Source organism: Clarias gariepinus, chromosome 23 (assembly GCF_024256425.1).
Source record: "Clarias gariepinus isolate MV-2021 ecotype Netherlands chromosome 23, CGAR_prim_01v2, whole genome shotgun sequence".
In the NCBI taxonomy this organism is placed as follows: domain Eukaryota; kingdom Metazoa; phylum Chordata; class Actinopteri; order Siluriformes; family Clariidae; genus Clarias; species Clarias gariepinus.
This window is the reverse complement of record NC_071122.1, coordinates 4842863-4987041: the sequence shown is the minus strand read 5'-3', so window position 1 is coordinate 4987041 and position 144179 is coordinate 4842863. Positions and strand designations below refer to the sequence as shown.

Genomic DNA, 144179 nt, shown 5'->3' with positions numbered 1-144179 from the left:
TAACTAAATGGAAAATTTCTACGCATCATTTATCTATGAACAATCTTGAAGAATAAATCCTGGGTAAATGTCTGAATTTTACAGCATGAATACTGTGTCATGTCTAGATACACACACACACACACACACACACACACACACACACAAAGCTGACCTGTATTTCCTCATAAGCCTCATCAATGGTGGTGACCTGGTGCTGCTCGTGTAAAGCCGGCTCGTCACAAAAGAAGCACACTAGGCTCTTGTCGCTGAGGCAGAACAGCTTGACCTTCTCGTGGTCCTTGCACGGGTAAGTGTTCCTCTGGGCGTTGAGGATGGCATCGAGCGGGAAGGCCGAATACCTCTCCACAATGTTGGAGAGCTTGAGGCTTGGTGAGAGCAGCGGGTCGGTGAAGGTCCTCCTGCACTCGGGGCAGTCGCGCGTGCCGTGGTGCTCCTGCCTGCTCCAGTGCTCCGTGATGCACTTACGGCAGAAGTAGTGCTCGCACCCGAAACTCACCGGGTCTTGATAAATGCTCAGGCAGATGGAACACAGGAGCTCGTCCTTTAGACAACACGCCATTTGCATGTGTGGGGAGACGTCAGAAAACGTGACACACGCTGACAGAACCTGCTGATCCTGAGATTTTTAGATCTCTAAACTTGTAGTTTTAACGAAACTCTTCAGTGATCCTCTGGACCGATCCTTTAGTCGTACTCCGTGCTAAATTTAATCAAATAAAGTAAGAAATTAAAAAACAGTGAAGACATTCTAATCAGATTCAGCACACAATATATCATTTAATTAAATATTTCTGATCAAGATGTAGTTGATAGAAGTTCATACTGGTTTGTGTGTGCTCCGATATATGTGCTACGAATATTCTTAACCCTTTAACATCCTTTAACCTGCTCCACCATACTCTAAAAGAGATGTCATATCGACTCGGGGTTTAAATCCCCCCACGTTTCTCTTTTTTAACTTTACGTTACATTTTTTTCCATCAACGTCTTTAGACAAAGAGGTGCATGTAGGTTCCTTTTTTCCTCTTTATTTTAACCGAATGGAGGTTAAATCTATATATCATTTAACAAGATCTAATAGCCATATGTTTATCGTTTATAGGTGTTTGGGCTTGAGCAAGGTTTCTGTTTTATTTTCTGATTGAAGACAAAAATCACAACAAGAGATAAATGTTAGTTCCATGGAAGGGTGGAAGTTCTGTAGAAATAATACCATGACTGGCGGTGAACAAAAAGAGGAAGAGCTTTTCCATAGTCATAATACTAATAACAACATAGTAACAATTAAGGAAGAATCTGTGGTTTAACGCCAAGGAGCCAGTTTGCATAAACTGTCTCTCTCTCTCTCTCTATTTATCTATTTATCTATTTATCAATCTATCTATCTACCCATCTCTATATCTACCTCAATTTCCATAAATAACATTCCATTTAATTCCACTTTCTACCTAAATGACAACTAATAAGAGCCTGAGAAGTTTAAACACAAGTCTGTGCGTCAGTTAAAGCGAGTGTCAAGTTAACATTTATTTATTATTATTATTATTATATTTTAAACCTCCTGTATTAAAGAGTTGCTAGCCAAGCTGGCTAACACTGTGCTAGCTCGTCCAAAGGCTTTAACTTAACCACAATTCAACAGCTGTTCCTCTTACCCTGACCCGTCCTGCTTGATCTCAGCACCCACGACGCCTCTTCCCATGCATTTGTTATCAGAAAACGTGTTTTATTAAACAGTTTATACAATTTTTTTATCGCAACTTTATTTTTCGCCTCGTCCAGAAGGAAACGCTCACCGCCTCGCAGCTCGCGCGAGCTCTCAGTCAGTGCGCGAGCCCCGCTGCGTAATGAGAGGAGCACAGCAACGGAGCGAACCACTTCCGGCACTGTTACAGGGGGGGACATCGGGATGGACAGGAAATAAAACGTAAAATATCGTAATTCTTTTCGGGTTATACGTGAGGAGATCACTAACATAAGTGTTTTTAAAGCGTGTGTTAACGTTTCGTTCTGAATGTTTGGTGTGAAATTGTCTAGAGCTTCGCCTGTGGTTCCCCCTGAGGAAAAGTGACCCCCCGCCCTGTGATTCAGCCGGGTGTATCTAACCTAAGCTTTATCATGTTGGGCATAAATTAAACACTACGTTTAATGTTTTTTTTTTTATCGTTTCAGTGTGAATATACAAATTCGTTTTCATTTTATACTTAACATTAAAAAAAAGCACCTCATCCCTAACTGAAAACCTGATAATGTTCAATCCTTGAACTTTAAAACAAACAACAACAACAACAACAAACATCATTATTCTGATATTCTAAAGACGGTTTTTAGAAACAGTGTTTTTTTACCCATTTTTTATTAAGACAATACAAATAGAATAGAAAACACATTTAACAATAACAACAGCAGCAATAATAACAACAACAACAAAAAAAACATTAATTACAACAAATCAAACATAAAGAACAAAGAACTATAAATTTGACAGAAAAAGGTTTTTTTAAAAAAAAAAAAAAAAACATTGATTGTGTGATTGTGTGTTTAATGAAAAATAACCTGCTAGACGTAGAACAGAAACACTTACACATCATCTCTCACCAGGTAAGTTGGACACGCCCCCAAATATAATAAGAGCCCTCCACCTAATCAAAGTCAAATGCATTTTAGAATATGAGAGACTCTTATATCCTGTGATGAAATATAATGTGATGTCCATTATCTTACTGCCTGTAACTTTGACCAAAAAATAGAAAATCTGAAATGATATTCTTACGACCACTGTGTTTATGAGTAACATGTCTCCATGTTCATCTTTTGCTAACTGTGAGCGAGGCGTTTACTAAAGCAAGGTGTATTTTTCTTCCTTAAAATGCTGACCAGTATAAGCAGTTTTAAATATTTAACACGCAAATATGTGTGAAATTTACATATACAGACACTTATATCTTATATACTGTATATATAGATCCTGATGCCTGCGTCCTACCGTTACCTCCAGGAAAAGTCTTGGGCACATACAAAAATATGGCATATGCAAATGATGCTTTTAAAAACATTTCTATAAATTCTATATAAATAAAGAGCGATAAAGAGTAATAAAAAAAACCAGTCAATATTTGGAGTGAAAACTCATTGCTTAAAATTAGGAGTTTTAGACACAGATTTGTGCAGTTTTATAAGGAAACAGCAGTTAGGTTTTACTGAGCTTGCTGGATAATATAAGTTCTTCTGGTTACTCACACTCACTCCTTTCTATTTTTATGCAAATCCCAGGAGCGTACATTTGGTTTTTTGTTTCCATCTGAAAACTGGTCTGACTTGCACTTTGTTTTATTTTCTTTACAGCCATGCATATATTCTCCTGTAATGTCATTTATTTATTTATTAGCTTTTAAGTTATAAATGGAAATACTGAATGATTTTGTACATAATTATGCAGACATGATAAACATATATAACAAAATTAGTACAGCATATAATATGGTGCCTAAGACTTTTGCACAATACTATATATATGTGTGTGTGCATATACTGTATATACAGTGGTGTAAAAAACTATTTGCCCCCTTCCTGATTTCTTATTCTTTTGCATGTTTGTCACACAAAATGTTTCTGATCATCAAACACATTTAACTATTAGTCAAAGATAACACAAGTAAACACAAAATGCAGTTTTTAAATGATGGTTTTTATTATTTAGGGAGAAAAAATCCAAACCTACATGGCCCTGTGTGAAAAGTAATTGCCCCCTGAACCTAATAACTGGTTGGGCCACCCTTAGCAGCAATAACTGCAATTAAGCGTTTGCGATAACTCGCAACGAGTCTTTTACAGCGCTCTGGAGGAATTTTGGCCCACTCATCTTTGCAGAATTGTTGTAATTCAGCTTTATTTAAGGGTTTTCTAGCATGAACCGCCTTTTTAAGGTCATGCCACAACTTCTCAATAGGATTCAGGTCAGGACTTTGACTAGGCAACTCCAAAGTCTTCATTTAGTTTTTCTTCAGCCATTCAGAGGTGGATTTGCTGGTGTGTTTTGGGTCATTGTCCTGCTGCAGCACCCAAGATCGCTTCAGCTTGAGTTGACAAACAGAGGGCCGGACACTCTCCTTCAGGATTTTTTGGTAGACAGTAGAATTCATGGTTCCATCTATCACAGCAAGCCTTCCAGGTCCTAAAGCAGCAAAACATTTTCTGAAATGCTGTGTTACTTTTACGCCAGATATAACGGGACACGCTTCTTCCAAAAAGTTCAACTTTTGTCTCATGGGTCCACAAGGTATTTTTCCAAAAGTCTTGGCAATCATTTTAGCAAAATTGAGACGAGCCTTAATGTTCTTTTTGCTTAAAAGTGGTTTGCGCCTTGGAAATCTGCCATGTAGGCCGTTTTTGCCCAGTCTCTTTCTTATGGTGGAGTCGTGAACACTGACCTTAATTGAGGCAAGTGAGGCCTGCAGTTCTTTAGATGTTGTCCTGGGGTCTTTTGTGGCCTCTCGGATGAGTTGTCTCTGCGCTCTTGGGGTAATTTTGGTCGGCCGGCCACTCCTGGGAAGGTTCACCAATGTTCCATGTTTTTGCCATTTGTGGATAATGGCTCTCACTGTGGTTCGCTGGAGTCCCAAAGCTTTAGAAATGGCTTTATAACCTTTACCAGACTGATAGATCTCAATTACTTTTGTTCTCATTGGTTTCTGAATTTCTTTGGATCTTGGCATGATGTCTAGCTTTTGAGGTGCTTTTGGTCTACTTCTCTGTGTCAGGTAGCTCCTATTTAAGTGATTTCTTGATTGAAACAGGTGTGGCAGTAATCAGGCCTGGGGGTGACTACAGAAATTGAACTCAGGTGTGATAAACCACAGTTAAGTTATTTTTTAACAAGGGGGGGGCAATCACTTTTTTTTCTTCCTAAATAATAAAAAAACATCATTTAAAAACTGCATTTTGTGTTCAATTATGTTATCTTTGACTAATAGTTAAATGTGTTTGATGATCAGAAACATTTTGTGTGACAAACATGCAAAAGAATAAGAAATCAGGAAGGGGGCAAATAGTTTTTCACACCACTGTATATATATACAGTATATATATATATATATATATATATATATATATATATATATATATATATATATACTACTGTTTAAAAGTTTTAGAACACATTCTAACTCCATGATCGTTCCTGATTATTTCTTACTACATTGTAAAGGAATGCTGAAGGGGTCCAAAAAAATGCATTAATCTCCTTTGAACAGTTAATGGTGAGATGTTTCTGCTACTTCTGCTCTGTAAAGACTTCATAACGCCTCTAATCTGAGGTGCTGTTAATTGGTCATTTTTCAGGCTGATAACTCTAAATGAACTTCTTGTCTGCGGCAGAGGTAGGTTTTGGTCTCGTCCTCCTGGGATGGACTTAATGAGAGCCAGTTTCATTATGGTGCTTGACGGATTTTGCTAATGCTTTTACAGAAACGCTGACCTCTGTGTGTTAAAATAACAACTAACTGTTGTTTTTCTTGTTACGTAATTACCTAATTCCATATGTGTTATTTTAGAGTTTTGAAATCCCCAGTATTGTTGTAGAATGTAGAAAATAAATTATCAAAAAAAAAAAAAAAAAAATTTGCAAGTGTTGTAAAACTTGACGGTAGTCAAAAGGGTCAACGTGGTATCAAGCAAAGAGAACAACTATGGAGATTTAAAATGACTGGAATTGATTAAGAACTGTCCAACACATTATGGCTCTGGCTGTGGAAGCAAGAGGAATAATTTTTACAGACGAAATATTAAAGCTTAATGTGATTAAATGAAAACTTGCGCAACCTGTGTTTTGGCCAGGCAGTGTACCAACAATTCGGCTAATATAGAGTAGGTCGTGCCCTTTTTGCCATCAGAACAATGATGCACTGTGTGGTCAGACACCTTTGTATTGAAACCAGCATTAACCTTTTCAGCAATTTGGGATACAGTAGATCTTCTATTCATTTGTTAACCACGTGCATCAGTGAGCCTTGGCTGAACCCAGAGGTCAATATTCTGCCAACACCCTGGTGCCAGACACCACAGCACACCCCAGAGGTCTTCTGTAGTCACGCCCTGAGGGGAACCCAAAGGGGACCTCAAAGCCTATATGCAATATGTCCGCAGAAAAAATATGTTAAATATTTTAGGTCCTTTTATCTAAATTTGAAATTATTATTTTCTATTTTCCATTTTAGCATACATTAGAGCAATTTATCATTAAATGCCATCAAGAGAAAGCACGATGCATGCAGATGAATTTTTATTTTAATCTCCTAAATGTTAAAGTCCCAAATTAGATAATGGATTTGTTCTAAAAGGGTTTTTCCACTATGGAGTAAAAAAAATCTGATAGACCAATTACACAGGGGTCTAAAATTAAAAGCTACTATTTGAGGCATCCTAAATAGGCTTCATTCTACAAACTCGGTATTCTAACGCAGTATTATTATTGATAGAAACATATTTTTAAACAGCTCCACATTTAAGTTCAGGATATTTTTTGCAAAGCTTTAAACTTGGCCACTGCAGTGCCTTCCAAGCAGCCTTGCTCCATATTCAGTCCACGATTTATTTTAACCAGCTTCAACATGATTGCTTACAGGATAGGTCAGGAAAGTTGCTGATGCAACCTAGTTTCCTTACAGATGGCCTTAAATAACATTGGGCAGATTTTTAGGAGCGAATGAAATCGATACCACAACACCAGCCTTTTTTTTTTTTTCACTTTCATTTGATTTAAAATTACGCAGCCTATGTGGTTAGGAATATAGTGCTATGGCTGGAAATTGCTGCTACTATACCCACCACCTCGAGTGTAGTGGTGGGTTTCACTCTGACTGAATCTCTGCCACTAAAACAAAACTCGGTGCATAAAAAAAAACAAGAATGATGCTTAAAGTTCAGCTGATGCAAATCCAAAATAATATCTTATTTTTTTTGGTCTTACTTAATGGGTTTTTGTTGTACGGCAAACTCTTTCAGTTTCACTAAAGAGTTTAATCTGTGGTTAAATCTGTGACTTTCGGGGGTCCTTAGGGGAAACGCAATGCCCTTATCTGTGTGTGTATTTGAACCTGTTTCTATTTCTACCTCTATTTAGATGTTAACCAGAAGAGGGCATGGTCTAAATTTAAACGCCCGGAAGCTTCGCTTAAAAAAAAAGAAAGAAAAGTTTTAGATCTTAGTAAGGCCGTGCTTAAGATAGACTACTAGAAAAATCCACTAATGGAAAAAAATTGTACTCTTTCTGTTTGTATGTACTTGAACATGGTATCTATTTATGATAAATAATGTACTCATATTCACTCCCATTCTTAGAACGCAGGGAGTTTTATGATTTTAGCTCTGTATTAGGTCATTATCAATGTAGTTATTACTGTAAATACTGTTTAGCTTGATCTATAGTTTCCTAACTTACCTGGCCTACATACTATTATTTGCGCTTGAGGTTTAGTCAAATCAGTATGTTCAGATATCGATCGTGAAACAATCAAATAAACACTTTGATAGAATAATCTGCTCTCTTGTGACTTTACAGTCAGTCAATCATATCACAGGAGTGCAAAGCATTTAAAGAACCTATTATTTTGGTGTGCGTTCACATAAGTTCCAAAAATAGGGTGATTATTTGAACTAATATAATCATTCTTTATAAATTCTAGGTACATGTGCAGGTCTTTTAAAATGTTTTTTATATCCCATATTTTATATTTTGTTCTTTTTCTATATTTTAGGAAAAAGGATTTTATATTTTATTCTTTATTCCATTCCCTAATTAACTTTTTTGATAATTTGGATTTTAAGGTCACTGACAGTCGTATAAGCATTTCACTACATATTGTACTGTGTATGACTGTATATGTGACAAATAAAATTTTAATTTGAATTTGAAGATCCTAGAAAATTAGCAGTTTCTGATATACTGGTAATCACCACGGTTCCTGAAATCACATTTCCCATTTCTGACGTTCGCAACTGAACATTAACTAAAGATTTTTGACCCGGATCGACATGATTACACATAGTGTTTTTCTAAATGTCAAAATAAAACTTTTATTAAACTATGGTCTTAAATAAGACCTGAGCACATCAGTTAATTAATATTTCAGGGATATACAGTACATATAACCTGTCTGGGCATCCAAAAAGGAACGGTCAAGTTATTTTTCTGCATCAGGCAACAAAACAATTAAGAAGACTGAGCTGAAATGACTGTAATTGGGTAAAGAACTGTCCAATAACAAAACATGTGATGAACCGTCAACTTCTTGGAAGTAATGTGATCAGAAAAAAAAATCATGAATAGAGAACGCTTAAACGCTTGATGAAGTTGCATGGTAAAAAATGGCCGCTGTAGAAGTCTCTGGACTCCAGTGTTTTGATCTGGGGTTGTGTCAGTGGCCAGGTCTACAGTAGGTTCAGCAACGTTACGTGGCAATAACATGTAGTCATCTGAATCTACTGAATGACCAGTGTGTGGACAGAGATGTGCATTTGTTATTTAGATAACGAAGCTATGCAATGCTTGTTAAATTGTATGTTATACCTTTTTCAACAAGACATTTTTGAAGATAAACAGTAAAATGAACATTTTCTTCCACCCAGAAGAAGGGTATGAAATCCTTACACCCAGCTGCTAAAGCCTATCTGACTACTCAGTTAAAGTAAATTGGCTTTTTCTAAAGATAAGGAAGTTGGAAACACATACAGTTTTTTTGCAGTTTTACATTTCTAACACTTTCCGGTTCGCGGGTTTGTGAATTATGGATGGGAAATTCAGGTATAAAAATTGACAACAGCCACGGTAAATAAGCGGAACTGTGTATTGTGCATATACGTGACGATCTGAGTTGTGATAAGAGCCGTCTGTGCGACAATAAAACGTAGGTGTTATATATATTTTAATGGAAGTGGTTTCCTGTCGCAAGAACGTTTCACAACTTCTGATTTCAATCATTTTTGGGTGACTGTGGTTTTCACCTCAGCTTCTTACCTAAACAAAGTGCTGACTTACGACAGTTCGTTTCCTGTCATTGTCTTTAAACCAACCATTTCCTACAAACTCTTTTAAGATCTTTGTGATTACTCAGAAACTTTCATTTTGCAGTGCTGCAGTTCAAGGAAAGGTGTGCAAATTCTCACCAACTTCAATTTGTGACTGAACTTCGGTGTAATTTCATCGTATGGCAGTTAGACTGGTTCTGGAGTCATTAGATTACTTTTCATACACTTTTATACATCATGCTTTTCTATAGATAGAGAATCTGACTGCATGATTAAATGAAAATGAAAATCAATGAAAATGATTCACATGCATAACTTAGTGACGTGTCAATTCTTTTTAGGTTAATTATGTAACGTAGGAGAACCAGAGGCATGATAACATTAATGCATCTGTTTGTCTGAACACTTTCCTAGTGCCTTACCGGATTTAACAATGATTTACATCCAATATGCAAAGTATGTAATCATTTTTGGCGAAACATGGCCAACTTGTGAGTAAACTCGTATCAGTGAGCTGAGCCTAACGATCTCAATCTCAGTAAAATGAGCTTAAATATTCAATTTAATGCGAAGCCTCAGGGGATGCGATCATTACTTCATACCTTATTAAAAAAGATCCTTCTGTACGATTCTTTAACTCACTCAACATCTGTATCGATCCATACCTAGTGAATGTGATTTAGCGTCATCGCTGGCAAGAGCTGATCAAAACCTTTTTTAGGTTTGTGTGTGTGTGTGTGTTCACTAACGTTACAGGTTAGTGAGAAACATCAGATATCATCAATAAGCCCTAATACAGGATTTAGGATTAAACACAGGGTTTAAGTTAAACAAAAGACATCAGAGGTATAGCTGAGAGTGTTATCTCATATAGCCCTCCTAAATGTCCTTTTCGAACATGAAAAATATTAACGATGGTTAAATCTTCTTCTTTCGGCTGTTCCCTTTCAGGGGTCGCCACAGCGAATCATCTGCCTCCATCTAACCCTATCCTCTGCATCCTCTTCTCTCACACCAACTAACTTCATGTCCTCTCTCACTGCATCCATAAATCTCCTCTTTGGTCTTCCTCTAGACCTCCTGCCTGGCAGTTCCAACCTCAGCATCCTTCTACCGATATATTCACAATCTCTCCTCTGAACATGTCCAAACCACCTCAATCTGGCCTCTCTGACTTTATCTCCAAAACATCTAACATGGGTTGTCCCTCTGATGAACTCATTCTTGATCCTATCCATCCTTGTCACTCCCAAGGAGAACCTCAACATCTTCAGCTCTGCTACCTCCAACTCTGCCTCCTGTCTTTTTTTTTTCAGCGCCACTGTCTCTAAGCCGTAGAGCATCGCTGGTCTCACCACTGTCCTGTACACCTTTCCTTTCATTCTAGCTGATACTCTTTTATCGCACAACACACCTGACACTTTTCTCCACCCATTCCAACCTGCCTGTACCCGCCTCTTCACCTCCTATTAACGATGGTTAAATAAAGTATATAGAAATACAAGACACAAATAATAATAATAATGAGTAGGTTTATTAACAGTAACAGTTATTTATTCATTTTAAAGTATAACATTTATAAAAATACAAACATTGTATAAAACAGGATTTGACTCTACAAAAATAATAAACATATTTGTTTCATTATAACCCTGTAAGTTATCTATTTAGTAACTATTACACAGAAATAATGTATAGCTTCGAGTTTAAGGGTTAAATGCTTCAGATTTGCAGGATTACAGAAGCCGGATGCACATTATTTAAGCAACATCACATTCAGTATTTACCCATAGGATTAATATAGTATACAGTATACTGTACTATACCCATTTATCTAGAGTCTTTAATCTAGGCCTTTATTTTTAGCTACCACAAGGGGGTGTGAGTGATACACTCATGTGTGTGGTATTGTTTTTTTTTCTTCTTTCTATTTCTTATGTATATACAGTGTTAGACCACAATATTTCCTCAGAGCAAATGTGTGGGTAAAGTGCAACCTGCCTACTTGTTATTTTACATTCGACATTCAAATAAGGACACTGAGTTTCCTTGTTAATTGTATCAAGGCCATACATTCGAAAGAACACTGTTACTTTAAAGCATTAACTTTCACATACACACAAAAAGTCCGGAAGTGGAAGCTGGAACACCTGAGCATTCCTTAGCTGAGCTAGTGAATGGCGTGATTGTTCTCACGATGGTACAGAAAACAGTTTTTTTCGCCACGTGTCCAGTTTATTGGCCGTTTTCTCTGTGAATAGACAAAAAAACAAGCGTCCGTCTTGTATAAGCTCACAGATCGAGGAGCCTACGTTAGGAGGAGAATTCAGCAGAACCAGCTGAGTTGCTACCCGTATGTTTCTGGGAGGTGGGAGGAAACCTGAGAACCTGTAGGAAACCCACGCAAGCACCGAGAAATCGAACAACTCATGTCCTTTGTGTTCGAGCTCCATCACAATAACACACGGTGCATCTGAACGGCAGCAGGCTAATGCATGACCTTCTTCCTTCGCACTGCCTTCGGACAAATTTCACTCCAGGGGGGCTTCCCCTTACCCCCCCCCCCCCTCGTGCTTATGTGCTTACGTGCTTGCATTCAGTGCGAGTGTGTGAGGGTGGAAGTGTGTTGGTAGTTGTGTGTAGGGTTTTCATTTGCATATTCACAAATACGTGTTTTGATGATAAGTATGTGTGGGTGTGTTTTCTGTTGTCTAGTGGACTCTAAAACTGGGTTTGCGTGTAAAATAAAATCTACCAGTGATGCTGGATCCACTAGAGCATAAAACCCCACCACACACACACACACACACACACTAACACATAGACTCACACTCAGGGTGAGATAAAAGGTTCACCGCTAATATGCAAGACAAACCAGCGGATTTCCCCGTTGTCTTCAGTACTTAGTCATTCCACTCTCTTGCACTGACTGTATGGCGTCTTTGCTGTCCTCTTGCTCACAGGGCACACACAGCTCTTCCTCTTGAGAAAGAGGGAGCTCGGGTTCAGCAGGGAGCACGCAGGGGCTGATGGGAATGGAGCAGGAGCCCATGGCTGGGTTTACCTGGCAGTTAAACGTGGCCGTGATGCTGACGTTAAGAACGGGGCTGGAGACCGAGGGCTGCTCGATATGGAGACAGTCCTGACTCACTCCTGTGCCCTGGCTGTGGCTGTCAAAGGATGATGAAGTTGAAGGATCGGTGCTGCTGTTATCCGATAACAGTCCCTGCTTTTCTGTTGGGCTGGAGTCTGGTGCTACCGAAGGACACTGTCCTGCCTTAAAACAAGAGAGATGAGAAAGGATAAAGCATTCTGAAAACTGAGATGATAACAAGTGTAGTCTGAAGACTAAATCAGCTTTGGGTTTACGAGCTCACATGCGTATTTGACCTTTACACACAAGCACTCCTGTACTGAGTGCGGTGGAGCAGTGAGTCAGAGGTAGACTCTTGATTTGATTCGATTTTCGGGCGTTGCAATTTTCAATTTGATTCGCTAATGTTTATTGTCTGATTTGTCTCATGCAGCTACTATATATTGAACTATACAGGTTTTGAGACATTAAAAAACTGCTCAAAGTATCTAATGAACACTGAAATGATGAGTAACTTGTGTTGTTGATTGTTTAATTGTCTAGTCTCGTAAAAAAAGCGCTATGCTTTCCGTTTCTGCCAATAATCTGCTCCACACCCCAGTGCAGCACACCAACTGCACAATAAATGCAAAAAGGTAGAAAAACTGCTATTGTTACAAAAATCAAAAAAGAGGTTTGTACTATCTGCAAAATTAGTGAGATGTTCTGGAATGCCCAGCTCGATCATGTTCATTCACAGAGCTCTGATGAACGATATATATTATTTTATTCAACATTCCTGACAGCCTGTATGATCAAATGTCCGCGTAGATACTTACTTCAACAGCATTGTGGACTGGAGGTTTAATTGGGGCTGCAAAGAAAAGAAAGAAAGAGAGAGAGAAAAGAATTTTTGGAACAACAATCCTCACAAAATGTAACCATTTTATTATTATTTTTTTTTATATTTAAATAAACAGAATAGCTAATTAAAAAAAAAAAAAGTCCAATGTACTGTCGTCGGCACCCAACTGGCTAACTAGTTTTCTTCTACATTTTTCAAAGAGCTGAAAATCTTGATGAAAGATTTAATCGAGTCTTATTACATCATAAAACCCAAGAGCCAATCATACGTCAATATGTAAATGTGGCCCATAAAACACCAAAAAATATAGGATGCCTGTATGTATGGTTCATCAAAAAACAAAGACATTGATGATGATTCAAGCGAACACGAAAAAGATGTCTATGATCTTTGATCTATACACATTACCTTTCCTGTGATGAATACAGAAAGCTGCTGCTGCTATCAGCAAAACCGTCAGCAATACTGTGACACCCAAACCTGACGGTGCAAGATTTGGAGATAGATATAAAGAGACAGAGGTTAGAGGGAGAGAGAGAGAGAGAGAGAGAGAGAGAGAAGGGGAACAACAGAGAGCACAGAACGGAAGCACAGAAAGAAATGTTAAGTAGGGCAGGAAGGGAGAGACAAAACACATACGAAACACTTTAAGACCACTGTACGCTAAGGTTGCCAGAAACTGGCTTGCTTATCTCATTAAAAAGTTCAATGACTGCCAAGTCAAACACTACTGGCCTCGTGAGAACCGTCTATCTACAGGAATCAGATTTTAGCTTGTAGGCGTACTGTACAAATTCTCACTTTACCTATCCATAACCGGACAGATAAGTTGTAGTCAAGACGGGAAGTTACAAAGACAGCAGTTGTGTTCGGTGGCGTGCTCTGAGGGGTCAGGGTTAAAGCCTTCGTGGAGGGCTCTGTAGTTGAAGACCTGGTCTCGTCCGGACTCGTGATGGTGATCACAATTGGACCACACACTGTATCAGCTGTGGCATTGCCCGGTTTCTCCACACTCCTGCCCTGCAATTCACACCTGAACACAAAACGTGCTGTTAGTGAAAAGGGCTCAAAACTCACAGGAAGTGAGGATTAAACAATGATCCAGGTGGACTTTGTGCTCCAGAAGGGGACACGGTGGTGTTCGGCACTGGTTAACGTACATGCAAGGGTTTTATAGTTTTATTATCACTCAGGTATCAAAGGCTCTGCTTAATTCAATCAGTGTACGAGAAATAATATATATGTATATAAAGTCTACAATTACCGAGTGTGTTTTTGGCATGGCTGTGAACTGACTTCATTAGAGAATGTTCCATCAGGACACGGAGCACACTTGACATCGCTTATATTTGTTGCTGGAACAGAAATGTACAAAAACATCGAAGCAACTTTAGAAATCAAAAGAGAAAAAAGAGAATAATAATCAATAGTAAGCTTTAACACTGGAGACTCCTTCCGTGAATGTTAAATAAAGATCTTGATCGTATGATTACACACTGTTAGATCTGAAATCACTGAAATTACTGGCTATGATGATAATGATGATAACAGGAAAGGAAAAATACCGGTTTAAACCAAAACATAGGGGTCATTTTCTTTATCTCACACAAGGTCGGAACCAAAAGAAAGTTGGTAACTACTGAATTAATGTCACGTCACAAATACACATCTATTACATAAGGCAGCTGATTAAACTTTCTTTCCTACCTGGTGATTTAGCTCCTTTGCCAGGACCACAAACGCGATGCTTTTCACACAAATTACAAACAGACCCATCAAGGTCATTGCAGAAATACCCAGGTTTACACTCACACACTGCGTTACTATCGCTGGAGCACTGCTTGGCGTATTGCATGCTGTCTGCCAAAAGAGAGGGAAGAATAAACAGCATTAAAAGAGGCAGTTTGTCCATTTTAGACACTGGAATGTCCTATCAGTGTTGAACCTGTTATGTATGTTTCCTACTGTCACATTTATTTATTTCCAAGATCTTGTATTGATGGAGGGAGAATCAGACCGCTGTGTAAAGTCTTCTCCAGCACATCCTTTAAAGGATGGTCTCATATGCTTCCTGAACCACACTTTTACAAATTGAGCCTGAAGGATCCTGGCATTGTAATCTTGGAATATGGCTGAATTGATATCAGCCATATTCCATCAGAAAAGAAAAACTCCAATCAGAAAAAGAAAAACTGCATAGATGTGATAACCTGGTCATTCAGTACATTCAGTTCATCAGCTGAGTTCATTTTATTGCCACATTACATTGCTGAGCCTAGACATACAGTAACCAACTAAAGCAACCCTAGATCACAACACTGCCTCCACGATCTTGTACAGTGGGCAATATGCATAATGCGTGCATCGCTTCATTCTCCTCTCATCTCACCTTGATACAACGTCAGACCACATGACATTTTCCATCGCTCTACAGTTCATTCTTTTTCCACCCTTGTAAACTTTAACCTTTTTAACGATAAGTCTTACTTATAAGTGGTTTTCATAAAGCTACACAGCTGTTGTGTCTCAATCCCTAAAGTTCACATTGTGCATGTGGAAATCATTTTATTTTCACTATTAAACGTGCTACACATAGCAGGAGTAATTTAATGTTGTTTTTTATAATATAATTTCACTAAGCATTTAAGTGATCTCGCATCACACTCATTCGGGATGTTTTTCCGACCACATTATTTAAAGTGGGCTATTATAGGTAATCAATGACAAAGTAGAGTAGTGCAGTCAGACCACCGTAATATGCATTTAGACCATTTATTATTAATCTTAGTCTATACTCAGTGTCTGCCATACAAGTCCTAGTAGATGTGCTGTTGCCATAGAAACAATAACCCATTGGAAAAGTGCATAAATATACATAGACCTGAGATTTGCAGCTGCACTACTGTCAGAGCTGCTGTTTCAGAAAATTAATCAACACATTCTAACCAGTGAGAACTTAAATAAACAGTGGTATAAATCTAAATATACAGAAAGTCTCCTACCATCTGTGCATTTCTTGCAAAAGAAGCAATTTGGATAATAGTTCATGCTGTCTGAGTACATTCCAGCAGGACACTCCACACACTCTGTATCTTTCTCGCTGGTACAGTGTTTTACAAATCGGCTCCCTGTATTGATATAAACACACGCCATGTAGTAAGCTCGAAAACATTCCAGCATTTAAACACATTCTCGTCTAATGCAATAACAGGTCACCTTACCCGGCTTGCATTTGCTACAGCAGAGGCCGTCCTTTTCATATTCGGTAGAGTCTCTGCACATGGTCTGTAAATGAAAAAAAAATAAAAAATAAACAGCATGTGTTCACTGACACACAGACATAGCAACAAACAGGAACTGACACTAACAAGCCTCAGCAAAAGTGCATCACAATCCACTTCCCTAGTGACTAGTATTATCAAATCCCACATATATTATGGAATTTACAGTCTATCGTCAACGAGTATCGTTGCACAATTAAGAAATAAGCCTGACTATCAGCAGACTTGTTGAGTAATCAATGTGGCATCAATTATAGCCACAACAAAACAAAAAAACGGAAGTTCAATAGTATAGTAAGTATGAACTACAACATGAGAATAATGGAGGTAGTGAAGCACAGACAGCGCTCCCATTTCAAAGTTGATTATTTTCCAAAATTATTTTATCTATTTAGGATAAAAAAAAAAAAAAAGTAATATCGTAACCTAGTAAAAGTTATTTTAATGTTGAGGAACATCCGTGAAATGTCATGTAATGTCTGGATTAAGTCATTCTTTTTGATATAGTGACATTTTAAAAGTGGTCAATAAGAAGACGTTTATGTGACATTTATTATGAAAGCAATCTCCAGTTTCAGGGCTTTCTAAGAGTCAGAGGTAAAGCTGAAACTTTGGGTGGTTCCTCAAAAACATGACAAGCTGCAGTTTTGATCTTGGTTTTGTCAAAAAAACAAAACAAGCAGGAACGACTGTTTATAGCTGCTATAACAGAAGTGACAACGGGAACTATCTTGTTTCAGAGACACTGCACAACCTTAAACAGGGATAAAGTGACATGTGGTATAAAAACAAATGTAGAAAAAAAAAAGAATTTAAATTATAACATTTTATTTTAAACCACGTTGCAAAAAAAAAAAAAAAAAAAAAAACACACAATAAATTATTTTTGTCATCAATTCAAATGCATGATGGTGAAGTTGCACAAACATGAAGACTATAAATCATAACCCTCCAGGATATTAACTTCATGTTTCTTTCCTCAGACAGACACAAACACTCTTTCTGAGAAACACAAAACACGTTACCGGAAAACGAGCTACCCTTCGCTTCCGGAATGCATTTCTCTATCTGCCTTCCGCGCTCAGCGCCCGCCCCCTGCGACATGATTGGTTAAATTAGCATAAACGCAGCGTGCTGATTGGACCATTTCACACAACTACAAAAGAACACTTCCGCAACAGTGCTGGCGCTGGATGACGGGCGCGTTAACCGCAGTTGCGCAATAGCGCATAAACGCTGACACGCATTCTTTTTCCCCACGCGCGCGCGCGCACACACTCTCGCTCTGTCACACACGTTGGCCATCACCTTAAACTTAAACCTCCTGCAAAAACATGCCTGGAGTCTTACCTTTGCACCATTTGACTTGATGTAACAACAAACTGATTACATTATGGATAAGGCCTTTAAAGCTGAACATTTTCGAATGTTAAATTGCATTTTTTTTAATTCAATACAGAACTATAAGACTTTATAAAATTTTTGTATTTTACATTATAGAATTCTTTACTTTATTATAGCATGACTAATGCAAGTTATTAACACATCCATCAGTACATCAAGTGGATATTTAAAAATATAAGTAGAATCAGGTTACAAAACTTCCGCTGTTTCCTTCTTTGTCATAAATGAAATGAAGCACCTTTCCTGGAATACATACACAATACTGTATTCCATTTAATCCCTGGACACAAAAAAGTTTTTGGTTTAATAATCAAGAATATTCACGCAGTAGCTGTGCAACCCCATTCTTTTCTGCAATCCGTTTTCCTTATTAAACATGAATAAAATCTAACACACACAGTACATCCCTGCCATTAATATTACCACATTAATCTTTTTTTTTTATTGGTTTCTCAATGTTTTCTTCACAGAAGAAATATAAGGATTTAAAAAAAAAACTTCATCATTGGGTAATGTTTCTGTAAGTGTACGGTGCTTTAAGAACCTCCCCAGAGCGGGAAACCTAGTGATGAAAATGTGTGTAAAGGATGATTAAGTAAGGCATAAAACACTCAGCGTCATGCAGTTATTATAGTTAAACAGTTATACTTATTTTCCTATAACAGTACACCCTAAATCTTTACCTCTGACTGTACAATGCACTGACACTGGAGACTTCTTCTATAAAAGTTAAAAAAAAATCTTGTTTTTAAAGAAGCCTCACTGTATGTATGAATGCGTACATTTCCATCACACTGCAGTTCCAGTGCTTGTCACACCAAAAAGTGTCTGAGTAGCATTCGCTGCACTCTTTCTATATTGGCTCAGTATGGAACCTGTTAAGAGATCTACTCTATGCAGACGAAGGGTTTCCTTTTACATATGTGGGATCTGCATCCAAAGTTACAGTACGTAACCATTCAAGGAATCACTGCGAAGCCAAGAAGTGTCCTGGATGATCTGTGGTGGAACCTTCAAACATGGCTTTGGGAAAATTTGGTTTGCAAAAATAGGGATGCTCGAGTTATACTTGTATCCAGATCAAAAAGGGAAATCTTTTACTCTTTACAGAAAGCAAAATATTTCTTTAAGATCTGTTAGTGTCTCACCAAAAGCACTTTATCCCTGGAACATTAATGAGCACTAAAGTTCAATAAAACCGGATAAACAATCTGATAAACCTGTTCAACACTCTGTAGGTTGCCAGGAACTGCTTCTCTCTCTCTCTTATTGTCTCTCTCTCACTGTCTCTCTTTTCACTCTTTTTCTCTCTATCTAAGATTGTATCTTATACTCTCGGGGTCTTTCTTTTACTTTGGAGAGAATCAAGTGTGATTAAACTGAAAATCAATTGATGTTCCTTGTGTGGACGTATTAATATCAGAAAGCAAAAGAATGTGAGACAGAACAAATTATTCAGCTCATACACATAAAAGAAGTGAAAACTGGATGCACTTCAAGACTTCCCTGGAAATCCTGAGAATAATGTCTTGCTTTCTAAAGAACTTTTTCCTCACCCAAACATGCCACTGCGGTGACTGGGTCTTTAGGGCGTTAAAACCTCAAAACCTCTGAGAAGTTTTATTAACTAAACCATACTGTGTTATATCTAAAACTGTGCATATGATAACCTTTAGCTCGCAGTACAGAAGAGTCGCGTCAAGACATTTCAGGTTTGTGGTTCAGGTTTGACAGAAACCTGCTGAAATCTGACGGTGGGTAATTAAGCGCCAGTTAACGTTAGTTAGTGCGGTTTACCAGTTTGACAAGATAATCATTCTCAACCTTTAATTTGTGATTATTATACAGTTTGCTGTTGTGCTGACTGGGATTTTGTGGTTAATTACACAATGTCGCGCTTTCATAATGAAGTTCAGCAGAGATTACACCAGACTTCAGTATATATATATATATATATATATATATATATATATATATAGATAGATAGATAGATAGATAGATAGATAGATAGCATAGAAACATCATTAAACACTAAACATTAAAAAAAAAAATCTCATACAGGTAAAGCAATAAAGGTCTTAACAGAAGAGTGTGTGTGCATGACAACATTCAGTAAGAAAAACACCTGAACATTTATTTCAAAGTTATTCATTTCTGATTTAGACACTGATACGGTGTAGCTCATCTGATCCAACATAAAATCAGAACTGTTTCCAAAGTGACATGACTATCATTATGAATCATTCTTCACCGCGAAACATTACTCAGCTAATATAAAATACACACACCGCATACACACACACACACACACACACGTTTCCTACCTTTGCTGTTGAAAACACCGTGACAACACCGATAATGAAGTATAGAAGCCCGACATTCATTTTTCCAGCTTTTGGTTTTCCGCGAGACTAAAAAGCGCGCTCACACCTTTGCCGTAAGGTTAGAGCGCGTCCCCGACATGACCGCCCAGCTCTACGTGAACGCGCATGTTAAAATCAGGAAACACGCGTCACGTGCCTGATTACGAACCCCTGCTGGCGCGCGTGCAATGCAGGAAGAGAACAGAGAGCGCGCGCTCGCGCGAGAGAGAGAAAACATAACTAAAAGGAAGGATTCAATCAGCGTGTCTCAGCATGTTCATTCTATTTATATCACTTTTGACTTTCTTTAATGCTTATTTGGCTACAATCCTTCACACGGATTTTGAAGAGACGTTTATTGCAGCTTTGTGACCGAAGGAGTCTCCAGTGTCAGTGTTTTGTCACACAGTCGCTTTCCCACAATACAGTGGTACCTCCACATATGAAATAAATCCATTCTGGAGCAAAAAATTTTTCCATAAGGAATAATTTAAATGCAGATAATCTGTTGCGACAATCAAAAAATATTACCAATTTCCAACAATATAATCACATTATTGCATATAAAAACAAGCATATAAAAATGTAAATGAAGTAAAATATGAAATTTATAGACATTAACCCTCATTTAACCTTCATTTATGATTCATCTTGGCACCGGCTGCTTTCAAAATAAAACTGAAAGTAGCTCCCTTTTCTTCTTGCAACCATCATTCCTAACATTCTTGGGACTCATTGTGCTATGTCTTCTCTAAATCTTGCAAACCCGCCAAATTTCTTGTGAAATTTCAGTTCTTGAGGTGAAAAGTTATGTGGCGGGATATTCGTATGCCGAAGGACTGTCTGGGCGCCAGGGGGGCCTAGTGGATAGCACGGTCGCCTTTCACCTCCAGGATTAAGGTTTAATTTCTGCCTCAGGGTCTGTGTGCATGGAGTTTGCATGATCTTCCCCTGCTTTGTGGGTTTCCTCCGGGTACTCCGGTTTCCTCTCACAGTCCAAATAGATTGCAGGTTAGGCTAATTGGCTAAATTGCCCGTAGTGTGTGAATAACAATCGGGTGTCCGCTCGCAACACGACCCCTTGAGTAACTGCTACAGAAACAACGGATATATCTCCAAAGAAAATTATGGAAGTGTGGCCTCCGAGTGGTAAAGTGCTCGCCCTATCATCCGGAGATTGCAAGTTCTATTCCCGGGTAAGGCTGTATCCTCTCGCAGCTGGAGGTCTAGAGAGAGCTGATTGGCCGAGCTCTTTCAGAGGGGAGAGATGAGAGGAACATAGTGCTCTCACATTAATCACGGCTCTACAGCCAATCAGGGGCGTCTGTGAGCTCACGCAAGTGGAAGGAGCGAATAGCGCTGTCCTCCAAGTGTGCGGGATGCCAATGGTGCGTGAGCTAACAGTTCATAGGAAACGTGATAGTTTTTAGCCATACTACCTAGAGTGATAGTAGTAGCTTAATTTGGGAAGGCTCTAGTGAAGGGGAGGAATTGGACATGACTAAATTAGGGAGAAAATCTGGGGAGAAATATTATGGAAGTGTGTAAAAAATGTGTATAAATGAAAATGATCAGATTGTCCTTGAGGAGCAAGCCACGGGCGACAGTGGCAAGGAAAAACTTCTTGAGATGGCAATAGGCAGAATCCTTTAGAGGAACCAGACTCAACTGGAAACCCATCCTCATTTGGGTGATAACAGATAGCAGAAATTGTTTAGCAGCCATACTCTGTGTTAGGCAGATGGAAGTTCAATATAACAAATAATGTCTTTCAGTGGAGTACAGTTTGTTATTGGAGGCTCAGACAAAACGTAAGAAAATTCCAGTCATGACCATGAAGCGACTGCAGTCGCGGCAAAGACCGTCTTCGTAGCTTCAGTTCCTATTATGGTAAATGTTGTTGTTCGTCTGACATTTTATTTGCTTAATATTGAGATCCATCAGATTATTTTTATGATGTTTTCACAAAAAAACAAGCAAACCAGAATTATGTTAAAAAAAATGACTGGAGGCGAACGAGAAACGAGATCTGTGTGAAAGGGAGAACCGGTGCGCCTTGCACGGATGTGAAGTTTTGAAACGTGTTATGTGTGAAACCTGTCAACCGAGAGATTTTAATAAAAACAGAAGCTATCAATAGGGTTGTGAAATGAGATAACTGTGAAACAGTTATAACTGGTAGCAAATTTGGGAGAACAGCAAGGTCTGCGCAATGCTGCTTCAGCCAGCCTTTTGGCCCCCGGGCTGAGAGGTTTCATAGCTAGCCCCGTTATGAGTCTCATAAGTGCAGCGACTAACGTTATGTTTGTCTACAGTGCAAAATGTATTAGTTTTTCTTGGTGTCGGGCCCCATTCTGAGCATGAAAACACAACAATATTTATGTTATTAACAGATGATAAAATCACTTAAGCTTACTAGTGCATAAACACAAAGTCAGCCTAATTACTTTTATTAACAATTATACCCACAAAGAGACTTCTAAAGTGAAAGAGTTATTAGACTAAACAATTATAAAGTTGCATGAAAATTTGATTCCACTCTTTGTTACCAAAAGAAAGCATGTCTGCAGAAACACCAATAATTACTGCAAGTACATAACTAATTAGAGTAATGGCTACTTCTATGGCCTTGATAAGCCCTTGGTTTCCAGTTGGTACCGCTGTTTGTTGTTCTGCTTCAGCTCATTAATGAAGTTGATGTCCTTTCTTCTCGTTTACAGCTTCATGGAATCCAGTTAGTGTCTTAATCTTTTTTTTAAATAATTCCTTACCATAACCCTTGTTCTCTCATCCTGTCCCACATTTTGACCTAGCTAGCCACAAGCTTCACCTGTTACTCATATTTAAATACGTCAAGTGACAAAACTTTTCCTCTACCTTTGATAGGCTGCTGTTTTATGAAGGTTGGTCATATGTAAATTGAAACAGTCAGCAGCCACCGTATATTGTATGTATATTAAGTGATGGACAAATTAGAAAAATCACAAAACAATTTGATTTTTTATTAGCTGATAGGCCCCAGCTGGCACTGTGATATAATGGTTAGCACTGGGGTCTTGCACCTCCAGAGTCCAGGGTTCACATACCACCTTGGGTCTGTGTGCTTGAAGTTTGCATGTTCTCTTCTAGGTACTCTGGTTTCCTCCCACAGTGCAAAACATGCAGAATAGTTTACACTCTCACATTTATTTTCTGTTTTTAAAATTTTTTGTTTTTTAAATTGCTTCTGTGTCAAGGTCTTACTTAGCTGCGTACCCTACAGCGTACCCTGATGTGCAAATTGTCAAAAAATTTAAGTACACATCATGCCAACACTGACCCCGACAAATGTGCTTTTCTTTTTTTACATTTTTAATTGAGTTGTACATCCTCACTGTCTTCTCTTGTTTTTTTTTTTTTTTTTTTGCTTTTTGTTTTAGAAATACAGTTAAATTTTGGATTGTGAGCATAATTCGTTCCAGAAGCCTGCATGTATTTCCAAGCACTCATATATCAAAGCAAATTTCCCCATAAGAAATAATGGAAACTCCATTGATTCATTCCACAACCCAAAATTTGCATGCAAAAATAATTAATACAAAATTAACAAGAGAAGAACTAATGGCTCATTTGTGATCACGTTGCACTCGGCAGACAAAGCTCTTGCTACTATTTAGTTCATTAATGTGTTTATCAATTTAAAATTTATTTTAAAAAATTTGCTCGACTTTTAAAACGCTCGCAGACCAAGTAACTTGCAATTAAGGTTCCACAAGGTACAAAACCTTTTTAATCATTCTGGTATAAAACACATTATTGGTAATAAATAAATAAATAAATAAAAAGTTTTATTCCATGAAGAAATTGTTTAATTGGACACTACTAACCCTTCTGGAAACGGTGTAGTTACTTAACAGTCGAATGATGCATGGAGTGCCAAGAGGAATTTCCAACAGGGGAATAGAATTTTTTTTTTGCTGAAATAATTACCAGGAAAGTCTGAGTAATGTGAACATGGATAAATGTAGCATTCTGTCCAGTTCACAGAGGAGCTTCTGTGTTGTATGAGCAATGGACAAAATTAGGATTTGGGAGATTGGATTGAATTTGTGGATTGAACAGTTTACGGGAAATGTACCATGAGGCAGCAGTAAAACTTGAAACAGTAGTCTGTATAGAGTTTGTGCTTTAGTTTTATTCATGTGAAAATATACAGACAACAACACCAAACTCTTCTTGGTAACATACTTGGTGTAAGTTGGACGTTTATTTCATCTCAACATATTCTCAGTAATTTAATAAACAAAAAGCTAAGCCTTGGAAAATATCTAACAAAAAGCATTTATACACCTATTATTTACATATGCTAATTTTGTCTTTTTGCAGCACACTAATCCTGGACTTTTTGTCCATAGCTGTGTAGCTTTATGTGTGCAAAGTGCTCATGTTTTCTCTTTTTCTTTCTCCCGTAACTGTGACTGATTACTCCCAGGTTCGGTTTTCAACACTAGGAAGATGTGTCTTCAACAAACAAATGACTGAATATCAAAAAACTAAAGCGTGTGTTTACACAAAGTAAAATTTCATTTTCTAGATTTACAGAATTAGAAAACTACAGACTATTTAGAACTTTCCCCTTGGCATTTAGATCAACAACAAGGAACAAGTCAGGGCATCTGTATACATGTGGTAAAATCGTTACTATGACGACGTACAGTGCCTTGCAAAGTGTTTATACCTCTTTGAACTTCTCCACATTTTGTCACGTTACAACCAAAAATATAAATGTATTTTATTAGGATTTCATGTAACAGACAAAGTGGCACATAATTGTGACGTGGAAGGAAAATGATAAATGGTTTTCCAATTTTTTTTTTACAAATAAATATTTGAAAAGTGAAGCGAGATATTACACACGTTATATTGATATTTGTGGTTGTAACATGACAATAGGTGAGAAAGTTTAAGGGGTATAAATACTATTGCAAGGCACTATACAGTAGAAGATGTTTATTTAACGTTTAATAAAGGTGTCTCTTTAAAACTGTAACAGGAAAGTCTTCAGGTCTTTTACGGTTATGCTTTCTTAGCTGGTTCAACAAGCTAAAATGTAAATATTCTTATATTTAGGCTCCGTCATGAATAAAAACGGTACAGCAAGTTGCTGTGGTGCTATGCCACAGTGTATTTCGTTCCTGATTAAGGGATATGAATAAACACGATAAATACTCTTGAAATGTCAAAGACCTGGAAAAAGGTTTCTGATTAAAATGAAAACTGCTTCCTATTTACTTCTAAAGAAGTGTCGAACATCAATGCCCATGTGATGGGTTACTGATGACTCAGTCATGAAGTTTCTGTAAATTCCAGACCTGCCAGAAAGCTAATGCAGGGCTCATAAGCCTTAACTGCTCATTGGATGCTGTGCAAAATACTGTGGAAGATGCTTTGGATAACATATATACATACTTAACATGCTTAAAAAAAACCCTAAGTAAATCAATATAAATCTGAACTGTTTGAAAAGAAAAAAAATACAAAGACAACTGCACAGCAGTAATACAGGACAGGAGCTGCAGCATCAGAATCTGTCCTCGGTCCCGCCAGGACTCGACAGTAACAAGCGGCTGAGACATGCAGGTTAAAGTGAATGTCGCTTTTATCCCACATTTGAGGTAGGTATTTTTAGCGCTGCGTGCCTGTGCACCCACACTTCCTCAGCAAAACGTGGCCTGCCACCTCGCTGTCTGTATGTCTGTCTGTCTGTCTATCTGTCTATCCCTATAACTCAGAGGTAAATCCCAGACTTAAACACAAAGGTGCTTTAGGACTGTCAAAACTAAACAGATAATTCCATTATTATCATAATACAAAATATTCTATTACATTAATATTTATAGTACATCATTTCACTATAGCAACCTGGGAGTTTTTCTTACACCATCACTCTTTTCACACCGCCTCCCACACTGAGAAAAAAAAACCCCTGAAAGTCTCAGTGCTGCACAAACAAGAGGGCTTGCTCGCAGTGAAATTTGTCTCGCTGTTGTAACAGGACGGCTTTCTCACAAGCCACGGGCCACAAAAGCCCCCTGGTGACTTGTTTGGCCTGATCCTGATTTGTGTATTCCGTCGCCCGAGCCGACGTCTCATTTACTCGTGGCTGGGACCGGGATGCTGAGCTCCTTGCCAAGCTCCTCCTGTGTAGCCAACCTAATGGAGTCTCCGTCAAAGCTGGATTCCTGCTGAGGCACGCTCATGAGGCGGGTGACCTCGCCGCCGTCTTCCCCGCTCGTCTCTGCCTCCTCCTTTTTCTCATTTGAGTTCGAGCCGAGGATCACCATCCCGGGGGAGTAGATGAAAATAGATCCTACAGTGACAAGAAGCACTGAATGTGATTCAGCATATAACCTGCAATATGATTAACAGTCCATGTGGTCTAAAAATCTGGAACAGAGAAACCAAACACTTATGTTTTTACTATTACAGTCACAGTGAAAACCTGAATAAATGTTTTTTTTTTTTTTTTTTTTCGAATGGAAATGTTTCAAGTGAGAGTTGCAGATACTGTCGTTTCAGTGCCTTAGTCACCGCTGAAATCTCGTTAGGAACTACAAATTCTCACTTCTGTAACTTGACCCTTGTAGTTTCGGTCTCTAACCACAAAAACAGGACTTGTGTTCAGAAATCATGCTCTAGTTTGGCCGATATGGCTGATACAACAGGAAACGATGTTTCGTCTTGGCGGGGCTCCTTTTCAGGATGTCCAACAGCCAAAGTGTGTGATTAAACATACAAAGGTCCCTGCTACACTATTGCACTTGTTCCGGCGTTTCATTAGTGCTTGGATACCATCAAGGTGGAAAGATTTCTCAGCACACCAGAGACTTCCTGCGCCACATCTAAAACATTAGCCTCTCGGGGTCTTCTTTAATGGAAAACCTTTATTCTGATTGGATCAACAAAGGCGTTCTCTTTTTGCAGGACAATGCACAACTTCATGCTTCCCACCACAAAAATTGCAAGTTACAGGAACTGGGCAGGAAGTTATTGCCACATCCCCCATATATTCCTGACCTTGTTCTAAGCCATTTCCACACGGTTGAACCATTAAAGCAGTTCCTGGGAGGCCAGTGTTTCAGATGTCATAGCTCCAGCGTGAAAAGAGAGAAAACTTTCCACCTTCATATTATCCAAGCACAGGTGAAACTGTGAAATAAAAGGATTTTTTACTCTCAGACCTGTGTTCTGTTATTCTGCACAAACCTGATCAGATCTGAACCAGTTGGCACCCGTGTGTGATTGGATGTTTCAGTTTTGTTAAAGCTCTATCACATGACCTTCTTACTTTTATTCATGCTCCTCACCTGTGTATAAAATGATTATCTCCTATTTAATATTTCCTATTTTAAGATTACAAAAGACAAAATGTATGATAATTATAATTATAATTTTTTAAATAAAAATTTATAATAAATTTCAATCTTGAAATAGTTTTTTTTTTTCAATAATTTAACATTCTAATTTTTTTTCTCTTAAATGATCTGTATTTAAAGCTTGGGTAAAAAAAGATGAGTAAAGGTATCTAGAAACAGGGTTATCATGTCACGTTGGCTCACTTTCAAGATATTTTCACTTGCTCAAAATAAGGGAGGCAGTGGGTTAAGGCTGACCCACTTAACGATCGGAAGTTGGTGGGTTCAAGCGTGGTGTGTTCAAGCCCCAGCCCTTGAGCAAGGTCCATAACCCAGTCTGCTCTAGGGGGCGCTATATCCTAGCTGACTCAGCACTCTGACCCAGCCTCCTCACCGAAATCATTTCAGTGTGCTTTAAAACACGTGACAAATAATTTTATCTTATTTCTTACCTTATTATTGTATTCAAAATCTCAGTTTTTCGGTGGTTATCCGGAGATTAATGAGCAAGGAATTTTATGTAGCAGGACCTACAGGAATTTGATCTGATTACTCCTGAGCTAATCGATACTCCTCCCTTACCGACAGTGTTGTTGATTCCATCGGCTTTTCCGACATGCTCCATGGTGACCTGCTGATTTTTCCCGGGGAACGAGCCCTGACCCGGAAGTGGATCTCTAACAACGTCAGGGCCATCGCTAACAGTTAACACGTTCTCCACGTTGGGGTTAGCCGAGGGCAACACGGGCTGCTGTGAAGAGTGAGAGCAAAGCAGAAAATAGCTGTGTGAAGATTGTGCGTGTCAGCAAAAAGATGTGCAATACTAAGCGAAAAAAAAAGTCACTCACATATCTTGCAATAGTCAGACCTATAGAGACAATGAGAGAACAATAGTGAGATTCTGCTCAGCGTGTCCTCTTCTCATAAATGCATGATGATTGATTTAAATATCGCATTGTCATAAAATGAAAGTTCGCCCAACATGGCCAAGCTGAACGTGTTAAATGTATTACTTCGAGCACTCCAGTGGTTTCTCAGGTTGTCTCAAGCATTAGCTAAGGATGTAATTCTGAAACTCTATCATTGTGAGCTTTAATGGGAAAAAAAAGCACGTGAGTTCTGAGGCAATGCGGTTTACAGTAAGAGGCAGGCAGAGGGAGATTCCAGTCTACGTGCTGAAGAGTTTGGGGTTTATTTTAGGCAAAAAAGCATGCATAAACACAAATGATAAACAATCATTTCTGCTTTTGACTTTTTGTTTATCAAGAATATTATTATGCACACCGGATGTTTTCGTTGCATTATTCATTTCCTTAAAATAAAAGTCCATATTTCTGCTGATCAGACTAGTGTGGGCATTAGCGGAAGGACACTTTGCAGGATAGACATTTGACTTAGACATTCGATTTTTTTATATGTACAGTTTCATTTCCATACAGCAGCTTAAATGAATAAGACGATGGCGAGGATACACTCTCCATCTCCTTGAGATGTCATATGGAAGAAATTATAACGGGGAAGCGTTCCTCGTCAATTAATGCGGTTATAATTTGTTTTAGTGTACACTGTAGAGGAGAAAAGACAAACAGTCCTGAGTGTGTTGAAAAGAATATGAGTGAGCACCAGGAGTGAGCACAGGGATTTATTTATTATTGCAGCAGCAGCTTTTAGGAACAGACCTAAATCTACGTCTATAAAACGTCCATCAATATTCCAAGCTCTTTTTTTTTTTTTTTTGTCTTTTGATGGTTAACCTCCTGATACTCTACTGTTGTGCACATTGCATTTCCTCTTCATTATTACTCTTTATTAGGACCTAATAATAAAAATAAACTATGACCTTCTGCAAAACATAGTTTTGAGAGAAACGTTCTCATAAGACGACCTCTGGTTCTCAAGAGGTTAGGTTTGAAAACCACACGTGATCCATCCATCTATCCTTCATGAGAACTGTTGTAGCTGAAATAGATTCCTTGAAATAGATAGGGTATGGCTGACCATAGCTGGAAAAGTATGTGGAGTGTTGAACACCTCTTCTGAAACCATACAACTGCATAACAGATGCCACATCTACAGTAAGACTATTTTACTAGATGCTGGAGTGTTTCTGCTGGGATTTGAGTTCATTCACCTACAAGATTCACCCCATGAGTGAGCCCAGGTGCTGATGCTTGGAGGTTGAGGAGGATCCAGTTCCAGACCAAGCTGCTCACTGAGGATGAATTCAGTCAGGGTTATGTGCAGGACGCTCGAGTTTTCTACTTCATCTTTAACACAACATGTTGTCTTGCTGGAACAGGTTCCAGTTCAGGGAAATCGTGACACTACACTACCTAAAGAGAATCTAATCAGTTGTTTACTTCCAGCTGTGTGGCAGCAGTTTGAGGAAGAGTCGCATGTCGGCGTGAAGGTCAGATGTCCAAATACTAATGGGGGTAACCAATGTCCTCATCCTCCCACTGAATATCGTCACTGCAGCTACTGCTGTTGAGGTGCTTCATTGTTGTTAGGCTTTTTGCTGATCCTGAACATTTATTATGTATATAATAATGAAAAATGAATACAGTGATGTGCACGTGTTTTGAAAAAAAGTTCTTCACATTCAGATATGGTGTCCGATCTGCATCAAGGACTAACTTTAAAAAGATCAGACCTGTTTAGATTGAAATCTGGATTTGTGTCACTTGTGAGAGTATCCAAAGTGTGAAAAACACAGCAAAATAAATGAATAAATGAATAAAGATGTAAATATAATTGCAAACCATCTGATATGTAGGTACACACCTGCCCACTCGAGCTTGTTCTTGATGGCTGCGCTTTTGCACTTCAAGGACAGACATGACACCACACACAGTAAAATAAGCAGCAGAAGCAAGAAGATCCAAGTGGTCTTCGGAATGGCCTCAAGTGGTAAAACAGGGCCCTCTGTTGGAGGAACTAGAAATAAAAAAAAAAAACACTCATGATACAAGAAAACACGACTCCTGCTCTATGGTGTCTGCTAAAATGAAACAAGCTCGGGAGGGATGTGGAAAATACTCACAAAATGTTAATCTAGTCACGTCACTGTACGTTCTCATTTCTATTGGACTGGGTGTGACTTCGGGATCCGTGTCTGAAAGAGGTGTAGACGTGTTGGGTGCGGTCAAGGTGTTCGGATTAGGAGGTGATGTCAGAAGGTAAGGTTTTCCGCACACGCGGTCAGCAGTCGAAGATCCTTCTTTAATCGTCACCATCCCTAATTTGGTACAACTGACACACAGAGAGACAGACAGGGATAAACACAGAGCATGTGAGATGTAAGCGAAATCATTTTCACACCTTGTAGGTGTTGGGGTTTTCACAGAGCACACCTACAGTGCAGCCCGTGTATGCTGGAGCATCAAGAGTCAGTACAGTGTTTTGATTGCTTTTAGATGTTATCTTGTACAGTTGAAGTGTTCCATCTAATAGAGGTTACATTAATACTATTCTTAAAGTCATTTAATCCTGAAATCTTTGCTTTGTGATTCAAATGAAGTGGTCCTGTGATGCCAATGTTAACGTATATATCCTTCATTTGAATCCAAATCGCAGGCTAAGAGAAGAACTGACGAACTCGGCAGAAAATCTTCTCACAATCAAGTCACGTGACATCCATGTGAAGACCTCGGTAAAATATTTTCCACGTCATCTCTTTTTCCACTGCCTCTATAACAGGCAAAAATTTGGATAAAATGACAGAGCACAAGTAAGTGCACTGTCTGTTTGAAACGTCACAAGTGTAACGTCGAAGTGCTTAAGCGTAGAAAAGGTGTAAAGTCTAACGGATTATTGGAATGAGCGTGAACTGAAACCTACGTTATTAGAGTTTAGTCATATGCGAATGAGTTGACTCCGTGAGCTCTGGATCCATGCACTTGGGTGATGAGCCATCTCCTTTAACCTCAGGGTTTTTTTTTTTTGTTTTTTTTTGAGAGGTTTATTTTATTTAAAATACTTCTTGTTTTTTTTTAGTACAATTATAAAATCCTAAACACAAGCTAATTACAGGCTTAGATCGGCAAAGAACATCAATCTTTTTTTGTCAAAATAAAGAACGGCTAGACAAAAAAACAAGCAATGAGTAAAGATAACTCTTATTGGTAAGTCAAATGATATAACTCCAAAAAAAAAAAAATGAAAAGAGATGATATTCCTATCAGACTACACATAGAAATGTTATCTCTCTTCAAGTTTTAACTTCAGTTCGTCCTGACCCAGTTCTTTCAGATTGATCAGATATTGGTTAACATTATATATCTTTAATATGAAGCGATATATTTATTGGTGTTCTTAAATTGCCCGTAGTGTCTGAATGAGTGTGTGTGTGTGTGTGTGTGTGTGCCCTGCGACGAATTGGCACCCTGTCCAAGATGTACCCCACCTCGTGCCCCAAGTCTCCTGGGATAGGCTCCAGGTCCCCGCGACCCTGAATACAGGATTAAGCGGTATAGAAGATGAGTGAGTGAGTGAGTGAGTGAGTGAAAGTGACTAAAGCGATACATTTACACTTTCATGTTAATGAATGTTTTCATTCTGCTCTTCTCCTAATCCGTGGGAACAGGAACCCAGGTATCTTAAATTCTTTTTTCTCTTCTTTTTCACACATCTGGAAAGTAAAAGCAGGACACCTTCGCTTGCAGAAGTGAAACTGAATCTTGCTCATATAGGGAGACTATGTAAATGCGTCCGAAATGAAATGAATCCGAGAGAGAGAGAAAGAGAGAGAGAGAGAGAGAGAGAGACTAAAATCCACCTGACGCAGTTGTTTCTGTTCATATTAACACATCAGTCGGTTCAGCACAAGGCAGATCTAGTTTTGGTGTAGAGTGTTACCGTATATATATACTGAGAATTCCTGTAATGAGCAGCACATGAGTGATGAGAAAACTCCCATACTCAGGGAATTTCAGAGATGTACTCATGAAGTTGGTGGGCAGTGGTGGTTCAGATCCTGGCCTACTGATTGGCTTAGGCTGTACACCACTGTATACTAATGTTAGCCAGATTCGCCTGGGCGTTAGATCTTAGTCATAGTATAAACAGAAGATTGTTTTCCCTCAAAATGCCATACTTACTTGGTGTACTGCTGGCAGGAGATGTTTAGATTCGGTGTTTTGGTGAAGCCGTTGGTGCACGGCTCACAATCCCTCCGGCAGGTCAAGATCACGGGACTTGAGCAGTGGAAGCCGGCTTTGCACTTGCAGCTACGGTCACTTGTCTTCGTGCATTTGGTTATTTCAATCATGTTTTGCTTTACTGCACACGCACAAACACAGACACACACACACACAATAAGTAGACAAACGAGACACACACACACACATTATCTCTGGTATATTTGCAACATGTGCTTTGCTTTTTCACGATCTTACCGTTACAAGATGCCGTGCACGTGTTACACCTAGGCACTCCGTTCCTCTTAGCCCAGTACTGGTCATTCTTACATGGCACGCACTTACAGTTTTCAGAGATAAAGCCTGAGTGGAAGAAGAATACACTATAGTCATTTTTTTCTTTTTAAATACTATACAGCGTAAAATTTATACTTCAGTGCTGCTCTGCTCTGAGGTGACACTGCTTGGTTTTGGTTCTTGATATCCCACATTGCACATAACTCTTGCTATGGTAAAGCTTTCTCTATAGAATGAGTCTCCAGTGTTAGCTCGATATAAAGGTCTTTTCCGTGTAAGCTTTTTTTTTTTTTTTTTCTTTTTTTTTGCAGTTTTCTCTGTAGGAAGCTATGTTTCATTGAGAAAAAAAGATAGTGATGCTTGGAGGTTACAGCTGCTGTAACACAAATGACAACATGCATCAATGGACGTTCAATGATATTAAGTGTACGTACTGTATAAATTGAAAAAATGTGCATTGTAATAAAGGGGGATGGCAATGCCGTTATTAGAAAAATAAACAAGTACTAGTATGCACATTCATGTTTTGTTTCTTACTAACGTTGCTCAATCGTCATAACACAACTAGCCATGAAGCTGCCACCTGCACCACGTAATGACTGTACGCAGTGTCTGGAAATGACTAGCCAAACTTTTCTTTTTCAAGAAGCACAAACGGCCAGCTCAGAAAACCAACGCTGACAGTAAAATCAAGCGTTTTGTGTGACATGGAAGTCCGTTAGTAAACAAGATGAGTATTACAGATGAGCAGATTAGGCTGGAGAACACAGCACAGCAACGCTCCTGACTCAGAATGGGTGCAATATATGTACAAGTCAACTCTTGGTCAGTCAAAAGGGAAAAATGTGGTCTTCATTAGAGTAGTGTGTTCTATACTAACTTTAGAAGTTAGGAGTGGGTCAGTGAAATAGAGAGAGAGAAAAAAAACAAGCAACTGTACAAACAACTTGTTTCTTCTTCACATGGTTTTTCTAGATAAACGGCTGACTCAGATAGTGTCAGAGATAACTCTAAAAGCCAGGCACGCATCCATATCTTCAGGACTTCAGTGTTGCATTTAGCCTTACGTGGGCAAAAAAGGAGAAGTGCTTCATCTTTATTTGAAGGTCAGGGTCATTTTCTATAAAAGGCCTCTATTTACATGCTGCTACTCTGTGATATTTCCTTTTATATACACATATAACTAAAGGGGATCTGTGTGACACTAAAGCGTTCTATTCATGAGTCCAGAGGAAAAATAAAAAAGGTCGAATTGCTTTGCATGTACACTCCAAGCTGAGTTTGGATTATACCCTCATCTATTTGGCGGTTCTAGGGAAATATCAATTGCGTTAGTGCAAAATTTATGAAAACATTTATGATGACTGTCATCCTTAAGATAAGTGTTTACAGCAACAGCGAAAACACATACAAACAAATACAATTACTAATCGTTCCACTGAAGTTTCTGAAAAAGCCTACCAGGTTCACATTCCAGACAAGACTTCGGGTTTCCTGGAGGGATCTACAAGAAAAAGAACAACAAGTCAGTTGATTCATCTATTATTTAGCTTTTGAGTCAATCCTTACTCGGTGAGGATTAACACAGTAATAAAAAACAAAAACAGGCATGAGTCTTGGGTCGTTCCGGGGAATTTGCATAACATACTCTTAGATGAAGTTTAGACCTCGCTGTCAATTACAATTAAAATTACAGCATCATAAGTTTTGCAATCAGTTCTCTTTGACGCTCTTCCTGGCATTACTCCAGCAAATGCACCACCAAACCGCATTCATTTGCGAGTTAAAGGGGTGAAGGCATTTTCCCACACAGTGCTGCTTTAGACACAGCTTTTGATTAATGCTTGTCTCGTTCACTAAATTCAATATGCAGCCAAGTCTGCACAATGCACCTCGCTGTCTAACGTTTAAATGGTCTAATTAAGACAAACGAGTTAGGGAACTCCACAAAATGATGCATAAAAATTTTAAGGAAACTTTGTGGCCTCTAGATTCTTGACAAAATCTTTAAAAGAACAGAGCAAAACCGCACAACTAAAAATAGACTTGATGCAAAGCTTGACCCTTGGTCTAGCCTTAAAGGTTTTGTGATGTGCATGTGCAAAAATAATTACATATATGATAAAAAAGGAACCTAAGCTAAAAAAAAAAAAAAAAAAAAAACGTCCAACACATTAGTCTGAGATGCTGATCTGTTTTAGAAATATCTGGCAGCAGATCACACAAGCAAGAGATGTGGTCAGATCAAGGGACTGAGGGCTAGAAATGAGTGTGAATTCTACCAGTAAGTCTCTATTACACAGTCACCTAGAATCATCTCTGAAATGCCTGGAAATTCTTTGATGCTTTAGAGTAACCTACATAGTGTGTAGGAAATGGCTGAGTATGAAAGGCAGGATGTCCCAATAATCTCTATGCACAGAGGAGATTTACATCTTATTATTGAGTTATTAGATGCATGACACCAGATGTCAGTTGATCATGAGTAGGAGAGACAGTTGTGTTTGGTTAGAAAGAATTTGCAATGATGGTGTAAAGAAATCGACAAAAAAAAGTGACCTGGACCAGTTTGCATGGACACTTTTTAGAACACCCTGTCAGCAGATAAGATGATGCAAGTATACAGTAAGTCATTCATTAGAAAAATGATGCTTGACATCCTTCCTTCCTTTCATCATAGTAACATGAACAGAAATGGCTCGTGGTCGTTCACACGCACACACACACACACACACACACACACACACACATATATATATTTTTATATATATATATATATATATATATATATATATATATACACAGTATATGCACACACAGTGTCGGACAAAAGTATTGAGACGAAAATGCAATTCAGTATTTATCATTCTGAAACTTGACAAGAAAGATTGAGGGAAACTCGAAAGAATGACATCGATCAATATTTAGTATGAAATCCTATATTGTCTAAAAATCATGCACAGAAGAAAGTTTCCCGCTCCCACATACATTACCACTTTCCAACAGTTTGCTTTTGGCTTAAGGTCTGGAGATGGTGACCCAGGCTACGGCTCCAGCAGATGAACATAAAAAAAAAATTCACTAAATTTGCAGGATTTTCTCATCCTAGATCTAATGAATGACATGACCTGTTTAGTGTTCATGCAGAACTATAACACATGGCATGGTGTGCTGTTGTTGATGTTCTAACGGTATTACAGGTCATTCCATTCAACAGATGTTCCAGATGTTAATGAATAGAGCGTCACTCTATTAATCAATTAATCAATCAATCAATCATGAACAAGGATGGAGAGCTTACCGCAGAGAACAGGATAGAAAGCCCCAGCCAGAGAAAAGCTGACCATCTCCTCATGGTGAGCAGGGATCTCGGTTAGATCTCGGCAGCTTCATAAAAACCAAATCCGCTCGACTTGAGTGTGCATCTGTTCCAAGTTTGCCGCGCTATAAAGAGTTTTCTCCCGCGGTCACGTGGTTCCAGCTAAAAATAACGCGCGCACATATGCGCGCGCACACACGTACAGACTTTATAAAGAGACACTTTTCGTTCTTACCTCCGCACTGAGAGACTGAAGTAAATACCACCAAACCCCCGAGCCTCGACAGACAGTGCACGCTGCCTTCTCTCTCCTATTCAGACTACAACTATTCCACACAGCATTACCTCACCTGTGCCCTCCAGTAAAACTTTACTGTCAGTCACCATCTCATTATTCACATTATGGTTTAGTCATTCCATCACCTTTACCCTGAATAATAATTAAAAAAAAGTTCATTTCATATAAATCTACAGCTGTAAACTACCATTATCATTTGACTCACACACTTTAAGGAAACACCCTGACCTTTGTTTTATATATATATATATATATATATATATATATTTTTTTTTTTGTACTGCTGTTTGGAAACACTTACTGCTTTTCCTTCAGCATGTCTCTCTCTTCCACCTGTTGCATGTACTTCTGCTCTGTTCGCTTGTTTAACAGCAGATCTCATCTCATTACTCAAATATTGTATTCACTGTAATATAATAAGGGTTTATTAGACCTCATAAGAATATTTCGATTTGACAAAACAGCCCAAATTGTTTGTCAGTTGACAGTTCTAACTATTAAACTCAATAACAGGTAGGTGTGATGATGGCCCAGCTTTGAGAACCAATGTCTTCATTTTAAAGCTCCGTGGGAGGTTGCTCGCCTGCCATGCGGAAGGCCCGGCCCAAATCCCAGTCAGTGGATGCGGTACCAGCCCAAGCCAGGATAATTTGGAAGGGTTGCAGCAGAAACGCCAACCGGCATCTGTGCCAGAGTGGCAACAGCCGAAAAGCTAACAAATGTCAATTTTAAAACTATGCTGCATTAAGATTATTGCTTACACTATCTAAAGACACTCCGAAGTATGGCCCTTTTGTTTCATAAGGTTGCATAATTATCCTTTTAAACCTACATGGTACATAAACTACAGTAACTGCAAACTTTGTATTACATTCATTTTATTATTTTAGTTGTTAAATATAAATGAATGAATGCATCATGAAGTTATCCAAACGGCATTCCAAACCAAAAGAAAAATGTTTTGAGGAGAAATGACTAAGGAGAAAATAAGCATTGCTAGAACATTCTAACCTTCTGCCAAAAATGTCCTAATTCTGGTCATCTTGCCAAACTTTTTTTGTTCAGTTTTTGTTTGGTATCAGGCTTTCCAAAAACCAAAAATATCCAGCTGATCTCAGTGCTGAGAAGAGAAACTCACACTGATGTGAATGACTGCAGAGCTACAAGGTGACTAAAAATGTATTAAAAATAAATAAATAATTCTCACAGTGTTTAAAATTCCCCCTCCACTGCAGCCGCTCATCCAGTCATACCAAAAGAAACTTAAGAATGTCATTAAAGCAATGAATTTGACTTCTGTCTCAATACTATTTATCAGCACTATAATTTTAAATAGATAAAAATATATGATAAAAAAAATATTAGTAGAGTTTTTTTTAATACATTTAAAAAAAATGTTTGCTGTAGTGCAAGAATGCAAAAAACCCCCACTTAATTTCATAATTGTTCTGCATTTCAACACTTTTTAGCACATTCAGAGTAGTCTTACTCTAATTTCTGAATCATATACCTTGTCTGTACAGAAGAATATGTAGTTAATCATAATGTATCCGTTAGGCTATAGCAAGGGAACTCTATAGAAGAGAGAGAGTGTGTGTGTGTGTGCGCGTGTGTGTGCGCGTGTGTTTGTGTGTATAGTGAGCAGCATTTATCCCTGGACCCAGAAGGACCCTAAAAATTAAGGTGTAACATGAATAATAACAACAACAAAAATCAGCAACAATCTGCAAAACAGTAGAGGAAAGATAACAATCGGAAAAAAAAGGTCACAGACAAGAACATTTTTAAACCGGGGGGGTATATATATCAAAAGGTAACGTACAGTATATAATTCCAACACTTCGGAAGATCCCAGCATTTAAATGTCATAGTCTTGAAGTAAAAAAAAAAAAAACAACAAGAAAAAAAAACAGCCTACGGATATGCACATATAAAGACATGCAAAAATAACATGCAATACATATTTCTCTAATAAGCACTAAGGATGTGTACGCTATATTTTTCCATGTATGGGCAGCAGAATTATTTTGCCGAATACTGTTTATTTTTAAATTAGTCATTATTGAAAATGAACATATTTTGAAGTATTTCTTGGCAAATCTAACTAGCATGCAGAATAAAAAAATGACAACAACAACAAAAAAAAAACGCACACCATGCAAGAATACATGCAATAAAGAAAACATAATCAGGTTTCAAGTTCTTGACCTCAAGAGGAGTGTACATGACTAGTCACTTAATTTATAAGTAATCATGTGACAGGGGTCAGGAGAAGCTCAGTGGTTAAGACATTGGTCTATGGCATGGAAGGTCCCCGGTTTAAAACCCACAACCACCAAGTTACCACTGTTGGGTCCTTGAGCAAGGCCCGCTTTGTAAGTGTATGTGTAGTATGTAAGTCGATAAGGGCATCTGCCAAATCCCTAAATGTAAATGTACCAGGCCATCATAAGGATAAGAATGAACATTTAAGACCTTAGTGGAAAGAGTTCAGAGCACTTTCATGCAAATGTCAATATAACCATGGAAACAAAGCAAACAAATGTCAACTTTATTGATGTACACATTATGTAATTCCCTACAGTCAGCGCAAAACAAATGTTTAAAATACATTGTTAATATATGTTAAATATATATATTTAGTACACTTACTCTTACTTCCATGTACTTAACCACAGCATGCAGTCTCGTGTCATTTAAATTGTATGTACCGTTTATAGGCATTTATTTACAGTATATATAACTACACATACCGTAAATACACTCTACAGACATGTGTGTAAAATTGAAATGAACACATATTTTCCCCTCACATGTACATGATACCACAATTTGCATACTTAGTCAGCAAAAGATTTACTCAGTCACATCCATAATGTGGGAATTACCCTGCTGTTGACAACTAAATTATTATTTGTACACTCATGGGGAAGAAGATAGAGCAAGGGTCGACAACTCGCGGTTTGAATGCCACATGTGGCTCTTTCACTCCTCATCTGCAGCCCCCTGTGGCTTTGGCAAATAAATAATGAGTATTACATCTTTATTTATTAAATTACATTTTATTAAATTTTAACTTATAATTTATTTTTATTAGTTTGCAAATTTTTTTATGTAATTCCAAATTTGAAGATTATGGTGACAGATGGATGGATAAGCGGATAAGTGAGTCATTAAGTTCTTACCAGTTGTTTTGCAGGATGGGCTGAAGGCCTGATCTCCACAGAGCTTCTTAGATCGAGGCTGCTCATCTTGGAGCCTGTTCCCATCGAGGTGTTCGTCCATCCAGACAGACAGTGCTGCATGAGTACCCAAAGCAATGCCCATAAAGCAAGTATATTCCTCAATAGCTCTTACATACTTCACCTTTAACAACAGTGTTTTAACCACTTAAACTTTCAAAACTCCATGTGAGAACTCACAGCGGGCAGGCCGAGACTGTCCGATGGATCGAAGCTGCAGCGGCGGTGCGCTTTGTATTCGTACGCTGGCAGAAGTGTTGTGCAAGGAATGCTGACCCTGTCACATGAACAAGGTTAAACCTAACAGTGTACAGATGCATCCTAGAAACACAGACTTTTCAAAAATCACAGTCACACCTGATAAACGCAGGCTGGTTCTCTGTGTGTGGATGCTTTTCTTTGGGCATCCTGCAAACAGGACACGCAGCTTGAGAATCCAGGGGAGTTGCAAAAAGCCGACTGTTTATTCTGTAGCAGAACGTGCCTACAAAGGATTGTTAAAATGACCAGATCGTTTAAAGACGAGATTAAAGACGACATATTGATAAAATGTTACATATACAAACACAAGAGAGTCTCACATTGGTGTGTCTCTGGAGTGTGCTCGTTATTAGTCACATCATCCTCACCGGGGGCTGTTTCAACAGGAAGCCTGTCACAAGTCAAACAAACAATGTTTCAAATGACTCTGGGAATTTACTCTGCAAACATTTTCCTAATCCAGTCTTGACAACAAAAAATGTTACTTTATCCCGTGTGCATTTTTAGGGGATTACTGCTTGCTAATTCTTTTTTATTTATGCAAGAGATATTGGACTAAATAACAAGCAGGTGTGCCAATATTTACAAAAAAAATCACAGAAATTACTAACACAATAAGGGGACATGGGTAATAAAATACTGTAAAAACCCTCAAGTATGCTGGCAGAAAGAAAAAAGGCAAAACAGTCTAATTGTAAGAGCTGCTTTACTAATAGCTGTGCTATCTATTTACTGTATGTGACCGCGAATCAGCTCTTTACGGCAGGTGATATATAACATTTGCATGTTTTTCAGATGTATCAAATAAGGAAATTGCAAATGTCATGGCAGAAATTTAAATGTTGGCACCCTACAAGGAAAATACATGTTTCCACAGGTCAGTGGTTTATCCAAAACTAACTTTAAATTTGTTTTTCAGAAAAAGTATCTGACGTCACAAGAGCTGAGTCAATGGTATATAAAAAATATAATACATGGACCATCACAGCCACATGTGCTTTTTGAACCTTTCACTTTTTCTGACTTTACTGTTATAATAACCTCCACTCTTGTGGGAAAGCTTTCTGCTAGATTCTGATGTGTTTTATCCTAAAGGTGTTCAACACAAACATCGATCTCCCGCACGACTACAGCCTTTTTAACCTTTTTCTTCATGGAGGCTATTGTTGCAGTACAGTTACTAAAGAGCAGTCACTACACTAGGACACAAAAAAAAAATAATAATAATAATTACCACACACACGGTAACAATGTGATAGTAAACAGTCCATGCGCGCAAATGTTGGCTATACTAGTAACGCACGCACCGGAGCCTGAGCATGGGAGACAATTACCCACAATCCAGCAGAGAGAGAAGAACCATTGGCCTAGTTGTGCTCACATGACGCTCGGCAGACAAAACGCATATGTATAACGTATCTTAAGACCTCACTCGTTTATCAAGTAAAAATTTATTTCTTGCAAAACATTTGCACACACACACTTGTAAATCTAAACATAAAAGCTTCCATATGACAAATAAAAACATGTGGGAACATGTGGTTTCCTTCTGACCATGAGGAACCACCGTGGACACACTCTTCCTTATTGACTTGGCGAAATGTCCGAAGCTCGTTGAAGAAGTGCTCTGAGCGCACGGTCAGGGAGCTCTCAGCATCAAGCAGGCCTAAACACATCAAGGCAAGGTTGGATAAGTGACTGCTCCAGCACCTTTCCTTTATCCAGATCATCTGCAGTTCATGTTTTAATTACCAGAAGCATGAATTAAAAAAAATATTTGCCTTAAAATTTTTGTCAAAAATCACATACAATGAAAACCCACAGGCAGTTTATGCAAAACTCTTAAATGTTTACAATTTGCATTGTCTTTGACAGAGAAGATTTCACTTTGCAAGTAAAATTACAATTATTTTTTAAAATTACATTCTCCAGAGAGAGAAAAAGATTTTGGGTTTTCCTCTTATTGATTTTCATATTCTCACACACAAATGTTACAAAAGAATAGACGATCTATTGATCTGGGTTTATATCACAAAAAGAACAGAAAAATTCATATGATTTTCCCTTCAAACCTACCAGCTATCCAGTCATATCCTAGTAAAGGCTGCACACGTCGTCTCTCTGACTCAGAGGCAGTCTTCAGCTCATCGTCTGCACATGGAAACCTGACTCTGCCATCAACACTCTGTAAGAACACCAGCAAAAGCTAAATCACCTACTGAATAGTCACATCTTTTGTTAAAGGAATTGCTAATTGATAGTGTAGAAATTACTGTCTTGGTTATTATTAATTGGTTTTATTTAATTACTTACCACTAATGTGGTAATTGATGTGTCACGTGCAATAACAAATTAAAAATCACAAAACTCTTTAACTAATTTATAGCTAAAATGTTCTATGTGAAAAGGTAATTGATAAACCTATTGACTAAACCTAATAATTGGTTGTGCCACACAACTGGCAGAAGTCTTTTACATCACTCTGGAGGAATTCTGGCCCACTTTTCTATGCAGAATTGCTTTAATTCAGAGAGATTTTTTTTTTTTTTTAGCATGAACGGCCTGTTCAAGGATTTTAATTAGGATTTAAGTCCAGACTTTGACTAGGCCACTCCAAAACTTTAGTTTTGTTTTTTTTATCCATTTAGAGGTGGACTTCCTGGTGCTTTTCGGATCAATGTCCTGCTGCATAACCCAAGTGCCCTAGAGCTTAAGGTCACAAACTGATGGCCGGACATTCTCCCTTACGATTTTCTAGTAGAGTGCAGAATTCCTGGATCTATCAACTATGGCAAGTTGTCTTGGTCCTGAAGCTGCAAAGTAGCCACAGACCTTCAAACTACCACCATCATGTTTGACTGTTGGTATGCTCTTTTTATGAAATGCATTGCTAGTTTTACACCAGATATGATGCATAATTTCAAACAAACAAGCACTGAGTTGTAGATTGTAAAAAAATAAATTCACAGGTCAATTAACCTATGATGCCCATGACATAATTTTCTGGATTTTTTCATGCTGTTTAAAGGCACAGTCAACTAAGTGTATGTACTAAGTTTTGCTCCCTTGGAATTTTGATACTGTATAGTAAATCATATGTGAAATAATATGTAGACAGTAATTGGAACAATTACTTGTATCATGCATAAAGTCGATGTCCATAAACAGTTGCTTAAACAAACAGTTTAAACAACTTCAGCCAAAGTGTATTCACAGTAAACATCCAAGATCAAAACTTTTGTAAATTCACAGCCTTCCAATCGGTAATCCAACATCTTTACCACCACATTTATTAAACTTTCACTCACTTGACCGTTGTCTTTTGAGATAATAAACTTGGGCTGAACCGCTCTTTTAGGTTTAAAGTGAACATGTAGATGAGTGTTTCCTTGGTCTAGACGGAGGACATCTTCTGACGAATGCTTTGCTTCCTCGTCTGACGACACTTCTGAGGAAAAGAGATCATCATAAACAAAGTTGTTAGAAATCCAGGCCTGAGCCAATGTGTTATTCCCCTAATTTTATTAGATTGTTTGGCGCATTCATCCTTCAACGTGCATGGGAAACTCCATGCAAATATAAACGACATCATAAGCGTATAAAGAAGGGTCCCTGGTCATGTATCTACGACTGAATTTTTAGGGAAAGTGATAAATGCGCCATGTACTGTTTTGCTAGCATAATTTTCACTTCCTGCACACACCTAACTGTTTTTAATCTGTATATCATAACAGGAACTACTTTATTTATCAGATGTTGCACCATTAAACAGAAATACAGCTAAAAAGATTAACTAAAATATACAGGGGTTGGACAATGAAACTGAAACACCTGATTTTAGACCACAATAATTTATTGGTATGGTGTAGAGCCTCTTTTTGCAGCCAATACAATTTGTATTGGGAATGACTGATACAAGACAAGCACAGTGGCCAAAGGGATTTGTTTGAGCCATTCTTCTTGCAGAATATGATCCGGACATCCCAAAGTGGCTTAATAATATTTAGATCTGGTGACTGTGCAGGCCATGGGAGATGTTCAACTTCACTTTCATGTTCATCGAACCACTCCGTCACCAGTCTTGCTGTGTGTATTCGTGCATTATCATCCTGATACACGCCACCGTCTTCAGGATACAATGTTTGAACCGTTGGGTGCACCTGGTCCTCCAGAATGGTTCGGTAGTCCTTGGCAGTGACGCGCCCATCTAGCACAAGTACTGGGCCTAGGGAATACCATGATATTGCAGCCCAAACCATCACTGATCCACCCCCATGCTTCACTCTGGGCATGCAACAGTCTGGGAGGTATGCTTCTTTGGAGCTTCTCCACACTGTAACTCTCCCAGATGTGGGAAAGACAGTGAAGGTGAACTCATCAGAGAACAATACAATGTTTTACATTGTCCACAGCCCAAGATTTTCGCTGCTGGTACAAGTGACATCGACGTATGGCTTTCGACGTATGTCTTTTCGGGTACTACCCTGAGACAAAGCAACAGTCTTCTCAGTGGAGGAGCCCATCATCTCCATGACTGAAAAAATGCGAGGGTCCGCAGCTCAATCAAGTACATGCTCATTGTCTTTTTCGAAACATTTGAGAATTTTTGATACCACATCATGTACATTTTGGACATTAATAATTATTTCAGAACTTTTTTAACCACACTGCACATGATGTTCAGATAGACATGATTTACATGCTACTTAATTATGAGGTTATGAACAATAACCATGAGAACATTTACAACACGCGCTTTGATTTCGATCACTGAAGGGAAAAAAAGAAACCATGTACCCGACTTTGATTTAAGAATCACTGGATTAAACTGCACAACAAACCGGAAGTAACCGTGTAAAAAATCGGTTTCCGGTTGCTCACCTGCCAGGTCTGGTGTTTTCATGCCACGCTTTTCATTCAAGTTTTTCGGTTTACACAAAGCATTTCGCGGCACTTTTGCTCGGTTTTCACTGACAGACAGATTTATAAAATAATCCGAGACATGTAATAAACTTCCATTTCTTTCTGTCAGCCGCGTCCGCGCGAATTTCCGAACATCTTCAGTCTTCAGTGTTTCACTTTCGAACTGTTTGCTTGAACTGTCTACATTTACACGCGTTTCAGTGTAATGTTTCAACTTCTGCAGCAGCTCCTTATTTTGTTTTCGGAGCGCGTCCAAGTGTTCAGGAGACGACATCCTGGCGGCGCTGGAGAACTAGCCTGCTATGCTAGCTTATTTTAAACGCGACTCTAGGGGTACCATGGCAACGGCCGCAGCGGCTCTCGCGTGAGTCTCCTTTTTTTTTTTTTTTTTACCCTATACGTCGCGAATTCAACGTTCCGCGTTATTCAACTTAATACTTTCTCGGAATTTAATCGTTTTTTTTTTAATTCGTTAATCAATTCGTTAATTCTTTGACAAATTTTTGGAAAAATAGCATAAATTTGCTCTGATTTGCTAACGTGATTACCCACAATGCACCTGTGTTTTTAAAGAGACAGACACCTAACCTAAATTAAAGACCAAATGCAAGCGCTTCCATTTATTATTATTTTTAATTATTATAAATTTTTTTTGTAACAAAAAAGGAACAATATGCCAGTTTGACAACAAATAATACTTAAACCATTATAAAAGATTAAAGCTACAGAGCCCCTCTAGTGACATTAGGGGGGGTTGGGAATAATATATTGTGACCACAACCTAATAAACTTGTAGTATTTAGCCTCTTGTAATCTAAAGGCAAATAAAAATTGATTTGGTTTATATCACTTAGCATGTATGTATGATTAGCCAAAACTGCCTTGATTCTTCATGGCACAGATTCAACAACATTCCCTAAAGATGTCGATATTAACATGGGAGCATCACAGAGTTCCACAACCATGATGTGAATCCAACGTTCCACCAAAACCCAAAGAATTCCATCTATTGAATTGAGATCTGGTGACTATGAAGCCTGTTTTAGTACAGTGACCTCACTGTCATGTTCAAGGAACCAGTAATGAGATGATTTTAGCTTGCCGTGTTATCCTGTGCTCATAGCAGCATGGACATACACTTGACCATGTATACTGTACATGACTACATGCATCAAGTTGCGACATCGAATACTCTAATGCGACTTTTGTAAATTGTAAATTTGTACACAATTCTTCTCCGTGGATTTTTCCTATTGCAGTAAAATTCTCCTGTCTCTCTGTCTTTCCAGTATACATTACCTTTATTATTTTTAGGTCATATGAGGATTTCACTACATATCATACTATGTATGGTTGTGTATGTGACAAATAAAATTTAAATTTAAGAAAACTTAATAACAAAATTTTAGTGCTACAAAAAGATTAATTTTATTCTGTTCAACTGAATCTACCACTTTGTTACTTGCTTGTGGACAAATATACATTACAGCGGATTTAAGTCATGAACAGCTTTTAGCCTTATACATATATCTGAGCTCCGCGACTGAGCTCACTAATTCTCCTATGAATGAATACTGAATGAACATAACTCCCCACAGCCACGCCACAACATCTCAGTGAAAGCCTTCCCAGATGAGTGGAGTGAAGGGGAAATCATCTATAATGGAATATTCACCACATAATTATGGTCAGGTGTCCACAAACATTTGGCCATATAGTGTATATAGCCTTATAAAAAGATATATTTTAAATTCCTACAGTGTTGTCACTGAGCTAGATTGTAGTGGTCTGAGTTAATGACTGGTTTAATTTAGTAAGTTGGTGAAACAGCAAGTCTCTCTTCTCAGTTTCATAGCTGTAGGAGTTTACACCTCAGTGCTGAGCTGCTCCAAGGTGAAGCTAAAGTGAAAGTACACCAACATTTCAGTCAAAGAAACTAGCTAAGCTAAGACTGCATTACAAAACAAATCTTGGATACTGCTGAAAATCCTTCAAATTAAACATTTGACTCGATGAATATAGGTTTATAGAAAAATATGTTAATTGTGTGGGTTTTATCATCTCTGTAAGACAGATGAAACTGAAACCATTAACCTGGGTTTTGTTTAAGGGTGATCAATGCAGGGCCAAATTTCTATCTAATATTAACCTTGAGTAAAGAAAATGTTGCTTTTCTCTCCTTCAAACTACGGTTACTGAACATGAGAGAGTGAGAATGCCACAACTGCTTAAAGATCAAGGACATCACACCCCGGACAATAATCACATCAGTGTGCATTTACTGCTTAAATGTAATCATATACACGGCTGTCCGTGCACACGCATGGTCACTGCTCATTCACCAGGCGACATAGAGGACGCAAAAAAACAAGCGTACTGTGATTTAGCCTAAATACTGCTCTGCTGGTGATATATTGCTGAGCACTCAGTGAGCCCCATCCTCATAATTAGCCTATTGTCCACAACATGTTGTGCTTCAGACAATTTACCGCCTGCTGCCTGAACACCTGAACACTGAAGTGTGGAAAAACACAAGAAGTGATTATGACACATTTGCCAACACTGACAACTCAGAAATAAAGCAGGCAAATAATTCAAGCTAAAGCTGGAGATTTAGAAATATTATATGGGGTGTTCAAGTCAAACTGGGATTGGGATACCTTCTGCATTAATTTGTCATAAAATGTAAAATCATAATCAGAGTAAAGGGTATTGACGAGTATAATGTGGCTACTGTATATAATAGAAAAATCATAACCTCCAAAAATTCTGATCTTTCATGTCTTTATTGAACATACTCATACAACATGCAAAACAGCAGTGGAAAAAGTAAGTGAACCCTTGGAATAAATAACTGGTTGATCCCCCCCCGCCCCCCCCCCCTTACTGTGGCTGTGGATCAGACCTGCACATTGTTCAAGATGAATTTTAGACCCTTCTTGCTGGCGGAACTGCTTTAGCTCCATTATATTCTTTAGACTCTCTTCAAGTCTTCCATAGCATCTCTACTGGGTTCAGGTCTCCCCAAAAGGCGGATTTTGTTTCAAAAGCCATTCTCCTGTGGACCTGCTCTGGTGTTTTGGTTCATTGTCCCACAGGCATCACCCAACTTCTACAGAGTTAAAGATGATTTATAGACATTCTCACATTATCCTGAAGAATCTTCTGATATGCTTTGGGAATTCATCTTCCCTGTAATGACTGCAAGCTGGCCAGGCTCTGATGTAGCAAATCAGACCCTAATCATGATAAGTAATGATGTAAAGCTGCATGTTCTCTCTAAATAGTTAAATCTTAGTTTCATCAGTGCATAAAACATTTTGCCGATACTGCTGTGGAGTGTCAACATGCTCTTTGGCCAACGTCAGGTTTGCAGCAATGTTTTTTTTTAGTAAGAAGCGACATCCATTGTGGTGTCTCTGGTCAAGCGGCTTCCTTTGTGGTGTCCTGCCAAGGACACCGTACTTGTTCAATGTTTTATGTACTGTAGACTCATGAACACAAATGTTAACTAGTTTGGTTGATGATTCTTTGTTGTGCTCTTTGCGTCATTTTGACTGGGCGGCCACTTGTTGCCAGAGTAGCAACAGTTGCCTAAAAGTAGAGCGGTACATTTCCAAAGTCTTTGGAATCACTTGTACCCTTTTCTAGCGTAATGTAAATCAACAAGTCTTAATCACAGATTCTCTGAAAGCTATTTTTGATGAGGCATGACTCAAATAAGGGAATTCTTCTTGTGCGGAGCAAACTCAAAAAGTTTGAGTGTTTTTAATCAGTCTCTAGTCCACTCCTCCAAACTCATTTTCTTAACAAGACTTTAGGTATGCTACTACCTGAATCCATTTGGCTAACTCAAGGATTTACATATGTGAATGATTTGTGTCACTTGTTATGATTCCAAAAGGTTTGCAAACTTTTTCATGCCACTGTAGGCTGTGAATGTACATTTAAGGTTAATAAACAGTTTACTACTTATTGTATTAAAGCAACAAAGGCATTAGGCAGAACGAGTAAAAAAGGAAAGGCTAAAAAACAGTGAAGCCAAGGTGAAGAAGGGCATCAGTGTACAGTAGTTGAACGTGAAGATTTCATCTAATTTGATTCTAACACTGATTAAACACTATTAAAAAAATAAATAAATGTATAATACCAAAGGTTGATGCTATATAGTCTTTAACTCTGTACATTTATTTCATTATATTTGAGATTACTTGATATATAGACAAGTTCATTTTTCTATATATCAAGCCAACAGATGGCGATATTTGGCAGCCTGTAACACCGCAGGGTCCTAATCAATCAGTAGGTCTGGCAATTCATACATGCACGGTTTCAGCAACTGGAACAAAAAAGGATGCAAGACACTAAAGTATGTGTCAGTATATTAGCCCTATTCCTGTGATTAAAACAAGCCAAAATGAATGCATGTCACAATGGTGTCCCTGAAACACGCTGAGTGGAATTTGATGTTCCAGTGTAATGATGCTGTTGATATAATAACGGTCACATGCTTCCATAGTGCAATCAAATTCTGGATTCTGATTAATCAGAAGGTGTCGATTGATTTCTTTATAACAGCAGCTCTGACAGTAGTGCAGGTTTATATTAATGCCTAGCTAATACAACTGTATATAACTGTAAATAGTATACAGTATTTCTATAGTAACAGTCTCATTCACAGGGACGTGCAGAGCAGCCATGCCACATACAGAGATTAAATCATCTGTGTAATTGGTGAGGTTTTCTGCAAAGAGATTAAAGGAATTAATTCTAATTGTCAGCGCTTTGTAACCTTCAGACATAATGCTGTGAAAACTTAACATTTTCTGGTATCGAGCACAGAAATTTGTTTCTTAATAAATGATAAATGGTTAAAATAAACTGCTGTGGCAACCCCTTATAGAAGAACAAAATCAACTGCATTTTATGGTAGCTACAGTAACACATGGTATGATCTTTCCAGTACAGTCCATAAAAAATGACAAGATCAATTTCGACAAGACTAAAATCCCACCAGTTATAATTTCATTACCCCACCCCCCTTTTAAATTTAATCCAATCCAAATAGAGCTTATAATTCAATTTCTTAACTAGGATGTGGATTTGAGAAAGGAATAAGGTTTATAAAGGTCTCAGCAGGGTCAGCAGTGTGACTGATGGCAGCTCTTGTCAGTCTTGTAACACAAAAATGATTTAAAAAGCAGTGTCCTGATGGTGATTGTACGTGATGTAGCTAAATCTGGTATATAAAGAACAAGGAATGTCATGCCAAGTCAGTAGTCAGTCAGAAGTGCCAGTGCGTCTGTGCGAACGCGAAATCCTAAAAAGAAGTTTGCCATGATAGCAACATGAGAAAATATTGATGTACAGGTGGTTTCGAGCGATTTGAGTAAAAGAGCTAGCAGGCTGCTATCGAGCCGGCTGACAAAGAGACACTTCGGGTCGATTGCTCCCTGCTTGGTGGCAGATAGGGTTGGGATGCTATTAAGATAAGGAAGATTAGCCGGACATGGAGAAATGGGAACACACAGTGAGTGAGCAGGCGTTCAGGGTCGAGAGATCTTCACATTTACCTTGCTGCTAATTTTTCTGAATCTAATGAAGAAAATACATCTATTTCTCCACATGATTGTATGTCTCTCAGATATAAGTACATGTGAGAATTTTCAAATTTAAGCACGCTGTGTTATGAAACGGCACGTGAACTGAAGTTAACACGCATGACAGTTATTAAAAAACAAAATGTGTCAAAGTAATGTGTGTAAATGAAGGAAAAAAATAAAATTTTATAAAAAAAAAAGTAAATTAATTAAATAAAAAAATTATTAATTAATTAATCATATTTGTATTGGGGAGAAAAGCCATGTGTATGAGCGGCTTGATGAAATTTCTGGTGAATAAAAGGCATAAAAGCCATTATTTTTTACAAAAGACTTCAAGCAGTAATGAGACGTTTAGCCGCAGTAAAACATTTCAACAATGCAAACATTTTAATGAAGGCCGTACACCTGTGATCCTGGCCGAGGTGGCTCAGAGCCCACTGCTGTCATGAACATTCAACATTTCTGCACAAAGTCCTGCTTTGCCTTTAATGTTCGCCAGGAATAAAAATACATGCACAATATGTAAAAAATAGACCTGTCTAAAAACCTTATGTAATTATTCTCATGTGAAGTTTGTGTGACTTTTCCATAGGGCGATGTTCTGATTACTCTTGAGGCTAACAGAAACCAGTAGCTAAAGCGGTGCTGAGGAAAATGGCTTCTTAGTAGATGTTTACTGAAGGTCAACTCATAGTCCAGAGAACTCACAGCCACTGCTTTATATTGCTTTGGTAACAAAAACAGTAATGACAGGTTCTTGTGTATTAAAACTCCAGATTTAGTTTGAAGCACAATAGCACCACGTCTCTTCAGGACCAAAACACGAGAGACACGGAGAAACATCCTCTTTATTTAAATGATGACCTTTTAAAGACCTGTTCCTGACTTAAAGTTGCATAACTGGATTTGCCTGAGCAGGGGCAGAGTGGGGTATTCTTTTGAGATAATGATTTGTCGAGGCTTCTCGTATGAACTAAAAGAAGCAGTAGCTAGAAAAAAATGACTTCAAATTCAAATTTTATTTGTCACATACACAAACATACACAGTACGTTTGTGTATGTGACAAATAAAATTTGAATTTGAAGTCATTTTTTTCTACTATGTTACCGTTTCTATAGCAACAGGTCTTTCACAGTACTTGTACGGGGATGTTTAACATAAACAGATTAACAAGAGGTGAGAAATTGTTGATGTGGTAAAGTTTGCTATGAGGGGATGTTTATTTCGCGATAAAGGAAGGAGTCTTCAGTGTCAGAGCAAAAGCGGTAAGCTTTCAGGACAGATGAGTTCATGCGGTTTCTTGCAAACATGACAACCTGCATTGCATTGTTAAGGAAAAAGAGTTGATAGTGAGGTCAGTGGAAGTGAAAACTGGAACTTGTTTCATGGATGGAACATTAAATGTAAATTTTAAATACTGCCACATTGCTGTGACATAAGAGGAGACAAACAGGGACATGCTGTTATGGTAATATGCTGTATAATTGACTGGGGCTTCATTACAACACTTCTACATCGATTATTTTATATCTATATTAGTATTATAAGATATACTATATAAGATTTTAATTTCTTACATAAAATATCTTTAACGTTTTGGGAAAGACCATTTCTTAGACCTTGCATGTTGTTCCTCAATGTTTCCCCGTCAGTGAACTAGGATGTGTCCACTGGGTAAAGTTTATTTTGCACTTTGCCTGCCTTTGCAGTTAATTAAAAGCAAATAAGTTGTGTCTTTCTATATAAAGATTTCTTTTAAAAATTGGTGGCAAAGGTGGTTGGGATTATGGAGTTGGTGATCAGAAGGTCAGGGATTTGATCCCCAGCACTTCTGGGTAGCCACTTTTAAGTCCTTGGGGAATACCATTGACCCTACGCTCCATAGAACCCATCCAATACTTACAGTTCTAGTTCCAAATGCGGTTAGAAAATGGGAGGGTGGTGAAAGGAAGGAGATCTGACATAAAACCTGTGCCGGGTCTTGCGGATCAAATGATCCCATGTAGCAACTCCTAGAATAAAAGGGACAAAGCATAAGAAAAAAAGAAGGATGAAAATGCTTCTTCCTAAGAGGCTATTGTGGGTTTGCTGTTTGGCTCGGTGATAATCCAGCTCGTCTTGAATAATCAGAAGGCAATCTTTTTACCAAAGTCAGACTGGGGAAATGATCTGTCAGAGAAAACACACCGAGCCGAACAACAACCCTCGAGAATAATTATTAATAAACTCGTTTAGAAAGGGCTCTCAGACTAGCGGCTCTTCTCAGAACATTTAATCTTCTGTAACAATCATAATATGGGCTTTTAGCAAAAAGGCACAAACTTGCCCCTAAACAATGCGTTCCAGTTTAATAGGCTAATTTAAAAAGGCTTTTACAGCTTGTTTTTTACGGAGGTGCTAAAGTATATACTCGAGTCTGAGCCGAGCAAATAGATCAGGTCATACAAAGCATTTTGTTCCTCCTGCAGTAGGGATAAACGAATAAACACGTTCTTGTATAAAAATAAATTGTGTCATGCTATAATAGGAAAATAATCAAGTGTTTTATTCCTTTTATATAACAGCGAGCTTTTTTATTTACTAAAGCCGCATACTTTAAAAAAAATCTTTTTATGTTCTCGTTCTCACTTACATGTATGGTACAGCAGCTATAACGAGTCCCACACTCTCTTTAAATAAGAATAAAACAATTTCTTATCATGTTACCATGTAACCACAAAAAGGCTTATGTTTTGAATGTCACCAAAAAAAAAAATATATATACATATATATATATATATATATATATATATTTGACCTTCACCTCTGACTGTTCTGAAGTGCTGACACTGCAGACTCCTTCCATCAAAATTAATTAAACATCACCTCGGAGAGAATTTTCCCATATTAGTGTTCACACATGGTGTTAATCTGTAATATGCAGATTGTTCGGCATGCAAGTCCCTGTCAATTAGCTGTTGCTATAGAAACAATACAGAGTGCACTTACAGTACATAAACCATGTCAGAGCTTCTGTTATTGAAAATTCATCAACACCTTCTGACCTATCAGAGTCCAGGATTCAAATGCAGTGTGCTGTAACACGAAATTAACCATTATCCTGTCAATGATGTGTCATTTGGCTGTCCATTTCCTACATTCATTACTGTGTGTTACTTTCTCTAAAACGGTTATTATTCCATGACACACAGTTTTTAAAAGCGTCTTACTCTGTAACACTTAATTTACTTGCTTTGGATTGTGTTTAAACTCACATTTTCAGTGATAATAATACAGTACATGCTGCACTTCTATACACATTAGGCTGCTAAAATGGTTTTTTAATGGACTTGGGCGATTAGCAGTCGTTGACCCACCTACCCTATTGTTCTCTTTCTATTTTAGTCAGTAGTATTTATCTGCTTCTGTGTATGTGTATGTGTGTGTGTGTGTGCGTGCTATGATGGACTAAGTGATGTGGACAGCTGGGCTGTGAAATGGTTCCGCATCACTGCTGATCACCTGGCTCCGGCCTCACACCGCCAGCTCCTGCACCGTCTAATATTTGTTAATTACAGCGGTTAATCAGACTGCGAATGAGCCCAGGCTCCATGCCATTTCAATCTGACACCGGTGTGAGCGAGTTTTGCACCCCCGCCAAGCCGAACCCACTTCCTGCCAATAGTCGCTCCACCTGGCCGGGTTTATGAGGCCAACACGGATTAACCTAGAGCTGCACAATCACCAAGAGGTGAATAAAATCATCATCATCAGATTCTCCCATTCTCAGACTTAATGAACCAAGCTTTACAGTAATGTGAGAAAGACATCACTCCATTTTAGTTTTTAGTGCTTTGTACATATTACACATATTAAACACTGAGGGGAGGCTCTCATCACCCCGGAGCTCAATCAGCATCTCTCTCTCTCTCTCTCTCTCTCTCTCTGTCTCTCTCTCTCTCTCCTCCCTCTCTCTCTCTCTCTCTCTTTCTCTCAATCTTTCCCTCACTTTCTGCTCCCTCCCTCAGAGGAACACACACTCCCACTGGCTTTCCATCCAGCCGTCTGCATGCTGCTTCATTTCTCCACACACCAGCTCTAGGTGAAAACCTAGAAGGGGTGTTAGAGAAATTGAAAGGCGTCCAGAGAGGGTCGGCCCTCCCCCCCAAAAAAATACAGACAGAGGTAAGAACACTTCCGATTTTAGTTTGCAAACATTATTTTCCTGGACTGATCTGTCATGCTGAGGGGCATTGTGGTGCTCAAACAGTATAACCTGTTACTCATACTCGTGAGAGGACTCTTTCTCTCTTTCTCGATCTATCTCTGTCTTATAGAGGGAAATAGTTTAATAATAATATATTTGACAAAATGATTGCATAATGACCAGATGAAGCGACACACACAATGCAAGTATTTTTTTTCTGTCATTTGTCAATGCTTACTTCAGATATTAATATCCGTGTAACTGATCAACGAGGTCATGCTAGTATTTTTAAGTTAATTTTAATTGAAATATATATATATATTTTTTTTTTACAAAAGTCTGACCTTCCCATGCAGCTTTGAATATTTCAGATTACACTCATAATGCTATCAGACATTAAAAAAAAAAAAAAAAAAAAGGCAAATGTCCTTTCTTGTGTAGAACCCCTAGAACTCTTACACAACCTTCGTTTCTGTGGCTGAACCTGTAGAAACCTTACACTATTGTGTTTTTGCCTATAGAACCTGTAGAACTCTTATACACCCATGTTTTTTCCCATCCTTTATCTTTACTATAAATTCAGACCAGCGCTATACACATTATTATTATATACTGTGGGTTAGTACATGTTTTGTTCAGGTTTATGTTGAGAATTATGTAACTTTCTTGATAAATGAAGCCTTAGTCGATCCTCGTTTAAATTTAAGTCAGTATGAGACACAGAAACACACACACACACACACACACACACACACGCACACAGCAGACAAATTGCTAGATGTCACATTCTGGCACGGGACCAAGCCAGCACTGTGTTTATCAGCTGGCTTGTGTTGGCACCGTCTAACAGTAGTCCACACACACACACACACACACACACACACACACATATATCCATCAGACTGTTCACATAAGCGTGCCCATGAGTATTCATCAGCATGGGTTAACGAGAGCTGATGGCACACACCGCCTGATTTATCACCCGACATCAGCAAGCCATAAGCAAGCCGCTTCTCCATCTATTTGACATGAGATATAAAAGCTTTGTGTGTCTCCATTAGACCGGGTAACACATTACGGTTAAGAAATAAAAATACTGCTCATTTGAAATTTCTTTGGAATGTAAATTAGGCTTGTGTGTGATACGTGTCGATTTTCACACAACAAGCTACATATATATATATATTGGTCTCGCAGGATGTGATTGGCAAATAGTTTTCAAAAAGAAAAAAAAAACGTTCATATGCTACGCATCACATTTCTGTATAATAAGAGTCATTAATGTGAACTTGAATTGATCAGCTTTAATCATGTAACTGTCGAAGATCGACTAAGAGTTAATATACAGATTACTCTGTCAGACTTATGTCCTTCAGTTACTCATTATCTAATGGACATTTTGTTCAAATGCAGTTGTTTTCATGATGTTAACCTGAAATGAACCTGAAATAAGACAACCAAGACCAGACATTCTATCAGAACAAAAGTAATAGCATCTTTTTGCTAAAAGGAAGACAAGGTAACATGTGGCTGGTGCGCTGCAGTGGCTGAGCTGCGCTATTGAAAGATTTAGTGCTACATAATGCTGAGGAGGTGCTCTTTCACCCTTTTAATTGCGGTTTTGTGAGTTTTGCTTTGGCTTTCTTGGCGTGGCAAAATGTAACTTAGCTGTCCTGTGACTGTTTACTAAAGTAAATTTTTTGAATTTTTATTAAATCTCAAAGAAAATTTTATATAGCATATTTTTAACTATATATATACATATATATATATTTTTTTTTAAAATTTATTTATTTATTCTTGTTTATACATTGCTCATTTTTCACAAAAATGAGGACACTGTACTTCTATAATTTTTTTTGTGTACAGTCTGTAACCTCATACACTTTTACAGTAATTTAACTCTATTTTATATTTTTACCCTTGTAAAAGTTTCAGTTTAAAGTTTTTGTAATTTTTATCATTTTTATATATTTCTCATTTTTAACTTATATTCGTCTTACTTTTATTTAAAAATTCTATTTTAAATTTAATTGTACTCTTCAGTGCAATTTATGACATCCAAAAAAAATCTTTTCTTTTTAGGTCACAGGCAGTCGCATATGCATTTCACTGAATATTATACTGTGAATGACATTTTAATTGTAGAGAGTAATATGCACTTTATTTGTTGTTCAAGGTGGATTTCTTCCAGACGGTTTTACTTAACTAACAGTAGCCAAGACAGTGTCATATCACAACTATACATGTGAACGGTTCACAATCACAGCAACAGGGTTTGGTTTGTGGACAGGTGTGAAAATTGTGACGCATCAGTTCCACCTCCACAAAACAGTAATCAACAGAGACATGTGAACAAACAAGTCAACTGAAATCAGATCACGCTGGCCACGTCCCAAACCACACTTAAGAACGCTACCTTCAGTGGAGGCTATGTACGAAACATGCTGTCTCAGCAAGGCCAACAATATCATTAACTGCCGACAAACACAACCTTGCCATCAGACAGGTCATACAGCAGCTAGAAAAACACTGTCATATCTGATAAACTGATATATCTGATAAAATCTGATTATCTGATGGTGTAGATAATAAAATACAACCATAAAAAAACAAATGCATTCTTAACAAATTAGATAAAACTTTTTTATTTCTTAATTTATATGATGTTTTTTAAGTGTCTTGTCAGTTTTATGTTTTTCAAATGATTTCATGTTTTTAAAAATAGCTGATGATTTAAACTAGTTAACGATCTAGTGTAAAGCCAGACAGACTAGACAAAATATTACCATCAATTAAGATGACAGGTATAACCACAAGCTAACCTCTAGTTTCGTAAGTTACAATACAAAACAAAGTAAGTCACCTGAGTTCTATCACAAAAGTACAAATTGATATCACCAAACTTCACACTTGTTTTTAGAACGCACAGAATGGGAAAATCCGAGAGCCAAATGGATATCATGGAGAAAACGACCAAGCCAAGGAAGCATCGCTGGACCATAGTGGAGATCGGACTGTCTGTTATATTACTGCTGATGAGCTGCGCTTTGGCAGGACTGGTTGTGCTTTACGCTTCAGCTCGCAAAGGTGGGACGGCTAGCATGGCACAGGCTATTTTAATGTACAAAGGCGCTGAAAAATGCGCAACAAATGTCCCTCTATAAAGAAAAATATAAACACTAGCACTAAAAATGTATCTGCTAATACTGAGTTACCAATGCTGTACCTTATTAAATAACTATTAAAAAATAATAAGAAATTACTTACAAATTGTAATGATTGTGTATTGTTTGTTTGTTTGACTGATTTTACAGATTATTCTTATAGAAATGGTGCATTAAAAGGTACCGTATATTACAATGGTTACATTTATATTAAAGCTTGGATAAACTTGATAACAATAACTAATAAGAATAATGATTTAGCTAGCAGGCGCTAGCTGACATTTGTCAGCCAAACGAATGTATACTAGTAATAACTTTTTAAATATTAAATTTATTTCTTTAAGTTACATATTAATATATAGGAAAATGTTATTATATTAATAATACACACACTCTTCATGTTAAGCCATTGACAGATTTTCTAATATCCCAATTTCACACTTCTGGGTTATATCCTATTTATATCCCAATTATGAGAAAATCTAGTTTTTGAGTAGATTATGCCATAAAGAATGCTAAAAAAATACAGTATATACTGTATATAGAGTTCTTGTGAAATACTATGATATTTAGAAGATGTTGATTTACAGGCCTGGAGTATCGCAGGAACCAGGACACCACTGTGTGCACAACTCCGGACTGCGTCACTGCAGGTGAGGCAAAAATGAATTATATCAATAATGCTTTTAAACGTTGACTGTCCTCATAATTATATATTCGCAATGACTTTTTATGCTTTGTGTCTTTAAAGCTACACTGCATTGCCAGGTTTCTTGATTAAATGAATCATAAACTGAGTTATGAGGATGAGAAACGCCTCCCTCACCCCCTGACTTTATTTGGTGCTATTATTCCAGCGGCAAGGTTATTGCAGAACATGGACCAGAGTGTGGACCCTTGCCAGAACTTTTACCAGTATGCATGCGGAGGCTGGCTGGAGAGGCACGTGATCCCAGAGACTAGCTCGCTCCATAGCGTCTTCAACATCTTAAGGGACGAGCTGGAAATCGTGCTCAAGGGTCAGTGTCACCTTTGTGTGCAGACTGATATGCAGAGAGACCTCCTCCCTTTCATTTACTTCAAATGAATTCCTAATTCAATTTAATGTTGTTTTTTTTTCAGGGGTTTTGGAGACACAAAGTGAACATGATCGGGAAGCTTTCAAGAAAGCTAAAGTGCTCTACAGATCTTGTATGAATGAGAGTAAGTGTTCTTTCCCATGGACATCCTGAAGGACTTTAATCGCAGTGGTTTGCATTAGTATAAGTCATGAATCTGCGCACAATTGCCCACGATACTAAGGTGTGGATTAATCAAGAAGAATATGTTTGTGATTTTTAAACTGATAAATTTTTTTATATAGTTAAAATAATTCATAAGCGAAAAAGAAGTCCTGTAGCTCTTAGAGCATTTTGGATATTTTTTTTCCGATAAACACATATAGGGCTCAGGATTGGAACAGGTGAAGGAAAATCTAGAAAGATGGAGGTATGCTCTGGAAAGCAGAGGAATGAAGGTTAGCCATAGCAAGACAGAATACATGTGTGTAGATGAGAGGAATCTAAAAAAGTGCCTAAAGACTTAAAGTTTTTAGGGTCAACTGTCCAGAGCAATGGAGAGTATGGAAAGGAGGTGAAGAGGCGGGTACAGGCAGGTTGAAATGGGTGGAGAAAAGTGTCAGGTGTGTTATGTGACAAAAGAGTATCAGCGAGAATGAAAGGAAAGGTGTACAGGACAGTGGTGAGACCAGCGATGCTCTACGGCTTAGAGACAGTGGCGCTGAAGAAAAGACAGGAGGCAGAGTTGGAGGTAGTAGAGCTAAAGATGTTAAGGTTCTCTTTGGGAGTGACAAGGATGGATAGGATCAAGAATGAGTTCATCAGAGGGACAACCCATGTTAGATGTTTTGGAGATAAAGTCAGAGAGGCCAGATTGAGGTGGTTTGGACATGTTCAGAGGAGAGATTGTGAGCATATTGTTTGAAGGATGCTGAGGTTGGAACTGCCAGGCAGGAGGTCTAGAGGAAGACCAAAGAGGAGATTTATGGATGCAGTGAGAGAGGACATGAAGTTAGTTGGTGTGAGAGAAGAGGATGCAGAGGATAGGGTTAGATGGAGGCAGATGATTCGCTGTGGCGACCCCTGAAAGGGAACAGCCGAAAGACAAAGAAGAAGAAGAAGGATTGGGCAATATGGAGTAACATATCCTCTTTTTTTTTAGCACAACATACTGTATATGAACTTTTTAGCAATTTTAATGAACTGAATTTTTTATTCTTTTTAATCAACTATACAAACAACTGAGGGGAAAATGGATCACATAGGCAAAGTAATAGCACAGATATTCATTATCATGTTTTTATTTTTGGTTGGTTCTGCATTGTATATATCCAAAAACCTGGATATACCCAAAAACTCAAATACATATTTTAATGTCTGAAGCCTTCCCATTAACACACACAGACATGGCTCCCATAAAAGCAGATGTATATTTAGTTTATCGTCATTGACCCATGCTGTGTTGCCAGCACGATTTTGTGCTGCTTGAGTTTTAAGGGTAGTCAGCTAGCTAATATGATTTGACAGGGTTTATGTCAAGGTAAATTAAAGTGAAATGAATAAATATATTGTTGACTATTAAGGCTAGCAATCTAGTTAACATAAATTCCTACTATTGCCTCCTTTTCTGACAGGAGAACCGAGATTTTTAAGTCATATTCTTAATTCCGAATATAATCTGTTTGTGTATGAGATGCCCAAATCATATTCATTTGAATGCTAACGTGACAGGCCAACTATGAAGAGTTAGGTCATATTTAACCATGTTTACAGCTAAAAAGTAAAAAAAAATTTAACCACTTGAGTCCCTAAATGAGCTCAGGAAATGCCCACCACACAACCCCCTTTCAGACTGACCCAATCATTGGGTGTTTTGTTCACTTTTTAATGGAAAAAATAAGAAATAAAATGCTGCTAGCCCCTAGGCAAGGGTGGAAATAATCTAAGGGGAAAAATAACAGTAGAGAAACAACACTTTAAATGAAGCGAAATTACAGGAAAACCACCAGTTCCAGAGAAAATCAAAGATTAACGACCAGAAGCAACTGGAGTTGAGGCTGACTTTCAGGAAGGAGAAAGATCGAAATTTAAAGAAGAAGGTGGTCCAAATCCTGCTCTATAAGGATTGTCTTCTACAACAGAGCACTTATACTAGAATCAGTTTCCTTATTAATATGGATACGATTACTTATAACTTATACAAACTGCTGCCCCCTGCAGGTGTGATTGAGCAGCGTGACTCGCAGCCCCTCCTAAAGCTCATTGACAGTATCGGTGACTGGCCTGTAGCCTCTGAGGACTGGAACAACACAGCAGGTACCAAAGATACCGTGTCCCTCTGTAAGTCTACACAATAGAGCACAGCGGTGCCTCTGTTTTAGCAAAATAGAATAAAAACAATAGCACTGAGGCTGGAGACTCAGATAGTTGATAAGGAGCAGATTGATTGGGAAGGTTATAGCTTCTCGTGTGATCTCATAGGTTTAGGACAGAAGAGATACCACTCACTAAATCTGGCCATTTTATCCGATGCTATGATTAAACTTAATGATGGAATTGGGACAGATTTGTAACAGCATGTTATAAATAAAAACATGCAAAATCTAGTACAGAGCCCCTTACAGTATGTACAAATCACATTATAAGCAATACAAGTAATATAAGCATGTGTTGTATACGTAAAAAATAACACATGAACATTAATTATTAAGTACATGCAAAAGTAAATTGGAGAAAATGGTTTAAATAAGCACAATTCATGAATGAAAATAAATGTTTAAACATCATAAGGGAAAAATGTATCAAGTAAAAAAATTAATCGTAGCTATAAAAATCACCTGAAATTAAGTAAGTAAAACCAAATGTGAAAATCGTGTGAAAAAATAAACACACAGCAGATAATTTATTGAGAAAGAACTTAGCTTCATTCAATAACACATTTCTAAAAACTAGCAAAAAGATCTGCTAATAAAACAAAACCTTTTATTCTTGTAATTTTGGTACCATTTGATTAGAAATTAGTTTAATAATATTATATTTGCCTTGTTGTATATATATTCTAGCCAATATATATATATATATATATATTGGCTAGAATTATATTTATATACTATAAAATCTGATCACTGAGTTTTTTTTTCTCTCTGGTCATGTCTTCATTTCTCTCAGAGGACTCCTGGAGTCTGGAGGACATGCTGGCATCCCTAAACTCTCATTACAACAAAAAGGTTTTGCTGGAAATGTTTGTTTGGCCTGATGATCGAGACTCAAGCCGCCACATCATTCATGTAAAAGGAACTTAACTCATGCATTGGTTTATTTTTTGAGGAGCCACTTAAATGCAATATTCAATAAACTTTATGAAACGGAAAAAGGAATATACTGTGCCACTGCTAAATCGGTGCCATTTCCACAGATTGACCAGCCATCTCTGGGAATGCCCTCAAGAGATTATTACCTCAATGATGGCAACTACAAAAAGGTAAAACCTGAACCATGTCTTTTTTAGTGATCTGCACATCCACTCACGCCCACGTGATAATTACCTGGTTGAGCAGGGCCTGTGTTTGTTTGTATGGGTAGGTGCGTGAGGCTTACCTGCAGTTCATGGTTTCCATGGCGAAAATAGTACGGGAGGACAGGAACCTCACTCAGGACGATGAGCGCGTGTGGGAGGACATGATGCAAGTGATGGAGCTGGAGAGAGACATTGCTAATGTGAGTAGCATCTACATCTGGTAATATCAGACATGCAAGCTATTCAAAGTTACACGATTACATTATTTAAAGGAATACTCTGGTATGGCTTAAAATCCACTTAATAAGGAATATAGGGGCAAATGTTTAAATCCGCTAATAAACTTTTACAGAATGTCACTATGTAATTTAGAGTCAGTGTTTGTCCAGGCATTAAAAGTTAAATATTATATTTGGAGAAGAAAAACATGCAAAGCATTGACACTGGAGACTCTTATCTGTACAGTATATGTATACATATTCTGTGTAAGAAACAATAACGTATTCTATAACAACCAGTGCATTACTTATAAACCTGTGAATTGCAGCTTATCAATATCTTCTGACCAATCAGAAATCAGAATTCAACAGTGTTTTGGTTTAAAAAATTAATATGGCAGAGAGTAAAAGTTTTAAAAGTTGTCTTATTTCCTTAGGCAACGTCTCCAGTCGAGGAACGCAACGACATCACTGTGCTGTACAACAAAATGACTCTGCGGGATATCCAGGAGACCTTTAACCTTGGTGTGAGTTTATAATTCACAGTGATAAATTCTACTGTGTGAGACAGGAGGCAGGGGTGTAACACTTTCTGACTCTCCACTGTATCTCTCTCTCTTTCTCTCAGGGTTTTAACTGGACACGTTACATTCAGGGAATCATGGCAAGCGTTTCCATCACAGTGCATCCTGACGAGCCCATCGTGGTCTACTGCTCTCCCTACCTCGAGAAGCTCGACAATCTGCTTTCTAGATACAACCGCAGGTCAGAGCTTGAGCTAAGATTAACCGTTCTCGTAATTATTAATAATGGTTAATCATTCACATTAATTAAATTAGTAACTAGTCTGAATGCATAATAATATGCTAGCTATTAAAAATAATGCAGGACAGTGCAAAATTACCTGGTCTGGATGCTGATCATGGATCGTGTCAGCAGCCTAAGTCGACGCATGAAAGACATCCGAACTCACTATAGAAAGGTGAGAAATCACTCCACAGATAGATTAGCAATAATTTCTTGCTATTTCTTAACTTTATCTTACACATATTATGCAGGCTTTACATGGGACCACGGTGGAGGAGGCACGTTGGCGTGACTGTGTACGCTACGTCCAGAACAACATGGAGAACGCAGTAGGGGCTCTGTACGTACGCGAGACATTTGCTGGAGACAGTAAGCGTATGGTGAGTGGTTGTAAAAGACACACAGACAGGCAACAGTGTAAGATCATCTGCATTGCTCTTGCTTTAGTGAGAAAAGAACCAGCTTGTCATGCTATTGAGTAACCACAAAAACTCATCTGGATAATACAGATTTGTGTCTATTGTGGATGTACACAACAGATTAAACAATTTGAAATAAAAATTTCTTGCAAAACTGTTTTCCATACCCAGCATGTGTGCAGTTGTGAAATTCTTAAAAAACTTTATCTATCTTTATCCATCTTTATCTTCAGTCCCATAGTGTGATGCTGCCACCACCATGCTTCACTGTTGGGTGGTATGGTGTTCTTTAGATATTAGGATGTTTTGTTTTTGCACCAACCATATCTTTAAGAAAATAATCTTCAAAAAGATTCTACCATGGTCTCATTAGACGCTTTAGGTTGTATTGAGTCATTTGAGACAAAATTCTTCCTCATTTTATTTCAATTTTTTTATTTCTTTTTTTTTCAACTACATTTTTTAGCTTTAATTACAGTTCAAATTAGTATAGTTAAAACTAAAGCTAAGGTACTATACTTTATAAAATGCTTTAATATTATGCCTAAACCCAAGGTATTCTCTCATAACTATACATTGTATATTTGTAAGCTTACTTTATGTAGCCATTTAAACAGATTCCTCTTCTGTCCAGGTTGGCGAACTTATCAGAAAGGTTCAGGATTCTTACGTGGAAACTTTGGAAGAGCTAAACTGGATGGATGCTCAGTCGAAAGAGAAGGCCAGAGAGAAGGTGAGAGAGTCATAATAAATTCAGTTATCGGGCACATTACTGGGTTGGAGTATTTGTCCATTCCATACGTTTTTACTTTGTAGGTTCAGTGAATAATTCAAAATAATTATTGTGTGCAAAATCCAAATTAAAGAAATTCTCAGCAACAAGTCGTAAATGTAGGTTTAAAAAGAAATAACATTAACCACACTGTTTGTTCTGTCATACTGTAGGTCAACTATCCCAAAGTTTTATATTACAAGAAAGTTTATTTTATTTTATTTTATTTTATTTATAGTTGCATTTATTGTGGAACAGTCATGAAACAACTTAGTTTCTCATTTACATTGCCTTATTACAGCTACTGTATATTTTACAACAGTCATCCCCTCACCAGGGTCTCTTTTTCTTTGTTGATGTTAATAAGACAAAAAGAACCAGCTTGTCATGCCGTTGAGTAACCACAAAAACTATTGGTGTTAGGTTGTTTTTAAAAGTTTAGAATTACTTTGATAAAAACTGAACAGGACCAATGTTGACTCCTTGACTTAATTAAACTAGCAGTAAATGAATTACACTAGCACAAGGTTACAATACATTTAAAAATTTATTTTCATCTCTTAACTGACATACATTACGCCTAATGGGACTCAAACCAAGATAATTCAATTCAGTTAAATTTAATTCAATTAATTTGTATAGCGCTTTTAACAACTGTCATTGTCACAAAGCAGCTTTACACAATCAAAAAAAATTTCGGTAGGTAGTCTTTTCAAAAGAATGTTAAACAGAGAGATAACGCTCCAACATTCAAGAGATGTACAGTACAAGTGCTCTGTGTGCAGATTATACAATGCTCACTGTTCATTATGCATTGTCATTGTTTTTAACGAATTTTGAACATTGTCAAGTTAAAATGTGTATAATTGTCAAAGAAATATTTATTATTACGTACAGTGGAACCTCGGATTACGAGCATAATTAGTTCCGGAAGCGGGCTCGTATTCCAAAACACTCGTAAACCAAATGTAATTTTCCCATAGGAAATAATGGAACCTTAAATTATTCGTTCTACAGCCCAAAAAAATAAATACATGAATATAATTAATACAAAATATAAAGTAAAAATAAAACAAATTAACCTGTACTTTACCTTAAAAAAATGTAAAAATAAATCCAGACAGAAGTGTTTTCGTTTGTGCACGCAGGGTGTGTGTGTGTAAAATGTGCGCACACACACACACACACACACACATTAACCGATAGACCATTTTTAAAACCGTTTAAAAATTAGCAAGGAACATTCCTAGTCACACTCATGTGAGCGCATACTAACAGGATCACTGTATGCGCTCACGCGAGTGTGACTAGCGTTGTTCCTTGCTAATTTTTAAACGTTTTTGAACTCGTAAACCGCGTTACTCGTAATCCGAGATTTCACTGTATTTTGGTTTTAACACAATACACTGAGCTGATTTTAAGGATGTTTAATGTTCCAGGCAATGGCCATCTCAGAGCAAATTGGCTATCCGGATTATATCCTGGAAGATGACAACAAGAAGCTGGATCAGGAGTACATCCATGTAAACTTTAAATCTAAATGTAGACTCTCCTTATGAAGTTCCTCAATAAAAAGTCAATTGTAAATGTAAAAACCGACCCCTTTTCTTTTGTCTACAGCTTAAGTTCAGTGAAGAGAGCTACTTTGAGAATGTGCTGGAAAACCTTCAAGCGACTGCTCAGAAAGCTCACAAGAAGCTCCAGGAACCTGTGGATCCAGAACTGTGAGTTATAGCAAAACACTTTGAAACTAATACAAAACGCTGCTTTCATAGAAGAAGCTTTTCACGTGTTAGCGCTAGAGCTGGGCGAATTTATCAATTATACTATTTTATTGTTATTTTTTGTTCAATTAATTACTTGAATTGGTCATTTTTCCATTCATACAGTAATTGATTCACACTTAAAAAAAAAAAAATGTAGGTAAATTTTCAAATCTTAAATTACCTTAAAGTGACTAGTTCCTTTCAAATATACCACAATTTCTGCAGAAAATTCAGACTGTGTCCATCTTGTGTATTTGGCAAGAGTATCCCTTAAACTTCTTCTAAAGTGAAGTCTATTGCCAGTCACCCTGGATGGGCCGAAGGCTATTACATGCTTCCTCTCAGCCACGTAAAGCAATCTGGAAGAAACTATCTGCTCTATTCCACATACTGTACATGAGCTCACAGACAAGCTGCACTGCTAATGTGACTGTGTTTGACAGATGTATGGACCTTAAACCCAGAGAGAGAGAAAAACAAATTTTGCTTTCTTGACTCATGACCTCCTGATTACTTAGGATCCCACTCCTTGTGAGCTTCATTAAAGGATGAATTATGGGGCAGATTGACAACATGTAGGGGAAAAAATATGGAGGGCAACATAAGATGAAAAATTGAGTAAGATTGAAAATATTTGTGATTACAGTAAAAGCAGTCGACCGTATGTGAAAGAACACACTACAAGCACATAATGTATTGTAAAGTTCTGCTATCCACTGTATATGTAGCCTTATGATATAAATGTTTTGTCAGATGGATCATTGGTGCAGCTGTGGTCAATGCTTTTTACTCTCACAACAGGAATCAGATCGGTAAGTTCACAATGATAAAAGTAACAATTTTATTTTCAAGACACTGAAAAATTTCGATGTTAAAATTCAGCCTTTTAAAAATATGATAATAATAATAATAAGTGAATTAGTTATGTGAAATTGTGCTGAAGTCAGTTGACTTTGTTATTGTGAAAAGCCCATAGGACTTAAAGCACTTAATGCCAAACTCACAGCTAAAGCGAAATTTGTTTCTGGTCACACTGCTCCCTAGTTGTCTTCTCCGTCTGAATGCCTCTTTAACTCACTGCAAATAATGTCCGTAATGCACATAAGGCTTTTTTTTTCTTGTAGATAATATAAAGCTAGTTTCAGGCTTCAGTGCACACAAAGCCGTCGCTAAAAGAGATGCGCTGAAGGCACGGAAAACGTGCTATTCAAGCTGGGTTAATCCATAGACTGCAAAAGCCGAGTGATTATGCAGATTTTCAGCTGGAGTAATTTCCACATAATTACTCTTAGATTGCACATTTTAATGTTCCTGGACATTCTGGGAAACACTTCAGGCTAAATTGCTATTCTGGAGACAGAGAGGCAGCTGGAAGCGGAGGACTTGTGGGGAAATGGAGAAAATATCACATCTTTACTGCATTTCTCTGCATTCAGCAATAACATTAATGGTTCAAACGTATATATATTTTTTTCAGTTGATCTTATCTTCTCTCTCATTCTCTCTTCCTCTCAGTTTTTCCTGCTGGAATTTTACAGCCACCTTTTTTCAGTGAGAAGCAGCCACAGGCCTTAAACTTCGGAGGAATTGGAATGGTCATAGGACATGAAATCACTCACGGTTTCGATGACCATGGCGAGTCGCCACTCAATTCTTCCTATGACTTTGAAAAACAGTTTCATCAGTATAAGTCATACTAAAGAACTGCTAAGAATATTTTTTTACATCAGGTTTCATTCAGAGATGACTAACATTCAGTTGTATTCAGAAATGAGTTACTCATGCATAGTGAGGATGTAACGGAGAAATTACACATCAGAGTTCAGACAAGATGATTTGCATTATCTAAATGTTGTACCCAGAAAATCAACTTATATACTGTACGTGCATCAGCATTGTCATAATCTTTGGACATTAGCTGCTGACTGTGAACTTTTTTATTTTAAACAAAACATTCATTTTAAAAAATATAACTGTAACAAGTTTGGAGACATCTTGGACCCATCTATACTTTGTTTTAAATCATTGATATTTTTTAAATTGTTTACATTGGTGAGTTAAAAAAAAGTAAGAACCTCAAGTTGCTTGAGTTAAAAAAAAAATGAATTAGTCTACAATCTTTAGGATACCAATTATTATGTATGCGGATTTTGTGCATATACCAAGTTACTTATTTTAAATATCATGGTCTGTGAATTCTTGCACACATTTTAAACAAAAACAACCAGCTGTAATAGTTTAACAGACGTCGAAATGACTAATCTTATGCTTTAACACACACTCTTCACTCCCACAGGTCGAAACTTTGACAAAGATGGAAACATGTACAACTGGTGGAGCAACTTCTCCACAGAGCAGTTTGAGGAACAGTCGAAATGCATGGTGCAGCAGTATGGCAAATTCAGCTGGAAGCTTGCAGGAGGTCAAAATGTAATTACTATTAATTAGAAAAAAATATTTAGACATTAAACAGTTTAAAAAAAATAATAATAATAATAATTACTCAAAGTCTGTTGATATAAATGTACACATTTTCTGTGCCTCTTTGGCCCAGGTGAGTGGCGTCACCACTTTAGGGGAGAACATTGCTGATAACGGAGGAGTTCGTCAAGCTTATAAGGCATACATGAAGTGGGTGGAGAGGGAGGGTGAGGAGCCTCGTCTTCCTGGTTTAGACATGGATCATAAGCAACTCTTCTTCCTTAACTTTGCCCAGGTAAGTGACAGGCAGTATTGCGAGATGGCAGGATGCACATGAAGGTGCCTTAACCGTAAATGAGCTCAGGGCTGATATGACTTTCACATGACAGGACTGATGATTAAGTTAATCTCCTGGGAGTTTTGTTGTAAAATAAACCTGTTCCAGGAGCAAATGGATGAAAATCTCTATCAGATAAATAGAAGTGTCTGGGCTGTGCAGAAGGTTATTTTTAGTTATAATGTAATGACATCCTCAGGTCTGGTGTGGAGCCTGTCGTCCTGAATATGCCATCCAGTCTATCAAGACCGACCCCCACAGTCCTCTTGAGTACAGGTAGAGTCCATCTATATAAAGCTTTCATTAATTGATGCATGATAAACATGATGTAGTCAGTACTTTACAAAACAATATATATACCACAGCACTGTTGAATTCTAAATTGAAATTCTCAAAAAAGATGTTACTTTTCTAAAGCAGCAGCTCTGACAGTAGTCCACGTTTATATTAATGTGCTCATTCTAATACAGTACTTGATCATTTTCTATATTAACAGGTTATTCATAACGTTATGGCTGATCAATGTAGCAATATCACACCTAATAACACAAACAGATGTGCCATAAGGTTAACTATAATCTTATGTTCCATAACAGGAACTATAAAAGGATCAAAGAATCTGTCTATTTTTCAGTATGTTTTTATCTACGCACTGAAAAACTGATTGGGTATGAATGAAATAAAACAAGTCAGGATGATACCAGTAAATTTAGGTGATCATAACATGCTGTTCAAAAAACAGCACCACACATGGTGATTCATTATACATAAACCATGACTTGAATGTTTTAGTATCAAATGTGGAAATAGTATGAAGTGTGAAATAATGAACCAGACCATGTTGTCTCTATTTCTCTCTCTCATCACATTAGGGTTCTGGGCTCCTTGCAGAATTTTGAAGCCTTTTCTGAGGCATTCCAATGCCAGAGAGGTACTCCTATGAACCCGGAGAACAAGTGCAGAGTCTGGTAGTCTGACTAGACCCTATAAGTTTCACTATTTCCTAAGCAAGGTAGCATGTTCTATTATATATAGCTGCCGTAATGTCTGTCTATTGAAAAAGATGAGAATGAGTGAGACATAGTAATAAAAAGTGATTCTGTGAGGTAGTAAAGGGGGAGTGCAATAAAGACAGAGTGGAAAAGAGACACTTTGAGTGTCATCACTTGTTGACATATTTGTATATTTGTATGTTATGTGTTATCATTCTGTATTTATTTCAGATTAAGTGGCAGGTATGATCTACACAGCTGCCGCCTTAGATGGTGGACGCATTCCCTAATATCTTGACAGATTTGCCTATTTTAAAGGCGTATTGCTGGCTTTAAATGTGATAAGCTCTTTAGAAAGGAAATATCAAGTCTTTTACACAATCATACAAGGAGCCAAAAACTACAGGCTTTGAAGCCCATGTTTTTCTTTAGGTTAAAAGTAGGTTAGGTTGGAAAAGACCCCGCAACTTGGTTGTCTCTTTTGGGAAAAAGCAGCCTTAAAATGTTATAGTGAAGCCAAGAAAGGTAAAAAAAAAAAAAAAGAGAGAGAGAGAAAGAGATGTATTAATTGAAGGAAAGAAAGTAATGACTTGCAACTTGGGGTTTAAATAAATGTAAATGATTTGTAAATGTCAGCTAGCCTATAGCGCCTCCATCAGGTCAAAAAATACCTTAAGACTTTAAGACTGTTAAATTCATTATGGTTTAAATAGGCACATTTCTGTGGGAAATAATTTCTAAAAACAATTTTATTATATAATAGATAAAAAAATATATAGTAGTCTAGCTTTGTGGACTTATATATAGCCTATAAGGCCCCCTGAATTTACAATATCCTTTTATATGATAATCAAATCTTGATAAAATCACAGATTTATAGGGGTATACATATTTAACCCTAATTATATTTAATGTATTAGTATTTATGTTTACAAAACCTATTCACAGGAACAGAAGGTGTGATCTTTGTTTGCTGAAACAAACTGAGGAGAACATGACATGCTAGCTAAAACCTGCATTCTAAGCTAACATTGCTAATATGAGGGGGGGAACGGTGGTTGCAGTGGACTTTTTTAATAGATTTAAATGAAACAAAAAATATAAAATTTAGAATATGATGATGAGTCAATATATTTAAATTCAACTGCCTGTATCGCTTGTGACAAATGCATGCTAGTTTGCTAGCAGAATACTTGATAAATAGCTAACTTATAGTTAGCTACTTAATTTTTGTGATAAAATTCTGGTAGGTATACTGTAGTATGTTTAATATCTGGCTTTCATTAAAAATCACGGAGGACATGAAAAGGCAAATCATACCTCAACTATTAAAATCTGACAAATAAAAGCTAGGTTTCTAGCCGTATGTAACAAACTAGCTGTACTAACAGGAACACTAGTGAACATAATTAATATTTAAAGCTATTTAGAAATCTTAGCAGTCTTTTTCCTTTTAGTTTTTTTAATTCATTAAATATGTGTATTGAATAAATTTTTAGCCTACACAGATTACATAAATATTTGAGATAATAAAAGAAATATATAAATCTGCATTTGTGTATCATGCTATGAAGTGGGATTTTATTTCTATACAGAATAATGTTTGAGTATTAAACAGATAAATTCAAAGGTTTCTTATTACTAACTAAGGCAAAATGTTGTGAAACGTGCTTTTTATGGGAAGTAATGGATAGAAAACCATTCATAAACAATTTAAAAAAAGTTTTAAGTCTTGCATTTTAATAAATTAGATTTTTGTGTTTACCTAAGAAAACAAAAAATCTATTACCACAAGTTTTCTTGGTTATTCTGTCCATAAAATTACAATATTTTTCAGTAAAGACCCATATGGTAATATGCTTAAACACACATTTTAACCTCAAGAGGTTGTGATTTATTTCCTGCATACCAGGACCGACCACGAAGCTGTTTATCTGACATTCAGGTGGCGTCATTTATCACAGAATCCACAGCCCACTGCTTTTGGCATTGCTATATAAAGGCACATTTAGTTGACCGTATCTCAGCTTGAGGGGTATCAGAAAGGGAACAATTTTCAAGGACTCTGAAGAGGACAGGCAGGTAAAGCGAAACCTCTCGATCTCCTAAATTGATCAGTTGCAGGAGGCAGCGCAGCAGAGCGTAGCAGACGAAGGCCACTCAGCTGAAATAGCGTCCTCATTAGAGAAGTGGTCAAGGCTAGAGACTGTTCTTTTTCACCTTGATTAACCAGTAATGACAGCAGAACTAAACAAGACAGATGGAAGGGAAGAAATAACCTGAAGAGCATCGGCAAAAAGATCAAATGGTGCAGGAACACAGACAGCTTCTCAAAAACACATCCGCACTGAAGGCTTAGTCTAGTCAATAAGCAAGGAAGGAAATAAACAAATCCGGTTGCCATGGACCATTAATTTATGACTGTTATCTCTCATCACAGAGACTCTGATTAAAGGAATGTTTACATCTGCCTTTGAAGCTTTATTAGTAACTAAGTTCTATAGGACCATAATGGCTTGTACTGTTTGGAGGAGACGACTGAGTTACAAAGAGTCAGATTTTCAGTCAAAAAACAGAAAAAAGTGAGGGTTTTTTTTTTCTTTTCAAATTTTATATGGGTTTCAAAGTCAGAAATATAATAGTTGATTTAGGCACACCTCCAAATATCTTCTAAAATCTTAATTATAGTGGCATTCAACTTATATTACCTGTTAACCAGATAAGCACTCTAAGTATGAACATTTTTACTTCTCTTACAGTTTAAGCTTTAAACTGTTCTGTTTTGATGCCAAAGGATCATTAAACTAAATAAAGCAAAAATGTCTACATGCAGGCCTATTCGACTTCTGTTGTTAGAACACTCGCTATTATGTTTTGCAGACAATTTTATATAATATGATTATATTATATAAAAGTTATTCAATGGTAAATTTTAAATATACTTAATAATAAAGTTATTTCTAGACATTGTTACTCACTTTACATATTGTGTCTTTAGAAGGAAGCAAAATTATCCGCCAGAAATGCAAAAATCGATTAACAAAAATGTTCCTATATAGACTTCATAAATGTAGATTTATTATGTAATAACGGTATAAGTGAATAAATACATTTTAAAAGATTCAATCTTAAAGATTCTTTGACTTTCATACATAAAGATAAAAATAGATTGTTGGGCTGGATGTCAGAAAAATGTACAGATGAGTGACAAATAAAAGACAAAACCAACATGAACTTTAAAACAACTTCAAAGACGTGTCTGGAGCTGTGCAAAAGGATGAACTAACCGAAGTGACAAGTCACTTATGTTTTCTGTACTTGCGGATGTGTAGAAACAAGACTATCTAGTTATGTACAAATTAAATAATTCACTAATCAGTGTGAAAACTCTTTGCCGGTTACTTTATGTTTTGATTGCCACTGTTGCTAAAATACAGTAGGCCTACTGTTCAGAAGTCTTGAGCCCGTCTCATTTCTTCATCTTAAATTAAAGTAAATAATGTAGATGTAGTTAACAACCTTAGCAGCAACCTCTTTTACCCTCTTATCTGTTCCATCCACTCATCATTCAGCATCACCAGTATACTATTCACGGGCCTGATCATATGTCATCATCTGTACCTGTTACACAATGGTTCATGCCTTATGTCAGATGTTTTTTTTATGCTTAAATAATTCATAGATCACAGTATTTCTTATGGACTAATGTGAACTAATAATGAGAGCCAAAAAAGTCCTTCAGGAAGCCTGGAGAACTATACCTCAATGTCAACAATATAGAAGAAATTGTGTGCAGCTCTTTGGAAGCAAAATATGAAGAAATGTGGGCGGGGCAAGGCTTTTGCACAGTTCTTTATGTGTCAAGCCAGTACATAAAACGTAAACAGTCAGCTTTTGGTTTATCACTTGCTAATGTGAAAGGCATCATTACCAGATTTCACAGATGTTTAACGACACAGCATAGAATGTACAAAAAAATTTTCATTGATCCCCTGGATCATTTAATTGTGGGCGGAGTCATCCGGAAAGAGACCATACCCGTCATGATAAAAAATTATTAATTGTAGAATAAACATGATTATTTTTGCAGCATTGGTTTACAGTAAAGCTACAGAAAAAAAGGAATCATTTCTGTCAGTGTTTTTTTTTTCTTTAATTTATTACGCATTTGTATTTGCACTTATGTATTATAAATAGTTCTAACTTATTTCAGGGAAACAAATGGTATTTTAAAAAGAGTGTATGTTACAACCTTAAATGTTTTTTCATTCAGTCAATTTTAGCCTTTTAGGCAGAATTTATCCCTCACCCGTGCATCAACATCCATAAAAATACACACATGCAAAGAGAAAATGGTGCATTTAAGGAAGACTTACGTATACAAAATTGTAAAGAAACATTCTGTGCCAAGAACTGTTTTAAGAAGCATTTTAAACGCCACGGCTTTGTAAAGCAAGTTTTAAAAAAATCTTTGTGAACCTTTAAGAACTACATATGTTCTATAGTATGCTACTTCTAATATAAATTATTATGATTAAAGAAATGTCTTGAATGCTTTTGCCAAGTGTGTACTGATAAATGATTTTTTGTGTATTTTCAGCATCTTGCGCATTATTTTACAACTTCTTGTTAACAAGCTAAACAATAAACTAACCTGTGCATGTTGAATCATATCGCATGTTAATCCATGCGCACCTCCTTAAGTGCATTAAAAGTTATTTTGAAATACAGAATCATTTAAAACACCTGGTTCAACTAACGCAGTGCATTCACGGGTCACTTGATCGTCACTAATTTCAGATGCTGCTATGTGAATACTTTTGTACATTTTCCTTCTGCTGTGAAAAAAAAAAGAAATATTTCACTGTGCAGATTTTAATGTAATCACTAAAGTAATTCCAAAAGGTGTGTTAATGAAGTTAAACCTGAATGTGTCATTATAATATTCTGCTATTATGACCTTTAATTAAAAAAGAATTTAAAAAATAAGCAGAAAAAATATTGTTATATATTGGTATTGCATTATTGATATTTTAGGATAAAGATGTGTATATGCCTAAATAAATATTTAACGTTTAAGATCTCATTTGGTTTGTGTGTTTCATCTAAAAACACTGTTTTACACCCTTAAAAACTATTGATATTTAGTTGAAAATTATAATAAATCAAGTGTATATTAATTTAATTTAATTTAATTAATTTGTTATGAAATACAATGTGAATAGGTTTGTAACGCAATTTGTAACACAATGTGAATCAATAATAAACATAATTACAAAATAAAAATCAAATGGACTGAAAATTAATTTTAATGCTATTATGATATACAATTATAATACTTTTTTCTTATACAATAACCAGATATTTAGTCACCCAGCACCAACAAGTGTTCTGGCGTCATATTTAACACAAATAAAATGTAAAACAGCTGTCTTGTAAGAAACAATTTAATATAATTTAATTGCAGATACTGTGCAAAAATGCTTATATATTTATTCAACGTTACTTTATACTAGTGCTGCCCAATTAATTGCACAAAATTCAAGTTCGCAATAGGGACCTGTGCAATTATTATGTCACCAAAGTCTGCTATTTATTACAGGTAATAAACACACAGTCAGGAATGTATGTAGAATTTGTCAATAATTTAAGTTTTTATATATATATATATATATATATATATATATATATATATATATATATATATATATATATAGTTTTGAGTATTGGCAAACTATTTTTTTGTTGTATTTAAGTGTTAAAATTTCAGTGGACCTGGGGTACTTTATCTTTCAACCCATTTTTATTTGATTTAGGTTTAATACATATATTTTTGAACATTTACCGTTTCACATTTTACATACATTTTTTTCTGTAGAAGGTTTATATTAGTTTTCTTTATAGTTTCTTTTTTGTAACACATGTTCAGACATACATGACCAGTCAAAAGTTTGGACACATCTTCCAATTCCATGGTCTTTTCTGAGTTTTATTTCTTTTTAAACTGTAAAACAATGCTGAAGGTGTCCAAAATATGCAATACGTATTTGAACAGTTGATTTTGAGATGTGCCTGCTGTGTAAAGCCTTAATATTGGCTCTAATCCGAGGTGCTGTTAACTGATGATTTCTGAGGCTGGTAACTCTAAATGAACTCTAAATAAACTCTAACAGCTGACTGGTCAGCTACTGAATTACCTAACACTTTGTGTAATTTTCTAGTTTTGGAAAAAAAAATCAAGTTTTGTTCTAGAATGTGAAAAAGAAAACACTAATTAGAATATAAAAACATTGCATTAGAAGGTGTGTCCAATCGTGTGATTGGTACTCTAGACCGTTTGTGCCCTTTGTTTAAAAAAAAATATATTAATAAACAATTTAACTTCTGTATTGTTAATAAAATTGTACAATGTCGATATTAACATGAATTTATTCAACTTGATAAGGTTGGCGATTATTTGGAGGTAAACACAGGAAATGAAGAAGAAGAAGAAGAAGAAAAAGAAACTGGTGTTGAAGCTTTGGTATCAGAGAGCAGCAACTCTTGATCTAGTACAAACGTCATTGTTGCAATAAAAAAACAAGAATGATGAAAACTGAGAAATAAGAAATCCTTAAAGATAATTAAACTCATTCCTCTAAGATCTACAGAAATGTAATGTAAAATGTGAAATTAACACAAAATTCTCCACCTTCCAGCATTTTTTTTCAGAGACTTTGTAAATTAAAGATGCTGTTATTATCATCACGCTGCTGAGAGAGGTGGTGAGCAGTCCCAAGTCAAGCCTGCTGATTTATCATTACTTCTGTTCATCAGTGTCTCTAGGAGAAACATTTTCTAAGAAGTTCTTTTATGAGTAAATCAGGCCAAAGTCCCATCCTGTTATTCACAGGCTGCTTAAACAGCGACCGCTCCGGCATTACAAGTGTTTATGTATACACATTGTGAACAAAGCGACAAAAATAGTACAGATGTACGCTCTGATAGTAACAGACCTGCCACAAGACTGCAGTGATAAATGTGTGCTGTAATGTGATCATAACACTTCCAGCTCGTCTAGACTGCGTCTGCTGGGGTGTTTCCTTCCTGCAGGACAGTGTGGAAAAATGTTCTGACTTCAGAGACACAGCTGATGATCGGGTTTACGATAAAGCACGGTCTGAGTGATGGAGTGTTTACACAAAATGGTTTGTGTGTTGGTCGGTTGACATGGTTCAGAGACTCAAACACAAACTCACACACACTCGCGGCTTTGTGAATGATTCCACGAATTCAGTGTTTTTTGTGTCGCACATATCACATTTCCATGGGTACGAATAATGTAGAGCTTACAGATATTTCATTATTAACACTTCCTTTTTTTTTTAGATCAACAGTACTGGAAACCTTTTCAGGCTGTTGCAAATTGGCCTTCTTCTCGAGAATATAAACACTTAATATTAACAGCAATAAAAGGGGACTGGGGAAATGACTAAGTGGATTTTAAACAGTTTTGCAATCTTGCATCTGAACTGCAAATGTTCATAGACATTTTTAGTTTTGTATATATTTTTTGGGTTGGATTAAGGACTTAATTTATTACATTTTTGATTTTTACTATATAATGTTTGTAGTGTAAGTGATACTTATGTAAAAGCTGAAGGTTTAGATTTTTTTTCAAGTGCTTCTGTAAAAAAAAACAAGAAAAGAATATACATTGGAACCTCGGATTGCGAGCACAATTCATTCCAGAAGCATGATCGTATATCAAAACACTCATAAATTAAAGCGAATTTCCCCATAAAACTACTGTGCGGAACGACTTTCACACACATACACACACACTAACGGAAACACTAAAGGAAACCCTGCCTAATCAGGAAAATTAAAGAAAAACATCTCTGACACTCGAGTGCGCGCACACATTAATGGACTCACTGCTGTAAAGTAAAAATTAAAAGTAAAAAACAGTGATATAGTAAACACCTGCACACGGATGTTGATTATACCAGTGAGAGGCTCGCACTATGACCGAGCAGGGGAGACGATTATCCACAATTCCACAGCGCAAGAGAAAGAAAAACCATTGGCTCAGTTGTGATCATGTTAAACTCAGCATCAATACAAGAAGTGCATGCATGCTACATGATACTCGTAAACCAAGACTTCGTTTTTCCAGTCAAAATGTATTACATTTTTTTTGCTTGTCTTGGGGAACACTTGCAAACTGGGTTACTCGCAATGTGAGGTTCCACTGTACAATACCACACAGTGTATGTGTGTGCCTGGATGTGTTTCCCAGCTAATACCCAAACCCCAGCCACTGGATGCTGGTCCCAAGCATGGAGAAAATAGGAGGGTTGAGTAAAGAAAGGTATCCGGCATAAAACCTGTGTCTAGATGTGTACCGATTGGACAGCCCACTGTGGGGACCTCTTGATAGGACCAGCCGAAAAACAAACAAACAACAACATTAGGTTGAGACATTTTTACACATGGATTGGCCACCACAGAGTCCAGACCTTAACCCCATTGAGGACTTTACACAGCAGTCCAACTCTCCCATCATCAATACAAGATCTTTGGAAGAAATGAATGTGACTGAAATGAATTTTGTGACATTGTGTAAGCTTATCAAAATGATGCCATGGCCGTAATCAAAGCAAAAGGCAGCTTTATGTCAATCCATAAATCAAAATCAGAATCAAGTTTATTCATCAACTATGTTGAGACACACAAGGAATTTGGTTCCTGCTGTTTGTAGTTCTCAGAGTACTGACTTACATGAAACAATTTTTTTTTTTTTATATTGTGCACAATAATTACACAACATTAAGCTTGTGATTAAATCTGATTAATTTTGGTGGGAGGATCATGAGTATGTGCAGTAGACCAGTAGACAGTGTACATAAGGGAATTGTAGGGCAAGTAGCCCTCTGTGCATCATATGTACTATACTAGGTATAGTGCAAAAAAAGTAGTATAGTAGTAGTGATGTAATGTGCATGTAGGGAGTAAATAACAATTATTTACACAAATAGCACAATTAGAATTAGATGTACTTTTGATCTGTTAAACATTTTCCTCCTTTTTTGTACTGAATCAGGTATTGAAAAAATGGCCTAGGTACATTGGAATATAACTAGAAATGAAAAGCTGGGATTTTAATGGGTTAGCCCTTAAAGCTCAGAGAATTTTAGCCCTTATTTGTTTAGCTGTTTATTATTTTTTGGTGCAAATAACAATTATTTATGCAAATAACACAATTATAATTAGATGTACTTTTTATCTGTTTTACCTTCTTTTTTGTACTCACTTATCATCTATAGCCTACATTATACTGTATTCAGGGTTGCAGGAGTCCCAGGGAATGAGGTGGGGTACACCCTGAACAGGGTGCCAATCCATCACAGGGCACACACACTACGGGCAATTTGGGAACGTCAATTAACCTAACCTACATGTCTTTGAAATGTGGGAGGAAACCCACCAAGAACAGGGAGAACATGCAAACTCCATGCACACAGAGACAGGAATCAAACCCGGATCTTGGAGGATCTTCAAGGCGACAGTGCTAACCACTACACCACTGTGCCGCCCTCCTTTTTTGTACTGAATCAGGTATTGAAAACATGGCCTAGGTAAATTGGAATAAATATCAAAACACTTAGAGAATTGTAATCTAAATTGCAGTAGAGAGTGACTTATTCTTCTTTTCTGCAAAGAATAGGTAATATGATGAACCAATTTTTTTTTTTATTTTAACCAACTACCCCAACAGACTGAGCAAAAAAAAAAAAAAAAAAATCACATTTTAATGGGTCACAAAGAAATAACACAAATACACACGATCACATGTTTTTATCGTATTGTTGTTTGTAATTGTTTCTATGACTTATATTTTGGTTGTGGTAAAATTCATCCTTTATGAAAGTAATGAGAAAATTATTGTTCTGCCTGACATATCTAAAAATCCAATTGCAGTTTAAAGTCTGAATCTACCCTATTAACACACACAGGCAAGGCTTTCACACACACACACACACACACACACACACACACAAATATATATATATATATATATATATATATATATATATATATATATATATATATATATATATATATATATACACACACACATTTCTTCTGATTTAAAGTCATGTCACATAAGTAATAATGTCTCTAAGGAAAGGCTAAATCATCATTCAGAAAAAGCATATTCATGCAAATATCTTTTTTTTTTAAACTGAAGGTAAAGGATCAACACATACATTTTATTATTATTAATATTATAAATTGAAGAACTGTACACATCATAGGCAGTATAAAGTGATTAACAACACTTACACGACAAAAGCCTTGGCATGACTGGACGCACACAGACAGAAATAACAGGAATTAAGGTGGAGTTTTAGGAACACTAGAGTCAAAAGGTGCTCTGACGGAAAAAAAAAACAGTGAAATGATAACTTTACACAAGGTGACTGTTTGACTGTTTTTACATGATAGCAAGAATGAGCCCAAGAGTTACTGTCATAACCACAGATTATTTGCCAATAACAGCACGTTCCAAAGAGTTTCATATTTATATTACACTCTTTCTTGGTTTTAATAAGAAAAAAAAAACCATAAAGTGTCATGTTAGTAAGAAAAAGGTCATGTACCTAAAACTTTATCCAACAATGGAGACGCCTTCCAAACATTACTAAACCAAAAATTCACCATAGAAATAATAAAAATAAAAAAAAATCATAGAAAGTATATATTACATGCTGTTTAATTCCAGTGCACTGCTGCCCCCTACAGAGTGGAAAAGTGAGTGAAAAAAATGAACATCCTGTCTCAGCTTTAAAAAAAGCTGTTTTTCTTCAGAAGATTTCTGAGAGTGAACAGACGCATTTCACACTGAGCCCAAATCATATGTCCATCTGAGCATCAAATGGTTCTTACCAGTTGAGTGAGTGAGAGAGAAAGTCATTCGGAATCAGGCAATTCATCAAGTTGAGATGAAGATTGTTTGTTTTTTTTACATTAAGAAACAGTGTCTAGCCATGGCTTTATGGGAATATGTCCTTTTGTCAAGACATTATTTCCAATGTCTTTAAAAACTTCTATATAAGTAAAAGAAAGGTTTAACATTAGTCAGAGCTTGCTCTTTTAATTATATCTTTATGTTTCATACATTAGAGGACCCAAAACCAGTAATTTTGTTTTTCTGTCTGTCTAGCGTTTAATTTTTTTCTAAATTTAGTGCTTTTCCCTCTTTAAGATAACAAACAGAATGGCTTACTTCAACTAAGAAAAGAACATCATGAAAAACTGAACCTACAAAGATGAATGGACAAACCAATGTATTCTTTCTGTGGAAAGTTCAAACCAAGTTCGCCTCAAAAAAGACATGTTCCAAAACCGTTGTGCTAATAACAAGCAGTAATGTGTCAAGTCAATGTGTCAAAAGTCATGTCAAGTCAAGTAGGCTTTATTGTTACTTCAGTCATATACAGTTAGTACACAGTCAAACTAAACAAGGTTTCTCCAGGACGCGCAACATGCAAGATAAATTGACAACATAAATTATTATCACTATCTAAGTTTTTTTATACAGAAGAGACAACAGAGTCAACATAAAGTGCACGTGCAAATGTGCAAACAAGCGCGAAACAGTGACAGTGCGACAAACATGACTATACTCTGTGGTGTTGAGGTGATGAGTTGAGGTAGTGAGAGGAGAAACAGTAAACGTTTCATAAGTAGCAGCAAGAATTAAAGTAGTTAGTGCGAAAATAATCAATCAATGAATATTGTGCAAAAGAGCAGTTACAGGTTGGCGTGTACAATAGTTTGTGTAAATTAAAGAGCCATTATGAGAGAAACCACAGGTCCTTAGAGCAAACATATCTGCAGCAGTCCAAAGTGAGTGCACATTGTTATGTCCTAAAATGATCCCCCCTCCTGGCATGGAATGCACCCCCTACACAATCTTTAAAAAATACATATATTACAACATAATTTTTTCACGTAAAACAGGCTGGTCAAAATTTAATAAATATTTTGTGATACTTGGATATCTGCCTAAAGTGAATTTCACTGATGACGAAAGCAATACATAGATAGATAGTCAACCTGAAAAAATATATATTTCTTTGAAATAATAAGATAGGCAGAGAGTTCTAATGTATAGAAAGACAGGAAGACATCCATGGGGTTTCACCCTGAAATAATAATATTACTGATTACTTTTAACCTTTATGAAAGTTATCTATTCGTACCTATCCATTATACAAACTCTTTTTCTGTCAATGACGGGTACTTTAGCTAGTCTATCTATAAAATAAAATAGAAACATATATATGAGATTACATGTTTGATAGTAAACAGTAGCTATGATCTGTTAAAGTGTGAAAATGTATGTGTGTGCTTTCTAGTTGCTTTTTTTGCCACAGATTAAGCCATGTTAAATGTGTTTATTAAATAATTATCATAACTATTGTACCATGCTTTGATCATAGCCGTGGCATCGTTTTGATAAGCTTACACAATGTCACAAGATTTACTGATTAAGAAAATAATGGCTCATGCTCCCTGAACCACTCTCACAATTTGGGCCAGATCCTGGAAGTTTTAACTTGGAATATGCCCGTGCCATCAGGAAAGGAAAAAAATCCATTGATGGAAAAACCTGGTTATTCACTACATTAAGATCATCAGCTGACTTTTTTTTGGGCACATGACCTTGCTGAACATAGACCTGACCAACTGAAGCAATCCCAGATCATAACATTGCCCCCTACAGGCAATATGTAAGAGCCAGGCCATCTCTATACTCACCCTGATGCACCCATCAATATGAAACAGGAAAATTTGAACTCATCAGACCACATGACCTTCCCCAAATGCTTCACTGTCAATTCTTTATGCTCTCTAGCAAACTGAAGTCTTTTTTTCTGATTAGCCTATAAATGGTTTTTGTTAAGGCTACACAGCTGTTTAGTCCTAGTCCTATAGTTCTCCGCGCATTGTGCATGTGAAAATCTTACCTTCACAATTAAACATAGCCATGAGTTCTCCTGTGGTTCTTTCAACTATTTGATTTCACTAAGTGCTTAAATGATCATGCTCATTAGGGATGAATAGATGGAAAGGTCCCTACATCACATTTAATTAGAAAGTAAATCACTTTATGGATGTGATCTGTGTATGTAACATTACTAATGGCATGTGTCTCACCTGACGTCTCACACCAGCCTGCATGCTGGCACTGATGCCCAGGTCTTTGGTGATGTCTTCAAGTTACGGGACCTTCTCCCCACCTTCACACATTAAGACCAATATCTTTGTCTGGTATCTATATTCCTTAAACTGACCAAAGCAACCATGAACAAAGAGACACTGCCCTCTAGTGACTGCTTGAGTAAAAACCTAGAACTTGAACTTAAGATTCAAGATTCAAAGAACTTTATTAATCCCAGAGGGAATTTTTTTTGTCTTGGTTACGGTTGTTTTCGAGAAAAAATGGGGAAAAGAATAGACAAGGGGAGAAAAAGATAAATCTTAAAAAACATGAACTTTCTGATATTGCACTTGGAACGTAACACTTCACAGCTAACAAGGAGGGTTTAAAAATTGAGCTTTTCAAAATGGTCCAGGTTAGAACCATTGCTGAAAGGTAAGGGCCAGGTGTAGCTCAGTGGTCTTAGGTTCAAATCCCACAATCACCAAGTTGCCATTGTTGGGCCCTTGAGCAAGGCCTTTAACCTCAACTGCTCATATGCATAATGAGAAAAAAATGTAAGTTGCTCTGGATAAGAACATCTACCAAATGCTTTAAATGTGAGGCTGCTGTCTTCGTGAGTTCTATAAATTCCCTGCCATTGTTATGCAGATGACACCCAACTGTTCTTGGTTTAAGTAGGTCTTTATTTCCGTTGTAATTAATTGCGCAAAAGGTGTGCAAAGCGATTCACGCAGGAAAGATAATTTTCACATTCGAAGTCCTACTCTCACATTTAAAACATTCAAAAACTTTGTACACAGTTGTACATCTGTTTATTGTGTCTTGCATATGCGTGTGAAAAGTATATTAAGAATATATATATATATATATATATATATATATATATATATATATATATATATAATTTTTTTTTGTAAATACATATATTTTTTCGAGCACGTAAATTGGGTTTCACACATGTGAATTGGGGTATGCATGTGTGCATAGTGTCTTTTGTGTAAATTATTAATAATACTGATTTGCTTTCATAAGTGAGGAGGTGTGGTTGACTCTGTTGCTAGGGATGACAATTTAAGGAGTGTAATTGGTTGATAAAAAATTTGTCAAGATCTTAAAAAGCACTCTTTGTAAAAATAGAATATATACAGTATTAATAGAATAGACAGTGAAATCATAGTTTGTATATAAAGAAATTGTATTAATACCGGCTACTTTATGCAAAGTTTCTGTTATAGGCTAAATATCTTAAAGTTAATTAAAACAGCCAAATGTTGAAAATGTGTCTAATTTTGAAGCAACAAATTTCCACAAAGCAGTACTTACTATATTTAAGTTCTTCCATTAATTTACCATATTGATTTTATTGCTAGTTTTTATTACTAGTTTCAGATTGATGGGAGTAAAATGGCTCAGCTTTTACCAATTTACATGATTGCAGGACAGTCTGTTTAAGTAGCACTTTTGGATGGTATAGAGTCAACAATCCAAGAGTGATGTAAGGAAGTAAAAGATCAAGAAAACCCAATTGGACGAAAGAGCAGTGTTTAATTTTAGCTTTAGTGTTTGGAGAATATTTCTTCTTTTCGCCATTTTGTCCTCTGCTATAGAAACTCTTAAGCCTCTTGAAAGTCCTCCTCTATACTCTTAACAATTTTTACCTTAGATGCTGTTTTAGGGCTAAGATTTTTCGTGAATAATTTTTATATTTACTAAAATTTAGTCCTAAATTTAAGGGGCAATTCTAAGAAAATCTCATAATTCTAATTATAGAATTTCATTACTAGGAGCAACATGGAGGCTTAAGGAGCTTTGTGAATACGGGCCCCTGGTCTCCACTTTACCAGAAAAGGGAATAAAAATTGATGTTATGGCGTTTCACTGGAGCATGAAAATAATGGATCTCGATAAAGGATTTATATATTTATTTTTATTATCGAGAACATCATATTAATAGGACATAATAATTTACAGAAATCCGTAGCATTATATAGGTTTATGATCTGTAAAAAATAAATAAATTTTCGTATATCTTTAATAAATCTTATTATTATTAATCAATAATTTATTTACAAGTTATATACACATTCAATAGATTTAAATGGATATCAGTTTTTGTTTCAATAACTATTCAGTATTTAATTTAGCATGTAAGAAGTGACGTCTGCACTGATGACTTTACAGGGTGTTCCGAATGGTGGAGTTTTGTCAAGGGAAGTTCCCTCCACTGAAATTCATTGCAAACAGAGCAGGAAGTGGGAAGCATACTGTGAAGAACACTTCGGAATGGAACACAGCTCTGGTCTTCTTTTGTTATTCATAATAATAATAATAATAATAATAATAATAATAATAATAATAATAGCAGTTTTTACAACACACTACTTTGTGTCGAGTAGTGTTGATGTCACTGGACTCACTGAACAGCTTAATAACATTAATCTGATCAGTGGACACTTAATGAGGAATTTTTAAAGGAATCTTTGTTTTAATAACAATAATGATTTTACTATTATTCATAATTTATTTTAATTATTATTATAATTTATTATAATTATTATTGTTGGTTTAAATAACTGTGACTGGTATAAATGATTACTGGTATAAATGGTATTAATTATTATATTGTTATAAACATATAATACAAATATCGACAATATTTCATTTGACATGCTGACTGAATCTACAAGGAGTAATGCTAATAAAAGAAGCATATTTATATGCAACTTTTCTCATCTAGCATCCTATATGTCTGAAACACAAATGTCTTTCATCAGTGTGCAGCAAAGTCTCAAGAATAAGGTGTGGTGTTCCAGTATTTTTGTAAGTGACAGTTTCTGTATGTATGTGTGTATAAACGTATACGATATATAAGACACATCAGTCTGTGTATATGTATTTGTGTGTGTAAGTTAGACATAAATGTGTTTAGATAGATAGATAGATAGATAGATAGATAGATAGATAGATAGATAGATAGATAGATAGAATGGACATACATATACAGTACATATATAGAGCTATACAGATATATGTATATATATGTACAGTATATACACAGTGAGGTCAATAAGTATTTGATCACACTGTGATTTTGCCTGTTCTCTTACATAGAAATCATGGAAGGGTCTACAATTTTCAGCATACTGTAGGTGCATTTCCACTTGATCACTTGCTTAACAGCCAAATTCCTGACTCTCAAAGGCCTGTTATTTTGCTTTTAAATAGTCCAGCAACACTATGCTCATGATTCCAAATTAGTAGCACCTGTTTCAGGCTGTCATAAAGATACCTGTGCACCCCTCAATCAGCCAAAGTCTAAGTAGCAACATGGGCAAAACCAAAGAGCTGTAAACAGACACAAGAGACAAAATTGTAGATCTTCACAAAGCTGGAAAGGGCTACGGGGCAACTGCCAAGCAGCCTGGTGAAAAACGAACAACTGTTGGAGCAAATGGAAGAGGCTAATGATGACTGTCAATGTCCCTCGGACTGGGGCCCCACGGAAGATCTCTCCTCGTGGGGTATCAATGATGCTAAGAATGGTGAAGAATCAACACGGGAGAAGCTGGTCAATGCCGTGAAGAGAGCTGGGACCATCGTTTCCAAGGCTACTATCAGTAATTCCCTAAGACGTCATGGTTTAAAATCTTGCATCGCACGGAAGGTTCCCCTGCTTAAGTCAGCCCATGTCCAGGCTCGTCTGAAGTTTGCCAGGGACCATCTGGATGATCCAGAGGAGTCATGGGAGAAAGTCCTGTGGTTAGATGAGACCAACGTAGAACTTTTTTGGTCTTAACTCCATTCGCCGTGTTTGGAGGAAGAAGAATGAGTATCATCCCAATAATACCAGACCTATAGTGAAGCATAGGGCTGGAAGCATCATGCTCTGCGGGGGGGGGGGGGGGGGGGGGGGGGGGGGGTTCTGCACAGGGGACAGGACGACTGCACTGTATTAAGGAGAGGATGAACGGGCCATGTATTGTGACATATTGGGCAAAAAACTCTTTCCAGCATGGGTCTTCCAACATGACAATGACCCAAAGCACACAGCCAGGAAAACCAAGGAGTGGCTCAATAAGAAGCATATCATGATTCTGAAGTGGCCTAGCCAGTCTCCAGACCTAAATCCAATAGAAAATCTTTGGAAGGAGCTAAAACTCCGTGTTGGTCAGCAACAGCCCCAAAACCTGACAGATCTAGAGAAAATCTGTATAGAGGAGTGGGCCAAAATTCCTCCGGCAGCGTGTGCAAACCTGGTGAAGACTTACAGGAACCGTTTGACCTCTGTAATTGTTAACAAAGGCTTCTGTACCAAATATAAAAGATTTTTGACTCAGTAATTCAGAAATAAATGGTTAAAAAAAATACAATATGATTTCCGGATTTTTCTTTTTTAGATTCTGTCTCTCACAGTGGAAATGCACCTATGCTGAAAATTGTCTACCCTCCATGATTTCTAAGTAAGAGAACTTGCAATACTTATTGACCTCACTGTATATCAGTGTGTGTATAGATAGATAGATAGATAGATAGATAGATAGATAGATAGATAGATAGATAGATAGATAGATAAAGGAGTGTCCAGACAAATAGATGGCGCAATTCAGTTGTCTTTACTGTAACACAGCCTGGTGCTGATGCTGCAGCTTTGGGTAGGCGCGGTTTAAATGTGAAGTCATCACCAAGATGGGGATAGCCGGGAAAATGAGGTGGGGAGATGAAGGGAGGACCACACACACACACACAGAGAGAGAGAGAGAGAGAGAGAGAGCAATGCCTGCACGAAAGACGACGCAAAGGGAAAAGATAGAGAGGAAATAAATATGATGTGGCGCTCAGAGAGATGAACAGAACCCTTGAGAAGGTAAGGTTTTATTTTCTCCTCCGGCAGTGAAGAGTGGGCTTCATCCTGCTGTTTATTCCTCACCATCAGACAGATGTCTCCTGCAGCAGACAGGGGTTTCTGATCCGAAATGATAGAGAAATGCTCAAGGACAACCCAAATTGGTGACAATATGAAGGGAACAATTAATATAATAAGCAATACATCGACGACATGATTAAAAACTGAATAAAAGCGCAGTGTGAATAAGGAGAGAGTAAGCACGTGCCGTGCGCGCTCCCCGCACAGGCTGCGCATTGGCTGCAGTGATGCGCGCTCCCGAGATCGTTTGTTATTATTTTTTTGTTTGTTTGTTTTAAAGAAATGGTAGCCTTCGCTGCACTCAAATTTTTTTTTTTTTTTTTTTTTTTTTTAAGCCTAAATGTTTACCGGGGTTGTTTTTGCTCTGCTTCACCCGATTATTTCAATTTCCTGAAGTCGATTCTGATGAGCAAACCGCGCTGGATGTTCATCTCAATGTCACCGTCAGTGCACTGATGCGCAGAAAAAGTGCACACAATAGGCACAGTAGTCCCCATAACTGCTTATCTGCTATAGAGTTATAGAGTGATCTGGAACACTCTAGGGAGTGGTTCAGCTAAAACGTCCAGGTTTTGCTCTTAATCTTTCTTTTATCTGTCAACAGTAAAGATGTGTATTTAAAATGTATTCATAACAACGTCATTCACTGTGACATTAACATTGTTACAAACAGGTAGGCATTAAATTATGGCCTAACATGCTGATAATAATGCATATACAGTACAGTACCTTCTAATACATAAAAAAATAAATAAAAAATCATACTTTGGTAAAAATAATTTCTACCAAATCAAGTATCTAATATCAGCTTAATGGCATCATTAACATCCAATATAAATCCATTAAAACAGTTTCTACTTGTGGAGGAATATAAAGAAATGTAACAGTGTCATGCTGTTACAGAAAAAAAAGAAATTAAAAAAATGTGATGAACTGCATAACGCCAATTGTTTTATTCTCCTATAAACACAGCAATTTATAAACTACTAAAATATCTTATCATTTAAATAATAACATACTTTTTTGCTTGTTTATATTTATACTCAGAGTCTGGGAATTATAGCAGCAATAAATGGTTGCTCCTTCACCAGTTTCTCTTTTTTCTCTCTTGTCGTTTGTAGTAATAACAACTCTGAAGAGTATCATGTTATTCAGAGATCACAAAATGTTAAATGACCTCTGACGTGGATATGTCGTGGATATATACGTGGGAGACCTTAAAGCTACAGATTCAATTGTACTGTGTGCTGACACTGGAGACTCTTGCAATAAATGAGTAAATGTCACTTCATGTGGAACCTACAGTAACATAATAATACAAGAATGATCTGTTATTATAGAAACATCAACATCTTAGCGCAAGTGACTTGTAGTTACACAACTGTCAAAGCTGATGTAATAAAATCAACACTGTCTGACGAATCAAAATCCACAGGGTAAAAAAATGAATCATACTTTTTGTGTAAATTTTTGATTTTTTTTTGTACATTGTTTTCACATAAAATAAAAAACGTGACTGAATAACTCTGATAAATAATGATTTTTTTACAACAAAAATAAATATTTGTGCATGTTGTTTTTTAAAATATATATAGTGTGTACAGAACTCCAAAGCGTCATGTCTTCTCCTGGAATGTGCACGCCCAGTGACCTCCTCTTAGCCAGCCCTGGGAGAGACGGCTTCGCGACAGCCCAAAGTGACACATGGAGACCGTCCCTTCCCAAAACTTGCAGTTTCCCGACATCCACCACACGCCACCTCAGCCATCGGGCCAACAGCTTCCAGAGGCATCCGAAACGGCAGAAGCTCATCCGTCCATCTCCACCCCCGCCACCCAACACACCTTGCCCTCTGGAGCAGCTGGCCCTCAGTGATCTGCCTCCACGCCGCACTTTCCCTGAGCTCCTTTTCAATGGCTGCATCCTGTTTGGTATCGAGTTCAGCTATGCCATGGAGACGGCCTACGTTACCCCTTTACTCCTTCAGATGGGTCTACCTGATCAGTTCTACAGTCTGGTGTGGTTCATCAGCCCCATATTAGGTACCACTGTTATTGACTATTATGGACTATTATTTAATTCTAAATCATACAAGAATGTACTATATAATACCAATAATTGAGATCAGGATAATAAACCAACAAGAATAGATCACACTGATAAAAAATGATTACACATAGATGCTTTATTACATCACACCTTCTTGCTTTTTTTTTATTTCATCCTCAGGATTTATGCTTCAGCCAATCCTCGGAGCGTGCAGTGATCGGTGTACATCACGGTTTGGTCGCCGGAGGCCTTTTATTCTTGTATTAGCCATCGGTAAGCACCTAAAACTTCACTGAATCATTGTCTTTCTCTATAGTTTATATTTACAGCTGTGCATTAGTGGAGTGTCGTCAGTTTATGTGACTCAGCAGGTGTTGCTGAGGTCTAAGATCATGAAATAAGAGAGAATGTGAACGATAAGGAATAGAAAGAAAATAAACAGCCTTACTTTTTTTTTTGAGAATTATGCAAATATTAACATTTTTTATTTCTCCAAGCCAGAAATTATATATTTTATATATTGATTGCTAAATTAGTATATAAAAAAAGGAAAATTACATGTTTTTGCCATCTCATCACTGAACAGCTGCAATAACGAAAATGAGACTAAATGTAACTATAGGGGATATAAAGAGTTTTTCCCTTTAGTATACAATGAAGAAAAAAACATTTTGGAATGTGCTGTTATAGAAATATTAACTTTAAGGTGGTAACAGCAACTCATCACACCACTGCATCACCGTGTTTTATTCCCCTTTTACCACAACAGTGTTGAGGCTACATAACTGAAGCCTCACCCCTAGTCACCCCGATCTAAATGCAATAATTACAATATCACTGAAATGAGATTTTAATGGTGTCCGTGCAAGGGTTCCAGTGAAGTGTAAAAGAAAAAAACAGAAAGATCCTTTTTTTCCAAATTACAATGAATATGCTTTTAAATTTTCCAGTCTGTCTGGCTGTTTAATTCATCCAGAACTCGTAACTCTCTCTCTGTTTGGCCAGGCGCACTGCTTGGTCTAACGCTGGTGCTAAACGGCCGGGACATTGGATCTGCGTTAACAGACACTGCTCTTAATCACAAGTGGGGCATTATACTGACGGTGTGTGGAGTGGTTCTTATGGACTTCAGTGCTGACTCAGCAGATAATCCCAGCCATGCCTACATGATGGATGTGTGCAGTCCAGAGGATCAGGACAGAGGCCTCAACATTCACGCACTCCTGGCAGGTCAGACTGGAGCGTACCAAAACATACTTGTAATTTATGCCCTGTTCATTCAATTTCATACCGTTCCAACAACTTTTAAAGGGGTAGGAAGTAATGTCTAAAAGAGTTCCCAGACATGTGAAATATATATAATTCCTTTTGAAAAATTGCCATAATATAGATTTCAACTACCAAGCTTACATTATTTCTGTCCATTCTTTTTTGGCTGACTCTGTGTTGTCCATTTCATGTGTGAAAATGATTCCTCATGCTCCCAGAACCACTCTTTCATAGCCTGAGTCCTGAAATATGGCTGTGTCATCAGTAAAAAAATAAAAAAAAAACTCCATAGATGTGATACACTGGTCATTCAATACATTCAGGTCATCAGCTGACCATTTTATTGCCACATAAGGTTGCTGAGCCAGGACCTCAGCAACGGAAGTAACCCCAGATCATAACACTTATATACAGTAAAATTATGCATGATGGGTGCATCACTTCATGTGCTTTAGTTTCTTACCAGAGTCTTACTGAGTTTTTTTATGAACACAGCTGTTTAGTCCCAATCCAGTAAATTCTCAACACATTTTGTATGTGGAAAGGCCATTATACTGGCCATTTTTTATGATGCGACTTTAAGTACCGTATTTGTCATCTCCCATCACGCTTATTCATGATTTGTTTGGGACCACATTTCTTCAGTGAAGGGATAGGAAGTAATGTCTAAAAGAGTTCTTAGACATAGGCAAGGTGATGGTTCAGCAATATCCTTCCTGGTTTCAATAACAAGTCGAACAATTCTTAAACCAATTCCAGCTTTTTAAATTACCTTAGCTGTTGTCTTTGCTTGACTCATGACAATAATTTGACCCTTCTAAAACACTAACATCTGTAACATACTCCAACATGGTTCTTTAAAAAATGAGAATGTCCTCACTGCATCAGTTAGGGTTACAGTAATTGTTGGTAGCTGAAACACATTAGTCACTGCAATAATCATCCAATTAAAGGATCTGAAGTATTTACTTATTTAATAAATACAAACTTTTGTGCATGCAGTATAAATATCTAATTTTAAAAGATGAAGTCATGCTAGTTGGATTACAGCAAAAGAGTTCCCCTTGGAAACGCAGCTCACGTCACTGACAAGAGGGGACTAATAGTTGCTCGTTAAAAAAAATTGATTTTCTAACTTTTTTTTACTGTGCAAATCCTTCACCCAATTTGTGTAGGCCTGGGAGGTGGATTCGGCTACATCGTAGGCGGGGTTAACTGGGACCACACAGAGTTCGGCAAGTCGATGGGCGGTCAGCTTCGAGTCATCTACCTGTTCACCAGCATAACTCTTGTAATCACTACAGCTCTGACACTAACCAGTATTCCAGAGCGTCCTCTTTTGCAGTCTCAAAAAACGAGCTCAAAACATTTGAAGAGTCCCATCCTACCTTTACCACCTTCTCCTCCTCCACCCGCTGGAGCCCTTCATGACGAGGACGAGGAGGAGCAAGGTCTCTACAGCTACCAGTTCTCCGATCGCCGGTACCCGGATAGTTTGGGACATTCGTGCAGTGCTAACGCCAGACTTTGTGCAGGTCTCACCAGCCCTATCTCCCCTCTCAGCCCTCTGACACCCAAATATGGCAGCTTTATTAGCCGAGACAACACTCTGACAGACATTAACGAGTTTGCATCCTCCTTGGGTACATCATACATAGATAGCGTGCTGATTGACTGTTACACTGGACAGCACATGCCCCAACTGTTGAAGCCCGAGACCATGACTCCATCTCTTCCTATGGGAGAAACTTCCCCTGCTCAGGTGTCGCAGCTGGTCGAGGCACATTCTCCAGCTTCCAGCTCTCAGGAAAGGGAATTATCTCAACCGAACGGAGATCTGCAGGAAGCGGAAAGATTAGAGGCAATTGATGAAGTTCAGGCCAGGGAGTGTTTGGAGTTGAATAATGCATCTGAGCTCAGTGAGGCTCCACAGGATGGCAGTGAATTAAAACGAGGAAGCAGCACCTCAGGGATCCTGAAACGCCCTCAAAGCTTGGCCTTGATGGACGAGCCACTAACTGGCCCCAGCAATGGCCTGGAGAATGGGCGTAGACGCACAGTTACCTTCAGCCAACAGGTTAGTTTTTAGTGTGTTTTTAATAACAAAATGATGAGGATTCACTACAAAGTATGGCCTTTCAGTCTGCATTTATTAGCAGTTTCCTTTATTTCTGTCAATTTAAAATTTCATGTTAATACTCACAAGTAGTTTATTGTAGACATGTCTTGTCTTAATAGCTCTCAGGAAAATGACTCTTTTTACACCTGGTCATTTCATGCATACCAAGAAGATTTACCCACATAGAGCATGTCATCAGCTTTACTACAACAAAGTCATTTACACATTTTCTTTTTTTTTAAAAGAATCCAATCTGGCGACATGGTGGTGTAGTGGTTAGCACTGTCGCCTTGCACCTCCAGGGTCCGGGTTAAATTCCCAGCCAGGCTCGATTCCCATCTCTGTGTACATGGAGTTAGTATATTCTTCCATGGCCTTTTCATGCTTGGTGGGTTATTTCCGGGTACTCCGGTTTCCTTCCACAGTCCAAAGATCTGCCAATTAGGTTAACTGACGTTCCCAAAATCGCCCGTAGTGTGTGTGCCCTATGATGGATTGGCACCCTGTCCCACGTCTCCTGGGATATGCTCCAGGCCCCGCGACCCTGAATACAGGATAAAGTGGCATAGAAAATGAGTGAATGAGAATCCAATCCGTGCAGTGTACCAAGTGTTGTATCCAGTCCAATCACATTTATGATTTGAAAATAAAAAATACACAGGGAATTATAACAATGAATGCTCCACATAATGATAAACAGAATTAAAAGAGATGTTTTTTAAACTTTATAAAAGAAGTGTCCAATGTCAGCATTTTGTAACAGTGAGATGAATTTTATTATAATTAGGTTTCAAGCAGAATGACATCAGCCCTATGTCATCATAGCGTGGGAGGGCCTTCTTGTTCTTCTATGGGTTTTTTTTTTTTTTCACCATTTGGGGCTTTTGGGGGGTTGGGGGGTCTTACCATGCTCAGAAACTCCTGAAAATTGTCAGACAGGTTGAAATCTGCTGCAATGAGGATGCCTTAGAGTCTTGCTGCATAGCTCTACACACTTACACATATGCACGCAAAACCCGGTATACATTTAGATCACATTGAGCTGAACAGCTTTCGCACTGCATGTCATTGGCTCAACTCAACAAGAAGTCAGTTACTTTGGGTTGTTGTCCAAAATTAATTTGGTACACTATTCTCAACTTAATTTTATTTCTATAGCACTTTAACAACAACAAACGCCCTAAAGTGCTTCACATAAATAATAAAATAATATAAAAACACATAAATAAAATCACATCGCACACATCTCTTATCCAAACACAAGATATAAAATGAACATCTCATGTTGGTTTAAATGCCAAAGAAAACATATGAGTTTTTAGATGGGATTTGAACACCCTCAGTGATGTCGCCTCACGAATAGTCAAAGGTACATTTACATCTAGGCATTTGGCAGACGCTCTTATCCAGAGCGACTTACAAAAAGTGCTTTGAAGTTTCTGTAACTAGATAGATACTTACACTGGGTTACTAGGTTACTAACTACGTGCCATCAGTCAAACAAAAAGGGGTTGGTCATTCCACAATCTGGGTGCTGCCATAGATCACGCCCAATCACCCTGAGCTTGCATTTGGTTTTGGGTAGAGTCTGCAAAAATTTGTTGATCTGAGAGACCGGAGTGAGGCATAGGGCTGAAGCAGGTCTGAGAGGTAAGACAGGGCGAGGGAATTAGAGAAATTCCTAGGATCGCCACCAGCCCTGTTATCTTAGGACATTGAGGATGCAAAGTTAATTAAGATTTATAATTCTTAAACGGGTCAGCTGTGATGATGCCTCAAACTTATGCTGAAAAGTGGTTAAAATAACTTTGTGTGGCATTATACAGAGTGACATCACATTGAATGACATCACTTTGAGTAACATGGTAGTGTAATGCTTTTTTCCCCCAGCATTTGTGGCTTTTTGGATGTCTTAACATAAAATACCCCCTATTCTACACACGTATACATCATAAATGTTAACCCTCACACACTCACATCTCTCGCTCTCATACAGTCATACATCACATACCCTACAAATGTTAATACTCACACACTTGTATTTCTCACGCACAGACACACACCCACACACAAATAACTCATACAGCACACACACATCTCTCTCACACACACATGCACAAACACACACATACATACACCCACACTCACATTAACAAGTCACATACTGTATCTTACTAACTTCTAACTATCACACACATACTAACACACACATCACAAATGTTAACACAGACACTCACACACCACACACACAAACTTGGGCCCGCTCATCCTTGCTTGCAACTTTATTTATACTTTTATTTATCATTTTTCTGACATGGGAAAATCTTTAGGAGAGTGGACTTTCAGATCGTGGTTGCTTTGTCTTAATGCCTTTAACCACGGATGGTAAATAGTGGTGGCATTATGTTTCAGGCTTGTCTATCCTTCTGTCAAACATTCCTGTTGGCATGATATCCCAAGAATGATTGGTTGGATGTCTGTAGGATTTATATGGAATTATCACCGTAACCAGCAGAGGACCTGCGTAAATTTTGTTATGGATTCAAAACACAATCACATTAATGTCAGATGCAGGAGCAGTGGTGTCTTAATGAGTAAGGCCATGGGTTTCCTGATTAGAAGGTCAGGGGTTCAAGCACCAGAACTGCTAGGCTGCCACCATTGAGCCCTTGAACGAGGCTCTTAACCCTACCGGTTACAGGGGAACTGTATCATAAATGGCCCTGCACTGTAACCACAGATTCCTAACAGGTTTTTCTTCAATGCAAAGCTTCTTTATGTTCTAGCACACAAATAAGTAATAAGAAGGATTTTTTTTAGTCAATTATAAGACAAAACACTTAAAATATATCAATTTAAAAATATACAGAGACATAATTGTCATTAAAATATCACTTGGATTCAATTATGTGCATGAACATCAGCCTTCATGGTCACATGATGTTGTGTTAATCTATATTAAAGTTTTGCAATGGAAACACTTCAGTTTTACAGTTTTACTGCAGTGCACTTCTCTCCAGGTTGCCAACATCCTGCTAAATGGGGTGCAATATGACAGCAAGCTGAGTGAAAACACAGAAGTTATAGACACTCAGATGTCTCTAAAGTTGCTCTGCATCGCCATCTACAGGATGCCCCCGTCCTTGCGCAGCCTGTGCACCAACCACTTCCTGGGTAAGCTCAAACACTAAACACATGCATCCAGAATTCAGAGAAGTTCAGAGATATTATTATTGTGTGTGTTTCGTTCAGGTTGGCTGTCTTTCGAAGGCATGCTGCTTTTCTACACTGACTTCATGGGCGAGGTGGTGTTTGGGGGCGACCCCACAGCATCGCATGATTCTGAGGCCTACAAGCGCTACAATGCTGGGGTCAGCATGGGCTGCTGGGGCATGTGCATCTATGCATTTAGTGCTGCTTTCTACTCAGGTCAGTAAGCCGGAACATGTGCACAACGTAATAACACTAACAAAGTAAAATTTCTGCTTGTTTATCTCGGAACGTACGCGTGTTGTTCCCCAGCCATTCTAGAGAAGCTAGAGGAACGCTTCTCTCTGCGCTCGCTGTATTTCTTTGCCTACCTGGCGTTTGGCTTGGGCACGGGTCTGGCCACACTCTCCACCAACCTGTACGTGGTGCTGTCTCTTTGTGTCACCTATGGTGTCCTGTTCTCCTCCCTCTGCACGCTACCTTATTCACTGCTCTGTGAATATTACCAGAGCCCGGAGGTAAGAAGAGTGTTACGCTATACACATGAAAGTATGTGCACCCCTGACCATCACAGCCATATGCGGTTCATCATCAAGAAGGACACAACTGTACAGAATTTGTATGCTGTAACATTACAAATATTCTTTCACTAGAAGTGAGAGAGGAAAACCCTTATCCAGCATGATGATGCTCCTGTGAGAGCCACAAATCCAGCTCCATTAAGACGATGGAGATGGAGGTTTTTACAGTGGGGTAAAAAAAGTATTGTCAGCCACCAATTGTGCAAGTTCTCCCACTTAAAAAAATGAGAGAGGCCTGTAATTTTCATCATAGGTATACCTCAACTATTAGAGACAAAATAGGGGGAAAAAAATCACATTGTAGGATTTTTTTTTTTATGAATTAATTGGTAAATTCCTCTGTGAAATAAGTATTTAGTCACTTACAAACAAGCATGATTTCTGGCTCTCACAGACCTGGAACATTTTCTTTAAGAGGCTCCTCTGTCTCCCACTAGTTACCTGTATTAATAGGATCTGTTATCAGTATGAGAGACACCAGTCGACAACCACAAACAGTCACACTCCAAACTCCACTATGGCCAAGACCAAAGAGCTGTCAAAGGAAACCAGAAACAAACTTGTAGACCTTCAACAGGCTGGGAAGACTGAATCAGCAGTAGATAAGTAGCTTGGTGTAAAGAAATCAACTGTGGGAGCAATTATTAGAAGATGGAAGACATACAAGACCACTGATAATCTCCCTCGATATGGGGCTCCACGTACGATCTCACCCCGTGGGGTCAAAAAAGAAAAATCACAAGAACTGTGAGCAAAAATGCCAGAACCACACGGGGGGACCTAGTGAATGACCTGCAGAGAGCTGGGACCAAGTAACTAAGGCTACTATCAGTAACACACTGCGCCGCCAGGGACTCAAATCCTGCAGTGCCAGACGTGTCCCCCTGCTAAAGCTAGGACATGTCCAGGCCCTGGATGATCCAGAAGAGGATTGGGAGAATGTCATATGGTCAGATGAAACCAAAATAGAACTTCGTGCTTGGAGAAGAAAGAATGCTGAGTTGCATCCAAAGAACACCATACCGCCTGTGAAGCATGGGAGTGGAAACATCATGCTTTGGAGCAGTTTTTCTACAAAGGGCGTCTGATTCGTGTAAAAGAAAGAATGAATAGGTTCATGTATCGTGAGATTTTGAGTAAAAAACCTCCTTCTATTAGCAAGGGCATTGAAGATGAAACGAGTCTTTCAGCATGACAATGATCCCATACACACCGCCTGGGCATCGAAGGAGTGGCTTCGTAAGAAGCATTTCAAGGCCCTGGAGTGAAATCCTAGCCAGTCTCCAGATCTCAACCTCATAGAAAATCTTGGAGGTCCGTGTTGCCCAGCGACAGCCCCAAAACATCACTGCTCTAGAGGAGATCTGTATGAAGGTACGGGCCGAGATACCAGCAACAGGGTGTGAAAACCTTGTGAAGACTTACAGAACACGTTTGAGCTCTGTCATTGCCAACAAAGGGTATATAACAAATTACTGAGATGAGATTTTGTTATTGACCAAATACTTACAGTATTTTCCACCATAATTTGCAAATAAATTCTTTAAAAATCCTACAATGTGATTTTCTGGAATTTCCTCTCTCTCATCTTTTTAAGTGGGAGAACTTGCACAATTGGTGGCTGACTAAATACTTTTTTACCCCACTGTATAACCGCTAAATCTAGATGAGATGTTCAAGAACAAGCGCATATGGGTCTGATGGTAAAGTGTCCACAAACGTTTTCCATACAGTGTATGTCTGATTGGGGCTGCAGAAACAAAAGCATATTAAAATCACCTTTGTTTTTCAATGAATTAAGAAGATTCCTCTGTGTTGCATAAAACACAGCAGCGCTAACCCTTCTTATATACTGTGACCACTGAGCAGCGGTTAGATCACATGACCTCATGAAATGTAAGATATTAAAAATGTAGGAGCCCATTTTCATGGCACTTAGATTGCATTTGTGGACATCATACATCCATGCATTACTCTCTAATGAGCCTTGCCCTTTGCAAACTAATACTTTTTTCCTCCTCTTTGAGATTGAATTTCTTTTATGTTGGACAAATAGACTTTGATCATTAGCAACATGCATTACGATTGTGACTGTTGTGGAAGCTGAGTGGGTATTTTTCATTTGTAGTAATATGAGAACATTTGTTTAAATGTCAGGACAGATTTTTTGGGGATTTTCTTAAACTTAAACTGGTTCATACCACTTACCAGTGTGTGCATACATGTGTGTGTGTGCACTCTTCTGTAGTTCTGCGGCTCCACAGAGGACGGCACCAGGAGAGGCATGGGGGTGGACATCTCTCTTCTCAGCTGCCAGTACTTCCTGGCCCAGATCTTGGTCTCCGTGGCGATGGGACCTCTGACCTCGTTGGTGGGCGGGGCTCAGGGAGTGATGTACTTTGCGAGCCTCATGTCATTTGTGGGCTGCCTGTACTCCTCGCTGTGTGTGGTGTACCAGCTGCCACCTCCGGAGGGTGAGCGCTCACAGAGTGAGAGCCAACCACTACTGGTGCACATATAAATTCATTCATTCACACACACACACACACACACACACACACAGGCCTGTAAACATACATAAATGTCATGCACATCATTTTTTACAAGCACTTATCATGTCTCACATCATGCAGGAAACTTTTTGTACATTTTTTTTAATCACCCAAAGCATGTTTGATTCCCTTCCCATACACTAAGTGTGTTTATATGCACAACAGTAATCTGATCTAAATATCTGTTCTAGACAAGCATACTGTGATACTGTGTATTCGATTATAATACCATGGGGGTTTTAAATTATAGTAAAATACACCCCCAAACACAACTATAGTGCTGTAACGTTGCACCTAAAACATAATTATTAGATGCTAAATTCATATGCTGCAGGAAGGTTGAATTTTTCACTGTTCATGACATATTGTGAAGAAATTTGACTCAGGTCTCTGACTGCCACTGATGTACCTCCTAAGCTCACAAATAATGCACATGAAAAATTAGGGGTGCTTTAAAAAAAAACAGTTTGGTCCATACCTCCGCTTTGAAATCAAAATTCAGTACATTAATGTAAAACAAAAGACGTGCAATTTCTTTTCATTTACTTTGAATTTACCTTGTGAATATATAAACTTGTATAAACAGCAAAACTGGCCATTTATTCCTGAACACAAGGAATGCACACAAAGGCGTGCGCACACACACACACACACACACCTTGTTTCTACAAAACCATAACTATCTAGTTTTGCGAGAATAAAAATAGCACTATCCATAGCAAATAATGATTCTTTTAAATAAGGGACTTTCAAAGGATGGCACACTTACTATCTGTGCACACTTTAGTGCACCCTTCTTTCTCAACTTCAGGTAATAGAAATGAACATGACTGCACACAGGATAAAAACAAGGTTACACTTATTAGTTTTAGATTAATTAACATAATTCTGAGTTAAATATAAAAGTTATCTGACTGAGAAAAAAATTTTTTTTTACATCACTCACCTGAGTTAACTGTCTAGCAACATAACATTAACCTGGGAGTGTCTGGTTTCTCCCATCAAGTTTTTTTTTTTTTTAACTGGTGAATAAGCACATGTAATGTAATCTTGTGTAATATTCTATATAAACTTGTTCTGAACTTTTTAAACTTTTTAAACCTGTACCAGTTCCATATCTCCGAAGTGATATTTCAACATATATATATATATATATATATATATATATATATACACACACTGTATATATGAACATGTTCAGTCTTAATTAATCCTTAATCCAGAATTAAGAGGGATAAAATAAAATAAAAAATCATATATATATTAGTCAAAGATAACACAAGTAAACACAAAATGCAGTTTTAAAATGATGGTTTTTATTATTTAGGGAGAAAAAAAACCCTAAACCTACAGAAGCACTGTGTGAAAAAGTAATTGCCCCCTGAACCTAATAATTGGTTGGGCCACCCTTAGCAGCAATAACTGCAATCAAGCGTTTGCGATAACTTGCAACGAGTCTTTTACAGCGCTCTGGAGAAATTTTGGCCCACTCATCTTTGCAGAATTGTTGTAATTCAGCTTTATTTGAGAGTTTTTTAGCATGAACCGCCTTTTTAAGGTCATGCCACAACATCTCAATAGGATTCAGGTCAGGACTTCGACTAGGCCACTCCAAAGTCTTCATTTTGCCATTCAGAGGTGGATTTGCTGGCGGGTTTTGGGTCATTGTCCTGCTGCAGCACCCAAGATCGCTTCAGCTTGAGTTGACGAACAGATGGCCGGACATTCTCCTTCAGGATTTTTGGTAGACAGGAAAAAAATTCATGGTTTCATCTATCACAGCAAGTCTTCCAGGTCCTGAAGTAGCAAAACAACCCCAGACCATCACACTACCACCACCATATTTTACTATTGGTATGGTGTTCTTTTTCTGAAATGCTGTGTTACTTTTATGCCAGATGTAACGGGACACGCACCTTCCAAAAAGTTCAACTTTTGTCTCGTCGGTCCACAAGGTATTTTCCCAAAAGTCTTGCCAATCATTGAGATGTTTTTTAGCAAAATTGAGACGAGCCTTAATGTTCTTTTTGCTTAAAAGTGGTTTGCGCCTTGAAAATCTGCCATGCAGGCCGTTTTTGCCCAGTCTCTTTCTTATGGTGGAGTCGTGAACACTGACCTTAACTGAGGCAAGTGAGGCCTGCAGTTCTTTAGATGTTGTCCTGGGGTCTTTTGTGGCCTCTCGGATGAGTTGTCTCTGCGCTCTTGGGGTAATTTTGGTCGGCCGGCCACTCCTGGGAAGGTTCACCACTGTTCCATGTTTTTTCCATTTGTGGATAATGGCTCTCACTGTGGTTCGATGGAGTCCCAAAGCTTTAGAAATGGCTTTATAACCTTTACCAGACTGATAGATCTCAATTACTTTTGTTCTCATTTGTTCCTGAATTTCTTTGGATCTTGGCATGATGTCTAGCTTTTAAGATGCTTTTAGTCTCCTTCTCTGTGTCAGGTAGCTCCTATTTAAGTGATTTCTTGATTGAAACAGGTGTGGCAGTAATCAGGCCTGGGGGTGACTACTGAAATTGAACTCAGGTGTGATAAACCACAGTTAAGTTATTTTTTAACAAGGGGGGCAATCACTTTTTCCACACAGGGCCAGGTAGATTTAAAGTTTTTTTTCTCCCTTAATAACGTAAACCTTTATTTAAAAACTGCATTTTGTGTTCAATTATGTTATTTTTGACTAATAGTTAAATGTGTTTGATGATCAGAAACATTTTGTGTGACAAACATGCTAAAGAATACGAAATCAGGAAGGGGGCAAATAGCTTTTCACACCACTGTATGTGCATCACTGAGAGAGAGAGAGAGAGAGAGAGAGAGAGATAGAGATAGATAGATAGATAGATAGATAGATAGATAGCTCCTTGTGGACAGAACCTAACTAGTGGCAAAATAATTTCTTAAGGACATTATAAGTAGTCAATTTTATTGGCTTGTATTATTACACTGGCTGAGTTCGTCTGAATTTGTTTAGTCACCAGGATCGGGAATCACCAGGGACCAGCCGATTTGATACTATTGCGATACCTGCTGTAAGTGCAGATTCGATTTGATCATAATTCGATATTACCACAATTTTATAAATATCTGTGTAAATATCCACGGTATACGTTTATAGTTACAGCAAGAATCTGATTCAGATTGATTATTTTGCATATGTAAACGTACTTGGTGTAATCTCATGGCATAGAGAGCTAATCCTACATACATCTACTTGTCACAGATTGCATAAGCCTGTCTTTCCTCTCACGATTCTGTTTAGCTAAAACATCATTAATGTTGGAGATATGTGAGAGTATCTAACAAATTAATTCCGACTCCCATATTGGTATGAGGTTGATTATTTTGATGGCAAGAAACAGAAAACATTTAATATCCAAAGATGTTTAATAAAGACAGAAACCACTCTCACATATCAAGATGCAATGTCTATAAACTGACTGAAGATGCCAGGTGTATATGTGCATGGGAGTCAGTACTGATGCCTTACCCTACATTCACACCAGCAGGTAGATTTTCTTTTTTTTAGGTTCGCAAAACAAACTAAACCAAATAGTCAGGTTTCTCTAACATTTAGTTAGATATCATATATTGCGAGATAAGGTGAAATTACATTTGTTTCCACATTCATTTGTGTGAAAGTGGAAACATCACACCATACTGTACATTTCTCAGTATCAGAGAAATCATTGTGTACTATTCAGATTTGTTGCTTTGCCAAATAATTCAGATTTAATCCTGGGGTAAACTGTGGCGACTTCTCACTTGTCCACAGAAAACTAATGCTGGTCACTTGCTTGGATGAACGTAGGGTTACTTCAGGCCTGTTTCTGCTTGAGACAGTAAAACAGATAACATATCTAAAGACTTTAGTTTTCATATGCAAGCATTAGGCTGTCTATTGTATGCATTAGCCAACCCTAGTCCATATGCATGTTCTTGAGATACAACTCGACATCTTGTGCAGATGGATGAATCACAAAGAATCACAAACTGTGGATTTATGGTCAACTCGTGCTTTCGATTTTTCTACTGAGGTGAGCAGTGTTTGAATCGACTTGCATGCGCTCTCCGTAACTTATGCGTTACCAAAAAAAAAAAAAAAAAAAAAAAAAAAACATCCTCAGAACACTCTGGGATGGTCATAACCATGTCGCACCACCATGCGCTTTTTTTTTTTTTTTTAACACTTCCATCAAATGCCATGTAATCTGGCATGATGGTTGTAATGGTGACGGTGGTTCTTGTCATCATCAGGCAGAGCAGATGTTGAGACCGGAGTATGAGTGACTACAGCTCAGCTGTAATGGAGAAGTGCAGACTACAGAAGAGATGAGCAAACCAAATCTACTTTTTTTGGCTTGGCGAACAGGCAACAGATCAGAAAGACACTAGGAACTAAAGTGGACTCCTAAAGAATATTTAAAAAGCAGTATGCCTTCTTGTGCCACTAGGGGGCATACCTACTGCTTTTTAGTGCAAGTAACAAAATGTCGAACTGTTTTTTTTTTTTCTTCTTTTTTTTTTCCCCCAGTGCTCATCAGCTTTAAATGGAGGCGGAAACAATACAATTCAAGTTAAACATGTAAATAAAGCTTAACATTGGCTCTTTTTCGGTTAATCTGAGTGTACTTAAAAATACATATTTGTATATAGTAGAAGGATAAAGAACAAGTAAACCAGGTAAGTGCTTTCCTGTGTTTTCATAAAGGATGAAGTAGTCTAACTTTTTGTAAAAAAAATAAAAAAATAAAAAAGGATGATTAAAGACAACTAAAAGAGATTACAAATAAAAACTTTCTTTCAGGCATGAAACAGCCACACGACATCAGTTTAAAAAGACGAGTGATTTTATTTATACGCCTGAACCAGAATATACAAAGCAGTGGTCAAAAGCAACCAAAACACAAAACACCAGTGTCAGCATGTTGACCGTTTCCCATCCTGCACTGCCCATACAAAAACTAAAATAAAAAAAATAATAATAATTAAAAAAACCCAAACTGTACATAAGGATGTGAAAAGGTACAAACCTTCTGGAATGCATATGAAACAAAAGACCAAAAATCTTAAGGTTTAAGAGGGGGTAATTAACATAAGCTAGGCAGAAAAGGACAAATTTATCTTTTCTTCTCAACTCTTGCGCAGTAAAAAGCCCTATTCATGGACGCCATCTGTTGTGCTAACAGATAAACCAAAGCAAGGGATTAACTAGTAGCAGCAGAAAAACAACCAGGATCAAAATGTTGCTCATTAGCCCCTGCTTAAAACTTTTATCTTTGGTCTTAAGTGAAATCTGGATTATATGATCGTTCATATAATAAACATCAGAACATTAAGGAAAAAAAGGGTGTACATTATATATGACAACTTGTACGCCTTGTTTTTTTTTGATTATGCATCTGCTGGTCAAAAAAACGCAGTAGAATATGTGCTTGCACATTTAAACTTGTGCATAAAAAAAATAAAAAAAAATATCTAAATTTTTTTTTTTTTTTTTTAGAACAGAACCCAAACGTTATTCCTACACCAATAAATAACATCATACAAAAGAGGAGAGAAAAGGGGGAGGTCATGATGTTACAGGCTTAAGTGTAAACGAATATTTCATAAGGGCAGGGCGATAACAATGAAAATGTACATAGAAGCACAAACTCTACTAGGTTAGATTGACCAAACAGAGATCTGCTGTGAAAAAGCTCTAGGCTGTGGCTTCAGCCTCAGCTTCTGTGGACTTTCCATTCTCCTCAGTCTTCTGTTTCTTTATGTCAACTGACTCCTGAAGGCACAAAAGATTTAATAAGACAAAAGATGCAAACACCAGTCATGATGTTGCTGTGTGTGTCTTTCTTTTTTGGAAAACATCTTTTTGAAACCCACCTCCTCCTCTGCAGGACGTTTCACTGCCTGCCCATCTGCTTCCTCTTCAGCAGACTTCTCCTCCTCCCCCTCCCCCTCTGCAGCTGCTTCACAACACAATTTTCGTTTTAATTACTGAATGACAATGTTCGATGTAATACTGACTCACGAAGCTGGTAATAACTTACGCTCTTCAGCTGTTTTGTCCTCTTTTTCGGTTTCTTCATGAGAGGCACCATTAGTCTGTCAGGGGAAGTTTTTTGTTTACATTATTGTCATTTTTAGAAAAAAAAAAAAAAAAAGAAAAAAAAGATACACAAGGGGATTTTTGGATGCATCTCAGCGTGAGTCACATTAAAGTTATCAAGTACATGAGTTACTGTGTTGTGGGAGGTCCACTAATAACATTCCACAGACGCCGAGACTTCATACTGCTCTGATAAACAGGCAAGCAGCCAACACTCTACATCTGTGAAAGTTCACAAACCTAAACAAAGAGCAGAACCTACACAGCAGCAGGGCAGAGGGTGGGACAACTGCGAGTCGCCCAACACCTGCACCCGGAGCGTAATACAGTGACAAAAAGCCTCTCACAAGGCCTGCTGGGACCACCCCCCCTCCACTTTTTTTCTTTAACATACCGCCGTGCCATTAGCAGGTGCGTCTTCAGCAGCGCTGCCGTTCTCTGTCTTCTCCTCCTGCACCTCCTCCACAACTTCTTTTTTCTCCTTCAGATCCTATAAGCACAGAAAAAGGAATTCATAAAGTCACTTGAACATATAAGAACAATATTTTTTTTTCTTAGTGGACACCTTTCCAATTCTTCTTTCAGGGGTTAATTTTATCAATTACGTTTTTTGAGTGGATTTCCTTCCGCCCACGATGAGCAGAAGCGTCATGACCGCAAAGCTAACAGTCGCTTACAAAAATAAATAAATAAATAAATAAACGAACAAAAAGTTATGGATAAAACGCACAATGTAACGTAATGCATACAACATTTTTCACGATATACCACATTTTCATCTGTTTTGTTTAACCAGATACAATTCTACTTTTTGCAAAATCTACACAGCTGTTTACAATCTCCGGGAAACGCTTCCAACCAATCAGATTGAGGCAGGTTCAGAACGCGTTCTCGCTCTCGCGCTTTGAACGGCGCGTGCCCGAATCCTAGACAAAGGGCAGCGCGTGGCCATAAGGAACAATGCTTAGTGAATGAGAGAGTAAGAGCGCGCGCTCCAATCTATAGCAATTTCCCGCCTATTTATTAAGGCTCGCGCTGTAATTTACGAAATAAGAAAAAAAATCGTTAGGACATCCGTTTTTTTTATCTCAGTGAAACTGAACATGATCGCCATATAAGGCCAAAAACGAGATGTTCTTTATTTTTTTTTAAATAGCTTTGTAATTCACCTGTAAACGATATAAACAGTATATACAGACATCTCAACATACATACATCGAAACAATGTTCCTCTTACTCGCTCGTTAGCTAGGAAGCTAACCTTAACGCTGATGGTTTTCTGTGGTACCCAGAAACGGCTTAACCACAGGGCAACCGCTTCACCACATAAAAACAATTAACTTCTCGCTCTATCACCACAATAGACCGTTTAAAACAAAATTCACACCAAATCCAATAAAATTTTAAACAAAAAGTTTTTTTTTTTTTAGGAAAAAAACGTATTTTTTTCGCGACTTACCTTTGCGGTAATCTCTGTGGTGGTGGTCGTCGTGTCTACAGCTGTATCGGCCATTATTTATTTATTTTGCTGAGGAAAAATAACTAAGTAAGTGTTATGGTGTGATAAAAATGTTCGTGCTACCAGACTGAGGTAGGACACAGTAAGAGAGAGAAAGGGACGTGGGGAGGAAGAGTGAATCAAAACCGCTTCAACTTGAGAACTGAAAGGACCGAGCTAACCGCTGCAAAATCTGATTGGACACGCAGTGTGTCGCGTGTTCCTATTGGTCAGGCGAAGCCAGCGCAGAATTTCTTGCATTCCTATTGGAGAAGCGCACGTCGCTTTTTCTCTAAAACCCACCTCCATTCTCTCCAATCTCCTCCTTCTAAAAAAAACCGACTGCCCGTGTTCCTATTGGTGAAACATTATATACAGAATGGACTTGCGCCAAACAGGTTCATGCAATGTTAGTGTTTAATATGATACCTTCTATATGTATTCACATCCTGTTGTGCTACAGATCATACCTCAGTCACGAACTCTTTTTCTCAGGGGAAAGTAGATCGCGCATACTTGGAAAGTCGCCCTCAAGTGACGTCAGATCCAGATTTGCATATTGAGGAAATTACCATGCACATCAAAAAAACGTGTTCAATGAATATGCATAATTTTGTGAAATATAATAGAATTAAAGAGTTTTGTGAAATGGAACATTGTAGGTTATAACATTTTTTAAGGAAAGAAGAAGCATTTGGTCATGTTAAACAAACTATCTACCTAACTATTTTTAGATAAACTATCTAATATTTATTTTCATATTTTGTTAGTTTGTTATTACATTATTGCCATATTTGGAAAAAATTTTAGGTATATATAATTTTGAAAAACGTATCTATTTTATAAATATTATTTCTTTTTCACACGGTAGTGAATAGTTATAAAAGAGACTAGAGAAAATGGTTGCAGATCATTTTGTATAACCAGCAGATATGTTTTAAGCTGGAGAGCCTTATCCTATCCCTTACATCTGCCCAAATACTCACTCACAAAAATGTAATCACTAAAGATGTCTAAAAGTAGTAATATCAATTATATGTTCCTGTATGTTCTTGATAGTTACTTTCAGCAGAAGTTCCATCTTATTCCATTATGACCATATTGTGATTCTGATTACCCCCACCCCAGACTCTGCGGTGTACATACACAGACCCAAAGACCCTCTTTGTCTCTGTTTACAGCCTCTGTTTCATTAGCATGTTGTGTGTAAAGGCTATTGTGTCTTAAAAATGAGATGGTCCATGTGGCTGTTTTGTTCTCCCTCATGAGCAACACTTTGACATGCTAACTCTTCCCTCACCCACTCCTTCAAAGGCTCAGGCACAGATTTCATCCCTTTGCATATTACAAAAAAAAAAAAAAAAAAAATGCAAAATTTTCCTGGTTGGCCGAGATTGTGAATGTAAAAGGAGTATACCTGTTGCACCAGAAACAAAACTTAATTCAACACATTTTTAGTATCATCCTATATAATGCTGCTTTTGTGTAAAGATAAAATTTATGAAAACATGACTAGGTATTTCTTCATATACTGCATACATTGAGGATTTTTCCCTCATGACTGTAATGGAAATTGTAATTGTACATGCAAATGGAAGTTTGACACTTTCATGGAATAAATACCCTTCCTGAAAATATCACAGTGTCATGGTTTTAACAATGAAATTATTATTAAAATCATACACTGTTAAACCATGCCACTGACTGCTGTGGAGTAATCAATTGAATGAATGAATAGTTTTTCAATAGAACTACTAGGACAGTGGTAGCTCAGAGGGCTAAGGCACTGAGTTACTGATCGGAATGTCGGCGGTTCAATCCCCAGCTCCACCAGGTTGCCACTGTTGGGCCCTTGAGCAAGGCCCTTAACCCTAACTGCTTCAGCCGTATCATGGCTGACCCTGCGCTCTGACCCCAGTTACGCTGGGATATGCGAAGAAGGAATTTCACTGTGCTGTAATGTATATGTGACAAATAAAGGCTTAACTTAACTGTTGTACACTACATTCTTTCCCATCTATAGATCACTTTTCCTGTACAGGGTCGCAGGGTGGGCTGGAGCCTATCCCGCAGGGTACACCCTGGACAGGGCGCACACACACACACACACACACACACTATAGGGAATTTGAAAATAATTTAGCCTAATCCGCATGTCTTGCAGAGGCCTGTGGGATGAAACCAGAGTTTCCAGAGGAAATAAACTAATGACGAAGAGAACATTCAAACTCCACGCACACAGAATCTAAGGTGGGAATCGAACCCTCAACTGCAGGGCTAACCACTATGTCACCATAAAGCCCTGTACACTACAATATTTCAGAACTCTTGATTCTGATTGGTCAGAAGGTTTTTATACATTTTCTCCAACAGCAGATCTGAGAGTAGTAGTGCAACTTCAAATCAAAGGTTATTTTAATGTGCCCTTTCAAATATACTTCTTGTTTCTTAATACCATTACAAGCTGTGTTTTTATAAAGAGAATAAAAAAGAGAGGCTGATGCTAGAATGACTGCCCTGTTTGTAGTTGCTAACTTACATGTAATCTCTTATGGTCTTGGAAACCTATTCTAAATGGTTGGATAATGCTAAACAAAAAAATGGATTTGATTTGAGCACCACGATTGACAAGAACCAATGCTTCGAACTGTTCAAAAGTCATTTATTCCCACAATGTGAAGCTTACTGAGGCCACGATCACATATTTTTCACAAGAGAACGTTATAATTACGGCCAGGCGGATGACAAAGATGAAAGCAATAAAACGTGTCATAATCCCAAACCTAAAACCACGGAGTTGCACACGTTATGCTTTGGGTGCAGATCTTGGTGTGGAGATGAGAGTGTTCAAGACTTTTGAAAGAGATTAATGAACATAATCACATAAAGCCTCTTGTTTGTTCAAACAAAGGAGTGGAGCTCATGCCATGCTGTATATAGAGGCTCTTTTATTATAGGAAATGAAATCCATGTGTAGACCTGGTACACCAAGACGGCTGTCTGCTGCACAGACCCAGACAAGCAACAGTAAGTTTTGGGACGAAAAAAAAAAAAAACACAGATCTCAGGTCCAAGCATTACTCATGCTATGCCACTGGAAAATGGAAGCAATGGGAAAGGGAGGTTTTGTTAGGTCATTTCCTGTATTCTCTCTCTGTATACCCGCAGCCTGGGTATGAGCTCGATTAGTTTCCATGGATACTGGATCTCATCCAAAATTGCCTGCTGCTCTATCGTTTTTTTTTTATGAAGGAGGAGTTCTTCTTTTTTGAGAAGGAGGAGTTTAGTTTAAATATTACAAGAGGAGTGATTTAGGTGATTTGAGATTTTATAGTCATTGATTTGATTAGCCAAATAAAATAATATATATAACATATAAAATATGTACAGATGTAGGATTAACCATTGATGTTATAGTTACTACTTAAACATTTAACTATATACAATGACCTTTTTGACTTCATCATAATGATAATTAATATTAATATTTAATTGTAAAACGAAATATTACAAATTACTGCACTTTTTTAGTGTAATACATATGAAGTGATTGAGCCTTTAAGACCATTAAGACTTTTAATACATTTATAATGATGTCTAAATAAGGTATAATTAAGGAGACTAGATCATATACCCTTGGCCTGCATACAAATAAAAATACAAGAGGATCATCTATAGGGCAATTGAATATACTTCAATTTACTTCAATTAAAAAAAAAAACTTGCTTGATTACATTCCACTGAAATCATCACCTAATTACAGTATATCTGTGCCATGCGCATTTAAACAGGCCATTATGTAGTAAGGCATGTAATTAGTGTTGCACCTGAATTTGGGGACAAAAGCCAGAAACCTGACACCTGAAATGCATGCATTGAGGGCAACAGGGGAAGGGCTGTTTCCAAAAAGTCAAAGGTCACGATTTTGGAGGGAAAAGGTTTACTATGATTGTAAAAAAACCCAGAGGAGGTCCTGTGTAAGCAAGCTGTGCTCTTTTGTTCAGAACAGTAGTGGTATATATATGCTCTTCCCATTACCCAGTAGGGAACCTGGTAAATATCTGTGCAACCAGTGGATGTCCTGAGGTGAGAGACATCCCCATCACTTTATCTAGTTTATTAAATATAAAGTCATACCTGCTATAACATGCAGTGATTTCCACCTAACAATTTGCTCTCGGTTTCAAAAGGTCTTCTTAAACATGCTAATAATACCACATACAAAATCCAGATCGGTCAGAAGTTAAATATTAACTCAGCAGACATTGTACTTAGCTAGATAAATGAATGTGTTAAAAAAGTTGCAAATCTGTAAGAACTCTTATTTGCATAAAAGCGTTTATATTTGAGTAAAACACTCACAGTTAGAATTACAAACTAAGCTCTGTGACCTTTTGAAACCGAGAGCAAATTTTAAAGTGTATGTAAAGCTTTAGGAGGAAGCTTTAGTCAGCTTTGCCTTTCTGGTGGAAATTTCCATAGATTGAGACATGAATGAGGTGGATCTTCATAGCAGTTCTCCCCCTGTACCTGCACTCACCACCCACACTCTGTTTCTTGTGTTTTTTTCTCATCAAAAGCATCACCGTCTGGCTAATGACCTAGCTTTCCTAACTGCACAGTCTCGGCATGTCTTTGCATGCACTTGACTTTCAGTTCCAGTGGCACTGTTTAAACATGTACTGCCTCGCTTTTTACAGTTTGACAACTACTCTTCCACCGTTCCTCAGAAATCATTACCTGTCATTATTTTCCAATAAAATATCTTTAATATAAGTGTAGAGTTTGTACTTGCAAGAACTTTGGTTCTGCTTCATGGTCTGTCCATGTGATGGCCTCATAATGCATTCAGCAAATTAGCATTTTTTTCCCCTTTCAGGTCCAGATGACATTTTCATTTTGGATTGTGTCTTATCCACACAACTTAGACTTTTGTTTAATTACATGTACATTTAAATCTGAACAGATTGTGTTTATGCATTGAAACATTACCATCTTGATGGAGGAGATATTAAAGCATTAGATGGAAGAGCGATAAACTGACCTGAAGCGCCTGTGCCAATAGCCCTCCAGAGCGACCTCAGTTTTATTGTAAAGCTTCAACAAAGAGCCATCTGCCTAGTAAGTGGGGCTAAGACAAGGGACACCCATACACACAGGGGATGTAGTAGTGAAGCAAGAGGGTGGGGAGGGGATTGTCAGATGTCCCCAAAGGGCTTTCAGGATGCATGATGAGGGGATTTTGTATTTTCTTTTTGTGCGGTTAAAAAGTAAACTAAATGCAGAAAACAAAATGAAAGCTCATGCATGACTTGCAAAGCTTAAAAATGATTTTAAGGGTGCACTTGATAGAGCTCATTGATGTCAGAGGGAGGGTTATAGCTGACCACAGGTACAGTTTTTTTGGCTGGGCCTGCATACATATTAGATTACTTTTCTAGTTGTGTTTGAATTTTAAAGCAAACATGAATCTGCGCATATTCTCAAGGTCTCACCGAAGGTTGCATTATATGACAAGATAGGATAAAACCACACAGTTATATTTTTTGAGGAACTTAAAGTTTGAGCAGGGAACTACAAAACGCTGTACTACACGTGCCATTGGGTTGGTCAGAGAAATCATTTAAGACAATAGTTTGGATTTGGATTGGGGTTTAAAATGTTGTGTTGTCGCTAAAATCTTGACTTCATGTTGTTGCTAGGTAATACAGGGCCAGTGAGCTTTACTCACAAAAAAAGCCAGAGTTCCTATAACAAGAATCATTTCTTGAATATTGGAAAATATAATAAAATACAGTTATTTTACTCAGACTAAAGTGAACCATCGGTTTGAACAGGCAAGTAAACTAAGATGAGTCAGTAACACAAGGACAGAGTACAGTTCAAGACCAGCAGTTACTAACATCAGTTACTACCATCTAGTGGTGAGAAAAAAGTGCTAGTTGTAGCAATAACCTTTAAACTAAAATACAAATGTTTTAAGAGCCCACTAATTTTATGATTCTGCCTCTTTAAGCGAAAGATGAATTAAAGTGATCAGAACATGCAAACAGCACCAACTTCACAGACAATAAAATCTATAAAAATAAAAGTTTAACTGATAAGATTAGATAAAACCCTGTGATCACCTGTCTTTAAAGCATAACTGATTGGTCTGGCCCAGAGCGCTGAAGATTCTTACTCCTTATAGCTGGGGTTTGGGAAAAGGCCCCGAGGGAAGATATCTCAGTGTGGAAGAGAAACGAAGAATAGTTGGCACTCAGCCAATTAAAATAAACAAGAGAGGGCAAGAAAAAGGAATGGAGGAGGAAAGTCGTGGCATAAAGTGACTTCTCAGACTTTTTGCAACCACAGACCACCTTAACTGTAAACAAAATCCTATTCAAACTTATCTTATAATATTAGGTAAATTATGTAAAAGTATACAGTGTTGTTCTGGCTATTATAAAATCCATAAAGCTTGTTAATCCTGAACTTTCCAGTGTCAGTTGGTATTATTTAAAACCTAGCCTGTTTTTGTTTTTCGGTTTGGATTAAGGCTAGCTAATTCACGTAATCATACAAGCAGGCTAATGACTACTATAGGGATTTTAAACACAAGGTGAAGGTATAAAAGGACTTGCTTGTTAAGATGTGGACAAATTAACGCAACTCTTTCATGACACCTGTTATCTTTGAATGTGTGATATTTTAATGCAGCCATTCATGATTAAGTTTGGCAAAAAAAAAAAAGGCTAGATGTGTGAACAGTTTGTCCATGCTGTTTTTGTTCCCAACCTGGAAAAAAAGGCTCAGCAGGTTGCAAATCAGGTCAGATAGGGTAAATAAATTTAAATCTGTAAAGCCCTCTCATTTCTGTGAGGTGTAATGTCTCTAACCATTTAGCTACTTCATGTCCTTCCTCTTAATAATTTCATAACTGTTTATGACAGAGGATCTGCCACAGAAGTTACACCGCCATGAGCTGACAGGAAGGGGTTCGTAACCAAAATTTCTGTTCTCTGCTGATAGAAGTGTAACCCAATGTGGTCTTTTGTCATTATAGCTCACTCTCACACACTTATCATCTATTATCCTGTATACAAGGCCGATGGGGCCTAGAGCCTATCCCAGGAGCCTTAGGGCACCAGGCCAGTGTGTCAATCGTTCTTAGGGCACACGAACATACACACACTACGGGCAATTTGAGAATGTTTAAGACATAGCCTTATCTGCCTGTCTTTGGAAACCTGAGTACCTGGAGGGAACCCACCAACCACTTGGAGAAACTTAGACCTGAGGTAGGAATCGAACCCTTTAGGTGCCAGGCGACAGTGCTAACCACTGTTCCATTGTGCCACCGTCATTATAGCTTATCTATCTCAAAGTTTGAGATACTGTGCAATTCGATTTGCTTTTCTGCTCACCATGGTAGTGAAGAGTGGTTATTTAGGTTACAGTAGCATTTCGTTTAGCTAGGATCATTCACACTATTCTCCTCCCTGTCACCATCATTTGTTTAAGTGCAATGACTATAATACCCAACTGTTGTATATGAATTCCCAGGAGATAAGCAGTTGCTAAAATACTCTAACCACCCCCATCTCGCACCACTATCCATGCCATGGTTACCGTCACTGAAATCCCATATTGATGTTGATTTGATCTGAATGTGATCCATGACTGACAGTCATATTTACTTAGAAATACTACCAACACCAACCACAAAAGTATCCACATGCAGAGCCAAAATCTAAATAAGACTTGTTTATGCAAATATGACTTGTAATCAATTGCATCTGTAACTTGTACTAATTTTAACTTTACAACTAGTCAGGTAGATTCTCATGCTCTACAGTATGCCCCACTGTCATGTTTTAAAGCTATAATTAATTATACATGCACGTCAAGAATCAGAGTGAGGGGAAAAATAGAGAGCAGAAACAGTGATAAAAGCCTAACAGGATCTTTCTGTGCAGTTAAGATAGACAGAAAACAAATGAGCAGGAAATAGAGCTATTTGGAAAGCAGAGATAAGGCGATATGAGCACGTGTGTGTGTGTGTGTGTGAGAGAGAGAGAGAGAGAGAGAGAGAGACAAAGAGTGTAGTGTGGGTTGGTTATAAAGCAGTTATAAAACACTCTATTAAACAATGACTATATATATATATATATATATCTAGAATGAGAATGGAATTGCAGTGACTTATGAGCACAAAATGGCCAGCATGCAGAATCAAACATGGCGTCGAAAAAAGAGACAGAGGGCCACACGCGCGCAGGGAGGCGCGAGACTGGTGAGAGTCAGATGTCACTCCGGCGTTGTCACGGCCGCTGAATGGCTGAGCCGCGGTGGTCTGGGTGGGCTCAAGTGAGGGGGCGGGAAGATGATAGAGCGCACAGGAGGGTTTGTTGTCGTGGTAACGAGAGGGGTCGCGCGGGTGTCGGTTGAACGCGGAAGTAGAACGGACGGGTCACATAAAAGAGAGTTAGAGGAAAAAGAGAGAGAGGGAGAGAGAGAAATTCTGTTTTTATTTTCGCTTTTTATCTTTATTATATAGATTTTTAAATGAATCTACTCCTATTATTTTCTTATAACTTATTGCTAATACGAATGTAAATATTTTTCAAACCAATAAAGCACCTTTGAATTTTGAGAGAGAGTAGAGAGGGAGAGAGAGAGAGAAAGAGAGGGAGGGGGAAAGGGAGAGAGAGAGAGAGAGAGAGTGAGCATATTTTTTCATCTATCTTTTTCAGTAGTTATTTTGAGATAACTGTGTACCAATAAAGCACACTTTGAATTAAAGAGCGCGAGAGATCCATGTTCTGATCTGAACTGATCATCTTCACCAATGTGTTTTTATACTGATTAAGAGAAGTTTTGCACACAGGTCAACTTACAGATCTCTGAAAGTGCTGGAAGAAGTGATTCTAGATTCTGGTGCGTTTTCTTCAGGTACTCTGGATTTCTCTCACAGTCCAAAGGCATGCAGATTAGTTTAATTGACATTCCCAAATTGCCCATAGTGTGAATGTGTGCAGATGTTGACCAGAGGTCTTACAATGGTTGTAAACTTGGAATAAACACAATGGTAATCATTACTGGACTTCACAGTTCCTAGTTGGACTACAGGACCTGTATCCACAAAGCTTCTTAGGGCTAAAATTTGCTCCTAGTTATGAAATTCTAAGAAAATGCTTAGAATTATGACGTTTTTTTAGAATTTCCCCTTAAATTTAGAACTAAATCTTGGTAAAGATAAAAATGATTCAAGAAACATCTTAGCCCTAAAAACAGCTCCTACGGTAAAAATTGTTAAGAGTACAGAGGAGGACTTTTAAGAGGCTTAAGTGTTTTTATAGCAGAGGACAAAATGGCAGAAAGAAGAAATATTCTCCAAACACTAAATGTAGACACTACATACTAAACACTGCGCTTCTGACCAATTTGGTTTTCTTCAAAAGTGATAAAATAAATGTAAGAACTTAAATATAGTAACAACTGCATGCAAATTGCTTGCTTTAAAAGTGGACACATTTTCAACATTTGGCTGTTTTAATTAACTTAAAATTTTTTAGCCTATAACAGAAACTTTGCATAAAGTAGCCTGTATTTATGATTGTACAATTTCTTCTATTAATTCTATTATCATATATTCTGTTTTCACAAAGAGTACATTTTAAGACCTTTACAGATTTTTTTTATCAACCAATCACAGTCCCTGAATTGCTGTGTCATCCATAGCAAAGGGGGCGACCACACCTCCTCATTAAGATTCAGGTTTTTGTAACTTCCTTACTCAGGGTTGTTCTGAAAATTTTCCTAAATCACTTTTAGTCTAAGACTCCCAGCTAGGACTTTTTAGACTAAAATAGAAGCTCTCTAAGAGAATTTTAAGAATCTTTGTGAATACAGGCCCAGAGGTTCCTAGATCTTACATATTAATAATAAGTTTGTCAGCTTTTGGGGGCCCCTACTGGCTCTGGGCTCCAAGCAGTTGCCTGCCTTGAGTCTGAGTGTTGGCTTTGGTCACATAGGCAAAGAAATAGCACAGATACACACGAGCAAATATTTCTATTGTTGTTTTTGGTTGTTTCTATGTCCCATAATAATAATAACAATATGCTCATTTTTAGAGTACTCCACTTTTGCAACATCATTTCCATATTAGGTAGTGGTAAAATTTATATTTTGTAAAATAACTTTTGACATATCCCAAAATCGACCTAAGAAACACTTGCAAGGAATCCATTTAAGCATATATAATCTTTTTAATCATCATTGACTCATGCTGGGTTGCCTGCATGTATCTGTGCCACTTGAGTTTAAAGTGTATTATAGTAAATGTTTTAAGGTACCGTACCTGTCAAAAGTTTGGACTACCTTGTTTAGTGATTTATTTTTTCTACATACTCTTCGGGTTGGTGGCAGGCAGTCAGATGTTGCTCTTAAACTGTGTGTTTCAAAGTGTCATCAGCAGACTTGCATCAAGACACAGATGGCAGAGCTCATGACAGACCCAGGAATTGAGCCCCACGAGTGACAGACCAGTACCTAAGGACCTATGCACTCAGACATCGTTATGCAACTGCCACAAAGCTGCAGGCCCGTTCTCGAGATGCGACTGGTACTAGGGTTTTCAGACAAACCAATCGCAACTGACTCCACCGCTTTGGCTTGAATGCCAGACGACCGTTGTACAGTAAGTGACTCCACTAACACTAAGACACCGCCGTGAACGTTTGCAGAGGGCACAAGACCATGTGACCTGGACAATGCAGCAGTGGTCTACCGTCCTGTGCACAGAAATGATTGTCGTCAGCGTTGCTGGAGAAGGCGAGGTGAGCGATACGCTGAGGTCAACATGGTCCCCAGGGTTTGCTTTGGTGGAAAAGGTTCAACAGTCTGGACAGGCATCACCAGTCAGCGCAAAACAGATTTGGTTATTGTACATGGCTCAGTCACTGCACGTTCCTACCTCAGAGACATCATAGAACCCATCATCATCCCCCAATTCCGCCAGCACACCCCCAACTTTCTGTTCATGGATGATAATGCTCCACCACATTGTGGCAGAATTGTCACAGCTCAACTTTAGGAAGCTGAAGTGCCTCATATGGTATTGCCATCAATGTCCCCTGACCTGAACCCCATAGAGCACGTCTGACCAGTTGAAGCAGAGACTGGATGATTGTACATTGCGGCAAATGGTGGAAACACCCGCTACTGACATTGTCAATTTTTGTTACTTGGGGCTATCCCTGTTATTGTCTAAAATTTTGGCATAATAAATATTAAACTTATGAAAATGGTGTTTCTTCTCATACATTATTAGTAATATCAAAGGGAACTTTTACTTATATTATTTAAATTCAGTGCAAATAAGAAAAGCCCTTATGTAAATAACAATATCCCTAACCTATTATGAGTAGTGTATAACTGTCAAATAACACATATGGCATTAGGTAATTAAATTATAATGCATAATTTGTATGCCTTCAACATTGTTTTACAATGTAGAAAGAAATAAAAATAAGGAAACACCATGGCGTTAAAAGGGGTATCCAAACTTTGAACTGACGGTGTATATCAGCGGTCTAACTATGTAAATGAAACAACTAAAAAGAAACTATATTTATATTTCTAAATAATTAAAACTCACTAAACTAACAAACATGGTACCACCCTGGCGACCTTAAATAGAGAGCTTAAAATAATCATCATTAATAAGTTAGTAACAAGTTTCTGTTGAAGCCTGTGGATAAAAATATCCCACTGAAGTGCATTAAACGAAATGACAATAACAGGAAATATTGAGGGTGGCTATTAATAATCAATTAGTTATTTATATATAGTAATATCATTACATCCCGGAAAAAAAGATTAAAAAATAAAGCATGAGATTTGTGTGACAGTGTCCCATAAATACAGTACATACAGTGTAAACTTGTATTTCTTAATTATCACTTGTCACAGTGGATGAGATGATTACATTAAAAACATGAGAGTGTGTGATAGTGTGCATACCCTGTTAGACTATACAAATTAGGAAGATCCTCTGATGATAATCGATCTGTGATGTTTTCTAACAGAGCGATCTGTAAATGAAGAAAGCAGGTTCACATAATTACAATAATAGTTTTACTGACGCTGTTTAGCATCATCCTACAGGAATCCAGCAATTTGCAGTCTTACAGTTTGACTTTTGTTGCTGTGGCACTAACTTGACTGGCATACTGTCAGAACTTCACATTACGCATTCTCAGAACAGCCATGTTAAGGACCAATGATCTTTTTACAGAAATGCGGATCCAAAATTCATACAGCCATATTTACAGGAAAACTCCATTCTGAACTTTATAATGAAAATTTGTTTATAATTGTTTTGAAAATTTTTGAAAAAGAAAACAAAAATGCAACTGAATGACTAAACGTCAATTTCAGTTGAAATGTGCTTTAGACTGGTTTTCCTTCAAGCCGTACAAATGACCAAAAAGTACACACTGCACCCTGCTGCTGTCATGCTGAACTGCAACATTAGTTAATACCTGTAGTTAAACCAAATCGAGACTCAGCATATGGATGACCTCCATTTTATCCTATTTTATTCTTCCATTCATCTTCTATAGTACTTATCCTGTACAGAGTCCTGAGGGGGTGGCCCTGAAGCCAATCCCAGGAGACTTTGAAGATGAGGTGGTGGGTGGGGTTGGAAATGGAGTGTATACCCTGGACAGGGTGCCAATCCATCGCCATGCACAAACACACATGCACTACGAGCAAATTGTTAACACAATTAGCCAACTCACATGCACACAGACCCAAGGCGGGAATTGAGGTGCAAGGCCACAGCGCTGACTACTACACCATGGTGTGCCGTCTCCCTTTCTATTTAAATTAGTAACATAAAACTATGTAAATTATATAAAATGTGATTAAAACGTAGTGTTTTTAATACATCCTTTTATGTATTGATGTAGTTTTTGAAGTTGTAACCATACTTTAAAAAATATTTTTGCACTCAAAATATTGAAAGATTATTCATACGATACACGATAAAGCCTTTGAAATTTACTGCAACTATGGTCCCAAAACTTCCAGTAAAATCACCCTATATAACTTGCTTTAAATAATATTTAGCATAAAATTAAATTTCATATCCGTTTGCTATTTTAAAAACAGAGAATGTAGAAGTGCGATTTATTTCTCACAGCATTTCTACACATTTCTGTATTTTTACCCCGACAGGTCCAGGGTCACACAGAAATTTAGATTACGAAGCAAAGCTAAAATCTTTAGAGGCTGAATTCAAGTGTATGCTGTCTGTGGCTGGACAGAGCACTGAGTTTAGCAGACCTTGCCTCTTTGTTCTTCCCAGCATGCAATGGTTCTTCCTTAAGGAGAATCTGCAAAAAAAAAAAAAACATAGTTAAAAATTAAACCCAAGTTTATAAAGTGATCTTGTAAACCAAGAGACCAGGCCCAGTGGTGTGTGTGTGTGTGTGTGTGTGTGTGTGTATTTTCTTACTCTGTTCATAATATGGTGGCGCAGTTCTTGCTGGGTCAAAGGTCGATCTTCTTCGTGTGGGAGCAGCAACTCATCTACATCATAGTCGTCACTGGGATATAAACGATAACAACTTTGTCATTCACAAATTTTGAGCAGTAGTTTTTTGTAGGAGCTCGCAGGTCGGAAGATCTATAAGTTTAAACATGACAGAGCCTTGTTTTTAAACTGGATATGAACTTGTTTATCTGTAATTCGTTTTATACATATATAAAAGTTAAGTTGACTAAAAAATGTCTGTCCTGTGACTGTTCCAATGGTGCACATGAAGGCCATGAAACATCTATTCATTCATATGTGGTTTAAGAGACTGTAGACCAGGTGTGGGGAATTATATTTCTAGTGGGCATGTGTATATACTGTAATACTGTATGTGCCTTTACATTTTTAGCACTACCACCTTTAAATACTTACCCAGAAACAAGTGGCTGTACGACAGGAGCTTGATTCTGCATCTCTGAACTTTGCCCAAGCAGCACCTGAGCCACTGATTTCGGATCATAATCCTTCTCCAGGTCCTGTTTAAATACAAAAATATAGATAATTCAGTCTAATTTGACAGAACTGGATTTAAACTCTTCTTTAAAAGCCTTTAAAAAGGTTCTCACTGTGTACAGTGCCAGTTATCGTAAAAGTTATTAGGTTTAGGGGCAATCATTTTTCACATAGGATCAGGTTTGGACACCTTTTTTCCCCTTAATAAATGAAATAATGTAAAAACTGCAATTTGTATTTTTGTATAATTTGTGTAATATTAAAATTTGTTTGATGAGCTCAATCATTTGTGTAACAAATATGCAAAATAATAATATTAAAAAAATACTTTTTTATGGTACTGTATACCACTGACCCAAACCTAAAACAAAATTATCATAAACAGTAAAGATGAATAATGTATTACATTCTTATACCTTTCAGTGCAATTCACAATTATTGTGAATTATCTAACACACACTTCTAATGCATAAACATCACGTACACTAGGGTTCAAACGTTGCTACAAATGCAAATATTCTAGTTCTGTCAAATCAGACAGAATTATTCATAATTTAATAATAAATAAATAAATAAATAAAGAGATTACACTGATTGCATTCCTTACACTTTGTGAGAGCTTTACATGTAAGGTTTAATAACTTTTTGTGTTGTATGAACAAAGACTTATCACTTAATTACAGTATAACTGATTCCTGGTAGAGGAGCAACGTTAAACAGTGCCACCAAGTGTTCAAACCCAGAACATATATATTTTTTATCTCTATTGCTTATAGCAAATCAACTTTAAAATGAAGTGTAACTTTTATTTTAGCATGTTTTGGTTACACCAGTCCCTACTGTCCACTTAAGAATTACAGTGATTAAGATATAAAACTGCAATAATACAGTATTCATTAGTGCTATTAATTAAAGAGTAAAAAAGACCTGTTAAAACCAAAAGCATAAAAGTAATGTTTAAAGCGTAAACCTTTATTGTTCCGTTGATGTTCTACCTTGGAGTCGATAAAGGCTTGCACAGTAAGCAGCTCATTAGTTTTCTGCTCCACCAGCCTTAGGTATGTCATGATGTTGGAGTCTCTGATTACAGCCAAAGAACCGAGTGAATCGTCCACAGCTGTACAATCACAGTCAATCTTATCGAATAATTCACTCACTCCTACGTTAACACACAAAAACACAAACAAATAACACAAATACAAAAACTTCTTCCTGAACGCTAACTTAACGGATCACAATACATAAAGCTTGCTCCAACATTGCTCTTGTTTTACTCATCCTCTTTATGCTGTCTTTATTTGTGTAGGTTTAGTGAAACCTCTGTTTCTATAACTTCAAAAAGATTAGTTGAACAAGATGTTACAGCAAAATAATGGAGAAGCGACACGGTCTGGAGTGTTATTCTGAGCGTATAACACATCTGCCAATAGTGACAATGTTTATTATAATCACACTTTTTAAAGGATTCTAGTTGGAATTGATGTTGTGGAAAGTACAAGAGACAAGTTAATTTCTTTCTCACTTACATTATAGCAGAACTTATTACGGGTATTCAAAAATACTGCACCCCTTCTGACCAACCAGACCTGAGCATTTAACTGCACAACATTACATAGAATACTAATGCACAGTTAAGCAAAGTTTTATACTTTTTTTACACTTGCAAAATATGTAATAATTATTCCTATAAAAATAATGTATTATGCATTTTTTATTATTATTAGTTAATTATATTTCCAGATTTCGATTATTTTTTTTAATGTAACACTTTATGTATCTTTTAATTTTATCACAGTTGCCACAGGGCGTGGAGTCGCCACTCTACAGCTACAGTGCTCCTGGGGTGACCAGAGACTCTGGTTACTGTATGGATGAGGATTTACATGTTCTCCCTGTTCCCCTGCTTTCCTGTCAGTACCTAAAACACGCCAGTAGTTGGAATGACTATGCAAAAATTCCATACAGGGTGCTTCCTGGAGTAAACTCAAATAAAGGACAAAGCACTTACTGAAGATAAACAAATTAGTTCTATAACCTCATACATTCAAGTTGAGAATCATTTGCCATCTGCCTTCATAATGGGATGTAAAGCAGATCCAGTATGAGATGGAATGTAAATGTTTTTATATTTTTTAATCAGCCCTGTCTCCCCTCACTTGTTTTAATCTGATCCAGAATTTCTGTGATTTCTTTTGTCTGGGCCTCGTATTCCATGGCCTGGGCTTCAGCTTCCTTCTGCTCCTCCTCCATCTGCCCGAGAGTGTTGTGATGTTCCTGCTCCTTCTGCTGCTCCTCCACCTGGAACTTCTCCATCTCCTCTTTGATCTGGATCAGAGAACAGAAACACAAAGTTAGTGATTGTTGGATTCATGGTAAATTTGATCTTAAAAGGAAAGAGATAATCATCTGAGACATGTTTAGTCCTGTTTAATGTTGGACATGCCTGGGGTCCGCAGATGAAAAACAGAAAAGATTTTAATCAGAACTAAATCTTTAAAACTTTACCTTTAAAACCTCTTATCTGAATATGATGCCACATACTGTCATAGTTCACATTCCGTTTGCAAATTGCTACACTGGTAGTTACAAATTTCTACTATTAGTACCTACAATAACAGGCCCATACTACAGTATGTGAAAAATCACTTTTTACTCAATCTTGGACATTCACATGGGTCTCAAGTGTCTGCGGAGTTACCATTCTCCTTTAACTTTATTGCTTCATTGCACACTAATGAAACAGACATTAAACATGTCCTGACTGATATAGTACTTTTAGATTCAGCTTTAAATAAAAAAATAAACTCACCTGTCTGATTTGATCTTTCAAAGCCTCGGCTTGTGTGTTTTGTTCGTTTACGTAATTAAAGAGCGCAAAGTTTCTGTCTTCAGCTGCACACAGTACACCATATTATATAGCGATCAGTTTAACAGATACATTAAAACATTTTTAAAGATGCATTTTGAAGCACTGGCCACCTTATTAGGCCTAAACTATAATTTCAGAATTGATTAGATGGAGATTAGACAAAGCTGACTCACCCTGTATAAATTTGGTGACTAGCACTTCCAAATCATCCTCGCCGGTCACCTGATGGATTTGCCGGAAAACTTCCTCCAGGGTCTCGGCTGCAACCTCTGAGTCAGACCTCCTTTGTGCCTTCATTTCTGCCGCCATCATCATCATTATTATCATAATCATCCTAACTTCTAACTATCCACAGAAGTGGCTAATCTAATCTAATCTAATCTAATCTAATATACAGTACTTTCTACAGTATGTGTAAAGTTGGCTTCAGTACTATTTAATGAATGCCCCAGGGAACTTTTCTGAGGAAATATAGGAGTTATACTATTAAAAAATTACTAAACAGAGGATAATCATTTATAATTTTTCTTTAAATAACTCCTTTTGTTAAGGGTTAGATTTCTTTTAGATTTTCAGCCTAAGATTATGTTATGTAACTTTTTTCCAGGTGCCAGTATTTCTGTAGCTCTTACCATGTCTGTGACTGAGCACATCGTCCAGTCCTGCCCTTTCGTTGCACTTGGTAGCCATGAAGTCTTTAAGGCGCTGTTCATGTGCGATCAGCCTCTCCAGCTCCTTCATCTCTGCATTGTACTGTGCCAGGTCCTTCGCTGCCTTCTCCTTCATCATCATCATCTTCATCTGGGCCTCCACTCTAAGATCATATAAGAACACAAAGTGTGTTTATGTAAACAAACAATAATTATCTAATTATATCTAATTATTATTATTCTAATTATTATGTATAATCAATAAGCAATATAAGAAAAAACTTAAGCACAATATACTATGGAATTTGCCTCAGCCAAAGGAAGCCGATGTTGCCCATAGCTGGTCTGAAACTACAGATGAAAGACACTGCTGCTCTAGGGTTCACTATTTTTCATGCCATTTGCACCTCACTGCTTGCTGCTTTATTTGTGAGATCGTCAAAGCTGTACTGACTTCGATTCGCCTAACCCAGCCCGGCCCAGACTCCACAGAAAATTAAAAGTATTTGAATGAAAGGCTTCTATAGACATTGGAGAGAACCCTGAGGCATGAGGAATTGCATGAAGCAGAGTGGACATCTGAGCTTGCTTTACTTTTTACTGGCAAGGCTCAGCTGGAATATTATGTCATTTCAGCTGTGAAGGTAGATCTCAGCTTTCCTCTACTATCACTTGATAAGGTTTCACAAATGGTCCTACCAGCATGGGAGCACAAGGACAACTTGTTCATCAATGATCATACCACCCAATACACAGAGGCACAATCTCTCCTCTGCAACATCCAAAAACGTGGCCCCTGATGCTGCTCTGTAACCAGATGGGGTTGCTAAAGGACATCTTAACTGACCAAGATACCCTGTTCATTTCAATGCTGGTACTTTACTATATAAGCACTCAAGAAATTCAGTTCACCTGGCATCATAAGCTGCTGTTGACATGCTGATGACATCACCAATCTCCCGCCGGATTTCATAAAGCTCCTGTAAGACAGAAAAATCTCCCACATTAACCACAATTCAGCTTCTCATGCATGTGATCACACCTCGACCTCTGTGACCCCTGTGAAAGGTCAGTGCTGACCTTTTCCAGTTTGTGGTGCAGCTGCTGGAAGCGAGCACGCTCAACTCGCAGCGTCTCCAGCTCATCCCTCAGCTGGCTGTTTTTTGCTAGCTGCTCGTTGAAGCGAACAAGAGCCTGTACAAAGGTAAGAGAGAGAAAAAAAATCACCTAGCTGAAAAACTTACAGCAGAGAGAACAACTGCACAAGAACCTCACAAGTTCCACAATGTATATTCTTAACTATTTAACCTGCTGGCTTCTTCCGATTTATCCTCCCAGACTGCTGAAACTTTTGTCAGCGTGAATGATATAATAGGATGATTTAAAAAAAACTTGCAGGCACATTTTTTCATTTTAGCAACAGAAGAGATCCTGCAAATCATCCTGTCCTACAATCCCACCATCTGTCTATTGCGACAATGCTATAGACCATGTCACAAAAACTCCTACCTTTTATTACTACCATTATCAATAGCTTTATAACATTCGGTCATGTATCATGCACCATGATGAAACTTGCTCTCATGAAGACTATTCCAGGAAAACAAGACCAAAGCTTACCTCTGATGCACAGGAGAAGTTCATTTCGAGTTACCAGCCTTAGAAATCACCAATTAAAATCACCTCAGATTAGAACCGTTATGTAGGGTTTCCAGAGCATAAGTAGCAGATTCATCTCAATATCAACTGTTCAAAGAAAATGATTGCATATTTTGGACGCCTTCAGCATTGGATTACAAAGTAAAAAAAAAAAAAAAATCAGGAAAGACCATAGAATTAGAGGGGTTGTCCAAACATTTAAAATTAGCGTTAAAAAGTGTTGTGTTTGCAAATATGAGATGGATAGCACTATTTTGTGTTTTTAAATCCTATTTAAAATTTAAATCCCATTTCATCAAATTTTGTACAGTTCTATAACAAACACTGATCCCATATTCCTGCCGGTGCTGTGTCGAAGTTGGTTCCCCCATCAGGATGCGTTTTTTTTAGCCCCACCCCCGTGAAATCGGCACAGGGAACGCGCATTTAGGAGAAGGCTCGCCCGCGAAGGGTTATGCGCGGACCACTGAGATTCTACGGAGCGCGATAAAGGCCAAAAAGGAAATTGTTAGCGTTTTTTTAATCCCCTGACGAACTCTAGCCATCAGGATGTGTTTCCCTTGTTATCTTGGACATATTTAGAATAATGAACCTCGGCCGAGTCACTTGTAGGCTGTAAACATGTCAGTATTTTGTCTGATATTTCATATCAAATATGCCTTTTCAGCAAAACCATAATGCCAAAATAGAGACCCGTCAGATACAGTCTCAAGACATTAATAATAATAATAATAATAATAATAGTAATAATAATAGTAGTAGTAATAATAATAATTATATATATATATATATATATATATATATATATATATATTTATTTATTTAATAATTATTAAATAAATAATAATTATTTAATAATAATAATTATTATTATTATTATGCGAGATAATAAGCATTTTATCCGCGTGATGTCAATTCACTAGGTCACATCTATTTGAATAAACCCAAACTGCATATGAAAGAAATCAGCACTCGTAGTGGTCCATTTCTTTATATTAAATATATACTGTATTTTTTTTTAATAGCATAAACAAATCATGGGTAGTGTATACCAGTGATTAAATATAAACAATACAACGCATGTACTGATATGTTTACAGCCTACAAGTGACTCGGCCGAGGTTCATCATTCTAAATATGTCCAAGATAACAAGGGAAACACATCCTGATGGCTAGAGTTCGTCAGGGGATTAAAAAAACGCTAACAATTTCCTTTTTGGCCTTTATCACGCTCCGTAGAATCTCAGTGGTCCGCGCATAACCCTTCGCGGGCGAGCCTTCTCCTAAATGCGCGTTCCCTGTGCCGATTTCACGGGGGTGGGGCTAAAAAAACGCATCCTGATGGGGGAACCAACTTCGACACAGCACCGGTTCTGCATTTTCTATTTTCAAGGCATATTGCTTTGTCATCTTCCTTGGTAAATCCATATGTTTTGTCACAAAGCGGAGCAGAACGAGGTGAATCTAAGTGCAGATGAAGTATAACAATGTTAGACGAGAGCAAGGTAGGAATGCAGAAGCGAAGTTCAAAACCGGGAGATCAGTCAACGCAGCGTCTAAGCCAAATCGTAAAACGAGAGCCGTAGTCAAAAGAGGAGGCGTTAAATCGGTAACCGGGAAATCAAGCAGCGAAGTGACAATCCAAAAAAACGAGAAACAAAAGCCGTGGTCAAAACAAGGAAGTGCGAGATCAAAAGCTGTGAGTTCAAGCAGCAAAGCGACAAACCAAAGTGAAAGGCGAGAGAAGAGAAGACAAGGAAACAAACAAACTTGGCAACATGAAATCATAGAAACAAAACGCGAGAGAATCGAGGTAGTCCAGCGATTTAAGCAGCACGCAGGGCATGCTTAAATCGCTGGAGTATTCAGCAGAGGATAGGAAGCAGGTGCACAGCAGGGGCGGAAACGGGACAGTGGGGAAAAAGACTCAAGACAGGTAAGACAAACAAATGCATGTGTCAACCGTGACAGGAAAAAGTGCAGACAGGACGTGAATCATGAGAGTAATGGGCTTGAGGCGAGACGGCGTAGCTGGGATACATGAAATGTGGGGTTTATTCTTCGCATGGTTGAGGGAAGCCATAGTTTGACAGCGCAGGGATTGACGACCTTGGTAATCGTGAATGGACCAACATATCGGGGAGAGAGTTTGCGGGAGATGGTCTTAAGTGGAATATCTCTGGTGGCGAGCATGACTCTCTGACCCACCCTGTACCTTGGAGCTTGAGAACACCTCCAATCCACTTGTTTCTTGTAGGCCTTGCTGGATGTATTGACTTGTTTATATCGCTGACAAACATCACAAGCTACCACAAAGCCAGAGACATCCTCCTTGATGGTTGGCCACCAAAAACGCTGCTGGATTTGGGACAGGGTTTAGACAGAGCCAGGATGGCAAGAGAGCTTGGAGCAATGTGCCCATTTAAGGACCTGGGAGCATAGAGTGAGTGGGACGAATAGACGATTAGGGGGCCTGGTTTGTGGGACAAGGCACACTTCACCCTAGTTTCTATATCTAGCTCAGCCACTGCAAGCAAGCAAGGCAAAGGGACGATGGTGTTACTGGTGTTGGAGTCTTGGGAGGGGGTAAACTGCCTGGAGAGAACATCTGTGCTAGTATTCTTAGATCCTGGATGGTAGGAGAGGATGAAATTGAACCTGGCGAAAAATAGCGACCAACGGGCCCGGCAGGAGTTCAGCCTCTTGGCGCCTTGTAGGTACTCGAGGTTTTTGTGGTCGGTCCAGACCAGGAATGGAACCTCCGTTCCTTCTAACCAGTGTCTCCACTCCTTCAGGGCTAGCTTGATGGCCAGGAGCTCTCGAGCTCTGACTTTGCGTTCCTTGATCAATGATGCCAAGAATGTTGAAGAATCAGCATGGGAGGAGCTGGTCAATGCCGTAAAGAGAGATGGGACCAGCATTTCCAAGGCTACTATCAGTAATTCACTAAGACATCATGGTTTAAAAACTTGCATCGCACGGAAGTTTCCCCTGCTTAGGTCAGCCCATGTACAGGCCCGTCTAACGTTTTCCAGGGACCATCTGGATGATCCAGAGGAGTCATGGGAGAAAGTCCTGTGGTTAGATGAGACCAAAGTAGAACTTTTTGGTCTTAACTCCATTTGCCATGTTTGGAGGAAGAAAAATGATGAGTATCATCCCAATAATACCATACCTACAGTGAGGCATGGGGCTGGAAGCATCATGCTCTGGGGGTGTTTTTCTGCACAGGGGACAGGACGACTGTACTGTATTGGGCAAAAACCTCCTTCCCTTAGTCAAAGCATTAAAGATGGGTCGTGGCTGGGTCTTCCAACATAACAATGACCCAAAGCACACAGCCAGGAAAACCGAGGAGTGGCTCAGTAAGAAGCATATGGACTATTTAAAAGCAAAATAACAGGTCTTTGAGGGTCAGAAATCTGGCTGATAAGCAAGTAATCAAATACCTATTTGACACAGTAATTCACAAATAAATTGTTAAAAAAAACATATAATGTGATTTCCGGAGTTTTCTTTTTAGATTCTGTTTCTTACAGGGGAAATGCATCTATGCTGATAACTGTAGACCCCTCCTTGATTTCTAAGTAAGAGAACTTGTAAAATCACAGGGTGATCAAACAGTGATGATGAACAGTGCTCCGTGGGATGTTAAAGGCTTTGAAAATCTTTTTGTAGCCTAAGCCTGCTTTAAATTTCTCAATAACTTTACCCCTGACCTGTCTGGTGTGTTCTTTGGACTTCATGTTGTTGTTGCTCCCAATATTCTCTTAGACAACCTCTGAGGCCGTCACAGAGCAGCTGTATTTGTACTGACATTAGATTACACACAAATGCACTCTATTTAGTCATTAGCACTCATCAGGCAATGTCTATGGGCAACTGACTGCACTCAGACCAAAGGGGGCTGAATAATTACGCACACCCCACTTTTCAGTTACAGTATTTATTTGTAAAAAATGTTTGGATACATGTATGATTTTCGTTCCACTTCTCACGTGTACACCACTTTGTATTGGTCTTTTACGTGGAATTCCAATTAAATTGATTCATGTTTGTGGCTGTAATGTGACAAAATGGGGAAAAGTTCAAGGGGGCCAAATACTTTTGTAAGCCACTGTATACATACACACAGTATATATATTTTCCTCTCCATCTTTATTTAAGATGGGAAAAACCAGTACCAGTCGGAAAGGTGTGCAAACATGAAAAGCTATAAAAAAAATTTAAATTGTTGTTCATGAACTCTTTTATGTGCTCACCCGGTCAAGTTTATTTTCCAGGGTCCGCTTGGCCATTTGGGTGTGGCGAGTCTGAGGCTTCTGACTTTGACCGGTATTACCATCTCCTTTCCTCAGCTCTTCCAGTTTCTTCTTTATGCTCCGGATCTGCTACCACACACACATGCAAACAGAATTAAAACTGTTTAAATATGGTTGATGTTATGATGCTATGACTTTTTAATATTAGTCTCCTTTATAGGTAACATGACCTGATTTGCACAGTGCTAGGCTTGTGGACACAGTTATACTTTTTGCAATATACTCATACTTAATTGTACAGAGACTGTAAAGTCCCAAAAGCTGTGATCTTGTAACAGAACCATTTTTTTTTGTGTGCACACAGCTCTCTCATTGGTTTCTGACTTCTGAGTATGATGTTCCTGTAGGTTCTGCATGTAAAGTGTGTTTTAAATAAAAATCTCAGCCAAGTTGTTGCATATGTGTGTCATGTGTACATTAAAGTGCCCCAATTACGCCATTTTAAAGGTTGCTAATATTGCTTAATGAATCTCTTAAAACAGGTTTACATGTATGCACGGTCAAAAAACACTTTAGTTTTCTCCAAAAATATATTTAATTTTACCCCATTTCTAAATTAATTGTAAACGACTCGTGTGAAACAGTTCAAAGATTTAGTCTGTCCAAACCCCTCCTTTCCGGAAAAACTAAACACCCATTACCATAACTGAACGACGGCTCTGGAGACCCATCAATACATAGAAAAGATGGTGTCGGTTTTACTGTGTAACGAACAAATAATTGTATATTAATTGTGGCTACCAAAATCGGGAGGTCCTCCTCCCCGCTCTTTCCCGGCTGTTCGTTTGAAGGCAGGTGAGGGAAAGGACACAGCGCATGCGCACTTCGCGTGTGCAGATGCATTTTTTCCCTCGGGGCTTGCCGTAGAAGCTAAAAATGCGAGTTACAAGTTTAGTTTTGGTGAATGGTGGAGAATAAACAGTTAAAAAGGATTTCGTGTGCTCTCGTTTTTATATTTTTTTTATATTACAAAGTGTTTAGGCGAACCTGGCATGAATGCTCGGTCACATTAACAAGAGTGTGGTAACGGTAATTGTAAGATGGCGGGCAAGTTGTTCGCGACGTAGAACGTGAGTGGACATTATGCAAATATGTTATGGAGTGACGTGGATCCGTAACAAAGTAAAAAAAGATTTGCTAACGACTCGTTTAGGCAAATGTGAGCCGATTCTTTTTTTTAATAGACAAAAACTCCATTTATCATGCACTGTCAGCGTCACAGATAGTGCAGATAGTTTATGTTTACATACAGCTACATGACACACTGCATGAAAGAAAATATTTGAAAAAGCATAATAGTGGCACTTTAATAAGTGTGTAGTGTCAGAGGGTCATCACCTCTCGCTCAAGCTCAGCTTGAATAAGTCTCTCTCTTTCCAGCTGCTCGTTGAGCGCATCCTGACGGTTCAGGAGACTTCGAAGCTGCTGGGTGTCGTTGACGTCGTTCTGCTTGCGTGACTGGCTCTTGGATGCATGCAGGTTCTTCTGGAGCTCCTCATGCTCCTCACAGAGCTTCTCTATCTCCATTCTGACAGGTGGAATATGTGCACAGAGTGACAGAGGCACAAAATAAGTTAAAAACTACATAAATAAGATGAAGAATATAGTCATAATCTAAATTGCACCAATTCAGAACTAAAGTATTTTTCATAATTTGGAAGTTGATTTAAACACATGGTCTTGATTTTCATTTTTATTTGTGAGTTTTCTAAGAATTCCCAGTGTAATATCCACACCAGGGAGGTTGTAGATAAAGATAATATTCTCTGGAAACACTCAGGATTGACCAGGAATACCACCTAAACAGGACAGCAATCCTGCCATGTTCACCTCATGTCTGTCTCAGTTTATTCCAGGTTCTCTGGTTTTCTCTCAGAAATATCCTAGTGGCTGAATTTACACATACAGGCAATTTAGATTTACTATCATGCCAATTACTGGCATGTCCTTGGACAGTGTAAAGAAAGAAATCAGAGAACCCACACTCATACGTGGAGAACATATGAAACTCTACATAGACATTAACCTCAGCTCTGGATCGAACAAGAACCCTTGAGCTATGGCGCAAAGATGCATCTAGATGTGCAGATTTAAAGAAAAAAAAACATGTGTTTCTAGGATTGTCTTACTGACCGCTGTTTGCGAATAAGCTCCTGGGACTGGATGCTGTAGGCCTGCCGATCCACCTCCATGATGCGAAACTGCCTCTGCAGCTTGCCCATCTCTGTCTCTGCTGTAACACACACACACACATGGAGAGACTAAAACAACATCTCATATTTATTATAAGAGCTACATTTTTCATGGATGCCCGCTTTCACTATGTGCATACCCAGCGCATCAATGTCCATGTCGCTGGAGTCGGACCTGACGCTTATCGCTGATCTTCCACGAGGCATGATGACAGTCAGCTAAAACCTCTGTGATAACAGAGAGATGTGGTAAAGGGCTTTTAGGGAAAAAAATGTTTTAACAAACTTTAGTTTATTGATTTTGAATTTAAAACCTTTGTGTTGCTTTTCTCTCCAAAATTATTTATTATTATTAATTATTATTATTATTATTAGATAGATAGATACTTTATTGCTGCCGAAGGAAACTACAACATAGCAAGTATAGTAAAACTATACATTAGAATAGAATATATTATTATTATTATTATTATTATTATTATTCATTGCATTTCACACAGCGCCAGATTAGTTATTAATTAATGTATATTATTTAAAAAGTAACAAAAAAATAAACAACATCATATTCATTAAATAATCAGATCTTTATAGTTAACGTTACTCATTACGTCACTCAGTTCCTGCGCTTTTAGTTGGATTTTTCGAAGCTCTGACGCTAATTAGTAGTTAGACGCACATTATCCATTTTTAGTTCGCCAAAATAATGTAAACAATATTTCTTACCTTTAAAACTTACTTTAGAAATGACATAAAACCAGAAAATCTCAATAAATAACCTGCACTCACTGACTCCTACTGAGAAAGTTGTTAGCAACCGTTACTAAGCTTCTCATACAGTTCCTATTTCCGGTCTCCATACTAGCGAAAACAGTGTGCACAACAGCGCCTCCTGTGGCAGTGTTCTGCATACTATAAAGTAACATAATATAGGGGCACGTGGATAAAAACGAGAGTGTTGCCTAATCTCAAAATTAGGCTGTTTTGTTAAAGATGCAACCAATAACACAGAAATTATTAAATTAGATTTAATAAACTTATAAGAAAACAAAAACTTATATGATACGTATATAAATATAGGAGTATACACTGATCTCAATCACACCACCACACAGGAGTAATATCTTTTTAAACATTCTCAAGTCACTTTTCATGCATTTTTGCACAGCAAAATTTTTGCATTTTCTTCCTCCCCCCATATTCCTATATTTCTATATTTTGTAATATTTTCATTATGCCCTTACTTGTACAATTTATTTTACTAGTTAAATTTTTTTCGTATTTCTTTTCATTAATATTTATTCCTTATATATAGTTTTTATTTATTTTTTTAAAGTCACTGGTGGTCGTACAAGCATTTCACTGCATATCGTACTGTGTATGACTGTGTATGTGACAAATAAAATTTTAATTTTAATTTGATTTACACTGAATGTCGCCTTGCATGTCCAGGTTCAGTTCATGCCACGGGTCTGTGTCCATTGAGTTTGTGTGTTCTCCTCGTGTTAAGTGGGTTCCCTTTGGTTCCTCCAGTTTCCTCTAACGATTTCCAAACAGGGAGTGTATTTACATAAGATACTCAACCTTTCTTTTGTTTTCTTATATTTCTTTGTATTACTAGGTTACGAAGGGAGTTCTGCTGTACAGAACGATGCAAGCTTCAATCTGAAATTATAGTAATATCACTGAATACATTAAAGCCATTCAGCTTATTTTCAGCTTCAACCCTTTAGCTATTTCAGATCTAACTCTCTTGATCTTTCAAGCATTCACACACATGCACACACTCACACATACTCACACACATACACAGACACACATACACACAAACACACACACACACACACACACACACACACACACACACACACACACCACAGAGTCTATATAAAACATAATGCTGATATCAATATTATAATGTTAAAAACTGCTACAGACCTAATATATTGTTATGCCTATAACATAGTTTCCTTCATAGGTCACATTACCAGATGCTTGCACACACAGTGATACTCTTTCCAAATGTATTTATGCAAAAAAACATCTCATACTGAATGCGCTTGCATGCATTATGAATTAAGTCATATGGGAGCGAGAGATCTTCAGCTCTGACCCCTAAGTATGCTGTTTAATATGATGTTGGCCCACCCTTTGCAGCTATAACAGGTTTAAATTCTCTGTAAAGGGTTTGTACAAGGTTTAGGAGTGTGTTTATGGGAATTTTTGACCCTTCTTCCAAAAGCGCATTTGTGCGGTCAGACACTGATGTTGGGGGATAAGGCCTGGCTCACAGTCTCGCTCTAATTCATCTAATTCATATCAGGTTGAGGTTAAGAAGTATTAAAAGTACTGTTCTCCTGGCAACCTTCAAACCCAGACTCACCCATTGGATTGCCAGACGGCGTGCACTACTGCATCCGATGCTTTGCATTGCACTTGGTGATGTAAGGCTTGGATGCAGCTGTTTAGCCACAGAAACCGATTCGATGAAGCTCTCCTTGCACTGTTCTTAGGCTCATCTGAAGGCCACATGAAGTGTGAAGGTCTGTAGCTATTCACTTTGCAAAAAAATTGATCAAGATCAGTTGACATATTGTGAAATATTTAGTAGCGAGGAAATTTCACAGAGCAAAGCAGGCCAGGGTCATAGCGCAAGGTGAGCCATTCTATGGCACCCCTGGAACAGAAAAAGTTTTAGCCCTGCGCAGGGGGCCAACAGCGGCAACATGTCGGAGCCTAGGAGTGAACCGCCAACCTGATCAGTAACATAGAGCCTTAACACACTGAGTCACCACCACCCCTTAACAAGGCAGTGTGTGGAGGATGTGGGCAGCCACTCAATACTTACCAAGTAAATTTTTTTACACTGGCTGGTTGGATATAGGGTACTAAATAAAATAAACTTTCTTACCTTACAATAAAAAAAAAAAAGTACCTTTAAGCGCCTCAACCTTTATATCTGGTCTGCATACAAGAACCCTAAATAGTGTGCAAAAGCCCTTAATGACAGGTTTTTGCACATTCTTTAGTAACATACTATGTGAATTTAGATAAAGCCTACAGTGTCACCTAATCTCACAATAAACCTATGTTTGTAATAGACACAATCAGAAACACAAATGGTTTTAAATTTTACTTTATTTGTAAAAAAACTGACAAAAAAACAGAGATGATATACAATGCTTGCGTTAGCATTAATGCTTTGGTTATTATACCTTGAATTAAAATAAATAAGTAATTAAGTATAATTACTGACGTAAAGTAGAATTTATGGTTTGGCATATTTATTGTTGAGTATTATGGGATGCTTTTGAAATTAACTGTGCATTTTTAACTTGACCTGTAAATGGACTCATTACAAATAACAGGCTTTTCCTCTCTCATCCAACTAATAAACAATTAAGGCATCTAATCCTAAGGACAGCAGTGTAGAAAACAAAAATCATTTCAATTCATAGTCCTTTTTTATGCTTCACAATGGAGTTAATTCTAAAGTGATCCGTGTAAAGATGAATAAGCCACTGGACTGCACATTGGGGTCAATGTTCCGAATTTACTAACATTAGCGTTGCAGGTTGAGATAAATGATAAATGTTAGTTAAAAACATGACACTTCTCAATTTCATTCTTTAAAGCAATTTATTTTTACAGCTTAATACTTAAGTACATTTAAAACTATCCACTCTTACTTTTTCACATTTTGGCCTGATACTGCCACTTTTAATGAGTTACTTTAAGTATTTTTTAGTTCCCCTATTTATTTTTTATTATCTTGCTTTTTTTTTTATCTTGTGGTGGCTCCCCAGAAGGAATCAGTGAAACTCTCTCTAATTTTTTTGAGGTGACACTTTGGAAGGTAATAACTGTCTGTAAACGCTGTATTGTTAATCAATCAATCAGCTGAACACTACTAAAGCAACCGTCTTGTTGTGGTCACTCATAGATTGCGATAAATATGATCAATATTACACAATAGATCAGGCTGGCAATTGTAATGTGTCTAGCAAATTTATACTGCCTGGCAGGCCTTGGTGCAATGAAGGTGCACGTGAAGCAGGCCAAAGCCAGCAGGCCATTGAAACCAAGCATAAATCCAAAGCTCAGTATGGAGTTGACTGGGCAGGGCAGGAACCGTGCACAAAGTTCACTTCCAGGCTGTCTATCCAGTTGGTGAGAGATGGCCCTTCAAGGATAAACCAGCCAACGAGCCCTGACTGAACACCACAACACGGCAGCACCAGACTCCAGCTGTCCTTGCATGTTTTGCATTTCCTCAAGAGCTTTTTCAGGGAACTTATCCACATAAACAATCTGTCAACGCAAAGGAATAAACAGAAAATGATCACACAGCATACAGTATCTACAAAAACCTCAGCTTTGACATTTTAGCTCACCTGCATGGATAGTGGACAGGGCCATGGTGGGAAAAAAAGCAATTGATTCAAAGGTCATGCAAGCCAGACATTCGTAGGTGGGTAAGATACACCCAATACTGTGAAATATGGACCACTGGCATGGAGAAAATCTGATGCACTGGATATCATCTATGAAGAAAGATGTTAGGGTAATTTAGATACATTTAACTCTTTGATCATTGCTCTAGATATCCAAGACCGAATTCTCCATGATCGAAAAAGGCGAGGCAGGTCTGCAGCTTAACCAAGTGCATGCTCGTTGTCTTTTGCGCCATTTGCCATTCGTCCCCTGGGGTCGTATGGCGAAAGCGACTGAATCTGTATCATGCCGAACCTCGAAACTTTTTGATACCAACTCATATTAATAAATTGCAACAGGGAAGGACACTAAGCACAAACCTTTAAATGTAAAATAAAAAAAGAAACTATAAATCCCTGTGAAATACTAATGATTAGAAATCGGAAGGGGGATATTGTCTGGTCATCACCTGTCGTGCAAGCTCTGCTCTCTCTAGTTCTATCTCCTTGTGAAGATCATCCAGATGTGTCAGGAGCGCTTGGAGCTGCAACTTGCTCTTGACAACATGCAGGCTCTTCGTCAGCTCCTCTCGCTCTTTCTGCAGCTTCTCTATCTTCACCCTGAGAGGCAGCACACATGCACAGAATGATGTGGCAAAATACTATACTATCATGGTTATATAAAAAAGGTACGATGAAAAATACGATGAAAATTTGAATACTGAGACTTTCTTAGTATAAACATGTTATCCCCAATGTTGTTCCTGAAGAAATATTCAGTTACAAGAAATAACAGAGGCAAACAAGTACGAAATTCTAATGTATAGTAAAAATTCTAAACAGTCAAACCTTTGCTTGCGAGCATAATTTGTTTCGGAAGTGTGCTTGTATATCAAAACACTGTATATCAAAGCAAATTTTTCCATAAAAAACAATGGAAACTCAGAAGAATCATTCCACAATCCAAAAACAATTTATTAACTAGTAACTTACTATGAAGCATAAGACTGTAATCCACGTGCCCTAAAAAAACCCCTGAAAATTAGAAAAAAAACTTAAAAAAAAAAAAAAAAAAAAACACTGATTAAAAAAGCTTCTGACTGACCACTGTGTGCGAACTTTCTCCTGGGACTGCATAAACGACATGCGTTCTGCCTCCAATGTATTCAGCCCGACTGCCATCCCTTTGACTGACAGACACAAAGACACACACAACATGAGAAGTCACACCTAATTTTTACTATAGAAGCCACACATGCTTCACTAATACCTCCTTTAAGAATGGCTGTGTGCATACCGTTTGAGTCACTGTCCAGGTTTGAGTTTGCAGACTGAGAAACAACAGAACTGTCTCCCTTTGCATAATCCATGAAACTCTTAGACTGATCCCTAAATAGATACAGTAGATAGATAGATAGATAGATAGATAGATAGATAGATAGATAGATAGATAGATAGATAGATAGATGGATGGATGGATGGATGGATGAAGAAACCAACAGATTCATGTTAGACACATAGATAATTTGACAACTTTTTAAAGATGATAAGGATACCTGTGACATCTCAGTTTATCATGACATTCATACTTTATCATATTGCCCAGCCACAATACAGAATACTGGGGGAGCTTATATAATGATATAATATGAATAACAATAAGAACCTGTTTTAATCATTATTTTCCCATTAAACTTGGTACAAAACAGTTATTATGAACCATTTAACTTATATGTTCAGTTTGAAGTTGTACAGACACAAGATTAAGGTTGATCCCTTCCCCTCTTTCTCTACAAGTTCCCTCTCAGTACCACTCTAAGCCTTTAATTGGAATTCTGTAAGTTACATCACCACCTACAGCATAGATCTCTCTCTCCTGAGTTTCCCGGTCCTTTAAAGCCGCCTTTTAAGTTCAGTTAACTTCCCCTTCTTCTAAAAGGATTTTAACATTCCCTTCTACTCTCCCTAGTTCTTGGTGTTGTGACATCATGTTTCTCTGCATATGTTTCCTACAGAAGAGCAAAACCTACAGTACTTGACAATCGCACTTTTACTGCATAACCTGACGGAGGCCTCTTCTTTTTCAGTTGAAATCCTGTAAGTTGCATCACTGTCACCTAGAGGTCTCACTCTCCCCCACCTTCCTTGTCCTTTAATGCAGTCCATTATTGCATGAACCTGCATTAGTTTGATTATTTAGTTTGACCTATAATTGGATTCATTACAAACCCCATGCTCTACTTTATTCATGCAGCTAATAAATTACACTTTATGACAAATTTAAAGCATTTAATCCTAAGTACAGCAGGGTAGAAAAAAAACTTGCAATTTTTGTTAGACAAAGGAGGTTATGCTAAATTTATGCATGTGAAGATGGATAAGACATTAGACTCAGCATGCTGAAAACAAAATTAGTTGAATACCTATTCGTAGGTGCGGAAGACACAGTCGGTACTGCAGAATTTGGAACACTGGCATGAAGGACATTTGATGGACAGGATGTCATCTTCAAAAGAAAGAAAAATAAGAAAATGTGAAAATGGTTTTGATATATTTTACCTCTTTAATCAGAGCTGTAGATAAAAATAAATTGCAACAAGGAAGGTCACTAAGCACAAACCTATTTAGTAAAATAATTGTTTTATACAGTACTCTGCAAAAGTCTGATGCGCATGCAGGATAAATGCTGTTGAGCAAGAACAACTTTAGATTTTGGACAACTATAAAGCCCAGAAAACAGTAATTATGGAAACAAAGAATCAGCATTTGGTTTGGTGAAGCTTTGAGGACCCTTTAGTTTCAGGTACAATGTGTGTAGTTTTATATGAAAATTATCTACTAGGTTTCACTCAGCATCCTACAGGGAAACCCATAGATCTTCTGCTGTTGTAACTGTTTTTTTTTGCATGCAAATCCCAGCAGCTTCCATTTATTTTAATTTTTTTTTTTTTTTTTTGGGGGGGGGGGGGGGGGGGGTCTGACAAATGGATGCTTAATATGTTGCTTTCTTTTCTGGCCTACAAACGTTTGTGTGAAATTATTTTTGTGGTGGAATACTGATGTCTGGAAATCAGAAAGGTGATATTGGAGGGTCGTCATCACCTGTCGCACAAGCTCTGCTTTCTCTTGCTCCATCTCCTTGTCGAGGTCATTCTGACGCTTCAGGAGAGCTTGGAGCTGCTGGGTGTCACTGATGTCATTCGTACTGTGCAGCTTGCTCTTGCTGGCATGCAGGTTCTTCGTCAGCTCCTCTCGCACTTTCTGCAGCTTCTCTATGTTCACCCTGAGAGGCAGCACACATGATGATGGAGCAAAGAATAATAATGTGATTATATGTATAGTGTAAAAAATATGATGAGAATTTGAAAACTGAAACCGGTCTTAGTATAAACGCTTTAATCCTGATGTTGTTTGTGGCAAACTATTAGTTCAATGAAACAAGATATAACAGAGTCAAACTAGTACAAACAAAAATAAAATAATTTCAAATCTTGTCATTATTACTAAATGCCCGGTTAGGGAAATAGTGTTTGCTCCCTGTGTCTGTATTGCAGTTTTCTCCCCATGCCAGTAAGTGGATTCACACCCAGAGGCAAATTAGTTTTACAGTGTGTCCAATTACTGGTTGACATCAAAGACATGGGGAGACAGGAACCTGAGCTCTGGATTGTACAAGAACAAAAAAAACCATAAATACACAAAATAATTGAAGAAAGAACGAAAGATGTGTGTCTAGGACTGTCTGACTGACCACTGTGTGCGAACTTTCTCCTGTGACTGGATGAACAACAGCCGGTCTGCTTCCAAGAGGTGCCTACGTGTATTTAGCCTGCCTGTCATTCCTGTGAAACACACACACACACACACACACACAAATAATCTTTTGACTTTTAATCACAAGTCACACCTAATATTTTGCCATAACAGCCACGAGTTCTTCAATGATATCTTCCTTAAACATTGCTGTGTGCATACCGTTTGAGTCAATGTCCAGGTTTGAGTTTGCAGGATGAGAAACAACAGAACTGTCTCCCTTTGCATAATCCATGAAACTCTAAGACTTATCCCTAAATAGATAGATAGATAGATAGATAGATAGATAGATAGATAGATAGACAGACTATTGGGGGTGCCAATAATTATAACCAGATAACCGTAATTTTTTTTTGTATAAAATTATATAAGTGGAAATATATGGGTCGATTTCAATCCTTATTACCATAAAAAAATAACCAATATCTATCAACGCAACCATCCAAATGATTTTATTTTATTTATTTTATTTAGCTTTATTTTTACTTATATGTAAAAATGTTTTATAGTAATTAAGGTAATTTAATCTTAAGCTGATTTAAAGTAAACTTGGTACAAAACACCAGATATATCTTTCTACAAAATATAAATATAATTATATATCATTATTATTATTATTCAACTTACATTTTGAGTTTGAAATTGTACAGACACCATTTATGGCTGATCTTGTAAGGCTGCTCGCACCTTCTCACACCTTTTTTACGCGTCTATTATTACATCACTATCTACGTCAGACGTTTGACGTAGTCGACGAAGTCACCATAGAAGGACGCCGAGGCCCGAGAGCACAATGCTTAGTTAACAACTGTTTTGGTTTTTGTGATTGGTTAGATTTCTGTAATATTTATTATCATTTCCCTAGCTTCCATTAAAAATTACACATAAGCAGGAAAAACTCTTAAAAAATTATGTTAGCAACCGTTACTAAGCGCCTCAACATTTATTTCCATTCTGCATACTAGTGCAAAACAGCGCCTCTTGTGGCAGGTTTCTGCATACGACTAGTACTGTAATGGGAATTAGATATACTGTAGCCTAGGGTGTCGCCCAATCTTAAAATAAAGCTATGTTCTGTCATGCATGCATTCAGAAACACAAATACATTTTAATTTAACTTTATTTGTAATAAACTGACAGAAGAACATAGATGATACATGTATAAATATCTATATATACACTGTTCAGCCATAACATTATAGTCACCGGTCTAATCTTAAGCAGGGCAACTTTCGTCACCATAACATTGATGCATTGTGTGTTCTGACACCTTTCTGCAGTATCACAACCATCATTAATCTTTTTTCTCAATTTAATTGAAACACTAGCGCGTCTACTGGATCGTACTTTAAACCAGCGTTTAGTCCCCATGTGCATCAGTGATCCTTGGCCACCAGTTCACTGTTTTTCCTTACTTGGATGAGTTTTGGTAGGTCTTGACCAAAACCAGAGACATCAAAAGTGATTAAAATAAAAATCGGTGAACTGGTGGCAGGATCATGGTTGGCCAAGGCTCACTGATGTACATGTAGTTTGATCCAATAGAAGCGCTACTGAAGCTGAATTTGACAAAAAAAAGTTGTGATAAAGAAAACATTTATCATTGACCACATTAATCACAGTTATGGCGGCAAAAGGGGGTCATAATGTATCATTGTATTGTGTTACCATTAATGTTGGTCATTATACCTTTAATTATCCTAGATGCAGAGGTGTATCATTTTGGTATAGTTATACTTCGCTTGAGTTTTATTGAATGTTTGTGCTCTCAATTATTTAAGAGTATGAAGTAAAATAAACCATGCATACATTTTTAATTATTATGTGACCTGTAATTAGGCTCAAATCTCAGTCTCTCAGTCTCATCCAGCTAATAAATGACACTTTCTGTCAATCAAACAAGCTCTGGTGCATCAAATCATCAGTAATTAAAGCATAATCCAAGCATCTGATCCTAAATACAGCAGTGTAAAAAAAAAACTTTCAAAAAAATCGTCCATTAATTTTCCTTTTTAATGCTACACAAAGGGATTAATGCTAAAGTGATCCATGTAAAGATGAATAAGTGACTGGACTGTAGTGTGGGACTTGGGGATGACCGCTTTCTGCCCTCCCTCAGGAAAATGTTCTGCAGTAAGAAAAGAGCCGTGTAAAATGAAGCTCATCTAAAAAGCACATCAGTGTTAATTTACTTAACATTATTGTTATAACAGGTTGTGATATTTATTTTTTTTTAAAACATGACATTTCTTAATTTTATCAGTAATTTTTTTTTTTTTTTTTTTACAGTTTAATACTTGAGTACATTTAAAACTAGCAACTATTCTATATTTTACATTCTGGCTGGATACTGCCACTTTTAATTAAATAAAATTTTGAGCATAATTTCTCAGTACATTATTCCCCACTGCCTACATGTCAATCAATTACACAACAGGCCAACATGGTTAATTGTTATCCTTTTTATTTTCCTCATGAGCCTCCTCTTTACTTTCTTCTTTAACCTCATTTTTATCCCCCTCTTTATTAT

General features: G+C 37.6%; 9 protein-coding genes across 15 annotated transcripts in view; 2 read left to right on the top strand and 7 right to left on the bottom strand.

Annotated features, from left to right (window-relative positions):
• Positions 1 to 1799, bottom strand: part of trim62.1 (tripartite motif containing 62, tandem duplicate 1) — a 41034-nt gene extending 39235 nt beyond the window's left edge. Inside the window, exons 1-2 of the mRNA XM_053484219.1 lie at positions 1659 to 1799; positions 155 to 703 (exon numbers count right to left, since the gene is read on the bottom strand). Of these exons, the coding sequence (XP_053340194.1) occupies positions 155 to 568 (414 nt within the window). The 5' untranslated portion in view covers positions 569 to 703; positions 1659 to 1799. The remainder of the gene's footprint in view (positions 1 to 154; positions 704 to 1658) is intronic.
• Positions 1800 to 10935: 9136 nt separating this feature from the next.
• tnfrsf1b (tumor necrosis factor receptor superfamily, member 1B) lies at positions 10936 to 20138 on the bottom strand. Its single transcript, XM_053484227.1, has 9 exons — positions 19975 to 20138; positions 16187 to 16250; positions 15968 to 16093; positions 14673 to 14825; positions 14230 to 14320; positions 13772 to 13998; positions 13374 to 13445; positions 12940 to 12974; positions 10936 to 12304 (listed from the first exon to the last, which is right to left on the bottom strand). The coding sequence occupies exons 1-9, from the start codon at positions 20032 to 20034 to the stop codon at positions 11924 to 11926; spliced, it is 1209 nt and encodes a 402-aa protein (XP_053340202.1). The 5' UTR covers positions 20035 to 20138; the 3' UTR covers positions 10936 to 11923.
• A 5070-nt stretch (positions 20139 to 25208) lies between these two features.
• si:dkeyp-61b2.1 (uncharacterized) lies at positions 25209 to 36567 on the bottom strand. 2 transcript variants are annotated; one of them, XM_053483564.1, is made up of 10 exons: positions 36397 to 36567; positions 36144 to 36323; positions 34304 to 34346; positions 32804 to 32908; positions 32507 to 32687; positions 30451 to 30659; positions 30192 to 30344; positions 28256 to 28275; positions 27990 to 28158; positions 25209 to 26362 (listed from the first exon to the last, which is right to left on the bottom strand). In XM_053483564.1, exons 2-10 carry the CDS (start codon positions 36195 to 36197, stop codon positions 26142 to 26144), a joined length of 1155 nt encoding a protein of 384 aa, XP_053339539.1. In that variant the 5' UTR covers positions 36198 to 36323; positions 36397 to 36567; the 3' UTR covers positions 25209 to 26141. The 2 variants fall into 2 exon arrangements, with proteins under 2 accessions (XP_053339539.1, XP_053339540.1); XM_053483565.1 differs by having other exon boundaries at positions 27990 to 28155.
• Positions 36568 to 38994: 2427 nt separating this feature from the next.
• Positions 38995 to 45211, bottom strand: miip (migration and invasion inhibitory protein). The gene is made up of 9 exons (XM_053484275.1): positions 44844 to 45211; positions 43271 to 43410; positions 42039 to 42147; positions 41517 to 41628; positions 40283 to 40353; positions 40059 to 40185; positions 39882 to 39978; positions 39645 to 39758; positions 38995 to 39471 (listed from the first exon to the last, which is right to left on the bottom strand). Exons 1-9 carry the CDS (start codon positions 45157 to 45159, stop codon positions 39445 to 39447), a joined length of 1113 nt encoding a protein of 370 aa, XP_053340250.1. The 5' UTR covers positions 45160 to 45211; the 3' UTR covers positions 38995 to 39444.
• Positions 45212 to 54589: 9378 nt separating this feature from the next.
• On the top strand, positions 54590 to 70883 carry mmel1 (membrane metallo-endopeptidase-like 1). The gene is made up of 23 exons (XM_053483914.1): positions 54590 to 54653; positions 57599 to 57765; positions 57993 to 58022; positions 58433 to 58495; positions 58700 to 58861; positions 58965 to 59045; positions 61121 to 61216; positions 62069 to 62187; positions 62316 to 62381; positions 62483 to 62617; positions 63073 to 63162; positions 63264 to 63400; positions 63524 to 63617; positions 63694 to 63822; positions 64496 to 64594; positions 66073 to 66156; positions 66254 to 66357; positions 67153 to 67211; positions 67915 to 68034; positions 68696 to 68829; positions 68954 to 69115; positions 69357 to 69433; positions 70030 to 70883. The coding sequence occupies exons 2-23, from the start codon at positions 57609 to 57611 to the stop codon at positions 70127 to 70129; spliced, it is 2298 nt and encodes a 765-aa protein (XP_053339889.1). The 5' UTR covers positions 54590 to 54653; positions 57599 to 57608; the 3' UTR covers positions 70130 to 70883.
• odad1 (outer dynein arm docking complex subunit 1) lies at positions 59869 to 134196 on the bottom strand. 5 transcript variants are annotated; one of them, XM_053483907.1, is made up of 15 exons: positions 134130 to 134196; positions 133547 to 133634; positions 133348 to 133447; positions 132553 to 132742; positions 131155 to 131283; positions 126314 to 126427; positions 126146 to 126213; positions 125216 to 125397; positions 124757 to 124882; positions 124524 to 124606; positions 123871 to 124039; positions 122710 to 122873; positions 121634 to 121737; positions 121181 to 121271; positions 119810 to 121058 (listed from the first exon to the last, which is right to left on the bottom strand). In XM_053483907.1, the coding sequence occupies exons 2-15, from the start codon at positions 133611 to 133613 to the stop codon at positions 120948 to 120950; spliced, it is 1698 nt and encodes a 565-aa protein (XP_053339882.1). In that variant the 5' UTR covers positions 133614 to 133634; positions 134130 to 134196; the 3' UTR covers positions 119810 to 120947. The 5 variants fall into 5 exon arrangements, 4 of the variants coding, with proteins under 4 accessions (XP_053339885.1, XP_053339882.1, XP_053339884.1 ...); XM_053483909.1 differs by having other exon boundaries at positions 131155 to 131280; XM_053483908.1 differs by lacking the exon at positions 134130 to 134196 and having other exon boundaries at positions 133547 to 133655.
• On the top strand, positions 88149 to 104780 carry slc45a1 (solute carrier family 45 member 1). Its single transcript, XM_053483913.1, has 10 exons — positions 88149 to 88229; positions 89885 to 90331; positions 90519 to 90611; positions 91344 to 91568; positions 92783 to 93684; positions 96747 to 96900; positions 96979 to 97155; positions 97249 to 97454; positions 99766 to 99991; positions 104327 to 104780. Exons 2-10 carry the CDS (start codon positions 89908 to 89910, stop codon positions 104353 to 104355), a joined length of 2436 nt encoding a protein of 811 aa, XP_053339888.1. The 5' UTR covers positions 88149 to 88229; positions 89885 to 89907; the 3' UTR covers positions 104356 to 104780.
• On the bottom strand, positions 104898 to 107833 carry si:ch211-222l21.1 (prothymosin alpha). Of its 2 annotated transcripts, none has more exons than XM_053483912.1 (5): positions 107635 to 107833; positions 106570 to 106665; positions 106117 to 106171; positions 105950 to 106032; positions 104898 to 105848 (listed from the first exon to the last, which is right to left on the bottom strand). In XM_053483912.1, the coding sequence occupies exons 1-5, from the start codon at positions 107686 to 107688 to the stop codon at positions 105771 to 105773; spliced, it is 366 nt and encodes a 121-aa protein (XP_053339887.1). In that variant the 5' UTR covers positions 107689 to 107833; the 3' UTR covers positions 104898 to 105770. The 2 variants fall into 2 exon arrangements, with proteins under 2 accessions (XP_053339887.1, XP_053339886.1); XM_053483911.1 differs by having other exon boundaries at positions 105950 to 106035; positions 107635 to 107832.
• A 9900-nt stretch (positions 134197 to 144096) lies between the features above and the next one.
• Positions 144097 to 144179, bottom strand: part of LOC128511555 (taste receptor type 1 member 3) — a 13961-nt gene continuing 13878 nt past the window's right edge. The window contains exon 9 of the mRNA XM_053484468.1: positions 144097 to 144179. This exon is cut by the window's right edge and continues 598 nt beyond it. Within this exon, the coding sequence (XP_053340443.1) occupies positions 144097 to 144179 (83 nt within the window).

Bases quoted from the DNA above. Each gene is read 5' to 3' on its own strand.
- si:ch211-222l21.1 (XM_053483911.1), bottom strand. From the start codon at position 107,688: ATGGCCGATACAGCTGTAGACACGACGACCACCACCACAGAGATTACC. The intron at 106,666-107,634 runs GTAAGTCGCGAA...CTGTGCTTATAG, and splicing joins CCACAGAGATTACCGCAAAG to GATCTGAAGGAGAAAAAAGA. The intron at 106,036-106,116 runs GTAAGTTATTAC...TGTGTTGTGAAG, and splicing joins GGACAAAACAGCTGAAGAGC to CAGCTGCAGAGGGGGAGGGG.
- miip (XM_053484275.1), bottom strand. From the start codon at position 45,159: ATGTCGTCTCCTGAACACTTGGACGCGCTCCGAAAACAAAATAAGGAG. The intron at 40,186-40,282 runs GTGAGACTCTCT...AATCCTTTGTAG, and splicing joins CACTCCAGAGACACACCAAT to GCACGTTCTGCTACAGAATA. The intron at 39,979-40,058 runs GTGTGACTGTGA...TTCATGTGACAG, and splicing joins AACCAGCCTGCGTTTATCAG to GGTCAGCATTCCTTGCACAA.
- odad1 (XM_053483907.1), bottom strand. From the start codon at position 133,613: ATGCCTCGTGGAAGATCAGCGATAAGCGTCAGGTCCGACTCCAGCGAC. The intron at 126,214-126,313 runs GTCAGCACTGAC...TCTGTCTTACAG, and splicing joins TGCACCACAAACTGGAAAAG to GAGCTTTATGAAATCCGGCG. The intron at 124,883-125,215 runs GTAAGAGCTACA...TGATGGCGGCAG, and splicing joins TGTGCTCAGTCACAGACATG to AAATGAAGGCACAAAGGAGG.
- tnfrsf1b (XM_053484227.1), bottom strand. From the start codon at position 20,034: ATGAATGTCGGGCTTCTATACTTCATTATCGGTGTTGTCACGGTGTTT. The intron at 16,251-19,974 runs GTAGGAAACGTG...TTTCATTTACAG, and splicing joins CGGTGTTTTCAACAGCAAAG to ACCATGTGCAGAGACTCTAC. The intron at 12,975-13,373 runs GTAATGTGTATA...TTTTCTTTGCAG, and splicing joins CTGTATTCATCACAGGAAAG to CCCCAATTAAACCTCCAGTC.
- mmel1 (XM_053483914.1), top strand. From the start codon at position 57,609: ATGGGAAAATCCGAGAGCCAAATGGATATCATGGAGAAAACGACCAAG. The intron at 62,188-62,315 runs GTAAAAGGAACT...CCATTTCCACAG, and splicing joins CAAGCCGCCACATCATTCAT to ATTGACCAGCCATCTCTGGG. The intron at 63,401-63,523 runs GTCAGAGCTTGA...AAAATAATGCAG, and splicing joins CTTTCTAGATACAACCGCAG to GACAGTGCAAAATTACCTGG.
- slc45a1 (XM_053483913.1), top strand. From the start codon at position 89,908: ATGTCTTCTCCTGGAATGTGCACGCCCAGTGACCTCCTCTTAGCCAGC. The intron at 90,332-90,518 runs GTACCACTGTTA...TTTCATCCTCAG, and splicing joins GTTCATCAGCCCCATATTAG to GATTTATGCTTCAGCCAATC. The intron at 91,569-92,782 runs GTCAGACTGGAG...CAATTTGTGTAG, and splicing joins CATTCACGCACTCCTGGCAG to GCCTGGGAGGTGGATTCGGC.
- si:dkeyp-61b2.1 (XM_053483564.1), bottom strand. From the start codon at position 36,197: ATGAGGAGATGGTCAGCTTTTCTCTGGCTGGGGCTTTCTATCCTGTTC. The intron at 30,660-32,506 runs GTAAGTATGGCA...TCTGTGTGTCAG, and splicing joins TCCTGCCAGCAGTACACCAA to TTGTACCAAATTAGGGATGG. The intron at 28,276-30,191 runs GTGTGTACCTAC...TTGTCTCTATAG, and splicing joins GAACAAGCTCGAGTGGGCAG to GTCTGACTATTGCAAGATAT.